Source organism: Microcebus murinus, chromosome 19 (genome assembly GCF_040939455.1).
Source record: "Microcebus murinus isolate Inina chromosome 19, M.murinus_Inina_mat1.0, whole genome shotgun sequence".
Classification (NCBI taxonomy): Eukaryota; Metazoa; Chordata; class Mammalia; order Primates; family Cheirogaleidae; genus Microcebus; species Microcebus murinus.
Window position 1 is genome coordinate 9,161,493 of NC_134122.1, and position 121,896 is coordinate 9,283,388.

General features: G+C 48.1%; 2 protein-coding genes, 1 long non-coding RNA gene and 1 pseudogene across 5 annotated transcripts; 1 reads left to right on the forward strand and 3 right to left on the reverse strand.

The window, feature by feature from the left end:
• Positions 1–14,540: 14,540 nt before the first annotated feature.
• LOC142862418 (uncharacterized) lies at positions 14,541–16,154 on the reverse strand. Its single transcript, XR_012913482.1, has 2 exons — positions 16,055–16,154; positions 14,541–15,128 (listed from the first exon to the last, which is right to left on the reverse strand). It is a non-coding gene; the product is annotated as an uncharacterized LOC142862418 (long non-coding RNA).
• Positions 16,155–39,461: 23,307 nt separating this feature from the next.
• On the forward strand, positions 39,462–48,589 carry SNN (stannin). Its single transcript, XM_075995111.1, has 2 exons — positions 39,462–39,606; positions 46,069–48,589. Exon 2 carries the CDS (start codon positions 46,155–46,157, stop codon positions 46,419–46,421), a length of 267 nt encoding a protein of 88 aa, XP_075851226.1. The 5' UTR covers positions 39,462–39,606; positions 46,069–46,154; the 3' UTR covers positions 46,422–48,589.
• Positions 48,590–49,113: 524 nt separating this feature from the next.
• Positions 49,114–120,723, reverse strand: TXNDC11 (thioredoxin domain containing 11). 3 transcript variants are annotated; one of them, XM_012784548.2, is made up of 12 exons: positions 120,334–120,723; positions 113,952–114,168; positions 109,696–109,793; positions 106,247–106,376; positions 93,095–93,188; positions 70,377–70,489; positions 68,070–68,270; positions 61,218–62,010; positions 57,990–58,132; positions 57,545–57,654; positions 54,777–54,857; positions 49,114–49,869 (listed from the first exon to the last, which is right to left on the reverse strand). In XM_012784548.2, the coding sequence occupies exons 1-12, from the start codon at positions 120,588–120,590 to the stop codon at positions 49,230–49,232; spliced, it is 2,877 nt and encodes a 958-aa protein (XP_012640002.1). In that variant the 5' UTR covers positions 120,591–120,723; the 3' UTR covers positions 49,114–49,229. The 3 variants fall into 3 exon arrangements, with proteins under 3 accessions (XP_012640002.1, XP_020136945.1, XP_075851224.1); XM_020281356.2 differs by lacking the exon at positions 106,247–106,376; XM_075995109.1 differs by lacking the exons at positions 106,247–106,376; positions 109,696–109,793 and having other exon boundaries at positions 120,334–120,698.
• On the reverse strand, positions 98,377–106,224 carry LOC142862419 (heterogeneous nuclear ribonucleoprotein A3 pseudogene; annotated as a pseudogene).
• Positions 120,724–121,896: the final 1,173 nt, after the last annotated feature.

Below are 121,896 nucleotides of genomic sequence, written 5' to 3' on the forward strand. Positions count from 1 at the left end.
GAGGTGGGGATGAAACATGACCAGGTGTTAAATGCTCGTCCACCCAGAGCCCAGTGCGGGTGAGTGAGTGCCGGATCAACAGTGGCTTTGCAAACTTGCAAATGTCCTCAACGGTGGCTTTGCAAGTAGCTTTGCAAACCTGCAAACATCTCAGAGCATCACAGGCCTGGGGGCTGTGGTGGAAGCTTTAGCACCAGCCACCCAGGCACTGGGGGAGGGGAAGGGTTGGGGGGACTTCCTGCACCCCTCCCAGCAGCCACAGACTCTGGCTGAGCTTCTCTCCCAGCCGGGTCTGGCTCCTGGTTACCGAGCGCTGGGCACGCACTGGGGAGGTCGGCAGGGCCAGATGGGGACCAGCGAGCCAGCCTTCGCGTGTTCCCGGCCCCCCTCAGCCCCTCTGGATGCAAAGTCACCCAACCGGCACGAGTGGTCCATCGGTCTGGGCACAAAGCGGGGGTCCTCCCTGAGGAGCACCTTGGTAGGAGGTGCAGGAAGTCTGGCCTCGGCCTTGATCAGGGGTGCTGAACGTGCTTCAGACTTGCCAAGGACACCCTAAGGCCCTGAGGACAAGCCCCAGCGCCTCGCAGGCCCTGCTCTGCGGGGAGACCTCTTGGGCCCCATCGCAAACCACAGCCCACCTCCAGGATGCCCGAGAGACGGGCATGGCATGAGCGACAGCCGCCGACTCTGCTGGGGCTAGCCGGCGCCACCACTAACTGTCCACCTACGCTGTGCCAAGTGGCACCGTCCTCCAAGCTGATGTTGTCAATGGTGTGTCACGGCCAAACAGTTCCGGATCTATTTGTTTCCAGTGAACACCTCCCGCCGCATTAAGCTGGCCTTGGCCTTTGATGCTCGAACGACAGGCAGCACCCCAGGCAGGGCGAGAGCCGGTTTCTCCCTGTGCCCGGTTATTTTTGATGTCACTGTCCCTGTCTTACATTTGTGGAAACTGAGGCTTAATAAGGTTAAAGTCACGTGCTCATAGCACACCATAGAACGGGAATTTGAACCCAGGACTGCAGGAAAGAAGTAGCCAGGTTACAATGGGGTCAGAGGAGAGTCTGACTACAGGTGACACATGGGTTTCCTGTGGCTGCCGTAACAGACTGTCACCAACGGAGCAGCTGGAAATGGCAGATATGCATTCTCTCTGTTCTAGAGGCTAGAAGCTTGGAGTCAAGGTGTGGGCGGGGTCACCTCCCTCTGGTGGCTCTAGGGGTGAATCCTTCCTTCCCTCTTCCGGGTTCTGGCTGTGTCACCTGGCCTTCTCTTCCCCCTGTGTCTTTTTTTTTTTTTTTGAGACAGGGTCTCACTCTGTCACCCAGACTAGAGTGCAGTGGCCTCATCATAGCTCACTGCAGCCCCCAACTCCTGGGCTCAAGGGATCCACCTGACTCAGCCTCCCGAGTAGCTGGGACTATAGGCATGCGCCACTACTGGCGGCTAATTTTTCTATTTCTTGTAGAGACAGGGGGTCTCGCTCTTGCTCAGGCTGGTCTCGACCTCCTGGCCTCAGCAATCCTCCCCCACCTTGGTCTCCCAGAGTGCTAGGATTACAGGCATGAGCCACCGCGCCCGGTCTGTGTCTGTCTTAAATCTCCCTCTGCCTTTCTCTTAGAAGGACGCCTGTCATCGGGGTTAGGGCCCACGCTAAGTCCAGGATGGTCTCATCTCGAGATCCTTAACTTGAGTACGTCTGCAAAGACTCTATTTTCAAATAAGCCCACAGGTGCGGGGTTAGGACAGTTAGGATGGGGACATGTCTTTTAGGGGCAGGTCACTATCAACGTGCTACAGGTCCAGTGGGGGGCAAGGTTAGGCGATCAGCTGACACCACCCCCTGCGTGGACTGGGAAAGGGGAGGGTTGGCTTGAGCAGGGAGAGAAGAGGACAGAGGCACAGAGGTGACAGGACGGACAGAGAGGGCTGCCGCGCTTCACTCCCTGCTGCAAACCCGGACTACAAAGGAGGAAGCAGCCCAGGGAAGCTCCACAGGTCCTGCTCAGGACAAACAGCTGTGCCTGACTCCGTGGGCCTCAGGGCGCTCACTCGAGCCAGCCCCTCCGCTGCTCTGGCCCGGGCGCCCTGGCACGAGGAAGCCACACCCAGCCAGACAGACGAGGGCTGCTGGCCAGACTCTAGGACCCAGGCAGCCGCCGCCCAGGCCCTGCTTTCGGGTCTGCAAATGCCACCCTGCCCCAGGCACATGACCACGCTGAGCCCTTCTTAGCCCTGCGTGGGCTGCAGTTTTGCATGCACCTCCTCCTGTTCCTGCTGCTGCTGCTCCTCCTCCGCTGCCCTTGTTCTGCCAAATGCCAGGAATTCCACAGGAATTCCGACAGAGGCCCCTAGCAAGGAAACAAAGGCCAGCGCTGGGGGCAGGGCGGCAGGGCTGAGCCGGCCACCCCTTTGCTGTCCCAGGGCCCCAAGCCTGCACTCTGGGCCCCTCTGGGAGCCCCCGCTGCACTGCAGGGCCTCGGGAAGGAGGCCTGTCCGGCCCCTCGCTCCTGCACATGGGAAGTGCCGCCCGGCACACATGTGCACAGAGGAACCCCAAACATGCCTGGCACACACGCACCTGCCACCCTGGGGTGCACTGTCCCCAGAGGCTCACCCTCCACGTGGCCCCGGGGCAGCCCAGGGCCACCTAAGCAGAGAACTGGCAGTCTCACAGTTGCCTTGGAGCAACGAGCATGGGTTCAAGTTCCAGCTCTGCAACCTCAGGCAAGTTACTCGGCCTCTCTGTGCCTCAGTTGCCTCATCTGCAAATGGAGATAGTAACAGTGCCCACCTGAAAGGGTCGTGGTGAGGGTTAACTGGGTCGGTGCGTGGAAGGCACTCGGAAGCCCTGCGCACGGGAAGATGCATGTGCTGGGATTAGTGCCATAAACGCCCGGGCATGTGTAGGGCCACTTAATACACAGAGACACATGTAGAGGGACACGCAGAACCCCAATAACTCACATGCAAACAGACACGCAGACGTGGATACACACGTGCAGAGACATGCAGGCACCTACACATGCACACAGATATACACACGCACACTCGGCGTGCACACCCCACACGCAGCCATGCACATAGAGGCGTGCGAACACGTGCAGGCATGCACACGCCTGCACGCACGCAGACACCAGTCAACACGGGTGGCGCCTGCCGCACGCCGTCTTCCAGCCAGAGCCAGCCCATGCTGGTTCACGCTCTTTTCCGTGCGCCCCCTCCCCCTCCCCCACCCAACCCTGCCGCTCGGCTGTGTCTAGGACACGTCTGGGAGCGGCCATGAGGACCAGGGGCCTCCTGTGACCCTTGACTGGCACCTGCGCCGTGTTGCGACTCTTGGATTGCAGCCCAAGGGCTCACACACGGGCGACTTCTGTCTGCCCGACCACAGGCACCCCACAGCGCCCACTCCAAGGAGGAAATGAGGTCCCGGCCCCAAGGGGAAGGAGAACACAAACCCGACCTGCAGCAACTCCCTCCTGTCGCCCCTGCTCTGCGTCCGCGTCCCCAGAGGAACCCGTTTTGTCATCAGCGCCCCACCCCGGACGCCGTGGGCCTTCCTCTGTGGGCCAACACAGGGCATTTCTGATCCACACCCCAGCCACCTGCAACTCCGCCAAGGCCCCGTCTCGGGCGCAGAGTCCCACGTCCAGCGAGGCCACACGGGGCCAGGCTCGGGTCTAGGCAGCTCGAAGACACCGGGGCGTTTAGGGGAGAGGGAGACGCTGGGGCCGTTGCAGGTGGGTTATTTTTCCTCCCTGAGCGTCAGACGCAGCTGTGAACGGGGGTCAGAAGAGGGGCGTCTCTATAGGGCACTGGGCGTCGTCTGGGGCTGCCCAGGCTTGCAGAAGTCTCCCCGACGATCACGAGCCTCGGGTTGCTCCAGCCTCCTTGGAGCCAGGGTGGGGCAATCGGGTGCACCTGGCCATGACAGATGGGCACCAGTGCCGCTAAGGGGGGGGGTGGTTCCACTGCAGGTGGCAGGAACGCCCATGTCCCGGGGCCAGTGTGGCTGCAGGGCCCAGGGCTGCAGCCTGGGGATGGAACCCGGATGAATGTCCCAGGCAGGTATCTGCTGCTCACTTTCTCGCCACTTCAGTGCGTTGAGGGCTGAGCTCCTCAGTGTCCCACCCCCCGGCCCCTGTGGCCGCGTAAAACTGCTGTAAGAACGGAGTAAAACACTCCAGGAAAGACTCAGCCCGGTGCCTGCCCATGAGGGGCACACAGAGCACGTGGGCAAACTCGCCATCAACAATGTGATGAGCCCGGCCCATCACCAGCCCGCCAGAGCCTGAGCACAGCCCGCCACCTCTCTGGGCCTCCTCAGTTTTTTTTGTTTTTTTATTTTTTTAAGTCAGGCTAGAGTGAGTGCCGTGGCGTCAGCCTAGCTCACAGCAACCTCAAACTCCTGGGCTCAAGCGATCCTCCTGCCTCAGCCTCCCGAGTAGCTGGGACTACAGGCATGCGCCACCATACCCGGCTAGTTTTTTCTATATATATTAGTTGGCCAATTAATTTCTTTCTATTTATAGTTAGAGACGGGGTCTCGCTCTTGCTCAGGCTGGTTTTGAACTCCTGACCTGGAGCAATCCGCCGGCCTCGGCCTCTCAGAGTGCTAGGATTACAGGCGTGAGCCACCTCACCCGGCCAACTGGGCCTCAGTTTTCTCAGCTATAAGATGGAAATATTAATAGTCCACCTCCTATGGGTTTGTTGCAAAGATTAAATGAAATAGTGCACATAGTGAGAGCTCACTATTTCCCATTGATAATATTTGCCTTAACATAGTAACAGCATCATTTATTGTGGTTTCATGAAATAAGAACTGAATATCAGGGGTCCTCAAATTCAGAGGATCCATGAATTTGTACAGAAAAAAAAATACATCTTCATTTTCACTAACCTGCAACTGACGTTTAGCATTTAACTTCAATTCCTAACGTAGCCATACACAGGATGGTATTAGCGGGAGTCCAACGGGAATCACAGGTATTTCTATACCCCTCAACCGCATTGCAGGTACACAGAGCTGGCTTCCTCTGTAACCTGGCTTCTGGTTTTTTGCATTGAAAAAAATTTACTCTGGACAGTCAACTCTAGTTATTTAAATGCATGACTCAGTGTCCAAGAGAATGGATACTGACGTCAACAACTTACTTCCAAATGCATCAAAAAAGTAAGATGTATAGAGTGATGGATGGATGGGTGGGTGGATGGATGGGTGGGTGGATGGATGAGTGTATGGGTAGATGGGTGGGTAGATGGGTGGATGGGTAGGTGGATAGATGGGTGGGTGGATGGATGGGTGGATGGATGGGTGGGTGGGTTGATGAGTGGGTAGATGGATGGGTGGGTGGGTTGATGAGTGGGTAGATGGATGGGTAGATGAATAAGTGAGTGTATGGATGGGTGGGTGGGTGGGTGGATAGATGGGTGAATGGGTGGGTGGGTGAATGTATGGATGGGTAGGTGGGTGAATGTATGGATGGGTGGGTGGGTGAATGTATGGATGGGTGGGTGGGTGGATGAGTAGGTGGGTGGATGGATGGGTGGATGGGTAGGTGGGTAGATGGGTGGGTGGATAGATGGATAGGGTAAGTGATAAAGCAAATATTTTCTAGAAGAAATAGCCAGTCATAAATCAACAGACGTAAAATCCAGATACATCTTAGCAAACATTATTCTGAAAATATTCTGGGGGCTTCGCCAGGCTGCCCCAGGGGTCCGCAGGAGTTAGGGTGTCCCTAGCTGGGTCCCCTGCCCTCCGTGGCCTCCTGACCACGGAAGGAGGAAGTCTCATGTGCTTTCCCGAGGGGGGTTCCCTGTTTTCAGAGGGTCACGATGCAAACATGAGGCCCCACGTGGCAGCCTCCTGACCAGCCTGCGTGGGCGGTGGCCCCGGCCCTGGGTCCCTGTTCGGAGCAAGGAGACCTTGGAAGGAATCTGGCCGAAGTGACGGCCTCGCCCTCTTCCTGGCAGGGCCTAGCATGGAGCCACGCCAGGGCCTGTGCGCCCCAGGTATCTACCCCAAAGGCAGCCGGGCAGTAGGGGACCTGGGCCACGGCTGGGCTGGGCCAGCTGTCACCATCACCAGCGCCCCAGTGGGAGGTATGGCCTGGCACGGGGCCCTCTGCCACCCGCTGTCCAGGCCTGGGCCTGTTGTTCCTGCTGGACATATTTGGAGCATGTTCCAGGTGCTGGCACTGAACAAACATTCTCTCATGGAATCCCCACACGCCCTTGAGGGAGGAGCCACCATCACACTGCCCCACGTCACCGAGGAGGAAACTGAAGCACAGAGAGGTTAAGTGACTGGCCCAAAGTCACACAGCTCAGGGCATGAATTCTGGAAGGCTACTCCATGCTGGCTCTTTGAGGAAGGGCCAGAAACCCAGGTGGGGCGAATGGACCCTGCTCCACCTGTGAACACACTCCCCCCACCCGGGAGGGTGCTGTGCCACTCATTCCCCGCCTACTCTGGGAGCTGTCCCCTCCCATGTGCCCCACACCCTGCAGGGCATCCCCACCCCCAGCCACCCCCGAGCCTGACAACCCCTCCCTCAACACCAACTCAGTGACCTGCGGCAAGTCACTTGACCTCTCTGTGCCTCGGTTTCCCCACCTGTAAAATGCAGATAAGGACAGGCCTCACCCATAGAGTCAGCATGAGGTAAAAAGTGAGTTTTTATTACTGTAGACACACACGCTTACATATGCATCTACATATTAATGAAGACCACGGCTTCCCACGGTACCTGGCACAGAGTGAGTGTCCGACGCTATTTAACTGTCGTGACCACCATCTGCGTCCAGAGCCGAGCACAGAGGGCAGGACGCCAGACTGCCCATGGCAGGTGTCTGGGAGGCCACCGAGGGCTCCGTGGGCAGCTCTAGTGCTGTCCCTCTCCAGCCAACGGTCCTGCACTGGCCCCCCACCCCCCGAGCCCGAGGGGGAAGTGCGAACTCCTCGAACCGTCCTAGGAGGCTGAGCCCATCTCCCCAACCCTGCCTGCTGCCCGCCGAGCTCCCGCCCTCTCCTGTGAGCTCTAACACCTTAAGCCCCATCCTGCCCCAGGACCTTTGCACGCACTGTCCCCCTGCCCAGAATGTTCTTCCTGCAACACCCTGCACAGCCGACGCCTTCTCGCATGTCAGGCCTCAGCCCGGGCACCACCTCCTCACAGAGGCCTCCCGCCCCCCGGCCCCGCCCCACCTGGGTCAGGTCCTGGCACGCGGCTCTCTCCCCTCGCGGCACACACGACAGCCTGTAGATTCAGATTTGCTTGTTTGTTGACTGTCCTCCCACTAGAATGTCCCTCTGCAGCAGCCAGGACCTCACCAGGTGCCATGGCTGGGTCCCGGGGGCTCGGTGCGGCAGCTGGCACCTGGCAGGTGCTCAGCAGGTGTCTGGCGTGCCCGAGTGCGAGACTCAGAGAACGAACAAACGTACGACAGGGGTCGTTTGCAGCCTGGGACACCGGAGCTCGGAGGTGAGGTGGCTTCGCCAAGGCCACATGGGTGGTGGGCGGCACAGCTGGAGCCACCCACACAAGATGCTCTGAGCACAGAGCACGGCCCGAGGCAAGGCTCCCTCTGCGACCCACCACGGGCGGCCGAGGGCTCCACAGACCCCTGCCCGTCCTCGGCCATGCCACCCTCCGAGGGGCCCAGCTGCAGGTCTTTGCACTCGGTGCCAGGGTGGGAGGTGGGGGCACCATCGTCCCTCTGGCAGGTCACAAGGACACCCGTCAGGACGGGGAATCTGATCCTGATTGCTAGGTCACAGCCAAGGGGCAGAACGGCCTTGCCGTGACCCTGACGTCCACCCCAAACTCAGCCCAGCCCGGTTTCTCCCCGAGCTCAAGCGCCCAGCCAACGTGCCCGTCCGCCCAGCGCGGCCGTGGCCAAGGTGCCCGGCAGCAAGGCACCGCGGGACAGGAGAGAGCTGGCTCTCGGCGGGCGGCAGGAGGGGAGGGAACAAAGTCCTAACAGGCAGGCCCACTGGGTGGGTGCTGTGCTGGGTCCCCCTAAACCCTCACTCGCACCCCTGTGGGACGGGCAGAACCGTTCTCTCCACCTCACAGATGAGGGAAGCGGGCTCAGAGAGGTTGAGGGCTCTGCCCGGGGACACACAGCCAGCCAGAACTCCAGCGCCGGTGTGCGTGGTCACAGCACGCCAGCCGATCGTGAACCGCCCTCCCACACGGCACGTCCCTGCCTTGGGTTTTGTGCGACCTCATGGGCGACGTGCGGTTGTTAGCCCCGGTTTACAGACGAGGAAACTGAGGCTGGGTTAAGGGAGGCCACTTGCCCAGAGTCCACAGCCGGGAGCTGGCAGAGGTGGGATTCGAGCTCAGGGCATCTCCGGCCCCACGCGTGCAGTTCCCTCTGCACCAGCCGCCCCCGGTCATCTCAGACCCAACTCGAGACTCCCGGCTTCTGCCCAGGTGGGCAGGCGAGGCCGCCCACACGGTCCCCTCACGGTCCCCAGCCTCGGGGAGCCCCCGCCCCTCGCCCTCCCAGCTGTCTGCCTCCCGCTCCAGGGCCCCTTCCACCCGTTAGGCCCCAGCAAGAGTGACCTGCGTCTGCACGCTGGAGCAGAAACAGGACAGAGGGGCATTTCCTGGTGATACTGGTGGCTGGGGGGGGACTCTGGGGTGACTTTCCCCAAGGGGCTGGTGACTTGCCCCGGGGCGTACACTGACAGGTGGAAGTGGTCCCAGTCCAGGACACCCATCACAGCTCCCGAGAGCAGGGCGGGTGGGGGCCCTCGGGTCACTCCCCTGTCCTCCCGGTGATGACCCCAAGACCCCATTCCTCGGCCCCGCCCACCCGCCCCACGGTCCCGTTCAGCCCGCCTCCACGCGCCCCTCCCGCCCCAGGGCTGCCTTCCGCTGTGTCACTGGTCTCCGGAATTAAAGCCCCTCGAGGGACCTACAGTTCCCTGGTCCAGCGAGTAAACAGAGCTGGAATGAGGGAGCTGAGGGCTGGGCAGAGGGACAGACGGCCTGGGGGGCAGATGGCGGGCGCCCCCAGGACCCAGACAAGCAGGAGACAGTGGCCGCATACCAGGTGGACGCCCCGTGCCCGTTCCGGTGCCGGCTAAAGGAATCCGTGCAACCGCAGGGCACAGACATGAAGCAAACCCGCCCGACTCCTCGCCGGCCCAGCACAGCCCCCTGGAGGTCAAGGGTGAGATTTCAAAGAAATTCTGAAGACAGCCTGGCAGGGCCCAGAGCCCTGGGATGTCAGACGGAACTCACAGAGCACAACGTTCCCGTCTCAAGTGCTCAGCGGGTTTAGCGTATTCTCAGATGGGGCAGCCATCCCTGCAGTCGACCTTAGGGCATCTCATCACCTCAGAAAGAAACCCGCACCCTTGAGCTAGCAGCGCCCCACCCTCACCCCCAGCCCCCCATCCCCCCATCCCTGGTAACCACTGATCTAAGGTCCACCTCTATGAATTTGCTTTTTTTCTTTTTGAGACAGAGTCTCGCTCTGTTGCCCAGGCTAGAGTGAGTGCCGTGGCGTCAGCCTCGCTCACAGCAACCTCAAACTCCTGGGCTCAGGCAATCCTCCTGCCTCAGCCTCCCGAGTAGCTGGGACTACAGGCATGCACCACCATGCCCAGCTAATTTTTTCTATATATTTTTAGTTGTCCAGCTAATTTCTTTCTATTTTTAGTAGAGACAGGGTCTCGCTCTTGCTCTGGCTGGTTTCGAACTCCTGACCTCGAGCAATGCTCCCGCCTCGGCCTCCCAGAGTGCCAAGATTACAGGCGTGAGCCACTGTGCCCGGCCTGAATTTGCTTTCTGGACTAAAATAAAATTTTAAGGCCCCCCAACTGGCTGATTGAAGGGACCCCCTCCTGGCCAGGGGGATACCCTTAGACTCATTGCCAGCCATGAGGAGGGAGGTCAGAATGCCTCACATGCCCCACCTTCTTGGACGCATGCTCTGTAGCTCGTTGACAGGCCTGAGGCTGCGCAAGACACACCTGCAGGTCCTCAACTTACACAACAAATTCACGGCCAGTGGCTTGTCTCTAACAGACTGTCTTATGTTAACTTAAAGCATTCCAAGCCTTTTAGGCAAAACTACACTTTTTTAACCAATTATAAGTCAAAGCATCTTTAAACCCATCTATAACCTGTAAGCTCCCCTCCCACCTTGAGATGTCCCACCTTTCGGGCGAAACCACCGTGCGCCTTCCATGTACTGATTTGTGACTTTGCCTGCAATTCCTGTCTCCCTGAAATGTAGAAAACCAAACTGTGACCCAGCCACAGCCAGTCCACTTGCTCAGGGCTTCTTGGGCGAGGCTCCGGGTCCTCAAACTTGGCTCAGAATAAACCTCTTTAAATTATTTTCCAGAGTTTGGCTTCTTTTCCGCTGACAGCTTATTTGGGACACTTCATATAAACGGAATCATGCGATCTGGGGCCTCTGGGATCCTCTCACTCAGCACAATGTTTGCAAGGCCCATCCACGCTGTGGCATGCATGGTTACCTCATTTCTCTTCGTTGACAAATAACATCCCATTGTACGGGCAGGTGACACTTTGTTTATCCATTCCTCACTTGATGGGCTTTTGGGTTATTTCCACCTGTCGGCATTACGAACAATCCTGCAACAAACATTCCCGTGCAAGCGTCCGTGCGGACACGTGCTTTTTCATTTCCCTTGGGTGGAATTGCTGGGTGTTCATCCACAGCCAGAAACCCTCAATAAACACACAGCTGGCAAACTCCATGAACCATCCTGGCACGGCTCTTGCAGGCTTCCCACCTGCCAGGCACTGTTTTATTTTTTTATAATTTATTTTTTGAGACAGAGTCCCACTCTGTCTCCCGGGCTAGAGTGCCGAGTCATCAGCCTAGCTCACAGCAACCTCAAACTCCTGGGCTCAAGTGATCCTTCTGCCTCAGCCTCCCGAGTAGCTGGGACTACAGGCATGCGCCACCATGCCCGGCTAATATATATATATATATATATATAATTTTTTTTTTTAGTTGTCCAGCTAATTTCTTTCTATTTTCAGTAGAGACGGGGTCTCGCTCTTGCTCAGGTTGGTTTCAAACTCCTGACCTTAAGCGATCCTCCTGCCTTGGCCTCCCAGAGTGCTAGGATTACAGGCGTGAGCCACTGCATCCGGCCCAGGCACTGTTTTATATTAACTCATTTAATCCTCACAACAATCTAGGAAAGAGGTACTACCACCGTCTCAGTTGTACAGACGAGGAAACTGAGGCACAAAGAGGTCACTCGTCCAGTAAGGAGAGTGCGACGTGAACCCCTGCTTGGCTCGAGAGTCTCTGCTCTTAACACTGGACTGGAACAAAGCTTGTGATCAGATAGAACATTGTAGAAAGAACAAGGCCAAGGGCAGCCTGGGAGTCAGCAGTGGGTGCGACTCAGATCCTGGGAGGACCTGAAGCAGTGGCTTCCCCTTGTTACCCGGGCAACCCCCAGGGGCGAGCACCCCAGGAGGAGGAGCCCGCTGAGCTCCAGGCTGGCCCGGAGCACGTCAGGACGGCCGGGACCTGCATTCACTCCACTAATATATTCACTGAGCACCTGGCAGGGCCGCACACTGCGCCACACCTGGAGTTCCCACCGCGAGCAACAGACACAACCGCTGCCCTCCCGGGGCTGCCACGTTAGTGGGGGAGAAACAGGCAGTGCACCATCTGAGCAACGGCCACGCAACCGACGTTAGAGGGTGCACAGGGCTGGAGGGAGGGCAGAGCAGGAGAAGAGACAGGCAGTGCTGGGCAGGTGCGATTTAATACAGGGTGAACCTGAGCAGTGAGATCTGAGAGGGAGCGAGACGCGGGGGTGCCAGGAACAGTGTTTGGAGCAGAGGGCACAGCAAGGGAAAAGGCCCAAGGTGGGGAGTATGTCTGCAGGAGCAGCAAGGATGGGGAGAATCCTGCAGCCTCCAGGGAAGGGGTTTTCATAGGCAGAGAGGGCAATGGAGCCCCGCCAAGCCCAGAATTCCAGGCCTGCCATGCTGGCCTTCCCCCAACCACGGTCTAACCCTCTGAGATAATCAGTCCTGATGAGGAAGATCAATTTCAAGGCTGGGGCAGAAAAGGGGAGCAGGACCCTGAAGGCTGGACCACGCCGCCATTGGCCAGTGCATACGAGCTCACAGGGACACAAGCAGGTACACACGTCCACACAAGCTGAGTCCATATACATACATGTGTGCTCAGGGTTCACACAGCACAAGGGACAGAGTCATGCTGGTGGGGAGGAAAGGGATCAGTCAGGACTCTTTGAGCTGCAAGGGGCAGAAATGCAGCCTGAACCCGTGCAGGCATAAAAGGGAATTTGCTGGCTCATGGACAGTAGGGTCCTGAACCAGGCATGAGAGGCCACCAGGCTTCTCTCTCACTTCTCATCTCAGTTTCTCTCTGTGTATGGCCCTACACAGTCGAGCCATTTTGCCCCACTGGCAGCTCACAACTCCCCACCCTTGTACCTAGTGGCAATATAAAAATCCCAGGGAAGGCTTCTGATTGGCTCATCTTGGGTCACATGTGCACATCCCCAGACCAATGGCTGTGTCCTGAAGGAATAGCAAGGATTGGTGTCCCAGAGGAAGGGACTGCCACATGGGCAGTTACTGTGCACAGAAATGCCACCCAAATTTGGGGAGAGTGCCTAGTAATCTGGACTAATAACTTTGTCTCTCAGTTTCCTCATCCATAAAGTAGAAGTAATAATAGAACCTGCCTTATAAGCGCTTGCAAAGATTGGATGAGTTGATATGTGCAAAACACTTAGTGCATAGTACATGGAAAGTAACATACAAGTGTGAGCTATTGTTGAGTATTGTTACTACTATTACTACAACTACTTCCACAATCAGAGCAGCTCTGGGAGGTGGGTATTATTATTATTATCATCATCATCATCATCCTCCTCCTCCACAGGGGAGGGAAGTGAGGGAGGAAAAAGCCACGGAGAGTTTCGCAGAGGCCTATGCTTCGGGGAATCGGAGAATCACGCAACAGTAACTTTCCGGGAACTGCGTCGGGGAGCCGAGAAAACCCGGCAACGACATCAAGCCCAAATGTCTTTGGCAGCTGGATGGAATCTCAGGGATGATCTTAGTCCAGGGTTTCTCAACCTCAGCCTGGTGGACATTGGGGGCTGGACAGTTCTCCGTCGTAGTGAGGATGGCGGGGCCATCCTCTGTGTTGTAGGGTGTCTAGCGACATCCCTGGCCTCCCCATCCACACCCACGCCGCCCCATCTGTTAGCCGAGGGGGAACTTAACTGAAGGAGTTTTGGTAAACTGGCAAAAAAAATACTGGCAAATTCATTCATTACATCATGGTGACAAGAATGTGGTCAGCTGCAAACACCTGCCTGTTTCCACTGGGGTCCATTTGTTTCCTTCCAGTGGTGGGAGGATAGATTGAGGCCAGGAGTTTAAGTCCAGCCTGAGCAACATAGCGAGACCCTGTCTCTACACAAAATAGAAAAATCGGCTAAGTACAGTGGCTTACAGCTGTAACCTCAGCTACCTGTGAGGCTGAGGCAGGAGGGTCGCTTGAGCCCAGCCCAGGAGTTTGAGGCTGCAGTGAGCTATGATGATGCCACTGCCCTCTAGCTCGGTAACAGAGCAACACCTTGCCTTTTTTTTTTTTTTTTTTTTTGAGACAGAGTCTCACTTTCTTGCCTAGGCTAGAGTGCCGTGGCGTCAGCCTAGCTCACAGCAACCTCAAACTCCTGGGCTCAAGCAATCCTACTGCCTCAGCCTCCCGAGTTGCTGGGACTACAGGCACGAGCCACCATGCCCGGCTAATTTCATATATATATATATATATTAGTTGGCCAATTAATTTCTTTCTATTTTTATAGTAGAGACGGGGTCTCGCTCTTGCTCAGGCTGGTTTTGAACTCCTGACCTTGAGCAATCTGCCCGCCTCGGCCTCCCAGAGTGCTAGGATTACAAGCATGAGCCACCACGCCCGGCCAACACCTTGCCTTTTAAAACAAAAAAAAGTTAGCAATCTCATGCCCAGCCCCCAATTTTTAAAATAAACTTTTAGTTTTAGATTTATAGAAAAATTATGAAGGTAACAATGGAATATTATATAGCTACAAAAAGAATGAAACCCTGCCATTTGCAACAACAGGGGTGGAACTGGAGAACATTATGCTAAGTGAAACAAGCCAAGCACAGAAAGACAAATCTCCATGTTCTCTCTGATTCTACAGACAGCAGAATGATGGTTACCAGAGGCTGGGAAGGGTAGCAGGGAGGGGGTACAGAGGGTGGTTAATGGGTACAAAATATAGTTAGATAGTTAGATAGAATGAATAATATTTGATAGCACAACAAAGCAACTATAATCAACAATAAGGGCATACTTTAAAATAACTAAAAGTAGAACTGGGATGTTCCTAACACAAAGAAATGATAAATGCCTGAGGTGGTGAATACCCCAATTACCCGGACTAGATTAATTCACATTGTCTGCCTGTATCAAACCATCACACGTGCTCTGTAAAGACTTGCAACTATTATGTACCTGTAATAACGTTTTTAAAAAGAAAGAAAAAGCATGAAGGTAGTAGAGTGCCCGTATACTCTCACCCAATCTCCTCTATCATTAACACTAACGTCTTACATGAATACTGTGCATCTGTCACAATTAATGGACCAACGTTAATGCATCATTACTAACTAAAGTCTACACTTCACATTACCCAGATTTCCTTAGTTTTTACCTAACGTCCTTCCTGTCTTCCAGAATCACATCCAGTGCACTAGGTACACGTCATTGTCATGCTCCTCAGGCTCCTCCGGGCCGTGACAGTTTCTCAAACTCCCCTTGGTTGCGACCGCCTCCACCGTTTGGAGGAGTATCCATCAGGCGTTTTGGAGAGCATTCCTCAGCTGGGATCTGTCCGATGTCTTTCTCCAGATTAGACTGGGATTATGGGTTTCAGGAAGAAGATGGCAGAGAGCAAGGGCCTCTCTCCTCACTTCCTACCGAGGGGGCCGCTCTGGGGGTGACTGATCACTCACTGTTTGGGTAGACCGTGATAGTCTGGCTGAGCAAGGCGAATTACTTGGAATTCTTCTGCTTGGAGATTCATCTCTCTGCCAAGTAAAAAAATATACATGATATCAGTGCAGCTCTGGATTCCGGCTGTCACCGTTTGCAGACTCCAGCTGGCACAGTGGGGCTCAGAGAGGGAAGCGGCTGCCCCGGGTCACAGGCGTGGGTGGCAGCTGTCGGGCTTGCACCCACCCGAGCCCCTGCTGTGCTCGCTGCAGGGACCCTCCGCCCCGTGCCAGTGGGCGCCGCCAGCCCTCGGGGAGACCTTCAGAGGGTTCCACTGCAGCTCCAGGAACCCCGAGTTGGAAATCTGACCCGGGTGCCTGGACATTTCATGGGGGTGTCTCAGGAACCCCGAGTTGGAAAACTGACCCAGGTGCCTGGACATTGCATGGGGGGGGGTCTCAGGAACCCCGAGTTGGAAAACTGACCCAGGTGCCTGGACATTGCATGGGGGGGGGTCTCAGGAACCCTGAGTTGGAAAACTGACCCGGGTGCCTGGACATTGCATGGGGGGGTCTCAGGAACCCTGAGTTGGAAAACTGACCCGGGTGCCTGGACATTGCATGGGGGGGGTCTCAGGAACCCTGAGTTGGAAAACTGACCTGGGTGCCTGGACATTTCATGGGGTGGTCTCAGGAACCCTGAGTTGGAAAACTGACCCAGGTGCCTGGACATTTCATAGTGGGGGTCTCAGGAACCCCGAGTTGGAAAACTGACCCGGGTGCCTGGACATTTCATGGTGGGGGGTCTCAGGAACCCCGAGTTGGAAAACTGACCCGGGTGCCTGGACATTGCATGTGGTGTTGGGGGGGGGGGGGCTCGGCTGCTCCCGGGACCACGCGCGAGGCTCGTGCAGGGCGGGCTGGGGCGGGAGTGGGAGTGGGTAAAGCCCGCTCCCAAGGGGCGCTCTGGGGCCCTGGACCCCCCACTCTCCACCTCCAGGGTCTCGCTGGTCCCCACACACCTTGGAAACTCGAGTCCGCAGGCAGGAGCCCCGGCCTGGGCAGCACTGCCCGCCCTCCGGGCCTGGGGCGGGAGCTGACTCCACGCTGGCGTCCCCGCGGCCTCCCGGGGCCTCGCCCGCCCCCTCGACCGGCGCCCGCTGCCCGCGCCCGCAGCGCCCCCTCCCGGCCGGGGCCTCTCGGCGCGGCCCTGCTCTCTGCCTCCCCCTGCAGGCCGTGCCAGGAAGGGCGGCTCGGTGGAAAGCCACCAAGAGGAGACAGGCGTTTCTGAACTCCTGGATGGCTTAGGCTCTGGGCTCTACCACTCGCTAACCGAGCCTTAAGGGTACTATGGAACCTCTCAAGATTTAGCCCAATGTTTTGTCCTTTGTAAAATGCATATATTTGGGCCGGGCGTGGTGGCTCACGCCTGTAATCCTAGCACTCTGGAGGGCTGAGGCGGGTGGATCGCTCGAGGTCAGGAGTTCAAAACCAGCCTGAGCAAGAGCGAGACCCCGTCTCTACTATGAATAGAAAGAAATTAATTGGCCAACTAACATATATAGAAAAAATTAGCCAGGCATGGTGGCGCATGCCTGTAGTCCCAGCTACTCAGGAGGCTGAGGCAGCAGGATCGCTTGAGCCCAGGAGTCTGAGGTTGCTGTGAGCTAGGCTAACACCACGGCACTCAACTCTAGCCTGGGCAACAAAGTGAGACTCTGTCTCAAAAAAAAAAAACAAAAAAAAAACCCCAAGAAAATGCATATATTTGTAGAATGTATTTATTGCTGGTCAAGGTATAAAAGACCCTTGCAGAAAAGAATAAAAGTGCATACCTGACGTGCACAGCTCGATGAATCAACACAAAGCAAGCACACTTGCGGAACTACGCAGGGCAGGAATTGAAACATTATCAGCACCCTGGAAAAGCCCGTATTCACTACTTCCTTCCTCTCCCTCCTAGATTCTAACACTGCATACAATGGCTGTAGGATTAATGCTTTCCTCATAGGATTGTGCTGAGGATTAAGTGGGGGTAACGTGTGCAACAAAGCACTTGGCGTGCAGGAAAGCATTCAATGCATGCGTGGACTCTTGTATGCCCTTCTCTCCCATGTTCCCTCCTCTTGGTCAGCAGCAGCTGTGCAGTCCCCTTTCTGCACAGGTGTATTCTGCAGCCCACAGCGAGGGGAGAATGCTGGTTAAGCAAACAGACGGCCAGTGCATCTGTGCCTTTTGGTGGTAACACTTACCCGGGACATTATCTCCTCCAGCACCGTCCCTTCTGCCTCCTTGATTCTGTCATTTCTATCCACCCATTCCTGGGTCCTTCCCAGGCTAGGCCCTCAGCCCCTCTCTCAAATCACTGCCCAGGCCTTCAAATGGCACCCACTCCCCACTCCCAATGCAGCCTCCACACTGCAGCCAGGGCACTCTTTCTAAAGCACAGATCTCACGAGTCACCCCCGCCCTGCTTGCAACACTCAATGGCTCCCTATTGCTCTCAGAAGAAAGTCACACCCTTCACGACATTCAAAGCCTTTCAGACCTGGATCCTGCCTTTGTCCCAAATCGATCAGTTACCAACTCCTTTTCCATCCTGGTGTCTGCATTCTAAATTCACTGTCACCCTCTGTGCCCCCTCACCCTGTAGCCATTTTTGCAGCTGGGCTTTTGCACGTGCCATTCCTGCTGCCCAGAAGACTCTGCCTGTACCTCTGTCCCCTGCTCATCCTGTCCACGTTTGAGCATGCAGCTCCAATGTCCCACCCCGACAAGTCTTCTTTCCTTCCCACTCCCTGCCCTGCCCAGAGAATAGAGGGCCCTCCTTCTACTCATCCTTCGGGTCTCTTCCCAGGCTCCACCTCCTCCAGGAAGCCATCCCTGATTCCTCCCCACCCCCACATTCTCAAGGTACTTCCTACAGTCTCAGCACTTCACATGCTGGGTGGGGACACCTGCCTTTGTTCTGTCTGAGGCTTCAGGACTGGGAGCTCCCAACGGCCGAGCCCCAGTGTCACCACGGAGTGGCCGCGGAGGCCGTTCCTCAGCTGGGAGACAGCTGGTCCCTGAGTGTCTGCCACGTGGCAGGCCCCGGGCCGGGCACTTCGCCTGCACCCTCCCACGGCAGCCTCACCGTAGCGAGGCAGGGCTTGCCTGCTCCCCACTGGACAGAGGAGGAGACTGAGAGGCTCAGAGAGGTTAAGCAACTTGCCTGAGGTCACAGGGCAGAGCTGGGATTTGAACTCAGGTCTGTGTCTCTCAAGCCTGAGCCAGGTTCTGCTGCCTTGTCCGGGCCTGAGAGTGAGGAGGGGTCAGACTCGTCCCAGCCAGGGCTCAGAGGGGACTGCATCGGTCAGCAGGGGTGGACACTGGCTCCCCCATGTCCTGCGCGGGACACAGACAGTCCCTTCACAGGGAGCAGGGGTTGGGCGTGCCAGACCCACCCCTCCCTTCTTCTCCAGGAACAGGTCGGGGTCACCCCGCCTTTCCAATCAGCTGAAACTGGAGCACACCTCAGCCTCAGTTTCCCCAAGACCCTGAACCCTGCTCCCTCTTCCCTGCAGGAAGGCCAGATCGCTTGTTAAGCCATGTGGTTCAAGCTTAGAAAGAGACAGCCCTCCTGTGCTCACTGCCTCAGCAAGCGGCACCTCCACCTGCACCGTGCACGAGCCGGGGGCCGCGGAGCCCTCCTTACCACTTCCCTCTGCCCCCCGCCACCTCTTCCAAACCCTCACAGTGGCAGAGACTCCAACATCCACTCCCCCTCCGCCCACAGCAACGGAACCGCCCATCCTTGGCTGGGCACGGCCACCCAGCGCTGAGACTGCATTTCCCAGCCTCCCTGTGGCTGGGTGTGGCCAAGAGATTAAACTCTGGCCAATAGGATATGAGCCAAAGCGACCCTCGAGGGAAAGGGCGGGGCTTCCTTCCTTCCCTTCCCTCTTCCCCTTCCGGGTATTGGGAGCGCAGGACATGGTGGTGATCAGATTTGGACCACGAGAACAAAGACAACAGCTCGGGGATGATGGAGCAACCAGGTGGGAGGAGCCTGGGTCCCTGCCACCTTGGAGCAGCCAACCAGAGCCGGAACACTCACACCAGGACTGAGTGTCAAAGGGAAAACAGAGTCCTTTCTTGTTTAAACCACATATTTTGGGTCTTTGAAGTGGCAGCTGAACCGATTTCCCAACTAACAGAATCCCCAGGTTCTGTGTATTTTACCTCCTAAGGATCACCCAAATTCATCTACTGTTTCCAGTCTCCACTGACCCCACCCCAGGCAAAGGCAAGCCTCGCCTCCGTCCCCCCACTGCCTGAGCGCCAGGCTCACTTGCTTTCTGTCAGTTACTTGAATGTATCATGCTCACTCCTGCCACAGGGCCTTAGCACATGCTGCCACTGGGAACACCTTTTCTTCCTCTCTTTGTCTAATCACCTCCTACTTTTCCTTCAGATTGTCACCACCACCTCCTCTTCAGGAAGAGCCCTCAATGACTGCCCTGGCCAGGGCAGAGCCCCTCTTACGAAATCCCACGGCACCACGAACCTCTTCTGAGTAGTATGTGTCCGAGTTATGATGCCTTCAGGGCATCTAGGAATCTATCCCCAAAATACACTGCCCCAAATACACAATCGCAGAAACACAGGTTTTCTGTTGCAGGCCTACTAGTAACAGCAAAATACAGGAAACTCAAACTATCCACCAAGAGGGAACTGGTTGAATAAACTATGGTTTGGACACACGGAGGAGTACTATGCAGCTATGAAAAGAAACGGGGAGCCGGGCGCCATGGCTCACACCTGTAATCCTAGCACTCTGGGAGGCTGAGGCGGGCGGATTGCTCAAGGTCAGGAGTTCAAGACCAGCCTGAGAAAGAGTGAGACCTCGTCTCTACTAAAAACAGAAATAAATTAGCTGGACAACTAAAAAAAAAATATATATATATATATATATATATATAAATTAACTGGGTATGGTGGCGCATGCCTGTAGTCCCAGCTACTCGGGAGGCTGAGGCAGGAGGATTGCTTGAGCCCAGGAGTTTGAGGTTGCTGTGAGCTAGGCTGATGCCACGGCACTCTAGCCTGGGCAACAAAGTGAGACTCTGTCTCAAAACAAATAAAAAGAAAAAAGAAAAGAAAAGGGGAAACTCTCCCGTAATACAATGGAGTGATCTCCAGGATATATGTTTAAGCAAGAATAAATAAATAACAAAATGCAAGAGCATAACTGTGTATACAAAGCCTGCTACCTTCTGAATATCTGTGTGTTGTGTATACACCTGCTCGTATTTTCTTTTTTTTCCCTGGTGTTAGAGTGCCGTGGCGTCAGCCTAGCTCACAGCAACCTCAAACTCCTGGGCTCTAGCCATCCTTCTGCCTCAGCCTCCCAAGTAGCTGGGACTACAGGCATGCACCACCATGGCCAGCTAATTTTTTTCTATATATGTTTTTAGTTGGCCAATTAATTTCTTTCTGTTTATAATAGAGACAGGGTCTCACTCTTGCTCAGGCTGGTTTCCAACTCCTGACCTCAAGTGATCCGCCCGCCTCGGCCTCCCAGAGTGTTAGGATTAGAGGCGTGAGCCCCCACACCTGGCCTCACCTGCTCATATTTTCAAAAAGAAACAATGAAATGATAAAACACCAACGGTTACCTATGGGAGGGGGGATGGAAACAGGCGAAGGTGGAAGCTAGGCTTCTCTGAGTGTGTCTTGTTTTAGGACTTTTATAATTTTATCATACAAGATTATAAAGTATAATCGAAGACCAAATAAAGCAATCTTTTAAAATAAAAATTAAATAGACCTGATTATAGGTCAACTTGGCATAACCACACTAAGAAGGAGTATTGGAAGTGACTTTAAAACAGTATTTTGATTGTATATTCCTAATGGGTTTCACCCTAAGGACACAGAACCACCGAGAAATAGAACCACAATGAAACCCTCAACTGCACTCAGTCATCTTACAGGTAGTGATGACGGTGAGGTTGTTATGTTGAAACTATTAGCTGTGTGCTGTCTCTTGCTTCCTCTGTCACTGTGTGGCCTCGTTGCACCTGCCCACTCCCCTAACACTTCCCACCATGGGTGGGAGCAGCCTGAGACCCTCACCAGATGCAGCTGCCCGATCTTGGACTTTCCAACCACCAGAATCGTGGGCCAAATAAACCTCTTTTCTTAACAATTGTTTTAAAATGAAACAATTAGCTTCGTAGTATATGATAAAGAGTATGAGAAATTGTGTTCATGCTGTTAGGAACCAAGATTTTCTGTGTAAGAAAACGAAAGAGAAACAAAATAAGCCAGTGAGTTGAAGTTTAAAAGTCTTGCAATCCCAAGTTTGAGGAAGCAACAGTTTTCCAGCTTTAAGCCTAGACACAGCAGTAACCCAGTAATAATGAGAACCCCAAGCGTCTGGATTGTGGTCCCTAACTCCCATGTTTCACCCACAGGAATAAGGCTTCTTGGAGAAATGGCTGATTTCATGTGGGAAAAGTGTAAGACAAATCTGGGACACACTGTCATCTTGAAATCAAGGAAACTGTAAGGCTACCGAGATCTCATCAAAGGGTGAAGGGCGTGGCTCCCTTTTACTCATATCCAACGTGGTTCTGAGCGCTTTGCAAGTATCAGCTCACCCTTAGGAAAGTTACTTCACCTTAGTTAACCCTCACAACAAGCCTATTAGGAAGGTACATGATTATACTCATTTTTATAGGTGAGGATACTGAGTCACACAGGCTGATTACTAAGAAAATTGCCCAAGATCCATGCCGCTGGTAGGGGTCTGAGTCAGGATTTGAATTCAGAAAGTCTGAGGCCTTAATCTTCTTCTAAGCTTCCTCTTCATTAATGTAGGTCATTCAGCATCAAAGCAGAAAAGGAAAATAAAGGAACCCCACTCCCACCCCCCAGGCTGGGCAGAGGCCAGTGTGGAGGTGGGTTCAGGACCATGGACAGCGCCCCAACCTTCTCCCCTCATTAGTTCAGTGGTCCCTACACCCAGGGCGTGCAGAGGCTGACCCCGTGGGAGTTAGGGACCAGCTGGCATGTGCTGGGCCCCATATCTTGGCCAACTGCAGACCAAGCTGCCATCATGCCCAGCCTCCCTGCCAGCCACACCTCACACCCTCCTGACCTGCTTGGGCCACTTGGGCTCTCTTCCTGGAGACCAGCACTTAACAGTAGGGATCACCATTGAATTCCTGAAAACACTCAGCCAGGTAGGCATGGGCACTCCCATCCCCACTTCCCATATGGGGAAACTGAGGCTCAGAGAGGCATGGAACTACTCAAGCTCATGCAACTGGGAAGCGGCTGATCCTGGTATCGCGCCCTTGCTGCGCCCCCACGCTTCCCTCTTATTGGCTCATCCTCCTCGGGAGGTGAGCGTGGGGTGCTGGTGGCCCATGGTGAGGAGTGAGTCACCCTCATTTTGTGTGTGTGTCATCTCCCCGGCTGCATCTGGGAGCGGGGGAGGCGGCCGGGCAGATGGACTGCAGGTAGGAAGGCGGCTTTTCCCAGCAAAAAAGGAGGCAGCTCCCAAAGCACCCTGAGGGCTCCTGCCCTCCACTCTCGCCCACCTTCCACTGCACCTGACCCGTTCTACCTCCAGAGGATTCCTGGCACCTGTCCCCATGCCCTCCTCATCAAAGCCACCGTCCTCACCCAGGTCCCCATCAGCTCTCACCCAGGCTGCGGGAGCCTCCTCCCTGGACTTCCTGCCTCCCCTCTCACCTCCCTGAATCCACTTTCTGCAAGACAGATGCAGACGGATTCCAGGTGTGCTTTGAAGGCGAGGTTGACCGGACTTGCAGCGAAATGCACAGATGAGTACATTCAGCTGCTGCCCACATCAGTGTGACTCCCTTTCCTACCCACACCTAATTTTATTTCTTTTAAGGCAGCCGATAAGGTGGAACTCTTGGGCTCTCCACAAGGCCAAGGCTAGAGGCCTTTCTGCCCAAGGCTGTTTAAGAGGCAGCAAATCAGCGATCACCAGCGAGGATCCTGTACCTTCTGCAACAACTGAAGGGCCAGGAAATACAGAGGAGGGAATTGTTACAGATCAAAGGGATTTAAGAGCTGTGACAACCAAAAACAAAAGTGTGGACTTTTGTCTCCTGGTTTGACTCAACCAATCATAAAAATATGTTTAGGAAACAATGGGGGAGAGATGAGATTTTTAGAGGACGTTACAGGATCAGAGCAAATGATGCCATGTCTGAGATTTGCAATAGAATAACCCAGCAGGGGGCGGGCGGGGAAGTGAGCTAGAACAAGGTCGTCCTTCCTCAAAAGGCAGACGTCACCTGATCTCAGTAAATGGAATGTGTCTGGAAAGCAGGCCAGCTGGTGGCTCACAGGTGCCACTGAAGACATGGTAGGCCCTGTTTGTTGGCCACCCTAGGTGGTGACACTTGTTGATGATTGCACTATTATTCTTTCTACTTTTGTGTATGCGATCAGGGCAGAAGTGAGGCTTGACCTGCCTGGTTCAAACCCTGCCCCTGACTTCCCTGCCTTGTGATCTTTGGCAACTCCCATTCCCACTGCGTGCCTCAGTTTCCCCATCTTTCAAATATGAGATAACAATGTCTGTCTGACATGGTCATGGTTCAGGGTTATAGGAGATGACACTTTGGGTCCAGTATGTCACAAGCACTAAAGAAACCTTAGCTCTGATCATTGCTGTCAGACAATATTTGAATGTTTTTGTTTTTGAGACAAGAGTCTCACTCTGTTGCCTGGGCTAGAGTGAGTGCTGTGGCGTCAGCCTAGCTCACAGCAACCTCAAACTCCTGGGCTCACGTGATCCTCCTTTCTCAGCCTCCTGAGTAGCTGGGACTACAGGCATGTGCCACCATGCCTGGCTAATTTTTTCTATATATATTAGTTGGCCGATCAATTTCTTCCTATTTTTAGTAGCGATCCTTCCGCCTCGGCCTCCCAGAGAGCTAGGATTACGGGCATGACCCACCACACCTGGCCAATACTTGAATGTTTTCATGACTTTTTTGACTTTTCACATATCTGAGCAGATCCTGACCCCCTGCCTTTTGGGGGGAGGATCCAGGGCACCTGGGGTGTAATTCACATAGCAGACAATTCACCTATCTCAAGCGCACAACTCAGCAGGTTTTAGTGCTTTCAGAGAGCCGTGTGTCCGTCACCGCAATCAGTTTCAGGATGTTTCCCCCAAACGGGCGGGCGCTGCTTCAAGGCGCCTGGGTGGCGTTCTGAGCTCCTATGGCTTCTCTCAGGGCAGAAGGTGCGGGCCGTGGGGGCCGCCCCCGTCCAGTGCTCCTCTGGGGTGGGCCGGTGTGTGTGAAGGCCCCGCAGTGTCCCCTGCTGGACCCCTCGAGCCACCGGCTGGCCCGGCTTCCAGCCCCCAGCGCTCACTGCGGCGCATCTTTAGAGAAAGGCGCCCACAGACCTCAGTGTGGCTTTCCCTCGGTCACTGATGACCTGCCACGACTTAATTTCCTCTTTTTCTCTCAAGAGGGAGGGAGACATGACTGCAACCTACGTGGTGGCAGGTGTTGAAGTTGCCACGAGGCCCAGCAAGGGTCACTTGGTGACCAGCCCTGGGACACGGGGCAGCGGAGGAGAGGTGCCCTGGCCCTGGGCCGCCCGGCTCCGTGACTGGGGGCTGGCGGTGCCTTTCAGCAGAATCGGGGAGGCGAGGGGGGCAGGTAGAGGGGGACAAAAGGACTCGCAACCCCCACTCGCGCAGAGCTGTCCTGAGGCCCAGATGGGTTCCGAGAAACCTCTGGGGTCAGGCTGGGCTGGGTTCGAATCCTGCCTCCTGCCTTCCGGGCCATGAGGGCCTGAGCAAGTCGCTCTGAGTCGGGGTCTCCGGGTCTGTAGAGTGGGGGCCGGTGCAAGCTGCTCCAACAGGTCGGCCCCCAGCACCCCCGGTGCCCCGCAGGGGGTCCCCACCCTTGGCCTTCAGGGAGATGAGCATTAGTTCCCCTTTCTGGGGGCGGATGCTGCTCTTCGTTGCTGTGGGAAATTCCAGCCCAGAGAGCACCCATCACGGGGCTGAGACGCAGACAGCCCAGAAGGAGTCTGGGAAGCGGCAACACAGGGAACTCCCAGCGAGGGGTTTTCCGGGCTGCAGGGAGAAGGGAGAATCCGGCGGGCGAGGGGAATCGAACACGCCACACCCCGCTAGAAAACCCCCTCGCCTCCCCAGGCTCACTCACCTTCCACCCCTCCAGCCCCTTCCCCCAGCATGTCTCCCCTCCCAGCCCCCACCTCGGGCCTTCGCACCGCCTGTTCCCTCCTCCAGGAACACTCGTCCCATGACTGCCATTTCTGCGTCCTGAAGGCCTCAGCGCCACATCCCCAGAAGGGCCCACCCTGGCCCCCTCTAGTGCGGCCCCCAGCCCCTCCCACCAGCCAGCCTCCTTCCCCATCCCCGCATTTCTGTCTCTCTGAAACGGTATCACGTGATTTGCCTATTAACTCACTCACGCGCCCCGCGCCCACTGCCTCCTCGTCTTGTACATGCTGCATCCCAGGCTTGACCCTGGGGCTTCCTGGGACGAGGCCTCCGGGAGCCCAGGTCCCCAAGCAGGCCCTGGGAGGGGACTTGGGCTCTCAGCCCCCAGAGATGGCCAAGGACCATTTCCTGCCTGTTTCCAGGAGGGAGCTGGCTTTTGTGCCTGGAATGTGGCTCTGTGTCAGCACCCCCTGCTGTCCCCGGGTCTGTGGCTCTGCCCATGGCTTGGCCGGTGGGTGGCCAGGGACTTGGAGGCTCATCCGACCCTGTTCCTGGGATGGGCCGCTCCCCGCTGGCCTGGCCCTGCTCAGGCAGGACACCAGGCCTCCCCTCCTCCCCCTGCCCTCTGCACACTCAGAGCACACTCATTCTGTTGGCTCTCTGCTAAAACTCCTCCCGAATCTGTCCCCATCCCTGAATCCGTGCGGTCCACAGCACCCAAGCTTGTCCCTCCGGGGCTGTGGGGTCCCTCGGCCCTGCTGGGCTGTTTTCTGTGCAGCAGCCTCAGGCAACTCTTGAAAATCTGCTCTGCGTCCCATCTCCCCAGGGACACCGAAACCCTGCAAGGGCGGCACTCGCTCTGAGGACAGGGCTCAGCCCCACCCACCGGGGCTGCCTCCCGCGCACCCCTCTGGGCAGTCCTTGACCACTGGGCCTTTGCATGTGCCGCTCCCTCTGCCTAGAAAGATCTCTCTGCCTCCCTCGGTTCAGTGAGCTCAGCTTCTAGGCCAGGCCTGGAGCACCACTTCCTCCAGGGAACCTCAGACCCCGGCTGGGTTGCACCCCCTCCCATGGAGCCATATTTGCCTTCAGGGGCCACAGGGGGTAATGACACAATTATCTGTTTAACCTCGGCCTTCCCCTTAGACTGCAAATGCCCTGAGGGTGGGAACGCTACCCCCTCTCCCAGCTGGAACATCTGCAGAGCCCGGAACAGTCGGATGGAGGAATGAATGAAGGGCAGGGCGCTCAGGGCGCTCTGGCAGATCTGGGTTTCAATCCTGTCCTGTGTGACCTCAGACAAGTGAAACCACCTCTCTGAGCCTCGGTTTCCTCATTTGCAAAATGGGGACAACACCTAACCTTGGTGACTACTGGAGCCCATGTGGGTGGAAAGCCTGGCGCAGTGCGGGCTCACGGCAGATGTGAGGTCGCTCTTGCCTCCTGGGCAAGGGGCACCTGTCGGGCAGGGGCATGATGCAGGGATGGGCTGAGCCAGAGAGCCAGGCCTGCAGCTACCAGGCACCGTGTGCCCTGCCCCAGCCCCATCCAGACGTGGGGGCTGGGGGTGCCCCCGCTGGAGGCCTCCGCCCACTGGTCCCCGTCCAGGGCCTGTCCCCGCCCGCCCAGGCGCCTCTGCGGTGTCTCTCGCTAGGAAAACTCCCAAGAGGCCCAAGCCCGGCCCGGTGGCATCAGTAGGGAGGGACCGACTCCCCCCCTCTCTAGGCCTGGTAGGAGGGCCAGGCCAGCCTGCTAAACACGAACCTGCATTTATTGAGCACCAGCTAGAGGCATCGCCCTGTGGCAGAGAGACATGGTCTCCTTTGGAGACAGGCAAAGTTTGGGACTCAGGGGAGACACGTTCCTTCCCTCCCTCCTCCTTCCCCCACGCTTTCACGCATCTGCTTTCAATAAGCGTCTCCCGGTAACTCACAGTTCCTGGGTGACGCATCTGGCACTGCCGGGTCCTAGGCCTCGGGGTCTCAGAGCCTGGTGGGGTCCAGAGATGAGCGCTGCACTGGGCCGTGGGAGCACAGAGCAGGGTCGCAGGGCAGGCTTTTCTGGGAGGGCCTTAGACGGTGAGTAGGAGTCTGAAAGCAGAGGAAGGGGATCCCGGCCTTGGGAACAGCTCAAAGGCCCGAGATGGAAGAGGACACCAGGGGGTGGGAACTGTATAGGGGAAGGCGGGCAGGGAGGAGGCAGCGGACAGGGCACAAGGGCAGATGGCGGGGCCACAGGGCGGGTGGGCCTCTGCGAGACCCCCCATGGGTCTGAGCGGGCCCAGTGGGTGTGCCCAGAGCCACCGTCCAGCCTCAGGAACTGAGGGTGCGGCCCGCAGCCCCAGGGCTGGCTCTGGAGTGTGGGGATGAGTTCTGTGGAGGGGTGCTGGGGTCTCGGGGTCCAGGTAGGACTCTCTGCTCTGAGATCTCACTCTAGGCAAGGAAAAGCTTCCAGAAGAGAAAGTGGTGCCAGGAATTAAGGGGCTCAGCCACTCACCCGTCTCCAGCCTCCCAGCCTAGACAGGCCAGGGCCTGCTGGAGACAGCTCACCAGACTCCAACCCTTCCCTCAGGGGCCCGAGCTGCAGGGACCGGGCTTGGCAGGGCCGGGGCAGGGCGGGCGGCTCTTCCCGAGCGTCAGGCATCGGGGAGCCCCAGGAGGTGCCAGCACTGCTCAGAAACGGCTCTCGTTCCCTGCACGCTCCTCTCGGCTGGAGCCGTGAGCAAGTACTCAGTCTGCCCGGACACCAGGCCCAGGCTGCAGGCAGAGAAACCGAGGCCCAGAGCCAGGATGCAGCAGAGCCGGCCTTGAACCCAGAGCCCTTGCAGGGCAGCCTGGTTCTGAGGCGCGGGCCCTTCCCTGAGTCTCTCGGGGCCTGTCCCGGCTCATCAGCACCCGGGAGGCTCCCAGCGGCCTCACTCCCCTTCCACAGCACATCCCGGCCCTGCTCTGAGCACCTCCACGTGTGCACGCACGTGACCCCACCACCTCGCACGAGGCAGGCGCTACTGACACCCCATCAGCCTCTGCAGAATTATTGGGGTTCTCCATCATCAGGGCAGCACACTGCCTGGACCCCAGCTCCGGCAGAGGCCCTGAGGATGTCCTGACAGAGCCAGCTGGCTGGGGACCCCCACGAACAGGAGGGAGCCGCTGGCCGGGGTGCGGAGGGCTCCCGGGTGGCACAGGCATGTGCTCTTTGCCACCTCTGGCCTCTCACATACGTGGAGGCCCAGCACACAGGATCCCCCTTAATTCCTGGCACCACTTGCTCTTCTGGAAGCTTCTCCCGCCCTAGAGTGAGATCTGAGAGCACAGAGTCCTGCCTGGACCCCCAGACCCCAGCACCCCCTCCACAGAACTCATCCCCAAGCTCCAGAGCCAGCCCTGGGGCTGCGGGCTGGACCCTCAACTCCTGAGTAAGCATGCTCTCGGCTCTTCCCGCTGCACCCTTGCCCAGTGTTCTCCCCAATTATTTATTTTCTTTTATTGACTTGAATATTTTATTACATTTATATATAATATATTTATAATATATTAAATACCTTTAGCTCTACTGTGTATATATTTGTTGCATATTATAAAATATATTGTTAATATATCATATTAATATGTATCATACCACTGCCTATTAATGTTATGTTCTAATAAGACAGCACATTAGCATTTTAGTATTCTGTTAACCTTGACAAGGAAGCCTCTCAGACGCTACCTGGCAGTCTGCAAATCCAGGGCTTGACGCCTCTCCTAAGTTAGTAGTCGTTGCATGTTCACAGATGCTGTGCGTGAACTTGACTTGCTTTTGTGGCAGCGGCGGGCCGTGGCGAGGGTCCGGTGCTGGTGTCAAGCTCCGGCCTCTGTTGTTCCAGCTCAGCCGCGCCCCGATTTTCTGTGTTTCAAATTATCTGTTAGCATCTGAAACGGACCTGTGCTGATGCAGAGTCTGTTTCGAGACACGTTTCCAAGTGAGAAAAGGAAGGAAGGGAAGAGCACGCACGGAATATCACCATCTGTGGCTTTAAAAACGGGGACGTGTGTGCGCACGCCCACACGGGCTCCCTCTGGAAGGGCGCGGGGGAAACGGGGAACCCGCCCAAGCCCCAGCTCGCCCCTTCCCCGCCGGCTCTCCCGGGGCCGCCAGGGAGACCGAAGGCTTCACTTCTTTGCCGCCTGCCTCCCCCAGGAGAGCGGATGCCCCAGGAGGGCAGGGCTGTTGGTCGCGAGACTGTGCTGCCCCAGGCAGCAGCAGCCCCCCGCCATGGGGCCACTGAGCACTGGACACGGGCCTGGTCCGAATTGGGAAGGGACACAGAGGGTGACACACATCGGGGTTGGAACCCTTAGTATGTGTCATGGGCTGAACTGTGTCCTTCCCCAAAATCCATACGTGGAAGGCCTAACCCCCCAAGTCCCTCTGAGTGGGACTGTATTTGGAGACAGAGTCTTTAACTGAGTCTGTGACTCAGTCAAGATGAGGCTGTCAGGGTGAACCCTAAGCCAATCTGATCGGTGTCCTCACTCGGTAAGAAGGGGGAGAGATGCGGGGGACAGAGAAGGGACCGTGGGAGGGCGCAGGGAGAAGGCGGCCGTCTGCAGGCCCAGGCGCGAGGCCTCACCAGGAACCAGGCCTGCCGGCCCCTCCGTCTCAGCCTTTCAGCCTCTCGAACCATGAGAAATCAATTTCTGTTGTTTCAGCCCCCGGTCTGTGGTATTTTGTTATGGTGGCCCTAGCAGAGTAACACAGTATGAGAAAAGAATGTCAAATATCTCATTCGTAATTCTTATACGGATTGCATGCACTGGGTTTGGATACACTGGGATAAAAAAAATTATTAAAATTAACCTCACCTGTTTCTTTTTACTTTTTTTTAAATGTGGCTACCGGAAAACGTCAGATTCCAGGTGCAGCTCCCATTTGTGGCTCACAGCAGGTTTCTATCGGCCACTGTCACCGGCCTAGCACAGCGCCTGGCACCTGGCAGGTGCCAGTGTCTTTTCTGGAAAAGAAAGGTCTAAAATAAAAGACAATCAAACACACCCACTGTGATAGTATGCTGAAACACAATGACAGTCGCACTCAGATACATCAAAGATTTCTCTCACAGGTACGGGCATGACAGCTACCAGGTCCCCACCCACGGGTGTCAGCGTGGCGTCAGCCCTGGGAGCCAGGACCTGCCTGAGGGCCGGGTCTCTGACAACAGGGCAGAGGCCGAGAAGCAGCCCCCAGGGTACCCCAGGGTGAACAGAGCACAGGGCCAGGCCCAGGAGCTGGCCGTCACTGTCCACAACTGAATGCCCCTCCTCCTTCCAATCCTTGCCTGCTGGTTGGGTTTGTTTTGCCCATCTGTAAAATGGGCATGTTGGTTCATTCCAGACCCTTAAAAAACTTTTTACTATGGAAAATTTCAAACACATACAAAAAGCACAAAGATGAGCAGAGAGAGAGTCCCCCCCTTACTCTCCCTGGGACACCCACCAATTCGTGGCCAATCACTTTGTTTCCTGTCTACCCCTCCCCTCCGGTTATCCAGAAGCAAATCCCCAGCAGCCCATCGCGCCAGCTGTAAATATTTCCATGAGTCCCTCTAAAAGTCAAACCCTCTTTTTCAAAACATAACCACAATACCATTATCACACCAAATAAAATGAACGATCACCTTGAACATCGTCCAGTAGCCACTCAGTGTTCACATTCCCAAAAGCAACTTTAAAAAATTGATATATTCAGGCCGGGCGTGGTGGCTCATGCCCGTAATCCCAGCACTCTGGGAGGCTGAGGCGGGAGGATTGCTTGAGCTCAGGAGTTTGAGACCAGCCTGAGCAAGACCGAGACCCTGTCTCTCCTAAAAAAAAATAGAAAGAAATTAGCTGGACAACTAAAAAATATACATATATATATATATATATATATAAATTAGCCGGGCATGGTGGCCCATGCCTGTAGTCCCAGCTACTCGGGAGGCTGAGGCAGGAGGATCGCTTGAGCCCAGGAGATTGAGGTTGCTGTGAGCTACGATGACGCCACGGCACTCTAGCCCAGGTAATAGCATGAGACTCTGTCTCAAAAAGAAAAAAAAAATTGATATATTCAAGTCAGGATCTAAACCAAGCCTCCATGTGGAAATCGGTTCATGTTTCCCAACTGTCTTTTAACACAGACACTATAATATTCACCACGTGAGTTGCCTATTTACTATGCAACACCTTACTACAATACTTAGTGGCTTAACACAACAAATGTTTATTATCTCGCAGCTTCTGCGGGTCAGGAACCTAGGCGAGACTTCTCCTGGCCCAGGTCTCTCAGAGGCTGTCAGGGAGGTGTCACTGGGGCAGTGGTCTCACCTGCAGGCTTGACTGGGAAGGACCCCTGTGCTGGTGGCACTCGGTTCCGGCAGGCTGTTGCACTGAGGGCGCAGTGGCTCGCTGGCCGCTGGCTGGAGGCCGCCCTCAGCTCCTTGCCATGCGGGCCCCTCCCACACGGCAGCTCACAGCAAGGACACTTGTGGCATCACAGGGTGCAAAGGACAGCGTGAGAGTGAGCGTCTCACACACTCCGGCAGTTGCTAAAACACAACTCGCTGGCTCCACCCCAGAGCTGCTGGTGGAGGAGGTTTGGGTGGAGCCTGAGACCGTGCATTTCAACCAGATTCCCAGGGAGACTTCCAGAACTACTGAGTTACAGCGACTCCCTCTCCATCCATTTTTATTTCTTCATTGCATTTTATCTGTTGATGGATCACTCTTAAGGATCACAAGTGAGAACAGTGATTTTAACCCTGGCTGCAGACAGGATTTACTTAAAGAGCTTTAAAAAATAATATGCCTGAAGGCCCCATCCAAGACCAATTGGATCCGAAAATAGAATTGGGGTCTGGGGGTGGGGGATGTTTTTAAAGCTCACCAGGTGATTCTAAGGTGCAGCAGGGCTGAGAACCACTGGGCTAGGAGAACAGGGGCTGGCCCTGGGTAAGTCCCTTGTCATAACCACCATGATGACAACAGGTGTTTACTGGGAAGTAACTAATGTGACAGGCCCTGCGCTAAGGCTATGGTTCATTTCCCCCATCTCACAGATGAAGAAACTGAGGCTCACAAAAAAGGGTGACTTGTGGTAATTTTTTTTGAGACAGGGTCTAGCTCTGTCACCCAGGATAGAGTGCAGTGGAGTCATTGTAGCTCACTGCAACCTCAAACTCCTGGTTTCAAGTGATCCTCCTGCCTCAGCCTCCTGAGTAGCTGGGACTACAGGTATGCACCACCATGCCCAGCTAATTTTTCTATTTTTTGTAGAGACGGGATCTTACCATGTTGCCCAGTCTGGTTTCAAACTCCTGGCTTCAAGTGATCCTCCCAACTCACCCTCCCAAAGTGCTGAGATTACAGGTGTTGAGCCACCACTCCCAGCCAAATAATCCAGCTTTTATGGGGGAACATATTGGTTTATTAGAAGCCTTTTATGGCTGGGGACCGTGGCTAACGCCTGTAATCCTAACATTCTGGGAGGCCAAAGTGGGAAGATCACTTGAGCTCTGGAGTTTGAGACCAGCCTGAGCAAGAGCAGGACCCTGTCTCTACTAAAAATAGAAAAACCTAGCCGATCATGGTGGTGCGTGCCCGTAGCCCCAGCTACTCGGGAGGCTGAGGCAGGAGGATTGCTTGAGCCCAGGAGTTTGAGGTTGCTGTGAGCTAGGCTGACGCCAGGGCACTCTAGCCCGGGCAACAGAGTGAGATTCTGTCTCAAAAAGAGAAAGACGCCTTTTTGCTGGTAACACACGTACAGTCTATATCCTTCAGGTCGGCTGCAAATGCCTTGAGGGGTCACACCATCTCCATACCCCCAGCAGGCCTGGGACATAATCATTGAGAGAGTAAATGGGAATGACAGCAACTCCCACGATGAGGCCCAGCTACGGGCTATTTATGCCTCTTGTTAGAATTACCTCTAAATCTTTTACCAAAGTAGGGCCAATTATTCCCATTTTACAGATTTAAAAAACTGAGGCCCAGGCCGGGCGCGGTGGCTCACGCCTGTAATCCTAGCTCTCTGGGAGGCCGAGGCGGGCGGATTGCTCGAGGTCAGGAGTTCAAAACCAGCCTGAGCAAGAGCGAGACCCCGTCTCTACTATAAATAGAAAGAAACTAATTGGCCAACTAATATATATATAAAAAATTAGCCGGGCATGGTGGCGCATGCCTGTAGTCCCAGCTACTTGGGAGGCTGAGACAGAAGGATTGCTTGAGCCCAGGAGTCTGAGGTTGCTGTGAGCTAGGCTGACGCCACAGCACTCACTCTAGCCTAGGCAACAAAGTGAGACTCTGTCTCAAAAAAAAAAAACAAAAACAAAAACAAAAAAAACTGAGGCCCAGAGAAGGTGATCACCTTTCCCAAGGTTGCAGAGCTGGGCTCAAATGAGCTCACAGCCCCCTGCCTGCCAGTGGTCAACAGCCTGCAGCTCAAGCCGGATTCTCTGTCCCCTCTTGGTGGAAGCTGCCCCCCCTCAGCTGTTCGTGTCAGGCTCAGCTGTGGATAAAAGCCCCTGAGCCATGGCCCTTGTGAATAATTCCTGCCTGACCCCAGAGCCACCCCGGGCTCAGGACGGTGGCTGTGGCTAATGTGTGACACCAGGCAACCACGGCTGGCCAGTGGCCGGGGCAGGGAGAGGCGGGATGGATGTTCCCAGCCTCCCCCCCCCACCTCTCACCTGGTGCAGAGTCAAAGGCCCCGTCCCGTCCCGCTGCTTCCCGCACCCTGGTCTCCACCTCTAAGCGCTTCATCCCGGCCAGGCCGCCCCTGCGGCTGTCCCCAGGCGGGGGGCGTATTCTGGAGGACAGAGGGAGCAGAGGGACACGCCTCGCTGGGTGGCAGTCAGGGACTCTTCAGCCAGGCTGCCCAGGTTCAAGTCCTCTGACGTGCGCGTGCTGGGTGCCCCGGGGGACTCACTCGTGCTCTTTGAAACTCAGTTTCCTCCTCTGTAAAGCGTGGGAAATGCCACCTCCTCTGTGGAGTCGTCGGGGGTCGAGTTAGTTAATAACCCGTGTGAAAGCCGGGTGTGGTGGCGGCACCTGTTGTCCCAGCTACTCGGGAGGCTGAGGCAGGAGGCCGCTACAAGTGAACTACAGCGTGGGTCAATCTTAGCCACGTACTTATGAAAAAGTGAAGCCCTGGAAGAGTCGGACAGCCCGATACTCATTTTTGCTTGGGTTGAACTGTGTCCCCAAAAAGACATATTGAAGTCCTAATCCCAGTACCTGGCACCGTGACCTTATTTAGAAATAGGGTCTTTGCGGATATAATTGTTAAGTTTAGGTGAGGGTGGGCTCTGAACCAGTGACGGTGTCCTCACGGGAAGAGAGGACAGGGCGGGAGAAGGCCCCCAGGGAAGACGGAGCAGAAGCGGGAGCCGAGGACACCGAGGACTGCTGGCAGCCACCAGGACCCGGGAGACGGGCCAGAGACAAGTCCTTCCCCGCAGCGCTCAGAGGGACCGGGCCTGCCGACACGTGGCTTCCAGCAGACTTCCGGCCTCCGGAACCGAGAGAGAATAAATTCTGTTGTTTCAACCCCCCAGTATGCAGCTATTTGTTACAGCAGCCGGAGAAAACTAGTGCACCGGCGCGATAAAGTGAATAGGAAGAAACTAAAGCTTAAGGTGCGCTTTGTAGCAGACGGGTACACTAAAACCACACAAAAGGCAGGCAGGGTGCGAGGAGCATGGCATTCGGGACGATGGGGACCCCGGCGTGGATGGAACGGGGTACCTCGAGGTTGGACGTGGGCCCTGGCTTTTGTTTCGAGTGGTGGGTTGACGTGGTGAGCAGGACATATTTGAATAACCATGGAAATTTTTAATAAACGCAGGTCATGCAAGGACCAAAGAGAAGATACCATGACCTGGACCGAGATGTGCCCATAATCCTGCATACCTGAAGCTCACAAGGAAGTCATGTACAAAATAAAAAGGTTTCCTGCCCAGCGCCAGCTCATTGTCAGCCTGCTTCCACATCTGGAAGCTTCTGTGGCGCCAGGGCTAGGCGGCACCCACCTGGCGCCTGGCACAGGTTCTGGGAGAGGCCCCCCCATCTCTGCGCCCGCACCGCTTACCTGGCCCTCTTCCCACAGCACGCCCAGTCGGTCGCGCCGTCTGTCGTCCTCGCTTCTGCCCCCACGGTCCCTCTTCCCGCGGGAGACCGTGGACCCCACACAGGCCAGCCTGCCTGCCGGCTCTCGGCGGCTTCCCCAGCGCCTAGCACGGTGCCGGGCACGCAGTAGGCACACGGTTACGATGGACAGAATGAATGAATCACTAGGTGAGTGAATAAACGAATGAGAGATCTAGGGCAGTGGTCCCCCACCCTTTTGGCACCAGGGACCCTATTAATGGAAGACAATTTTTCCAGGAACCTGGGAGTGGGGGGATGGTCTCGGGATGATTCAAGCACGTGACATTTATTGTGCACTTTATTTCTATTATTATTGCATTGTAACATATAATGAAATAATTCCACAACTCACCCTAGGTTGGGACCCCTGATCTAGGGGATGGATGATTAACAGACTCCACTGCTTGTGGCATGTGTGTGTGTGTGTGTGTGCGTGTGTGTGTGTGCGCGCGCGTGTGTGTTGGCTGGGGTCACGGAGCACTTGGGGTGAGGCGGCCTGCTCCCCCTCCCTTGCCCACCCCTCATCACACAGACCCCAGGGAGGACGAGCTTGGTATTGTTGGATTTTTAAAAGCCGGCCCAGTCCCTACTTTACCACGACAACCCAGGCGGACTCTTGCTAGAAAAGTCCACGGGGCATGTCTCCCGGCCGTGGGCTCCGCTGGGCCCAGCAGGAAGAGGACCGTCGGGTGCCTGGGTTGTGACAGCCTCCCCGGTTCATCTGACTTCAGACATCCACCTGCCACTGGCCCCATGTCTTCCGTCTCCCTGTGCCCACTCTACGGTTACTTCCTTGACATGTGGCTTTAGGTTAACCTACTTACTTTCCTGAAAGAACTGATTGAAGAGGGATGGGCATGGCATTATTATAGATGGAAAAGCGGCACCTGTGCCACAGACGGAAGGTAACTGGAACACATACACGTGGAAAGCAACACATTGCTACATTCTAGCTCAAGGAGAGTGTTGACTGTCCCAGCTTCGAGCCTGAGGCCTGCCCCGTCCCCTGGTTAGAAAGGGGACAGAGCCAGCCTTAGCGAGGTGATGAAGTCACATTAGCGGTGAGAGAGGCTTTCTCCCCGTGAACGAGAACTGCTGTGTGTTTCAGAGCTAGATGACGCCCTCTCTGTGCTGCACCTAACCTCACCCTGCAGAACTCACCTGCCGTTCATATCTCACCCTGCAGGAAGCTCCCCTCTGGCCAAGCAGTTTTCATTTTGTTTTTAGGCCTGGAACCCTTAAGGAGGATGCCTGGAGCAGGAGCCTGGCCCAGCTGCAGGGGGTGTCCCTGGAGGCTGGCAGAGGCCTCCCCACCCCCCCACAAGCTCCTTGCTTGTCCCAGCCCCTCCCCCCTCCAGCGCCTGGGGCAGTGGGAACAGGGCCAGGCTGGCACCGGGCGAGCCCCAGGGTGCTGGATGAGCTCACCCCTCACCCTCAATTATCTTCCCGGCTAATGAGCATCTGAGCACCTCCATCCCACTGACAGGGAGCACCCCTGGGACGCTGAGCCAGATGTCACCAGGGAGGGAGGTTTGGGGCCCAGAGAGAGGAAATGGGCTTGGGGGAGGGGAAGATACTTCCTGCCTCTTCTTTGTCGGGGGGAGAGCTGGAGTAGGCAGTGAGGGCTTCAGTTCAGCCCAGGCCTGTCGCCTACCCAGGGGGCTGGGATGCAGCCCTGGCACTCACTCCCTTTGTGACTTCCAGCAAGTGACAGCCCTCGCTATTGCTCAATGTGCGGCCCGAACCCTCAGCACCACTTGAGAGCCTGTGAGAAATGCAGCATCGTGGGCCCAGATCTGCTGGGTCAGAATCTGCATTTTAACACCCACCTTAGGTGATTTCTTTGCACCTGCGGCTCTCGGTGCCTCAGTGTCCTCATCTGCAGAATGGGCATCCACAGTGCTCAGAACACGGTGATGGCCATGTAGGTGTCTGCTGGCGTCCTCAGTACCTTTATTGAGGATGGCCAAGACGGTGGCTGGGCCCAGGTGGGCTGCTGCCAGCCCCCCGGCTCTCAGCATCCCCAGAGACAGACTCCACGAGGCCTGTTGTGAAGACAAGGAGCCCAAGGTCAGGCAGGTGCAGGAACTTGCCCAAGATCCAAATGAGGAAGGCCAAGGTCACCCCCAAACCCGCCCAGCCCTGTTTGCAATGTTACTAGTGAATAGGTGGGATTGCTTCCTCGGGGCTGAGCACCTGATGTGCTCACAACAACCCTGTGAGGTCAGCTTTATACTGTCATCCCCATTTTTCAGATGAGAAAACGGAGGCACAGAAAAGTCACGCTGTTTTCCAAAGCCACCGAGCAGGAAAGGCTGGCTTTGAACCTGGGCAGTCTGGCTGTTGACTCCTATCCACACTGCGTCCCCTCCCTATTTCCCCCAGGGTTCCTTTCCCTCAAAGTGTCCCTGCCTGCCCTGTCACGGTGCTGCCAGCCCTGGCTCTGGGTTCCAAGCCTGCCCCTCCCAGGTCCTGGTGGCTAATGAAGTCTTTGCCAGCTTGAGGCTGGACCACGGAGGCCACTGGAACTGGCTGGGTGAGAAGAACCTGTTTGCTCCTGCTCTGGGCTCCAGGTGTGGCAGCAGGAGCCCCGAGGGAGGGCCGCTGGCCTGGAGCTGGGCTGTCCCCGCCCGTGAGCTCCCTGTTCCTGCTCAACCTCAGCTCCCTCGCTGGGCCTCCTGGCTAGGGTGCTGCTGGACTAGCCCTGGAGTTCTGCAATCAGATCATTTAGCATACATTTATGTAGCACCTACTGTGTGCCAGGCACTGCTCTGCAGATCCGTCAGTGAATGGAACAGACCTAGTCCTGGGAGAGACAGACCAACAGTTAATCACACGCCCTCGGAAACGTACAATTTCACAATGGGCAGGACAGAGAATAACACAGGGAACTACTTCCGGGAGGGCCCCATCTGAAAGATGAAGTGGAAGAATGTTCCAGCTGGACCGAACGCCATAGGGAAAGGCCGGGAGGTGGGAACCAGCCCGGTGCAGCTAGGACTCGAGAAAGCAAGCCCGGTGCGAGGCTGGAGTGGAGGGAGTGAGGGAGAGAGCCTGGCCACCTTGGCCTTAGGAGCTGGGCCCTCCACCTTCTTCCAGAAGGTTCTGCTTGAGGCTAAGAAAGAAGTTTCCAGCTACAAGCCCCCAGCTCAACCTGTCCCCTCCCGTCTTCCTAAGTTCCCTGGGCCACACAGGCCTTAAAAGACCCACCCTCACCCCTCTTGGGGGCCCCAGGAGAGTGTCCTCCGGCTGGACGGCCTTCGGGCGCACTAACTGGCGTCTGTGATCCCAGGCAGACAGGCCCGGCCTCAAATCCCGCGTCCGCCGCCAACAAGCTGCGACGCTCCAGCTCTGGGGAGCCTGGGTTCCCGCCTGCAAAACGGGATGCTTCTTCCAGAGTCGCCTTGATAAAATGTGTTGAGCTGTTAGCGCAGGACATGGGGTTATTATGCTAAAACATAACCATGAATATAAGGGGCCAAGGGCTGCAAATTCCCGAGCGTGGCAGGCACGTGGCGGGTGTTCCGACATCGTACTGAACGACAATCGTATGAACGACAAACGACCGGATCAGCGCACGAACGAATGTCCAGCCCCCTCCCCGAGCAAGGTCGCCCAGCTCAGTGGTCGCGCCTCTGGCCCCTGCCCGGATTCGGCCCCCGGCTCCCAGCTTTCGTGCCGTGGGCGACACTCTTCCGTGCCGTGCGCCTCAGTTTCCCCCCGTAAGCGGGCGGGAATAGGGCAGCCTGCAGGGGGTAGGGGAGCCCGGCGGAGGGAGGTCGCCTGCGCGCGCCCAGCCCGCGCCGCCCCCCGCGCCGCCCCCCGCGCCGCCCCCCGCGCCGCCCCCCGCGCCGCCCCCCGCGCCGCCCCCCGCGCCGCCCCCCGCGCCTGCCCGCCCGGCCAGCCGCGCGCAGCCCCCGCCCGGCCGCCCGCCCAGGGCGCACGTGACCCCGCCCCGGCCCGCCCCGCCCCGCCGTGCCAGCGCGGGCTCCCATTGGCCGCGCCGGGCGGGCCCCGCCCCCCGCAGGGGTGGAGCGGAGGCCCCGCCCGCCGCAGAGCGGGCTGCTGCGTCCCGACGGTGCGCGGCGGCCGGACCGGGCTGGCGGGCGGGCGGAGCCGGGCCCGCGGGGCTGCTCGGGGGCGACCGCGCCGGGCTGCGGGCCGCGCCATGGTGAGCGGGCGGCGCGGGCCGGGCGCGCGGGCCGGGCGGGGCTCGCAGGAGGGCGCGGGCGGCCCGGCCGGGTGGGGGCGCGGGCGGCCGGGGCGGGCCGGGGTCTCGCGGCGGGGGAGGGGCGGCGCGGGCCGGGCGCGGCTGCGGGAGGGTCTGTTCGGGGGCCGCGCCCGCGGGCGGGGGCTCTTTGTCCGCCGCGCCGCGGCGAGATCGGGACAAAGGCGGCGGCGGCGGGGGGCGGGGGCCGCTTCTCGGGGAGCGGAGCCCCCTCCCCCTCCAGTGCTCCCCCCGCCGCGGCCCGCGGGTCCGCGCCCCGGCTCGGCCGCCGGGCTCACCCGGGCTTCGGGATGTTTCGACCTTCCGGGAGCAGCGGGGGCCCTGGCAGCCCCCAGCGTGGTCAGGAGGGCTCCGGGGGGCGGAGGCGCGGGCGACGGCTGGTGCCCAGTGGAAGGGTAGGGAAACTGAGGCCAGGCCGCAGCGTTTGGTGCTGGGCTCCGCCGGCAGTGACTGCGCGGCGTGGGCATGACTGGGTCTCGCGCCCCACACCCTCCAGTCGGGCCGATGGAGTTGCTCCTCCAGCTGTCGCTCCCTCTCCAGCTGTCGCCCCTCGGCCGCGCCCCTCCTCCCTCGAGCCCCCCTTGGCTCCTCCGTAGAGTGGGGGACAGCGTCGCCCGGCAGGGTGACTCGAGAGGGTGCGTGGAGCGCGCCTGGCACCGCGCCTGCACGCCGCCCGCGCTCAGCGCGCGGGAGCCGCCGGGGCGCCTGTCATCCCTGAGTCCCCGGCTTTGAGCCCAAAGCCCTCGGTCCGGTCCCCCAGCCTGCCCCGGCGGGGTCCATACTGGGGTCCACCCGTCCCCAGCCCCTCAGCACGGGCGAGAGGAGGTGGGGGTGTCAGGACTATGACAATTTAAAGTCATGGTGGAAATCCAGGATTAGGAATCCAGGCTGCCTGGGCTTGAATCCCTGCGCATCTACTTTTGAGCTGTGTGACCTTGGGTGATTGACTTAACTTCTCTGAGCCGCAGATTCTTTAATCATTCGACTCTAGGATTGTTTTGAGGCAGAAAGGAGACATCTGTGTGAGGTGTTTAGCTCTATGTCTGACACATAATAATTGCCACCAACTTTGTCAAGCATCTGCTCTTACCAAAGTTGTTGGGCAGCTGGGCTGAGCCTGGAGCAGCCTGTGACAATGACCAGGGGGCGATTCACAAAGTGGGGGCATGAGCCTGGGGCCTGAGCCAGGGGGGACCCCTACTGACCTTGGGCAGTGCTGGGTCAGAGCCCTGCGGGTCCCGCTTCCTTCTCTGCCACACGGACACCTGGGGGCTCTGGGGCGAGTTTCCTCTTCTGGAGGACGGGGCGTGATGGGGCTGGGGTGGAGGATGAGATGGCACCGGCCGCAGAGCTGGGCACAGCCCCACAGTGTGCGCGTCCCGTCGGCACCCTGGCTGTTCTTGGTGCTGGTTCTTGGTGCTGGCTCTTGGTGCTGGCTGCTGGAGGGAGGGCAGGGCGCCGCGTGATGCGTCCTTGTGTCCTGGGGCCTGCGGGGCCCAGCACAGAGCGGACGTTCCCCTGCGCCCTGGTGCTTCTCCCTGCGGTCCTGTTCTCCCGGTCAGAGCCTGGCCACGAACGTTCCTGCTCTGTAACTGGGGTCCCCTGAAGGGGCAGAGGCTGTTACACCCTTGGTAGGGGCCTTCGTTGGAGAGTAGGGGCCTGGCTCAACCCCTGGGGGCAGTGCTGCAAGCCCCTGGAGCAGTGGCTGTCCCCCTTAAGCAGGGCAGCCCTCTGGCTTCCCTCGAAGAGTCCCTGGAGGTGGAGGCTGCCAGGCAGGGGCGGTGAGCTGTGCCCAGGGAAATGAGGAGGCGGCGGCAGAGCGTCCCTGGGGAAGGGCTGTTTGTGGCAGTGGGCCGGGGCCAGGCTCTGTGCCGTCCTGGGAGTGGGCGTCCCGAGGGCTCACTGTCCTCCTTGTGGCACCCAGGAAGGTGTGGCTGGTGACATGGAAACCTGGTGGCCCTGTGGCCCTTCATTTTCACGTTTCTTTTCACTTCTCATCCTTCCCGAAACCCAGTGGGTGAGGTCAGGAACTCGTTCCTGCTTTGCACATTGAGAAACTGAGGCCACAAGGAGCAATGCGCTCGGCTGCGTGAACACAGCCCACACTAGTGGAGGGGGCACTGCTGCCGGCGGCACCCCCGGGCCTGGAGCTTGTGGAGTGGGGTACGGCTTAGCCTGGAGATCTGTGGGGAGGCAGGAGGACTTACAGAGAAGCCAGGGGCCTGGGAGGAAGAGCAGGACAGGAGGAGACCCCTGCCCTCTGCTCACCAGTGGCTGAGGCAGGGACTGTCCTTTTGAACTCTGCTGCCCTGCGCTTTGGGGCCCAGTTACTGGTCTCTGTGGGCCTTGGGAAACTGGGCACTACAATGCCTAATACCTGCCGCTTGGGGCGGGCGCGGCCCGTGCTCACCTGTCACTGCCCGGGCTCCTTGTTCCTGGTTCCAGGGGACACGGTGTGTCCTGTCTCCAGCTGACCTTTGAGGGTGTTCGGGGTGGGATCCAAGGGTCAGGCCACCCTCGGCAGGGGGAGGAGGATGGAGGGCATTCAGAGCAGCAGGGTGTCATGGGGGATGCAGGTGGCCTTGGACTTTGAATGCCAGGTGGGGGGACGCTCCGAGCATGCCAGAGACTTCAGGCACAGACTGTGATCTGGTCCCTGGGTCCCCTGTGCTTGGAAGGCGCTCCCTTTGTGCTGCTGCCACCCCAACCCATCCTGGTTTCTAGCTTTTCGCTCTTGGGCACTCCACTTAAACTCTCCATGCCTCAGTTTCCTCACTCACAGGAGATGCTCACAGTGAGCAGAGGCAGCCACAGGTTGTTGGGAGGATTAATGCTTGTTTGGGGTCAGTGAGCTGTCTGCACAATCATCCTGAGGTGGTCCAGGATTCCAGACTGGGCACCTCCCCCACCCCGCCCCATGCTGGATCAGGGCAGGGATTCAGCCGACTGCAGGGGACACCTTCACCCAGAGGGGCCTGAGAGGCCGGGAGAGGCGCAGCCAGCAGGCACAGAGGGCTCTCGGGGCCACTGCCCTCGGCGCTTTGGGTCTCCTATGGGCTCTGCTGCTCGGCCAACTCCTGCCCTCCCTGCCCCCGGCAGGCATGGAGACAGCTGTCCCTCCGCGGGCCCAGGCCTGCCAGGAATCCACCAGCCCTCGCTGCTCCTGCCCCGTCCTCCCACGCTGGCTGCTGCGTGCCTGCTGGGACAGGCGTGGGGACCTGGGTACGGGTCCTGGGAGTGGCCTAGGGGGTTGATAGCCGGCTCAGGTGGGGACCCCCACTCTGTGAGACAGGGACCTCCCTGTGAGAGCAGAGTCTCCTCTAACCATCGCCGCGTCCCGGGGCTTGGGACTCTCAGCAGACGTTTGTTGAGTGCTTGCTGTGTGCTGTGGTGCACAGCTGTGTGCAGGCGGATGGTGCCCCCCTCACACAGCCTGGGAGCCCAGGGTGTGGTGCAAGACAGCAGCCAGGGTGACAGCCCCTGGCCCGGGAGGATTAAGGTGATGGGCAGGCAGGAGGAAGTGGGGCTGGGGCCGGGCCGTGCAGGCGGAGGCATCTGGAGCCAGGGAGGCCCAGCAGGGCAGCCACGGGAAGGAGCCAGTCTCTGGGACAGTCACTGGGGAATGGCGCAGGCAGAGGGTGCGGAGGCCTGAGATGGCAGCTCGGGGGAAGCTGGGGAGGCAGGGAATTTGGAGTCTCTCCTGATGCCGGGAGGGTTCTGAGCAGGGAATGACGTGATGAGAATTTTTAAAAGAGAAGTTCTCAGGAAACACTGGCGGAGCGAGCGAAGGAACAAACAAGCACACTCGGGGAGGGCTGGGCCACGGGCCGGGCCTGACTGTGGCTTGCTCGCCGGGCTCTGTGCTCACCGGGTGAACGGCCCACACCTGGCCTGGGGTGGGGGCAGCAGACAAGGGTTCGAGGTCACCACTTCTCTCAGAGAGTCCCTTTGAGCTGGGGCTGCTTGTGCCTCAGTTTCCTAATTAGTCCTGGGACCACTGGTTTCCCCTGGACTCATGGGTGTCTCGTGGGCTCCCCAGCTGGCTTTGGCCCCTGGGCTCCCCCTAGGTTATGGTGCCATTGTTTGATTTTCCACTTCCTGCCCCCGAACCACCCCCACCCCCACCCCCAAACACACACACTTCCCCTTCCGACTTGATACCGACTTGCCTTCCTGTCCAGAAGCCCCGTGGGAAGGCAGGCACCCGCAGGCCCCGTGCGCAGTGCAGGGAGAGGGGGGCGGGCCGGGGAAGGCAGGTGCTCTCCTGCAGGAAGAGAACATGCAGGTGGGGACAGGTGGAGACAGGCTCACCCAGCTGCAGCGGGCAGGGTGTCCGGAGGTCACAGGGCTCCCCTGTCCTGTCTGGGGGCCTGAGGACAGCTGGTTGTGGGAGCTGATGGTGGCAGGGGAGAGGCCAGGGTGGCCTGTGCAGTCGGGCACAGAGGAGCAGGGCCAGGAGTGGAGTGCGCAGCCTTTGGGGGCGCTGGCTAGCAGGGGCTGCGCCCCAGAAGCCGGGGCCGCATGCTGTGGCCAGTGCTCCGGAAGAAAGGAGCCCTGCCTGAACTTCCGGGCCAGGAAGCCTTCCCTGCTGGAGCTGGCGTGACTGTCAGTTCCTTTCTCTACCCTCGAGCTGGGGACGTTTGGGGCCAGGCCGCTCTGTGTGGTGGGGGCTGTCCTGTGCACTGTGGGATGTTTAGCAACATCCCTGGCCTCTCCCTGCTAGGTGCCAGGAGTATCACCTCCCCCTAGTTGTGACAAGCAAAAGTGGCCCCAGACATGGCCATATGTCCCCAGGGTGGGGGCACAGTCACCCCCCGTTGAGAACCACTGAATAAGGGTGAGTGGGCAGAGCATTCTGGGCTGAGGGAACTGCCTAGGCAGAGGCCTGGTGGTAGGAGAGTGCGTGGAGGTCATTGCGGCTGGGGACCTATTGTTGGGTCCTGTAGGTCACTATAAGGACTTGGAAGGGGCCCTGGCTTCAGTGGCCCACACAGGTGGACAGGGAGCCCATGGAGAGGGCTGGCCCCTGGAGGTGGTAAGAAGGCGTCGGGCGTGAGGGCTGCTGCTGCCCTTGCCCAGGCCCCTGCTGCAGGGTCTGTGGTTTGCTCAGGGCCTGGTGCCCAGACAGTCTCGGGGGGTGTTGACTTAGCTGCCTTTGACCTTCAGGCAAACCTGGCCTCTGGACAGACTCCTCGATAAGAATCATCCTAATTGAGGCTGTTACTGCTCAAGGATGCAGCAGGTTCAGTTGTTTGGAGGGACAACCTTCTCCTTTCCGTGCTGTACCCGCACTGGTGTCGGTCTGATTCAAAACAACAACAAACGAATTCAGACATCTAGTTCTTATGGGGTGCCGAGCACGTGCCCAGCCTGTGCAGAACGTGTTGTGGGCCTGTCCTTGTCCTCAGCCACCTGGGCGCCAGTTACCATCATTTGCTCAGTTCATGGCGAGGCAGAGGAAGTAGCAAAGTCAGGGTTAGGGACCCAGGGGAGGCTGCTGGCTTCCACGGGTGAAACCAGCGCAAAGCCCTGACCTCTGCGGGTGGTCTTGGGGATCGCCTGGAGTCTGGGACTTTCAGACACCGTGTGTGCCCTGGAGTCCCATCCACAGGTGAGGATCCTGAGGCGCGCCAGGTAGAGGGGGTTACCTGAGGTCAGCCAGGAGGTGGTCCCAGTCCTCAGTTCTGGTGTCACTCCCACGGTGTGCTGAGCACTGGTGGGTCCTCTCTGCCTTTGGAGCCTTAGTGGCTGTCCCCTGCCGGGAACACCCTTCCCCATCAGTGTCACCTCCCTGCCCTCACCTGCTTGCCCAGTTAGCATCGTGGCATCCAGCGTTTGGAGTATCGGCCTGTTTGCAGCCTGCACTCCCGTGGTGCCCGGAACGCTCCCGGCCTCCCCGAGCCGCGTGGGGGACTCTGCCCCAGGCCAGCTGCAGTGCCCTTGTGGCAAAGGCTGTCGTCCGCCGCGCCCTCTCACAGGTGTCCTGGAAGGACCAGGCTGTTCTGTGTGGCCTGTTCGAGACAGGGACTGGTGTCATTTCTCTGCTTTCATGTCCCTCCTCTCTGGCCATTATGAAGCCACTGGCTCTTTAAAGTCCCCAAGTGGTTAGCGAACACCAAGTGGTGCTGGGCTTCCAGAAGGTACAGCTTAAACAGAAGAGACAGAACAGTGTCTAGCTTTCTGTCGGCTGCTGCCGCAGTGTCCGTCCCAGCCCCGCAGCCCCTGCCAGCACTTCGAGCTCCGTGCCCAACAGGGCGACTTGCCTGCCAGGTGGTGAGAGCTGCCGGCATGCCCTTACCAGGATGAGGGCCGGCTTAAGAACGGACCCCATGGAAGTGCCAGCCTCAGCTCAGGAGCTGTCCCCAGCGGAGTCCCCAGCTGACCTCAGCTTGCTTTGTTTTTCAGGACTCTTGTGTCCTGCCCGAGTTCCAGCCTCACTGAGCCGGCCATCCCCAAGCGCTTCCTGCCGAGGAAGCCCCCCAGCACTGACCATGTCCATCATGGACCACAGCCCCACCACGGGCGTGGTCACGGTCATTGTCATCCTCATTGCCATCGCTGCCCTGGGGGCCTTGATCCTGGGCTGCTGGTGCTACCTGCGGCTGCAGCGCATCAGCCAGTCGGAGGACGAGGAGAGCATCGTGGGGGATGGCGAGACCAAGGAGCCCTTCCTGCTGGTGCAGTACTCGGCCAGGGGACCGTGCGTGGAGAGGAAGGCCAAGCTGATGACTCCCAACGGCCCGGAAGTCCACGGCTGACGCAGGATGCGAGGCTCCGGGTCCTGTTTGCAGCCGGCCGGGAGGCGCTGGGAGGCACGAGACCGCACAGACCGGCTGCGGTCTGGGAGGAGGGGCTGACGCTTGCTGGCATGGCCTCAGCGGGCTTCGTCTCCGCATGCACTGACTCCCGGGGGCCCAGCCGCCCTGGGCTTCCCCCCGGCCTCCTGGTGGGGCTGTCCATTGCAGGCAGTGGGCAGGCCCGACCTTGCCGGGGCTCGCGGCCCCGTAGCGCTTTCGTTACTTGAATGTTTAGCTGAGCCTGTTTTGACGGAGCTACTACTGTAACGCGCGAACTAACAAACCTGTGAACTGTAAATAGGCCCCCAGAAGCACGTGCTTAAGCCCTTCTGCTGATTTTTTAAAACATCATCTAGAGCACATGGGACTGGTTTGATTGCAGCTGTACTGACGATGAGCCGAGGCGAAGCCACGGGGGGTCCCAGACGTGTAAGGCCCGGATTGCGCTCGGCGGGGGTCTCTGATGTGTATCTGTGTGTATGTGAAGGGGGTGAGATGTCAGTTTGGGGTCTTGTGGCTGACGAGCTGGGGTGCTCGGGTGATTTCTGCTGGGTTAGTAAGGGATGGGACCACCACACCCCTTTCTCCAGGTAGGCTCAGTCGTTAGGAGCAGTTCCTGTTGGTGGTAGAGTTACTGCAAGGAAGCTACCCCCCCTGCCTGGGAGCCGGTGAAGGACGAGTCTGGGCACTCGTCCCGAGGGCTGCCAGGTGCCCCAGTAGCAGAGCGGTTTCTTGCCCACCCAGAGCATGCTGAGCACTCCCCGCTTGGCGCGGCTTGGCTGTACTCGCCCTGGTCCCCGGACACGCCCACGCCCACGGTGGCTACTTTCAGTCTGAAACCCAGTTGGCCCAAGAAAGAGAAAAAGTGTTTTTTGTTTTGTTTCTGTGTTTAGTATTTTCTGCACTGTAGGGGGTGGGGGCGGGACTGTTGAGGTTTTTGGGTTTTTGCCCCCTCTTCCCTTTTCACAAGTTAGCTTCCTTTCCTCTCTGATTCCCGCCCGCCCGGTGGGTATTGGATTTCACTTTCCTCTTCAGGTCTGGAGGTTGTGTCTCGAGTCCCTGACGGGCTCTAAAGGCACCGCGTGCCAGTGGAAGGCCGTTTCTCGCGTGCACACTCACACAGGAGCCCCCAGGCCGCCCCCTGCAGCCCGTGCCTAGAGCAGGGGCAGGGGGTGGAATTCCAGTTCAGGCCTTGGTTCCTGAACAGACGACAAGCTGGCGGCTCTCATTCAAGCCAGCGCCTCAGCAGCCTGCATCTCCAAGGTATCATTTCAGTGAACTTGCTTAGATTTTTAATCTCACCACTGTAAGCACACTCTAAACTATTATGATTAAAACGTGATTTGTGTCGGCATCCTCGGTAACAAACCAGAGGCCAGTTCCGGCTTACCCACGGCGTGCAGGCCCCTAGCACTGGCGCTTAGAGCACTCCTCTGGCCACACCCAAGCCGCCTCAAAAAAGCATGTTGAACTAATCCACTTTCTAGAACCCCCAGGGGGAGCTGTAGGAAACACCTCTTTTTAGCAGCATACACCTGAACTGGGGTCAAACATAAGTAATAGGTGGGGAGAGGGATAACTCACCAGGCCATTCGGGCTGAGGACAGTCACAACACAGCAGGTGGGCTCTTGAGAAACCCTTAGGAAGCAGGAAACACTTTTGGCCACTAATGGGATGACCAAGCTCAGGAAGAGGTGGCCACCATGGGACAGGTGGGGTGTCAGCAGGGGCCCTGCAGGTGCAGTGGGCAGGACACGTGGTGGGATGGGGGGCAGCCACTGAAGCCAGGCCTAGGAGGGAGAACAGAAGTTCCAGAGGTGCCGCCTGCAAGATCAGGGAGAAGCCTTGCTTTGGCAAGTTAGAAAAGGCTGGCGTGTTTGATCCATCCCCCCGCGTTTCAGAACCAGGCTTTCTACCTCTACTCTCACCGAAGCCAGCATCGTAAAACTAGGCTATTTCTCCTTCAGCTCCACATCTGAGTAACCGGGGAGCAGCTGGGATGTGCATTTTCGGTCCCTGAGCCTGACCCCTGGCACTGACCCATGCTTGATTGTCAACATTCACCTGTGGTTCTTAACGTGCCAGTGAAGTTTTGGTTTTGAAATGATTAAACATTGCTTTCTCTTCAGTTTCACTTGAGGTTTTCTTATCCCACTTCTGGTTGCCAGGGGGCATCCCTGGAGCTTGAGTCGGGCCCAGCAGAGCTTGGTGGGTACGGGTGAGAGGCTGGGTGGGCAGTGGTGGTGGGGTCTTTGGGAAGAACACAAAAATGCCTGCAGAACTAGTGAACGACCACACAATCTCACTGTTCTTGTCTGTCAGTAGCTACTTTTTTTAGTGTAGACACCAGAGCCACACACTCAGTGGCTTAGTAAGTTATGACCTCTCTTTGAATTCTTTCTGAATAGCCCAACTGTTGCGTTCAAGTTTTCTGACTAATCGAGATACTAAGCTTTCATTCTTCATATCATCGCAGAAGCAACAGTAAGGGAATGAGGAGGGAACTCTTGACACTGAGCCACTGAAACATGGACTGATTTCTCAGACAAATCCTCAAATGGACTGTGCCGTTTCTGTCTCAAAGCTACCAAGTTTGTGCAATAAGTGGAAGGGATGTCATCCCTCTTCAACAAATGCTGAATGACATTCAAGTTGATTTTCTAGACCACTGAGAAAATCTTTATTTACAATAAATTTCAATAAAATTTGCATAAATATATCCCCAATGTATAGTTTTCATCTCTGATTTCTTCATGTCATTTTGAGAGTTAGTCTGTCCTGTTGTCACTCCTTTCGGACGCCAGCACAGAGCTGATGTTGGAAGGTGGAGGGGTGCTGCCAGGTAAGTGGGGGGTGCCCGAGGGCTCCGGGTGCTCAGGGTGTGCCTCTCTAGGGGGAGCCGGGCTCTCAGCTCCATCCTTGCCCTCCAGTTTCCTCTCCATGGTCGCCACCAGGATCTTGAGCCAGGTGTTCTCGGTGAGGAGGTTTTCCGAGGCGTCGGCCAGCTCCTGCAGCTTGCGGGCCAGCGCCTCGAGCTCGCGGGTCTTCTGTTGGTACAGCGCCTGCAGCTGCTCGCTGTGCTGCTGGAGCAGGCGGTGCTGCTCCTCCAGCGCCTGCTGCTGCCGCCGCAGCCGGTGCTCGTCCCTGCGGGCGCTGGACAGCCGGAACTCCACCTGCCCTTGTGCTCGCTGGAGGCTGCTTATTTCTGCTCTCAGCTTCTGGATCTCTCTCTCCAAGTGGGAGATGTGCCCCTGCTGTGCGACTGCCTCACTCTGAAGACATTCTTTGGTAGGAGGGTCAGCCACCATGTTCCAGGGCGACACGGGGTTTGAGTAATGGAGAATGAACCTCAGCAGGTTTGGCAGGGTGATGGGGAGGTCTTCGGGGTACTTGACACTGAGGTCCTTTCTGGAGAGGAAGGGAAAGGATCAAAGGTGAGAGTCATGCCAACCTGCCTAGTCCAAAACCAGACCCGGCCGTCTACTTACCAAGAAAAGACACTCCAAGGATTTTACTCAAAGTCAGTAAGGAAGGAAAATGTTGCCTGGGCAAGAAACTCTCTACAAAGCAAGGATGTCCCATGTGCTTGTTCTGTAATTAAAGTGGCTTTTCTTAAACGTGTCTGTTCCTGAGGCCAGAGCTCAGTTTCTATATACAACCCTCTAAGAAAACCAAGAGCTCCCAGGCCCAAGCCTAAAGCCAGTGACACAGGGCACTGAGGCCCAGTGGCCATGTCGGGGCCTGGGGCACAACTGTCAACTGTATTGTTCTTGTACCCATTGACAGTGCCTGTGAAATAGGAAAACCCTGAAATGCACAGCCTGTTTCTGTGGCAATCATTTATTATACATTATCTGAGGCAGGGGTTCCCAGCCAAGGGTGACTGAAGTTCCCAGGGTACATTTGGGCTGGTGCCCAACACACTCTGAGGAAGTAAGGCTGCCCGACCCTGAGAGTAGAGTAAGGAAGGAGGGTGACAAAGGAAAAGGTTCCCCTCCACAGCTTTGTTCCAGGTTCTGATTTAGAAAATTCGTTTTTAGAACTTGTCATTTAGTTGTCTGACAAGCAGAGTTTCTCTCTCAGATCTATTTACTTGTGCATGCACAGTCTGGCTGCATTAATCAAAACTACCGGTGTTATGCATTCATGCATGAGATGCACCGGGGGCAGACGGTGGGTGATGTCTCCCTCAAGTATTAGAGGAGCGGAGGCGGAGAGCAGGACTCGGAGCCCAGCTGCCGCAGCAGAGTCGCAGGGCTCTGCTTGCTGTCCTGTGCTCTGAGATGAGCAACTTCTCTGTGCTTCTGAACTACTTCCTCTGTGAAATGGGGACAAGAAGAGTGTCACCTACCTCATGGGACTGTTATACAGGATTAAGTAAGCTAAGTGAATGATCAGTGAATGTCAGTTTTGTAAAAAATTGCATTGTTCCTTAAGAAACAAACAGGAAATTACTAATTAAAAGCTCCACACACAAAGCCAGTGGCCAAATACCTAAAGTGACAAAAGGTGTTCTCTATGTGAGTAGCCTTTTCCCTATCAAATAAAAACCACAAGGCAATTAAAGTCAGATATGCCCCATTTTACAGTGTTTATGGAAACCTCCAGGTAACAGCAAACATAAATAAGAACTTGGAACATTGCATGTAAATTGAAAATTTGAGATAAGTATTCAACTATCCCCCCCTTTAAAGCAGTTTTCTTAACACTCAAGCTTTCTTTAACTGGGGCATCCCAGCCATTCAAGTGACAACTAAAAACACGCCATAGCCCTGTGAAGCAGGTGTGTGAAAGGATCTGCGGAGGCTGGCTCTGCCACCGTGTTCTCCAGCACACACTTGGTGGTCTAGGGCAGAGTCAAGGTGAGTTATCCCCCAGGAAAGAGCTGCAGAGATACGTATGTCTGTCTGGAGACATTTACAGGACAAACAATGCCATTTGTAAGAATGCTATCTTAGAAGTCTTGGGGCAATTGCCACAAATCTCCCTAATGGGCTAACAGGCTAGGGAGATGCTATCATGATTTTTTTTTTTGGAGACAGAGTCTTGCTCCTCATACTGGCTAGAGTGCAGTGCAGTGGTGTCATTATAGGTCATACTCCTGGGCTTAAGAGATCCTGCTGCCTTGGCCTCCCAAGTATCTGTATATCCCAAGTATATGTAGTGTACATGCTACCACCATGCCTGGTTAATTTTCCATTTTTTTTTTTGAGACAGAGTCTCATTTTGTTGCCCAGGCTAGAGTGAGTGCCATGGTGTCAGCCTAGCTCACAGCAACCTCAAACTCCTGGGCTCAAGCAATCCTACTGCCTCAGCCTCCCGAGTAGCTGGGACTACAGGCATGCGCCACCATGCCCAGCTAATTTTTTCTATATATATTAGGTGGCCAATTAATTTCTTTCTATTTATAGTAGAGACGGGGTCGCTCTTGCTCAGGCTGGTTTTGAACTCCTGACCTGGAGCAATCCACCCGCCTGGGCCTCCCAGAATGCTAGGATTACAGGCGTGAGCCACCGCGCCCGGCCTATTTTCCTATTTTTTTTTTTAATAGAGACAGGGTCTCACTCTTGCTCAGGCTGGTCTCAAACTCCTAAACTCAAGCAATCCTCCCACCTCGGCCTCCCAGGGTACTAGGATTACAGGCTTGATTCTAGCTAGCCACTTCCATGCGTTTTAAAAGTAGCAAGGACACGGAGTGCCAACAACCTACTTCCAAAAAAGCGGTAATCTGAAAGTGTGGTGGTAAAAGGTCCCACTGTTTACTTGACTCCCCTCTAATCCCAAGGGAGAGGTGTGGCACGCCTCTGAAGAAGTGTAGTCCCTCTCCTGGGACACATCAGACACATCTCTTAGTAGAACATACTCTTCCCTGGCCTGGTGACAGGCCAGAGCACCTGTACCTTGAAATGTCACACACAGTCTGATGCGAGCGCTGGCTGGGAGGAGTGGCTCTGAGACACCCCTGCACAGGAAGGTTAAGTCTCCCACAAGGCCCCAGCCCTGCCTCCTGCCTCCAGTCGCAGGACAGGCTCTTTCACATGGGTTTTCTCCTTCATGAGTTTTAGAAATAAGGATGTGTTCTTTGTAAACAATTTACAAGGGACATAAAAGACATACAAGAAACATCTTCAAGGCCGGGCGCTGTGGCTCACGCCTGTAATCCTAGCTCTTGGGAGGCCGAGGCGGGCGGATTGCTCGAGGTCAGGAGTTCAAAACCAGCCTGAGCGAGACCCCGTCTCTACTATAAATAGAAAGAAATTAATTGGCCAACTGATATATATATATATAAAAAATTAACCGGGCATGGTGGCGCATGCCTGTAGTCCCAGCTACCCGGGAGGCTGAGGCAGAAGGATCACTCGAGCCCAGGAGTTTGAGGTTGCTGTGAGCTAGGCTGACGCCACGGCACTCACTCTAGCCCGGGCAACAAAGCGAGACTCTGTCTCAAAAAAAAAAAAAAAAGAAACATCTTCAATTCACTTGCAGTCTTCACTCTTTTGAAGTAATCATTGTCAACACCTTGACATTTTCCCCACTGCACACATTTGCAACTAGCACATGCACGAGTTTCTGTTCTATCACAGTACATGTACAATTTTATATTCTTTTCACTAAAAATAGCATAAGCAGGTGAACTGTGAAAAAGGTCTTATTATATGTTACCAAACAGCCTTTTTTCATTTCCTCTTTTGCAAGCTGTCAGCTCACATCATTTGCCCATTTACCTGCTGGCTAAACTACTCGCTCACTGTGGGCCAGCTAACGATGAGCTTACGCCCCTTCTGACTACCATTTATTTTTAGGAAATGAGAAAAATTCCATTCCAAAGCCACACAGCTTTGGTTTATCACGCTCTTTCCATTAAAATAGAACTGCTCAGGCTTCTCATATTCAATATTTACATTCCTGACCTTTCCTGTTCAAGGAAAATAGTAGGGGCTGCAACCATCCAGCACATGTCCAGAGAACAAACTCATCTCCATGTTTACTACACCAGGCAGCTCTAGAATGAAAGTCACTGGACCCAGATGCAGGCCTCCAAACGACCCTCTGCCATGCTACCTGTCCTGTGCGTGTCTCTCAGTATACATTTATTTTTTCCAGTTGCTGAGACATGCAAATGCATTTGTGGGGTGCTGTAACTTTAATACTTTTCCAAACTATGTTTGGAATTCAAAACCTACACTTCATTAAACTACATGTCCAACTTCTGTCCTGCACAGATGAAACTGCTAGTGTTATTGTCCATGATTCCTTGACTACATGGCAATTTAAACACTTCTTAGAAAGAAAAAGGCTCATCACGACTCAGCAGCAGAATAGGGTGAGTCACATTCTGTTTTTAGTACATGACTTGACAAGACCCTACTACCACAAGAAGTATTCCAGCAAAAATAATTTGAGATAAAGAGCAAAAACCAAGAAAATGATCCACAGGGAAGCACTCTCCTAGGGAAATGTGACAAGCAGAGCAGTGGCCACACCGAATTGCAACAGGGAGGCAGGAAATTAAAACAGCTAACGTCACACATGAGTCAGGGACCTCCCTAAATGATCCTGCCAACACTTCCCTGTAGAGAAGATATCGTCAAAGCCATATGACCTCATCCCCAGGAGGACCCAACTTTCTAAAAACCCTAGGGACTGTGTGAAAAGCAAGCGGACATCCAGTTTCTCAGGCTGTAAGGGCCAAGAGTCCATGTCCTCTTCTACCAAAACACTGGCACCCACACTCCCTAACTGTGAAGTCTGCTCCCCTTTGCTAACATCCTGCCCTGCTTGCTGGGACTTTCTAGGTAGTGGCTGTAATAACTGAGCTTGGACTACTAGTCAAGCAACTGTGAAAAGATCAAGTGACAACCGCATGGCAGACGTTCACTGCGGTCTGCACACGTGGCGAGAAAGCTCTGTTGCAGGGCTCCTGGAATCCGAGCAAGGACGGTGCTGCGCAGCGGAAGGCTCGGGCAGGCAGGGCTCCACAGACGCACCGCTGCTGTGCCCCACAGACCTGGGCCCCTCCCTGTCAATCTCTGCACCCTCCATGCTCATGCAGGCCATGAAAGCTAACAAATTCTGATGGCCACATTCATGCTCACGTAAGAAACAGACTCTGAGAAGAGCAGACTTCCTTAAAAAAATCCACACACACCTCACATGACATCCTGACACTAAAGCCCTTCCAGCCTAAGTCTGAAAGGGCATACTTTTTGAACAGTTTAGTCATAACAAATGATTTACATCTTAAACTCATTTCATTTTCAGACCTCAACAAAAAGAATCTCATCTGCCCCAAATCGAAAAAAATTCAGCATTACCTGTTACAGGGAAAAAACATGACAGTAGGAAGACGGTCAACCATAAATTCCCAAGGAAGATCATTCTGAGACACGTCAATCCTGGCAAAGGGAAAGAACAAAAAAAAGTAAAAGATCAGCCCAAGAAACCCCAGCTTGAAAAAATCTTCTCAACTGAGAAACATGGTGCACAGGACCACCCCCTTCTAGATGAGTCCACTGCCAGGTGTAAGTTGGGCACTGATACTTCTAAGACATGCAACTTTCCACTGAATGGTAATACAATGTCCTGAAAGTAAAAGTGACCTTCCAAAAAGTGCCTCACTGATATCTGACTAGTCATGCACCTAACAGGCTGGCCAAGTATTTTAATGCCTGAATTACCTCTGGAAAAAGAAAGGAAATCACTAAAGCAAAATACATCAAGCTTTTCTGACGATGCCACTTTGCACCTTCGTTTATATGTTGCAAATCTGGATGGAGGCCAAAAACGGTGTGCTTGCTTAGCAGATTTTAGATTAATTTTCAAATACAGACAATGACATCTGTACTAAATCACCTAATCAGCGCTCAATCACTATGGCGCTTGCTGACTGCAACTGCTGCAGGGGGCGGGTGGCACCGGGCTGGGCTTGTAGCCAGGCCGCCACACCTGGGCTGGGGAGACTCGGGGCCACAACAGCATCCTCTCAAAGGAAGGGGCCGCACCATCCTTGCGGAAGGGCTGCTTGGCTAATATTCACAAATAGTGTATACAAAAGATGGAAAAGTTTTGAATCATTAAATCGACAGAAGTTTTCAGAAAGCATAAGGGGGTCAGGGATGAGTGTCATGTATTTATCCAATGAAATTTAAAAAGTGAAATTCACTTTTTAAAAATGATGCAACCAAATGAAAACCATTTTACCACATCTTTACTAACAAAATGGCACTCCTGCCTCTGCCTGTGCCATCCTACCTGAAACATTAGAGTTCCTTTTTTTAAACAAGTGGTACTGAACACCATACTCTATAGCCAACACTTTCTTCCTCCTGATTTTTACTACAAAGAAAGGGCAAACCGTGTAAGAAAAACACTATAAAAATCCACTCAGAATTCCACTGGGCTATGTGGGACCTTCTTTCTGGGATTGTCATTTAGGCTTCGTCTATATGCTTACATATTTTTGAGAGCAGCTGTCACATATTTCATGCTCTATTATTCCCAATAGATTGTATGAAAAGCATTGTTTTAATGAAGGGATAAAAATCCCATCAAATGCCCAGCCACGATTCACTTAACCATCCCTCTACTGGTGGGTATAGACAATGCTATGATAACTAGCTCATGCTTCTCTGGAATTCCTATTTCATTAAATTCTTCAAAGTAAAATTAGTTGGGTCAAAAATGCACAACCATTTTTGCTGATTTCTTACAAATGTTGCCAAAATGCTTTCCAAAAGGGTTATGGCAATGTACTCATTCCATTAGCTACATCTGACTGTGCCAATTTGACTTTATTTTAGCAACAAAAGAGTTTGTCACTTAAAAGCATTTATTAAATAAGTATAAATGACATTTTGTTATTGTTTTAATTTACACTTATTAGGTTATAATTTCCCCATTTGCTTATTTACTCTCTCTTCTAATGTGAAAAACCTGCTCATATCCTTTGTTCACACTGGAGTCTGTTTCTTAAACCATTGTAATTTCTTAAGCATTTTAATTTTGCAGGGTCTGGAGTATGAACACTTGATTCTGAACCCCTGTCTCTCATTTACAGGAGGTGTGACTAGGGGCAAGTTGCCTAATCTTTCTGTGTTTCAGTTTCCTCTTCAATAAAAAGAGTGATAACCATAATGGCTTCACTGAGTGCTCCCAGGGATTAAGTCAAATAATGTACATGTAAAAATCTCTCAGCATAGTAACTCCTCAAATTTGGCTCTAAGTATTACCTACAGTGCATGACAGATGAAATACAGATGCTGTAAAATACATTAATGGTCCCCCTTTTTAGACTGTTTTTCTTATTTGTTTTCTTTGCACATATTTCTTCTAGTGGAATCTGTTCATCCTTCTTTCATTATTTTTTCAACTGCTTCTACTTTGGAAAGTTTCTATCTTTCAAAGGAACTAGCAAATCCAATACTCTATCTTCTGTTTTTTCTGTGATTGGATCTTTTATGTTTAACTCTATCTGGAGTTTTGTGGGGAGGGGTTAATCTAAACAATCCCCCTCCCAAACTGCTTACTAGCTCATCTAGAAATTCTGTATTTGATCCTTCTTTAAAAAAAAAAAATTTTAGATTTTTTGTTTACTCAAGAGCTTATGTATAGTACCCATGGAATCATAAAACTAGAACATGTGGATATCAATTAATCCTTCCTCTTAACTTCACAAATGAGGAGGAAAACAAGGGCTGGTGGAGAGATCTGCTCCAGGTCCCAGGGCTGGTTGGCAACTCCTGTGGCGACCTTCCCATGGTATTCCAAGGAGCTGGCCACGCGGGGGCCCATCCTGGCGACCAGTTCAGTGCTCTTCCCACAGACCTGCACTCACTCACCTATGAATTCAATCAGGGCTAAACATCAACATCATGGAAGGAAGATGCAGAATTCATCGGGGGAAATTCGGTGTTGGTAAGGCTTTGCTCATGGCTTCAGCCTGACAATTAAATCCAACCAATGGGTCTTACCAAAGGTTAATGGAAAATGGGCAGAGCCTCAAACACCATATGGCTAAGCTGCAAAAAGAAACCAGTGAACGCTCAGGCGCACAGCCCACAGTGCTGCAGAACGGCCTTCTTACCTCGCTACAGTGAACGTATCCATTGGCAGGAGACGGGCTAGCTGGATAAAGACGTGATTGAGGGATGGACAGAAGCCACACCACTGTGCATAATAAAGCAGCAGGACGTCCTGTGGGAAGGGGAAGAGGGCCGTTACTGGCACCTGAGAAACAGGCTCGTCCTCAGTTCTTTACTGTGCTTAGAATCCAGCAGGCATTCGACAAATGCCGCCTAGGCAGAAATTGTGAAAAATTTCATCTTTAGATCTTTCCAATTATGTGCTTTCTTAAGGACTTTCCGCAATTAGAAAACCACCATGTAATTCCCTCGAGTTCCACAATCAGACTGCCATGTGGTTCCTCTTCTATACATCAAAAACAGCCGCTCACCCCAACAACTGCAGCTTTGGAAATTATTTTAATAGAGATAGATGGCTTGACTTTTGCCTCTCTTGTGTCTCCATACCTGTTTTTGAAGGACTACTTCCCAAAAGGTATCAGTTGTCACTTCAGTGATTAAATGCTGAGAAGGGAACTGAGCAGATTCACTTCCAATGAGATGCCTTTTCAAGGGACTGTAGAGAACGCTGAAGTTTTGAATAAAAGACTCTAAAAATAAAGAGAAAATGAGATCAACTCTTCTCTAGGTACAAGGAAAGTGGCTGGCCTACTTTAAACTCCACATTTTAAAAACGGGAATGACTTCACAGGCTCACATTTTTAACTCATTCCACCTATAGGCAAAACCCAGAACGTAGCTGCCAGGGTGGCATCAGGTTTAGCTCTGGTAGTATTAACTCAGTGGACGATAATTTAGATAATAAGACACCATGTAGCGTGACATTCACGGACTAGGAATTCTATTCTTTTTTTTTTTTTTTTTTTTGAGACAGAGTCTCGCTTTGTTGCCCAGGCTAGAGTGAGTGCCATGGCGTCAGCCTAGCTCACAGCAACCTCAAACTCCTGGGCTCGAGCGATCCTTCTGTCTCAGCCTCCCGAGTAGCTGGGACTGCAGGCATGCGCCACCATGCCCGGCTAATTTTTTATATATATATCAGTTGGCCAATTAGTTTCTTTCTATTTATAGTAGAGACGGGGTCTCGCTCTTGCTCAGGCTGGTTTTGAACTCCTGACCTTGAGCAATCCGCCCGCCTTGGCCTCCCAGAGAGCTAGGATTACAGGCATGAGCCACCGCGCCCGGCCAGGAATTCTATTCTTTTTAAAAGGACTGATCCACAAAGAGATCATAAATCACCAACAAGCCACCATCTTTTCAAGGGATTTCAAAATCTCTATAATACTAACGTATTAAGGTACAGAGTTAAGCATAACTACAAATGCGGTAATTGCACAAGCTATAATGATGCGGAATGAGTTTAAATGTTCATTAATTTGAGCACAAGGAGCTATGATTTTTTGTTTCCTTTATTAAAGTTCTTCAAGTTTCTTTTTTTAAAGGTTAAGAAAAATAAACTCAATTATATGTAGTGGAGAAATACATAAATAAAACCTAAAAATACTCAAAAACCTAACTTGAACCAACAGTTTTACCCTCCCCACACATCCTGCCATCTTCAGAGTCCTTTGCCTCATCTGCAGTAACACTAATTTTAGTTTCACTTCTTTCTCTTTCTTCTAACTCCCTCCATTTTGAGGTCCTAAGGGACAGTGAAATGTGCAGAATGGAGGAGGAAGTAAAGAATGTCATGTGAATACTAAAGAGAATTCATGATCAGCATCTGAACAGCACTTAGTTGGCCACATTTTTGAAACATAAAACCAAGAATTTTTTCCTATCTGAATGAAGCCTAAATTCTGAAACTGACCTTAGAGACAGCTGACTTGTATGTTAACTCTCTAAACTGACAATGACACACAGATTTTTTTTTTTTACAAGGGCCCCTAAAAATTCTGTCACCAACTACAGGACAAAGAACAGCTGAGCTAGACATTTCTGAGTAGATACAGAAGATGGAAAGAAATCTGAAGAAGGCTTCTTTCAATTACCATTAAATTCAAAGTGAACACATAATGAGCTCATCAAACACTTGAGTATTACTGAACAGAATTCAGGAAATTTCAATATACACTTACTTTAAAAATACATGCTACTTTCATTGTAAGAAAACCCAATACACCAAAATAATTTTAGAAAACCTGAATTAGGAATAGTATCAGTAGACTGCCCTTCATAAAGTGACTGGACACAGGGTTCCTTTAAACACTGAGGAGCCCTCGTGTTTATAATACATAATTTGATATAGAAAAATCAGTATTTACATAAACTTCTTCACAAACATTTCTAATGTAACAAACAAGCTTCACCTGGATTTAAAAGAGGATGGCTGAGGCCGGGCGCTGTGGCTCACGCCTGTAATCCTAGCTCTTGGGAGGCCGAGGCGGGCGGATTGCTCAAGGTCAGGAGTTCAAAACCAGCCTGAGCAAGAGCGAGACCCCGTCTCTACTATAAATAGAAAGAAATTAATTGGCCAACTGATATATATACATAAAAAAATTAGCCGGGCATGGTGGCGCATGCCTGTAGTCCCAGCTACTCGGGAGGCTGAGGCAGAAGGATCACTCAAGCCCAGGAGTTTGAGGTTGCTGTGAGCTAGGCTGACGCCATGGCACTCACTCTAGCCTGGACAACAAAGCGAGACTCTGTCTCAAAAAAAAAAAAAAAAAAAAAGAGGATGGCTGAAAGGACTAGTATTTAGGAGCTGAGTTTACTTTTGATTTCATACTTTGTAAAACTTAAAATAAGAAGTTTCCTTCCTACAAAATTCCTCCTTTCACCATGTGGCAAACACTGACCCTCCTCATGTTTCCAGTGAAGCTGAACTAACATGGCTTTTGAATTCTCACTTCAAAATTGAATTCTCAATTCAAAAAGAATTTTGAATTCTCACTTCAAAATTTCTCACTTCAAAAAAGTGAATTCACTTCAAAATTTTCACTTCATGTGTGTACATCCAGGACATCAGCAAAGTCCTGGGAAGAGGACGGCATGGGACACAGTTCATGGCTGCTGCTGAGCCCCAGGGGCAAGCTTTGGATATTTTCTCACAATGGAGCCTTACCCCCTAAAAAGCGGTCTTTGCTGGTTTGCAACTTGACCCTTGTTTATTGCACACAATGCTTTTTTGTCTAGGCACTTGAGGTCACAGCAGCACCCTCAACACATCATAAAACAGCAGCAGAACAAATTAGGTCTGGTGGCCTTGATACTCAACACATTTAAACCTGTGAAACCAAAGGGGATGCAAGGTGGTCCTATTTTTTCACTGCTTTGCAGTTTTAAGCTCCTTTACGATGAAGCAGCTGTCACTGCTCACATTCTTTGGCCCTGGGGCGTCCCACCAGACTGGCTCAACCTCCCTGCCCAGTCCCCACTGACTGCAGCTGGCTATACCTTAGAAATGTGACTGGAATCGCCAATCTAAAAATTGGACTCTTACCCCACCATAGTCTAAATGACATATTTTTCCAATTTGGATTTAGGAAGTTCCATTCAACAGACAAAATTAGCTTCCTCTAAAATTATGACCAACTGTCGTCTAAAGATTTAAAACGAGCTACAGAGATGACATCACCCCTACAACCAAATGTAATGAGACCCTCCCCTCAATAAAAGTTATCTATATTAAGTTAAGCAAAACTTATTATGCCTGGGGAAGTGAACTGCCTACAGTACCTAGGGTGAACTTCATAAGAGCTTGTTTTGGATCCAAGATATAGTGAGACTCTTCTTTCACATCAACAATTGTAGCAAATTCTTTTACCAGAGCGGAGCTCGGAGCACCCAGTCTCTCCGCATATAACCAAAATAAATTTGAATCCAAAAGGTAGATGTTCAGGGTCTTGTTGGTTCTGCAGCTCAGGCCTGTGAAGTTTGTGCTAGTCATGTCCACTTCAGGAAAGAGATACCTGTTCTCCTCAATGTGAGGAACGGAGCTTGGAGCATCAACCTCACATTTCTTCTCGAGGGAAGAAAATGCAACAGCCGGGGCTTCAAAGACATCTTGTTCAGAATCAAGGAAGCCTGCCACACCCCTGTTTATGGTCCTGCAACATGCAGTATAGTAGCTGAAAGGGCTATAGGAAGTTAAAAAATTGCTGCATTCTATGCTGTCTGATGCCCCATGATAAAAGGTCTGCTCCTTGAGGTAGAAAGAATCCAGAGCTGCTGCCATCTCAAAAAAGCTGCACTGTGGCATGCTGACCGAGCTCGGCTTTATGCCCCCCGCAGTCTGATTGACACACAGTTCACAGACGTTGTGGGTCCTGGAGAAGGAGTGCCACTGAGGCAGCACGACAGTGTTGCAGCAGGGGGAAGCTGTGATCAGCGGCGTGTCTGGCAGCTGAGCCGGTGGTGCCAGTGCCAGGGACTCCAGCGCCGGAGCGTCCACTCGCCGCAGATGCTGAAGGAGGCGCTCCACCACCTGGTCCCCGTGACAGTTGTTGTACTCCAAGGCCACTTCGGTGATCTGAAATACGGAGCAGAATTGGTGAGGGCCCTGGAGAACATCCTAGTCTAAGTCCCTGGCAGGAGGCTGGGCCAGGACTGTCTCAAAGAGGATGTGGTCACACCAAACCTATCAACAGAGGCCTGGATTATTTTTCAGAATGTGTCATTATTAACAAGCAATGAATTTTTTCAGAGATGGAAGGGGTCTCAGAGATGTCTTAGCCCACACAGCAGAAGATGAAGCCTGGGAAGGTGAAGTGACTCACCCCAGGACACATGTCTAGGATGTCAAAGAACCAGGAACAGCATTTCTCTCAACTCTCAGTTGAGTGCATTTTCCTTCATACCTTTCTATTCCTCCATAATGTCTACTTTCTACCTCATTAACTGTTAAGTTTAAAAACTTCCCCAACTCACACAGCAGGTGAGAATTAAAAAAAAAAAAAAAAAAAATATATAGTAAAAATAAAAACTTCCCCAACATCTAATGAGTGGATCAAAATATTTTACAGCATGTATGTTTCCAAATAAATTCACACCTCACAGTAGGCTACCAGTTCAACCTGTTCCAAACCAAACTCCCCCTTCTCACCTGCCACCCCCAATTCATCCTCCTCCTGTACCACCCTCTCTGGGAAGATGGTAGCATCAAGTTAGGAACTTGGTCGCCCCTCAACTTCTCTGTGTCACCACATGTCTCAAATCCCGCCAGCTCTGACTCCAGTGTGGCCCAGCAGACTCTCCTTTCCATGCCCACAGCCATGGCCTCAATGCAGGTCCTCAACTGTCACAGACCCTCACCATTTTCTCTCCCACCTCCACAGAGCCTCCATACTGCCACCTCTTACAGTAGTCCCCACTTACCCGCGGTTTCACTTTCGGCAGGTTATCTATGGTCAATTGCAGTTCAAAAATAGTATTAAATGGAAATTTTCAGAAATAAACAATCTGTTTAGTTTTAAAGTTTAAATTTAAAGTTTTAAATTGCACACTGTTCTGAGTATCATGATGAAATCTCTCGACACCATGCCCAGGACATGATTCCCTTTGTCCAGGTGTCCACACTGTAGATACTGTCTGTCAGTCACTTAGCAGCTGTCTTGGTATCAGGCCGCTGTCTCAGCATTCCAGTGCTTGCGCTCAGTAACCTTTATTTTATAATAAGGGCCCCAAAGCGCAAGGGTAGTGATGCTGGCAACCAGATATGCCAAAGAAAAGCCAAAGAGTGCTTTCTTTAAGTGAAAGGTCTCAACTTAAGGAAAAAAAGAAATCACATGCTGAGGTTGCTAAGATCTAAGGTAAGAAATAATCTTCTATCTATGAAATTGTGAAGAAGGAAAAAGAGATTTGTGTGTAGTATATATAGGGTTCAATACTATCCATGGTTTCAGGGATACACTGGGGATCTTGGAATGTATCCTCCGTGGATAGGGGAAGGATTACTATATTTAAAAAAATATGACCCTAAGCATGACACTCCTCAGCAGAACCATACTTGATGCCTTCCTGTTACCAGTAGGATAAAACCTACACACAGTCCGGCCCATTTGTCTTTCCAGTCTCACCCTACCCTCTGCAGAGCAGACCAGGCCCTGTCACAGCCACATCTTTGCAGAGGCCTGCCCTGGGACACCGCCTCCCCCACCTGCTCTCAAGGCCCAGCAGCAGCATGGCTCCTTTAGTAAAGCTAACCCCACCCCAACCCTGGGAGGAGCTGGCTTCCCACCTCCAGTGTCCCTGAAGCCCTCCCACAAGTCTTATAAGCTTCTGTTCAGTCACCCTTTTCTCCACAAGCCTGTGGATCCTCGTGGGCAGGGACTACATGTGATATATCCTGTCACTGGAGCCCAGCACGGGTCCAGGCACATAACAATGCTCAGTGAACACCTGACAAATGAATGGCATCTCAGGGTAATGTACACACTCCTCTTTCTTGGCAAGATTAACCACTTTACCCTCAGATTAGTATTAGCAATTTAGATTTATGTTCTATTTCAAGACTCTTCCAATTCCAAACTGAGTATCTTTCATTACCCACGTCCCACTCTAGTTTTGTGAGAAAAACAAGCTACAATCCAAATGCATTTACTTTCTAAAATAGAATAGTGTGTTAACTCAAATCGAATCAAATTTCGTCAAAGTTAGTCACAAGGTGTTAAGTCCCTCAGGATTTTGTTTCATTAAAGCATGTGTATGTAAAACCATTTATTTTGTGTTTTGCTAATTTTTTAAATATTTTTTTGGTGTTTTTTTGTTTGTTTGTTTGTTTTTTTAAGAGACAGTGTCTCACCACACTGCCCAGGCTGGTCTCAAGCTCCTGGCCTCAAGTGATCTTCCTGCCTTAGCCTCCCAAAGTGCTGGGATTATATGCATAAGCCTTCATGCCCAGCCCTATAAAATCATTTACTAAGTGCATTTCTAATTTTTTAAAAAACAAATTTTATAATGCATAATATTTATAAAGAATTAATTCAAAACACAGATATTTGTATAGAAAAATAAGTTGTTTGAATAGTGCTTAGCATTAAAAAGTCACTTTAGATAATAAGCCAGAGTTTTAAATACCTCCCCCCAACAAAAACATCTCAGTCCTTTTTGGATGAGTTTCTGACAGAACTGGGTACTAACAAGGCCAAGCCTACATAACCCATGAAGAGCCCGGCTGCCCGGCGTATGGCGCCACCCTGGTACTGCTTTGTATTCAAAGACGCAATAGTAGACAACTACTACTACCTACTCCCCAAAACCTCCATAAAACTTCAAGGTTTACTATAATCATTCACAGTATTAAGGAGAACAGAATTTCAAGAAAAATATTCTTTCCTCACCTCTTTTATTCTTATTATTAATATCTCTCACAAACAAAGCAGCCATGTAAAGAATATTTTTAATTGAAGAAAATATTTTGTACACAACAATGCTCTTGAAGAGTGAGGCACTGCTATTTTATCCTATGAGCTGGTTTTCATGTTTTTTTTTACATTAGGCAGTTTTAAAAACACAATTCAAGTCAGATCACATTATGTGTATCCTGTGATGGAGTATTAAATTTCATGTGAACAATTAAAGAAAATGTGGCAAATAACTTTATATGTTTGTCCCATAGATGTTGTCTTCCATTTTCTTTAATCAGAGAAATTTGTAAGTCTGAACATGACAACCTCGCTTTCACTTACCAAATTCATACTGTGTGAACACCTCAAAGAAATGTTATTAAATAGGAAAACAAGTCACAAAGACTCTTTGCTGGCTGAGGTAAAAATTTCTTCTGATTAACAAGTTGTGTAATATACATTGCAATGTGTTATAACCTCTCTAGAACTTTCCGGAGACCCCAAAGTGTCAGTGGCCTGACATTAGCGTCAGAGTCTGTTCTTTTCTGCATATGGGTGTGTACATGCAAGTCTGTGTGGGCCTACGTGCAGGTGTGCGTGTGTGCGAAAACAGCTGCCCAGTCTGGGCTTGGTGCAGCCAAGATACGGTCACTTGTGACTGACACTCTACACATGCCCCACTACAACTGTCCTGAATGGCCTTGCCTGGCATGCCCCCCAACTCTACCGCTCACTCTGAGATGACCTCTCTCTTCTCTACAATGTAAGCTTCCTCAACTTTCTGCCCCAAATTGGGCCTAAAGTGGTAATGGATAAATAAAGCTGCCTTAAACTCCTTCATGGTCAGTGAGCTAATGAGTTTATAGTCCACCCTGGGTAAACCTGACGCTCATCCCTCCCGCTTGCCTGAACGCCCAATGGCTGCTGCGTCTCTGGTTACTGTGCCACCACTTCCCTGACCGCAGACCCTACTCTGCATCCCCACCACCACCACCCAGGGGTAGTTCTCGCTCATTCTCACTTCTCAGGAACCCTGCTGCCAGAAAAACTTTCATAATGCCAACACTCATCTCTCTCTGGTCCCATCTCTTCATAGACAAGGAGACTTTGATGACTATGATTAATCCTGACACCCTCAGAGAAGCACCCGAGGCCCTCCCCTCCAAAGGTTTTTTAAGGCTCTTCTCTAATCTGCCCTTCCTGTGGGCCACAAAACCCACACTCTTTCCTAATACCTCCCAGCTGCAACTCTCCCTCCTTCCCTCGCACCTTTGCTCGGGCCATTCTTTCCCTTAATTTTCTCTCAACCCATCAAGGCCCTGGCTGCTCCTCAAAGTCCATCTCAAACACTCTTCCCTCCCAAAGCCTCTCCTAACCCCTCCCCTGCCCAGCACCCAGCATTCTGGGTAGCACCCGGCTTCCTCCAGTTGCTCTGAACTCTGAGCCTGTGCCTGATCTTCCCCAACCTTGAATTAGAAGCAGGCTGCCTTTTTCCTACCAGACAAGCCCGTGAGCCTATGGGACCGAGACTGTGTTATCTACATCCTTTCTCCCCTGCACTAAGCTCCCCTGGCACTGTGCTCAACAAACACTTGCCTGACTGGCCTGAAACAAAGAGGGAAATGTCCTGGACACTTCGCTTACCTAAGTAATTCACAATACTGTGAGATCCCATTGGTTTCCAGCCATCTCAACCTCATGCTGAGGTTAAGCGAAGGCACTCATCTCACAAAGACACTGGGAGCCCCAGGAAAAGAGCCGCAGGCAAAACCATGATAAACAAGGGCCTAGGTCTAGCCAGCACAGTAGCATACGCCTATAGTCCCCGCTCCTGGAGACTAAGGCAGAAGGATCGCTTGAGCCCAGGAGTTCCAGGCTAGCCTAGGCAACACAGCGAGGAAAAAAAAAAGAGAGAGAGACAGAAGACCTGCCAATAGGTAGAAGTGATACTGGTCTAGGAGCAATGGGCTAGAAAGTATCCTAAGACCAAGTGCCTAAATCCAACCATGACCCTCTGGACTGGGAATGTGGGCTCTTGCCACAAAATACCATGACGTGCCCAAACCAGACAAAAGAGAACTCTCCAGAAGGAAAGTTTAAATGTTAAAGTAAAAATCCACAACCACAGCCACCACCTTGGCTGGAAAACCCTCCCTTTTCCCTTTCCTACAAACAGCTCTAGGGCTCTTAATAGTAGATATGGTAAAGGCCTAGTCATTTGAAGTAATATTTCAGTTCATAAAATATCCACACAGTGAAAATTTTCTAAAGAAATGAAGTTTCATTACTTTCTAATCATAGGAGAATATAATGATTCTTTTATTCCTCCAAGCCAGGACAGCAGAGCTCATTCTGAATGTTCCCCAGCAGCACTAATAACTGTAACGAAACGACTCCAGAGTGGCCAAGTGAAGGGTCTGGCTAGGTGAGAAGTCCCGCCTCCCTGTCCCTCCAGGCAGACGACCAGGCTGGCGCTGAGGGGCTCGGGGACAGACATTGTCTGATAAGCCTGGCCAGTGGCACACTGGTTGTCTAAAATTGGTTTTGGCCAATTAAAGGATCCTTGAGGGAGAGAAAAAATAAAAGGCTCAGTAAATGCTATTGAGCAGTCCCAGCTCGCTCCTGCTTATCGTTATTGCTCTTGCTAAGTGCCTCCAAGTGGGCCATGTATGAAATGAACCCACGAGTGCAGCAGCAGAGGAGAAGCAAGAGGGAGGGGCAGGTTGCTGACAGTGTTGTCGCTGAAAACCACTCTGGCTTCTGCATGACAGGAAAGGTTTACAAAAACAAAGTGTCCCAACATCGCCGCTGCTGCCCCTCTTTCCTCTGTCCCGAGGGTGGCCAGGGCCAGCAGTCTGGCCAAACTCCCCAAGACGGTGGCATCTCCTAGGCCACACTAACCTGCCTGTGTTCCTGTCCACTCTCTGGGTCTCACTTCCCAAATAGAAAGCTCAACACCAGTCACCTCAGAAAGCAGGATACTGGGTCCTTCTCTGTCTCCTGCTCAGCTCAGACCCGAGCAGCTGTCAATGCATGTGGCCAGAGAGGCTGCGGCAGTCCCTGTCCTTTGCGTGGGCTCTCTCTCCTGCTCATTTAGAGAGGACGCTATCACAGAAGCACAGCTGCCACTCCCGGCAGCCACTCAGCGGCTAGAGCAGATGAGCGTGACTGTGGGGTAAGAGAGGTCCAGGTTAAGGAGGCTTTCCCACTCCTTATGCGGCACCTCCAATATGACAACTCTTACCTCATCTATCAAAGGATGACTTTCGGCTAAGGGATTAAAAGGTATGAACAAAAAAAGTGCAGGTCCTTTCTTCAGTTCATTATTCATCAGGAGACTCTTGCCTCCGTGTGGCCGCAGCCATCGAAAGAGCATCTCCCGGTTTTCTAAGGCCCACTTATAGATGTTCTCAGCCGTGTAGTTCATGATCTCCCTGGGAAAGACCTGTGAAGGACAAACGCATAGAAGATAAAGAAAGCTAGGTGAGGCAGGTTCAAGGCGCATCAGCACTGCCCTCCAGAGGCTGGTCAGCCCCACCCCTGCACAGGGGAGAACAATGAGGCAGAGAGCTGGGACCTGCCCCAGCTGTGCAGCCACCACCTGGGCCCCCCATGTCTCCAGACAGAGCACTTCCTCACAAGTGGCTGAAGAACCAAGCAAGAGTGGCTGCAGGTGACTTTCACATCATGGGATTCATCTTTTTTGTCTCTGGACAGATTCACCTATCAACAGATAATTCTGCCTGCCTGCTGATGGCAATAACCACCTCTATCACTCTATCCAAGGAGAGCTATAAGGACCAAGGCATATCTAAGGGAACAGAAATTATGGAGTCAAGGATCATTTATATTTCTACCTTGGTCCCTTGAATGTTGCCCTACCAGGGTGGGAACAGAGGCTCTGTGAGGCAATGTCTGCTTTGTCCACTATGTCCCCACTGACAGGATGAACACCTGGTACAGCAGGGATTCAACACATATTTGAATGAATCAATAAATGACCTAAACTTGTCCAAAGCCACAGATCATACTTCATGTATACAGATGAAGGAAGAGATTTTTTTTGCTTTTTTTTTCTATAACAACTAATGTATATAAACATAAAATTATTTTTGAAATTCCAATGACATAAATCATTGGTTTCAAACAGAACTTCCAAAAAGGTGCTTCAGAAGATTTCACAGAATGAGATATTTTATATCTTCCAAAATGGATTTAAATTGCCTCATAATGAAGCTCACTGCTTGTATTTTTTTCAGATATCAGTAACTCAATAATATTTGATTTGATAAAAGGAATTCTGCTAAACAAACCAACCAACCTTAAAAACTATCAAATCAGAGTATTAAATCTGATATATTTTTCAGTGTCATCTCATAGTCCTACCTTTTTTTCTCCATCTAATTTTAATTTCTTCCTCAGTACCCTTTACTATAAATAAATGTGATATATATGTAGGCTGTATAACATGCTAAAAATGGATGTAGGAAAATGACAGATAGCAGAGGATGTCAAAGGCAGCTGAGAGGCACAAGGAGCATGGGTGGGCAGTGGAGAAATAATCGCAGTGGTGATTCTCAAAGTGGGACGATGGGAGTTTGAAAAACATACTCAACATCATAATAAACACTGCTATTTCGAAAACACAAAAATATATTTGACTTTTGGAATATAAGTAGCAAGAAATAAAGCACAACATCTGGGCTACCGGAGATATGCAGAAGCCAAGGTGACAGCAGTGAGGGGGCAGCCCTGGAGTGGGCCTGACAGCACTTCTGAGGGCACAGAACTTATGCCTAGTACCAAGTGGAGCACAGGTTTAAAATGCTGGGTACAGGGAAACTGATCTGTATATGACCTGCAGGTCACTGACACTGTCGATGATGTTGGAGAGACAGAGAATACTTAAGAAAAATAAACTCTCAGTGATGTGACTGAACAATAGCAATGAATAGAGCAGAAGCACAGGACTGCGCAGGACACAGGTCAAAGCTCAGAAATAGCTGAGTTGAGGTTATTCCACCAAAAAGCAAATGAATCAGGGAACAAAAGTGACAATGAAAAAGTGCAGCTCTCTGGGTTGAGAAGCCATCAACTTCTCACTGTGACTTGACAAGAACTTCAAAAATCCATTACATCAGCTACGGAGAAAAGCATGTCACATTATTATTCTTCCTAAAAGGAACAAATGAACAGAGAACATCACCCAATGGAAGCTTAACCTCTGCGAACATGGCCCCCGAGGAACAATTCTCCAACAGAGTAACTCTGCAATTTCACTCAAGTAGGAAAACTAACAAGGCTGTACCAAAACCTAAGAATATAAATAAAGAATTTCTAGATGCTAAAGAGCCCTCTAATGCATGGGTTCATAACCTGGGACATGGGCTCTAGAATGGGGTTGTAGGAACTCTCAATTTGCATATAAAATCAAGCACACTATCCTAGAGAGACGGTGTCTGCAGATTTTATCAAATTCTCAAAGAAGACTGTGACCTAAACATGGTTAAGAACCACTGCACTAATAGAAACGTGATTTTAAAATACTTACAAGTGATGTGTTGAAATGTCTATGTAAATACACACTTCCAGAGTGTACTAAGGATACCAGTTTCGCAAGATGTTTATTTGTGATAACCCCAAATCGTATTGTTCCTAGGTAATCTGAAACAGAAAATTTTCCTTAATTAAAGAAAAGGCCTATGCCTTAACACAACCACAAAACCCAATGATTGAGTCTTGATGCACAAATCCCATGGAGCAAAGCTCCTTTTGGTAACCCAGGCTAGCTGGGGAAGGAAGAGAAACTGAAGAAACCCTCCTCCTGAAACAGACCTCGGCCCTCCAAATCCAAGTCTACTCCCACGAGTAACGTCTCCAATGATCACTTGCTCTGAGGAGTGCACTGTGTCTCTCTGTGATGATCTGACCTGCCCCCCTTGCTCACAGGCCCACCTCAGAACCAAGTGACATGCTGTCCTCCCTGTGCTGGCTACTTCTCATATTTCATCTCAGCTCCCACCTTCTCTGAGAACCTTCCCTGACCACCCACCTCAAAGCAAATACGCAGTGGACAGAGTCTGCAAGGGGAAGCTGGAGCTCCCCCCAGTCAGGTATTCTCTCCACTGTTACCCTATTTTTAATAACACTTATTAACATCTACATAATCCTATTCATTTATTTATATTTTCTTTGGTCCGAGTTCCTCTCCAGAATGTAATTTATGTGGTTATTAGAGGCCTTGTTTATTGCTGGTACCCCAGCACCCACAGCAGTGCCTGGGGTGTATAGTAAGTGATCAATAAAAATTTGTTAAATGAACAAAACTAGGACATACAAACAACTCATACAAATAAACAAGAAAAAAAGGTTAAAAATGGGCAAACCACAGAAAAGGAAATGTATATAGCTAATATTCACAAGGAAATACACTCAACCTCACTCTTTCAGAGAAAAGCAAATTAAAACAAAATACCACTTCTGACCTTCAAATTGCTTACAATTTAAGACACAGGAAATGTCGAGTACTGATGACCGGCAGAGAAATGAGCACTGTGGTACGATGCTGGGAGAAGGGGAAACGTGGCAAGCTACCTAGAGAGCAGTGTGCTGTGCTGATTGCAATGAAGACACAGCAACTGCACGCCTGAGGTTCTACGTACGTGCACTGGAGTCACATGCAAGGACATTCACCTAGAAACCCTCTGCAGATGTTAAAAACAGTGAGGCAGAGCTATCTACACAGCATGCGCAGAAGCTGAAGAAGATAAAGAACATCGTTTATGTTAATAAAAAAAGAGCTCATAAAAAATCTTTTTTCTATAAGCATGTATGTTTAGAAATACATAAAGAATCTTAAAGGATAATAAAAGTAGTTTGGTGTTGAGGGACAGAGATCAAAGGAGACTTTATCCTTACGTGTGAAGCTTTTTTTTTCATGAAGTATATGATACTGTAATATTTCTGAGATTATAAAGTATTTAGTGTTAAAAGAGAGTAGATACGATAGTGTAGGAAAAGGCACATTCTTTCCTATCCCCTTTCTGCTTTATTAGCAGACACTAAATAAAGCATCAGTTAAACTTTAACTGTTACCAAGTTATATACCACCATGGTCGACAATCTTTCCTACAAACCTGATGAGTTTAAAAAGGCACAAAACAAAAAATACAGGGTGAATAAGAGAGAAATTAAAGAGACTGGTTACCTAACGGGGTAGGGGGAAAGAGAAGGACTAGGAGAGCAGGCCGAAGAGGCCTGGCACTCTCTGACAGACTTTTTTGTATCTGTTACAGCCATAGTAATGTTGCACACACTCTTCACATACTCCAAAACTAAACAAATAATTATAATAAAACCAACCAAGACACGAGGAACCTATTGTGGAATACAAACAACTAACAAGTGAACCTTGTCTGGATGCGGCGGCTCACACCTATAATCCCAGCACTTTGGGAGGCCAAGGTGGGAGGATCCCTCAAGGCTGTGCATTCAAGACCACCCTGGGCAACACAGCGAGAGACCTTGTCTACACACACACACACACACACACACACACACACACACACACACACAAAAAGTGGTGGTGTACACCTGTAGTCCCAGCTACTCAGGAGGCTGAGGAGGGAGTCTGATGTTGCAGTGAGCTATGATGATACCAATGCACCCCAAGCTCGGTGACACAGCAACAGCCTGTCTCAAAAAAGAAGAAAAAAAAAAACCCTAACTACTGTAAATGAATAACACCATAGTGAAAGGAGTGGGAAGAAAGAACTAAGTAACCAAAAAATAATACCTTGACTGGATGCTGTAAAACTAAAGGCAAAGAAAATTGCATGTAAATACTGTACATCTGGTGAGTAAATGTGCTCCTCAAAGGGGTACAAGGTGGCAACTCTGAAACTACTAATATGAGCCAGGATTCTGACTGCTGGAGTGAGAAGTGTTATATTAAGAAGGGAAGGCTAAAATAATCCCTGTGGTATAGATTGGAATCAGAATTAGTACAAACTTAGGGCTTTTAATACACACACAAAAACACACACACAGATGATACAGAAATACAGACATATACACATGCTTGGGTATAAATACATTTCCTAGTTTTATCTGTTGAAAAGACCTAGTAGCAATGAGACCCTGATATCAAAGAGCATACTCAGCACCCAGATCTTGGTTTCTAAATGTCATTCTCCAGTAAAAGAAACCAGAGATCTCAGAAAAAAGAGTGAATCCAGGCATGGGGAAAGGAAAGTACAAGATATGCCTGAAATATCTTGGTGCATCAGAAGTAACGAAGTGCTCGTAAAAGGATGGGAGCTTGTCCAAAGGACATAGGAGCCAACCCACGGTGCTCCTAACAGCCAAATAGACAAAGTCATCTCCCTATCCAGAGCATTCTCTGTTAAGCAGGGATCCAGGGCTTTCTACAATGAGTCTTTGTCATTTATAAAATGAATTCTTTTATCCTAAAAGTGATGAAGGTTCAATATTTTAATTGAGAACTTTAAATCGTATTCACCCCCCCACACTGGTAAATTTGACTGGCTAAAAAATAAAAAATAACTTTAAATCTGAACAATTTGAGCAACAAAATAATGATAGTACATGGAATAAAATAAATACCCATGACTCCATAGTGATATTAATAAGTGAGAATAGTCAGTTCTTCCTTAGAGAATTCCATTAATAATAAAGAAAGAATGAGAGAAATAGAAAACTACTAATATTTGGGCTGGGCACAGTGGCTCATGCCTGTAATCCTAGCACTCTGGGAGGCCGAGGAGGGCGGATTGCTCGAGGTCAGGAGTTCGAAACCAGCCGGAGCAAGAGCGAGACCCCGTCTCTACTGTAAAGAGAAAGAAATTAACTGGCCAACTAATATATATAGAAAAAATTAGCCCGGCATGGTGGCACATGTCTGTAGTCCCAGCTACTTGGGAGGCTGAGGCAGCAGGATCGCTTGAGCTCAGGAGTTTGAGGTTGCTGTGAGCTAGGCTGACGCCATGGCACTCACTCTAGCCTGGGCAACAAAGAGAGACTCTGTCTCAAAAAAAAAAAAAAAAGAAAAGAAAAGAAAAAAAAAAAAGTTTAAAGAAATAGTTGCACAGTCTCAAAGTATCTTTCCCCAAGGTATTTATTAATTACAAAGGAAAAGATTGTAACTTCTCAGCGGACAGACCCAGCAAACACTAACCATAAGCAAGTGATCAAGGTTAACAACATCACTAATAGGAGACACAGCGACATCAGATGAACCCCTTGATAAGAAACACTGAGAATATATTTCTGTGGGATTCTCACCAAAAATGCATCACCTCATTCCAATCACAAGAAAACAAACTGGCTGGGAATGGTGGCTCATGCCTTTAATCCTAACACTTTGGGAGGCAGAAGTAGGAGGATCACTTGGGACCAGGAGTTCGAGACCAGCCTTAGCAACATAACTGGACTACAAAAAATTTTAAAAATTAAAAATCAGCTGTGCGTGGTGGTACACCTGTAATCTCAGCTACATGGGAGGATCACCTGGGCCAGGAGTTTGAGGCTGCAGCAAGCTATGATTGTGCCACTGCACTCCAGCCTAGGTGACGAAGTGAAACCCTGTCTCTAAAAAAAGAAAAGGAAAACAAAACAAAACAAAACCAGACAAACTAAAACTGAAGGACTTTCTACAAAATACCTGAGCAGTATTTTTCAAAGTTTCGTGGTCATGAAGGACAAAGAAAGAGGAACTGTTATAGGCTGGCGACAAAGGAGAAAAAACTAAATGAGATATGGGATCTGAGATTGTATCCTGGAACAAAAACTAGACACTAGTGGAAACACTGGAACAATTCCAATAAGGTCTGTAGTTTAGTTAATAGGACTGCACCAACGTTAATTTCTTAGTTTTGACAAAACCACGACAACAAATGATTATGTAAGATGTTAACAATGGAGGAAGCTGAGGGAAGGCAGGTAACTAGGGAACCTTCTGTTCTATTTTTACAACTTTTCTGTAAGAATAAAATTAGTTCAAGATTTTTAAAATTTTGTTTAAATGGCATAACATGTAAGTTCAGATCCCAAAGCTGTCAGAAGAAAAAGCATGACTTAAGAGAAGATAAGAACTGGTAGGTCCTAAACACTACTCCCCAGAAGGAGACACTGAATCTTAGTGGACAGCCACAGTGAAAAAGTGACTAAGAGAAAGAAAAGCAGCCAGTAAGGAAATTCATTTGATAGTCTGCCAAAGCCCCCATCATGATTTATTAGAGCAGAGGAATAAGAAGTGACAGCCTGACCCAAAAGTTAAAAGAGGCCACTCAAAAACCTGTTTAATTACATTAATAAGAATGGACAGTCTGCCTGCACACAACAGATTCTAACATGCTCAAACATATTACAATTTCAAAACTTCATTTTCACACATGGAAAAATTTATAAAAATCATACTTCTATTTAAGTTCCAGCATATGGTAGAAATCTTGCTGGAGGAAGCAGCTTAAATATGCAATCTCATGTGAACAAAGTATACTTGGATTAGCAGAGGAAGTTTATAATGTAAGGATGATGCAAGAAAATAGCACTTCTCATCTTCCCTATCCAGAGCACTCTCTGTTAAGCAGGGCTCCAGGGCTTTCTACAATAAAAGTCTTTGTCATTTATAAAATCAATTATTTTATCATAAAAGTAATGAAGTTTCAATATTTTAATTAAGAACTTCGAACAATTAAAAATAAACTGAGATTCATACTCTCCTTTCCCCCACCAAAAAAGGTACAACAATAGCAGGAGCTCATTCAATTAATTTTTTAAAAAATTACCAATATACTCCATTAGCCTGGTAATTGGCCAGTTTAAGTCTCTATTAACCATACAGTGACAATTTGTGTCAAAGATCACTGCAAGATGTGATGAGACCTTGAGGGAACACCTGGGTAAAATAATTAGTTACTAAGCCCTTTCTGCAGCTGCTCATGCAGGTGGCTAGGCAGGTCAAGGCCACCACAGCACAACTCCTGTGGCCACTCACTCCTCAGGGAAGGAGTCTGCTTGTTTGCTGCTTGCTACAAAAGTTGCTGAGCTTGGCAGTGTGTCCTTCAGCTACAAGGCTGTGCACAGAGCCACCACCCAGGCCCATGAGACACATCCCCTGTGGACACAGGGCCAGGGGAACCAGCACTACCATGCTCACGCTCCTGCTGTCTGCTGTGCTTTTAGTAAGAAATGGTCTTGCTTTGATCCATTAAATCTCGTCTGTTTTCAGCACTTACACAAGTTTACTCCTGACCCTATCTTATGAAGTTGGGGTTCTTCTTTGCCCCTAACAGAATGCTCCACCCCTGCTTCCCACAACCCCCTGGGTATAGCTTAAGTTGCACTGCTTGTGCCTTCTATGCACCAGTGTCACCATTTACCTCGGGGCAATCACCAAAGAAACATCAAGAGTGGAAGGACCTGAAATTCCATCTGGTTTCCATTCACATTCACCTGGCTCACTCTCCTCTCTAGTTTGCATCAGGATGTTCTGTTTTTGGATAATGTTTTAGTATCAGACTACACCTGACTTTGAGCAAGACGGGTTAGAACTGCAAGGGTCCAGTTATACATGAATTTTTTCAACCAAAAGCAGATCAAAAATATACTATATAGTATAAAATTATACTATAGTATAATATACTATAACATATAGTAGCAGGATGTGAAATCTACCTATATTAGGGAGAAGGTACCTGGCTTATAGATGTGGGTTCTATAGGGCCAACTGCGGGATCTGAATATGTGTGGATTTTGGTATATGCGGTGGGGGCGGGGGTGCTGGAACTAAGCCTCCACATATACTGAGGATGACCATACTTTATTGTGCTTACTATCGTTTGTCTTAAATTCAATTTTAAATATTAAAACTTCAGTTTATTATTTCAGTAAAGCACTCATATTCTAACCTACGAATCATGTCAGTGTGGCAAGATGTTAATATTCTCAAACATTCCAGAAATAAGAATAGTTTATTTTTTGTTAAGAAACAGAACAGAATTTTAATTTGTGTTTTAAATTAAACAATAAAGGGTCCTGCCAGAAAGAAAAGGTACATAGCTCATACTCACGAACTAATAGACTGCTGGGACCACACTCTGAAACATGAACTCTAGGATGTGCCTGTGGGAGACTCAGTAGATACAGTTATTCAGCAGTTATTAAACAACTGCTTTTCTTCAGGACACCTGGATAGGTCCTGCAACTAGGCAACGTTCAGAGCCGTACTGTTCAAGATGGTATCTGCTAGCCACAGTGGTTATTAAGAACTTGAAATATGAACAATGAGGAACTGAATGTATTTAATTTTGATTAACTTAAACTTAAAAGTGATAGCTCAGTTATTAGAAAACTTTTGGTTTTTGTTTGTTTTGTGTTTTTTTTTTTTTTTTTTTTTGAGAGAGAGTCTCACTTTGTTGCCTAGGCTAGAGTGCCATGGTGTCAGCCTAGCTCACACAGCAACCTCAAACTCCTGGGCTCAAGCAATCCTCCTGCCTCAGCCTCTCAAGTAGCTGGGACTACAGACATGAGCCACCAGGCCTGGCTAATTTTTTTTCTAGATATATTAGTTGGCCAATTAATTTCTTTCTCTTTATAGTAGAGACGGGGTCTCACTCTTGCTCAGGCTAGTTTCAAACTCCTGACCTCAAGCAATCCGCCCGCCTCGGCAGCCAATAAGTATTAATAACGGGCAATTATCTGGTAAGGATACACAAGACAATTTTTATTCAATTTTTTTTCCTGAAAATCCCTCCAACAGCAGGAAATGATTATTTTTCAGAACATATTCCCTCTCTCCTTCAAAAATGAAAAGATAGGGCTCTAGGCCAGGTGTGGTGGCTCATGCCTATAATCCTAGCACTCTGGGAGGCTGAGGCAGGAAGACCGCTTGAGCTCAGGAGTTTGAGACCAGCCTCAACAAGAGCGAGACCCCATCTCTACAAAAATAGGAAGTAATTAGCTGGATAATTATTATTATTATTATTTTTTTTTTTTTTGAGACAGAGTCTTACTCTGTTTCCCCAGCTGGGGTGCCGTAGCATCAGCCTAGCTCACAGCAACCTCCAACTCCTAGGCTCAAGTGATCCTCCTGCCTCAGCCTCCCGGGTAGCTGGAACTACTGGCATGAACTACCACGCTCGGCTAATTTTTTCTATATATTTTTAGTTGGCCAATTAATTTCTTTCTATTTTTAGTAGAGACAGGGTCTCGCTCTTGCTCAGGCTGGTCTTGAACTCCTGACCTCAAGCAATCCACCCACCTCGGCCTCCCAGAGTGCCAAGATTACAGGCATGAGCCACTGCGCCTGGCCCAGCTGGATAATTAAAAATAGAAAAAAATTAACTGGATGTGGTGGCACATACCTTTAGTCCCAGCTACTCTGGAGGCTAAGGCAGGAGGATTACTTGAGCCCAGGAGTTTGAGGATACTGTGAGCTAGGCTGATGCCACGACACTCTAGCCCGGGCAACAAAGTGAGACTCTGCGTCAAAAAAAAAAAAGAAAAATATAGGGCTCTAGACCTTAACTCTATCTAGACTAAGCTTTTGAAACTAGTTTTCTCTCAGAGGCCCACCGTAAATATTAATAGCATTTGATGTACTATAAAGTACGGTACCCAAGGATACACTGAAAGAACACATAGAAACGCCAGAGCTGAACAACATGGAATTCTCTTCATCAGAGCTGGCCATCTCCTATCCAGGAGATTTCCACGTGAGCTAATTTCTCAAGGCTCATGGAACAAAATGGAATACCAGGTCAAGAAAAACACTCATAAAGATAACTGCTAACAAATACACATGATATACTTCAAAACAAATACCACTGGATTAAGTCACATGGCATTTAATCAGCATGGCTAAGAAGTCCTTTACTCCCTGGGGAAACGTTTCTCATTTCTTTATACTGGGAATAGTGATATTCCAAAATGCAAACCTGTATCCCGGTATCTTCCATCTGCTCAGAAACAATCCTCATTTTATTCTATACTCTCTGTCATTTTTATTAACTTCTGCTTTCCCACTCTTCTTTCCAAGGTTTTGGATAAGTCAGAAAAAGGAGAACAACAGGATTACATAAAAAAGGATTAAAAACTACCCTTCCAATGCTATTAATACTTAACATTTACACAGTGATTCATTCTTCAAATGCTTCATAACCATTACTAGATGATGACTTCATACATTTCTAATGATAAATACATCCATCAAAATAAAAAAACAAAAAAACTTTCAAAGAAATGTAACATTACAGAAATGCTTGTTTTCAACGCATAAACTATCACTATTACTTGCATTTTCCCCAGAAATGTGACTTTGAGATTTGTATATTTTCAAAATTCTTAATATAAAGCACAAAGCAATTACCTAGGAAAAAATCTGGCATTTGGGCACCATAGATATATTCTGGTGCTTGCCAAAGTACTGCTAAACTCTAAGTAAACATGTAATTTCCTTAGCTATGATTTTTTTTCTTTCTTACGAGCTAGGTAGGAGGAAAGGAGAAACATAGTTTAGGAGAAAAAGTTTATAGTTTAGTTTAGGAGAAAAACTATAAAGCTAAATATGAATTGTCAGATATACTTAACCTGACAGTAAACACCCTCACACTAGCTATTCTCATTTAATAAATACCAAAGCACAATATTAAAATGATCAATTCAAAAACTTCCCTCTTATGTACTTCAATTAAATTCCTTTTTTTACAAACCCTCAGGGAAGGAAGGACTACTCAAACAAACATATCTGCTTAGAAACCGTCCTCCACCCCCTCTCAAGCTGTTCTTACGGTCTAGCACGGGGTCAACTAGATGAAGTCCCTGTCACATGTTTCTTCATCCTCCTCTACTCCATACAACTCTTTAAAAATGTAAAAAACATTGATCCCAGGCATACAAAACCAGGCCAAGCGGCATTGCATTTTTAAGCTGAAGTGTCCCTTACAGGCAACTAGGGCAAAGCTCCCTTATTTTTTTTATTTTTATTTTTTTGAGATAGAGTCTTGCTTTGTTGCTCAGGCTAGAGTGAGTGCCATGGCATCAGCCTGGCTCACAGCAACCTCAAACTCCTGGGCTCAAGCAATCCTGCTGCCTCAGCCTGCCGAGTAGCTGGGACTACAGGCATGTGTCACCATGCCCGGCTAATTTTTTTTTTCTTATTTATTTTTATTTATTTATTTTTTTTTTTTGAGACAGAGTCTCACTTTGTTGCCCCAGCTAGAGTGAGCGCCATGGCGTTAGCCTAGCTCACAGCAACCTCAAACTCCTGGGCTCAAGCAATCCTCCTGCCTGAGCCTCCGAGTAGCTGGGACTACAGGCATGTGCCACCATGCCCGGCTAATTTTTTTCTATATATATTAGTTGGCCAATTAATTTCTTTCTATTTATAGTAGAGACGGGGTCTCACTCTTGCTCAGGCTGGTTTCGAACTGCTGACTTCATGCTATCTGCCCACCTCGGCCTCCCAGAGTGCTAGGATTACAGGCATAAGCCGGTAATCCAGCCTAAAAGCTCCCTTATTTTACAGATGGGGAACCTGAAGACCAATGAGATGTGATGACTAGGCCGCGGTCACACCAGAATACTTGCCACTAAAATGCTTTATCAGGAGTCTTTGGTCCATGCCTATGAGAACTTCTTATTAGGACCATGCTACTAAAGTCCAGGGGAAAATGAGCAACCAACACAAGTTGCTAAATAGGAGACACAGCCTATATCAGTGCAATAGGAGTTCGAAAAAGGGGAGCCTGTGGTATGAAAATCTCCATGTGATGTCCACAGAGTGCCAGACATCATGTTAGAGAGGCAACAGTTATCAACCCATAGGACTTCCACTTGGCCCTGAAAAATTAGGAAGGCGGATATTAACTAGGGAAAGGAATTACATTTAAAGCAATATCACGAGCAAGGCCAGGAGGAGGGAATCACCGAAATGAACCACCGGCCTCAGCCCAGCAGAGCACAATGGCCACAAGCAGAGTGGGGTAGGAGTGAAGAGAGCAAGGCTCGGCACCAGGGTCTGGGTTCCTATCTCAGCTCTAGCACTGACTGGTGTGTGACTGCATTGGCTTCCTGTTGCTGCTGTTAACAAACTATGGCACTTGTTTTAGTCTTTTACATGTGGCTATCCAGTTTTCCCAGCACCATTTATTGAATAAGGATTCTTTTCTCCAGTGTATGTTTTTGTCTGCTTTGTCAAAGATGAGATGGCTTTATGAGGATGGTTTTATATCTGGGCTCTCTGTTCTGTTCCACCGGTCAGTGTCCCTGTTCCTGTGCCAGTCCCAAACTGTTTTAATTACTATTGCCTTGTAGTATAGTTTGAAGTCTGGTAAAGTGATACCTCCCATTTTGTTTTTATTGCCTAGGATTGCTTTTGCTATACGGGGTCTTCTCTGGTTCCATACGAAGTGTAAAATTATTTTTTCTAAATGTCTGAAAAATGATGATGGTATTTTCATAGGGATTCCATTGACTCTGTAGATCACTTTGGGTAGTATGGACATTTTCACAGTGTTGATTCTACCGACCCATGAGCATGGTATGGTCTTCCACCTGTTTACATCCTCTGCTATTTCCTTCCTCAGTGGTACATAGTTCTCCCTGTAGAGGTCTTTTACCTCCTTAGTTAAATATATTCCTAGGTACTTTATTTTCTTTGTTGCTATTTTGAAGGGAAATGAGTCTTTGATTTGGTTCTCACTTTGACTGTTATTGGCATATATGAAAGATCTCTGATTTGTATGTATTGATTTTATATCCTGAGACTTTACTGAATTCATTTATCAATTCAAGGAGTCTCTTGACAGACTTAAACCTAAGGTGTGAAACTATTAGAATTCTAGAGGGAAAACGTTGGACATACTTTTCTAGACATTGGCCTAGGCAAAGAATTTATGAAGACGACCCCAAAGGCAATCACAACATCAACAAAAATAAATAAATGGGACCTGATCAAATTAAAAAGCTTCTGCACAGCCAAAGAAACCGGCACCAGAGCAAACAGACGATGTACAGAATGGGAGAAAATTTTCACAAGCTACACATCCAATAAAGGGCTGATAACTAGAATTTACTTAGAACTCAGGAAAATTAGCAAGAAATAAATCAAAGAACCCTATCAAAAAGTGGGCAAAGGACATGAACAGAAACTTTCCAAAAGAAGAAAGAATAATGGCCAACAAACATATAAAAAGATGCTCAACATTGCTAATCATCAAGGAAATGGAAATCAAAACCACAATGAACTCTGGGAGGCCGAGGCTGGAGGATTGCTTAAGCTCAGGAGTTCGAGACCAGCCTTGGCAAGAGCGAGATCCTGTCTCTACTATAAATAGAAAGAAATTAGCCAAACAACTAAAAATAGAAACAAATTAGTCAGGCATGGTGGCATGTGCCTATAGTCCCAGCTACTCGGGAGGCTGAGGCAGGAGGATCGCTTGAGCCTAGGAGTTTGAGGTTGCTATGAGCTAGGCTGACACCACAGCACTCTAGCCCAGGCAACACAGTGAGACTCTGTCTCAAAAAACAAAACAAAACAAACAAAACAAACCCCCCCCCACAATGAGATATGACTTATCTCCAGTGAGAATGGCCTTTATAAAAAAGTCCCAAAACAATAAATGTTGGCGTGGATGCGGAGAGATAGGAACACTTCTACATTGCTCATGGGACTGCAAACTAGTTCAACCTCTGTGGAAAGCAATATGGAGATACCTTAAAGCGATACAAGTGGATCTACCATTTGATCCAGCAATTCCATTACTGGGCATCTACCCAAAAGAACAAAAGACACTGTATAAAAAAGACAGCTGCACTCGAATGTTTACAGTAGCACAATTCACAATTGCAAAGGTGTGGAAACAACCCAAGTGCCCATCAATACATGAGTAGACTAATAAAATGTGATATATGTATACCATGGAGTACTATTCAGCTATAAGAAACAACGGTGATACAGCACCTCTTGTATTTTCCTGGATAGAGCTGGAACCCATTCTACTAAGTGAAGTATTCCAAGAATGGAAAAATACACACCACATGTCCTCAGCAGCAAATTGGTATTAACTGATCAACACCTAAGTGGACATATAGGAATAACATTTATTAGGCATCAGGCAGATGGGAGTGGGTAGGAGGAGATGGGTATATACATATACAATGAGTGCTATGCGCTCCATCTGGGGGATGGACACGCTTGAAGCTCTGACTGGGGGGGGGAGGGGAGAAAAGGCAACACACGTAACCTAAACATTTATACCCTCATAATATGCTGAAGTAAAAAACATAAAAACAAACAAACTATGGCAGACTTAGTAGCTTAAAACACAAATGTATTTTAAAGTTCTGGAAGGCAGAAGCCCAAAATGTGTCTTGCTTGGCTAAAATCAACACTGCCCTAGACAGCATGGCATGTTCCTTCTGGAGGCTCTAGGGGAGAATCAATTTCTTTGCCTTTTCCAGCTCCAGAGGTCACCCACATTCTTGGTTTATGGCCCCTTCCTCCATCTTCAAAGCCAGCAATGGCCAGACAAGTCCTTCTCACATCACATCACTCTGTTATTCTGCCTCTCAATTCTACTTTTAAGAATCCTTCTGATTATACTGGGCCCACCTCAATAACTCAGGATAATCTCAAAGTCAATTGAATAACAACCTAATTCCATTTGTAAGCTTAATTCCTCTTTGCCATGTACATATACATACAAAGGTTCTAATGACCAGGAAGTGGACCTTTTCGGGGAGCCCTTATTCTACCTACCACATTGACCCTCTGTAAGTTAACAACCTTCGTAGAACTTCAATTTCCTCATCTATAAAACTGGAAAAATGAAAGGTAGTCAAGTACAGACTAGAACTGGATTTTTCTGCAGAGAATTGTTAGACTGTAAGTTTGTGACTTTATTATGTAATCCCTAAAATTTTTTCCAATATTTTAACCCTTTTTGTTCTTTGTCAAGGACTCTTATCTCAATTTCCAAATATGAAGGAAAAAAAAAACTTGGAAGAAATAGGACCAACACACACACACACACACACCCTAAAAGAGGACAACTTTAAAAAGGTAGAATGTATCACAATTAGAAAGTGAAAATGGTGCAATTTCTCAAATATATGGGTTCAAGGAATCAAAAATCTATCAATGAATCCTAAATTTGGTTCTGAGCTTCCTGAAGCCAAAGCAAAGGTAGACAGGCCTTTTGACTTCCCCATCCCCATCAACATTCCACTCTTCATGTAGTTTCTTACACACTCACAGAGGCTGAGCACCTGCTGAGTGCCCCAGCCCCAGCCTCCCTGCCTCCATGCTACAAGGAAGCCTGCACAGATCTGGCACTGCACTCTCACCTATGGTTGTGAGTAACCCTACCTGTTGGCCACACTAGCTGGTGGCTTCTGCTGATGGCAGGGAATGAGGGGTACTCATCTTTAAAGCTGTATCACATAGTAGATCCTCAAATGTATGAGAATTAAGAAATCATGCTTGTCAATCTAAACTCCACGAGTTGGGAGGTCTCTGGGTCTTAATTCTTATCTAGCAACATTTGCAAAACTTAAGAAATAAGTCATAACAGGAATAAGAAGGCATCTCCCATGAAATACAAGGATTCCCTTGCTAAAATAATAGCAATGTAGTTAAAGTCAGTTTTAGAGGTGGAAACAAAAGTATGGAATTGTTTTTTTTTTTTTGAGACAGAGTCTCGCTTTGTTGCCCAGGCTAGAGTGAGTGCTGTGGGGTCAGCCTAGCTCACAGCAACCTCAAACTCCTGGGCTCAAGCAATCCTCCTGCCTCAGCCTCCCGAGTAGCTGGGACTACAGGTATGTACCACCATGCCCGGCTAATTTTTTCTATATATATTAGTTGGCCAATTAATTTCTTTCTATTTATAGTAGAGACGGGGTCTCGCTCTTGCTCAGGCTGGTTTCGAACTCCTGACCTCAAGCAATCTGCCCACCTCGGCCTCCCAGACTGCTAGGATTACAGGCGTGAGCCACCTTGCCCGGCCAAAACGTATGGAATTTTTAATGTGTTTCTTCTAGTGGGTATTAGTCAGTACCCAGAGGGTTTCAGAACACAGGCAGATAATTAGAAAAAGATCTATTAATGAGTATAATGATAATGAATGAGATTATCCAAGAAAATCCAGTGATCCTAAAACCTGTTCCATTCTCAGAGAACCCAAGGCCTGGTCCAAAGACCTAAGAATTAGACCCAAGTACCTGAGAAAATAAAGCCACCTCCAAATCATCCTTGCTTGTCAGTCCCTTGTTTTTTCAATGCCTTTAGAAATGTCACACACAGGGTAAGAAAATCCTACCCTTTAGATCTCTTTGTATAAAATTTCACAATCTACACCAGGCGCGGTGGCTCACGCCTGTAATCCTAGCACTATGGGAGGCCAAGGCAGGCGGATTGCTCGAGGTCAGGAGTTCGAAATCAGCCTCAGCAAGAGCGAGACCCTGTCTCTACTATAAATAGAAAGAAATTAATTGGCCAACTAATATATATAGAAAAAATTAGCCGGGCATGGTGGCGCATGCCTGTAGTCCCAGCTACTCGGGAGGCTGAGGCAGGAGGATTGCTTGAGCCCAGGAGTTTGAGGTTGCTGTGAGCTAGGCTGACGCCATGGCACTCACTCTAGCCTACGCAACAAAGTGAGACTCTGTCTCAAAAAAAAAAAAAAATTTCACAATCTAATAGAAAAGTGCTCCAGAAAAACTTTCTTCATGAATAAGGATATGGAAAGGCCAGGTACAGTGGCTCATTCCTATAATCCCAGCACTTTGGGAGACCAAAGCAGGAGGATCAACTGAGGCCAGGAGTTTGAGACTAGCCTGGCAAGACAGTGAGATCCCATCCCCACAAAAAATAAAAAAATTAGCTGGGCACAGTGGTGTGCACCTGTTGTCCCAGCTACTCAGGAGGCTGAGGCAGGAGGATCGCTTGAGTTCAAGAGCTTAAGGTTATGGTTAGCCATTAGTGTGCCACTCACTACAACCTAGGTAACAAGAAAGTGAACCCTGTCTCTTTAACTAACTAACTAAATAAATAAATATGGAAGAGGGTACTTTTTATGTGTCCTGACTCAGTTCTATAAGCAAATCTTAGAAGGATCAGATGCCACCTGGTGGAGTAGAAGAATCCTGCACTGGAATCAGAAGTTCTTCCTCTAAAAAATTTCATTAGAACAGATTTCCCAAAGGCTGTTCCTCAGAAAACTAATGTCACAAGGTTTCCTTGTCAACTAAATTTAGAAATTCTTGAAGGCAGTAGAAAGGAGTGGAAACATTATCTTTAGTTAATATTTTCAAGGTGACATTTAGTTACTGAATCAATTTCAACTCAATTCATTAGGATTCTATTGTCAGGAGACAGTGAGAAGCCAGTGGAAAGAGAAAGCAAGAAGAATGAGCCCAGCAGGGGCAATTCCTACACACTGGTTATGGAACCTGAGGGGCCAGGCACCAGAAATGGGGGTGGTGGCGGGAAGGGAAGGGAAGCAATACGACCTTTAAAATCCCACAGCTATAATCCTTCTCAAGTACCCTTTACTAGCCATTCACTCATCCTTTGAGCTACAATTATGCTAAAGCAGGACATTACACCTACAGGAGCAAGAAGACAAAAACCCTGGCTTCAAGGCACTCAGTAAACAGTTTCTGAACAATCAGATCCTATTCTGATAAGAGAGATTCAGTCAATTCCACACTGAGAAAATCATTCGGTATAAACAGAAGCAGGTCCAGGGTGCCACAGGAATGGGGAGAGAAAGACCAGGCTTGCTGGCCAGTCAAGTGACATAATTTCCCGTGTAGATGCTTTCACTAAAACCAACACAATACTTATTTGAGGTGCTTTCTGCCAAGTGGCTTAGTTTATAATTAAGGTACTATAGACTTCAAGCTATTACTTTATTCACAAAGTATTTCACACATAATTTGGCCTTATAAAATAGGCATTTATCTTTGTGTCCATCCTCAAATTTACAGACAGACAAACTCAAATGTTTAACAGAAACGTTAAATATTTTGTTCCAAGTTTACAAACCCTGTCTGGGGCAAAGGGTAATAAGGACCAGAGGTGTGGGCACCTGTGGCCTTGGGGCCGCATGTGGCCTCCTGGATCCTTGAGTGTGGCCCCTTGACAGAATCTAGACTTCACAGAACAAATCCCTTTATTAAAAGGGGATCTGGAGGGCCACATGTGGCCTTTGAGGCTGCAGGTTCCTGCTGGCTCCTAGGCCACCGTTTTTCCCTCTAGACTAGACTGTACTCCTTTTGTAGGTCAGATGAAAAACAAGATCAAAATTTGCTACAGGCCGGGGTCAGGGATGAGTGTCATGTATTTATCCAAAAGGATGAGATTCACTTTATAAAACTGATACAACCAGGCCATGTGCAGTGGCTCACGCCTATAATCCTAGCACTCTGGGAGGCTGAGGTGGGCGGATCGCTCGAGATCAGGAGTTCGAACCCAGCCTGAGAAAGAGCGAGACCCCGTCTCTACTAAAAATAGAAAGAAATCAATTGGCCAACTAAAAATATATAGAAAAAATAAGCCAAACATGGTGGCACATGCCTATAGTCCCAGCTACTCAGGAGACTGAGGCAGTAGGATTGCTCTAGCCCAGGAGTTTGAGGTTGCTGTGAGCTAAGCTGACGCCACAGCACTCTAGCCTGGGCAACAGAGTGAGACTCTCTCTCTCAAAAAAAAAAATTTGCTATAAATTTTCTCTTTTAAAAAATGTTGCTGAATCATAGCAGAATATAACAACATTTTACCAGAACAGGTTTTTATAGCAAATAATGAAATAATTAGAAGATTAAAAAAGTTAAGCTAGCAACTTCAGAATACGATCCCTCTACCAAATTTTTTTTAAGTAAAGGAATAAAGAATCCTGTCTGCTAAGATCAGATGTGAAAAGGTTCCAAGAGGAAAAGGCTTTGCAGTCCAGGAAGAGTAAAGAAGTACAGGAGAGGCCGGATGCAGTGGCTCACACCTGTAATCCTAGCACTCTGGGAGGCCAAGGTGGGAGGATTGCTCGAGGTTAGGAGTTCGAAACCAGCCGGAGCAAGAGCGAGACCCCGTCTCTACTATAAATAGAAAGAAATTAATTGGTCAACTTATATATATAGAAAATATTAGCCGGGCACGGTGGCGCATGCCTGTAGTCCCAGCTACTTGGGAGACTGAGGCAGCAGGATTGCTTGAGCCCAGGAGTTTGAGGTTGCTGTGAGCTAGGCTGACGCCACGGCACTCACTCTAGCCTGGGCAACAAAGCGAGACTGTCTCAAAAAAAAAAAAAAAAAGAAGTACAGGAGAGTGGATTCCTCCAGGCTCTTGAAACACACACAAAGCTGCCAAGCCCACAATCCAGCACTTTGAAATGATTAAACATTAATGAAAGATATGTATGACCTACTATAAAAAATTAAAAGGAAAGTTTGAATAAATGAATAATCATGCTGTGAACCTAGAAAGGGAAGCTAAATGTTATGAACATGTCAATTAATTTCAAGTCAATTTATGCATTTAACATAATTCCGACCAAAATCCAGCCCAAGGCATGGATGAATATAAAAGAACATTCTGTAAAAAACAAGACCTAAATAAAGCAAATGGAGTCCAGACTTCACTAGGCAATAACAAAGCAAGAAATCAAATTATATTTACCCATACAAAAATAGGTATCTAAATCAAAACAAAACAGCAAAATAGACTCAACTTCATGAAAAAATATATTCTGTAATAAGGTAGGCATCATCATGATGAAAAGGAAGGAAGCATCATTCTGTAAATGGTGCTAACTAATCAACCAATAAGAAGGGGGAAAATCAACTGTACTCTGTATGTTAAGCCAAGGTAAAGCCAGGTAGTGTTATATGCTAAATAATTTTTAAATTTAAAAAAGAAGAAAATAATGAGTCATCAGATAGTCAGAAAAAAATACATCAAGAAAAATAACCAGAGATTTTAACTACATGAAAATATATGTAACAACATAAAAAATAATAAAAGTAGAAAGGCTAGCAAAATAGTGGACAGAAATATAACAGCCGGACGCGGTGGCGCGCGCCTGTAGTCCCAGCTACTCGGGAGGCTGAGATGGGAGGATCGCTTGAGCCCAGGAGTTCTGGGCTGTAGTGCGCTATGCCGATCGGGTGTCCGCACTAAGTTCGGCATCAATATGGTGACCTCCCGGGAGCGGGGGACCACCAGGTTGCCTAAGGAGGGGTGAACCGGCCCAGGTCGGAAACGGAGCAGGTCAAAACTCCCGTGCTGATCAGTAGTGGGATCGCGCCTGTGAATAGCCACTGCACTCCAGCCTGGGCAACATAGCGAGACCTCGTCTCTAAAAAAAAAAAAAAAGAAAGAAAAAAAAAAAAAAGAAATATAACAAAGGGTGCCTGCCCATACCACCTAAGAGGTGAGCCTACATAAAATGATACATCAGCACTCAGGCTGAGAGATCAAGAGGTAAAAGGACACAGATAACTGAGATGAAAGGAGATAGTGAAAACCAAAAGGAAAAAAAAAAACAGTTCATGTTACAGTGCTGAGGTCCTAAGTGAATTTGTCTTAATTTCTTTACTGTAATGTGTAAAAACATCAAATGTTAGACAAGTAGGCTTACGGGAATAGTAAAGCACCAAAAAAACAGACCTTACAAACTCAACCCCCCACATACTAGAGGGCAGGAACCAGCTCCCCTGGTTAACATGCCCCACGGCACCTAGTCACAATGTTTCATACATGGTACACTCTCAAATTATTTGCAGACTGACAGCCGGCTGGCTTCAAGAAACAAATGTGGAACTCACAGAGTATCCTGGCTCTTTCTAACACATAATGAAAAAAAAATCATTAAAGCAATCAAAAGACATGTGCATTTTGTAACTGCTTGTGACTTCTTGAACCAGAGTATCTGCTTTCTACCATAATAGTCTAAACACTTCTTCAGCTTGCTCTCTATAACCAAATGTTAAGTGTGTCAAATGTTTCTCAGGCCTTGATTTGTGTACACAATCTAAACATGACATTGACCTAGAATTTACATTTGAAACTGAAAAAAAAAAGTGTGCACGTGTTTCTCTTAGTGCACATCTGTTTTTAATAATAAAGAAAATACCATTTGACTTCGGAGTAGGAGAAAGAAAAGCGAGGACAAACCCCAGATGCCCAAGGCAAGATTTATTTTAGGTAATCCTTCATAGTGTATGTATTATGAAAAATCATTTCCAAATGTGTCTTTCTCTTCTAAAAATGGTTCATTAAGCTTAAGTGGGAACTTAGCCACAAAAAAATGAGGTAAAAAAGGATTAATCAGAATTAATCTCAGTTCTTGCAAACTTGCATATGCAACAGAATTTTGTAAGAGCCAACTAGAATCACAGGATAGGGATGAAGTATAGGAAAGGTAAATCAGACTGCATTTATTATGAGAAAAGCTTCATATAATCATTTGTCAAAATTAATGATTTGACAAAGGAGGTTCATTCTGTACCTTTGAGTAAGTTTTAACCATTTATCCCTTTTGACTTTACTTTATCCCTATTTTTTGTATTTCTGAGACAGGTTCTCTGTCGCCCCGGCTAGAGTGTGGTGGCATCAGCCTAGCTCACTGCAACCTCAAACTCCTGGGCTCACACCATCCTCCTGCCTCAGCCTCCCGAGTAGCTGAGACTACAGACGTTCACCACTATACCTGGCTAATTTTTCTATTTTTAATAAAGACAGGGTCTCACTCTTACTCAGACTGCTCTTGAACTCCTGGCCTCAACCAATCCTCCTGCCTCAGCCCCTCAGAGTGCCAGGATCACAGGTATGAGCCACCTCACATGGCCTTATCTCTATTTTATTTACCTCTATTTATCTCATCCTTTGCTTAAAGAAAAAAGAGGAGAAAAAGGGCTACCGTCTTGTATTTGGAAGGGTTTTTCCAAAAAGGAACACCATTTTAGAAACCTCTGAATGGAAACATAATTTAAGATGAGTGATTTATTTCTCACTAACATGGCACAGTAGCCCACAATATAAGCTAACTAAATAAAACATCCTTCCATGATCTTGAAATATCCTCTTCAGCTCAGGCTACCATCATTTCAGTAAATGGCTCTAGGTTACCCTTTTATATTTAATCTTTAGTTCAGGCCTTATCTTCTTCTTCGAAGAGCTTTATTTAATTTTCCATGAAGAGCTTTGAATGTCTGCTTCTTAAGCTTATTTAAGTTGGCAGTATTTTGTTTTCAAAGTTCAAACTTTGATTCACCAAGTCTTCTCAGTCACTTGAAGCCACGAAACCCAAAGTGTTTCAAGTGGACAACAGACATGACAGCCTGATTTTCTCCCTCAACGTCTTTAAGACAAAAAAATGTGAATACAGATTCTCTATGCATAAAACCTTCACAGTATTTATTAAAATGGTCAGTTGCATAATTATTTGACATATTAATAGTATACTGTTAGAACACTCCAAAAAATAATAATAAAAGGATGATTACATATTTTTGGTTGATCTATTGGGGTATAACAGGGCCATTAATCTGATGGCTCACTCAGCAAATACTGATTGAGCCCATGCTCTGTGCCAGACACTGGAGAAAGAACACTAAACTGAAGATACATGGTCCCTAGCCTCAGAAACCTCATAGTCTAGGGAGGAAGACAGACATTAAACAAATCATCTTGTAACCACATGCAAACTGCATCAAGTGCTATGAAAGAAACAACAGGGTATCCAATTTCGATTAGGAGGGATCAGTTATTCAATTGTATAACAGAAGTAATTTTTTTTTTTTTTTTGAGACAAGAGTCTCCTCTGTTGCCCCAGCTAGAGTGCAGTGGTGTCACCATAGCTCACTACAACCTTAAACTCCTGGGCTCAAGTGATTCTCCTGCCTCAGCCTCCCAAGTAGCTGGGACTACAGGCGTGTGCCACCATCCCGGGCTAATTTTTTCTATTTTTTGTAGAGACAGGGTCTCACTCTCGCTCAGGCTGCTCTTGAACTCCTGGCCTCAAGCAATCCTCCCATCTTTACCTCCCAGAGTGCTGGGATCACAAGTGTGAGCCACCTCCCTGGCCTGCAGAAGTGATATTTGAACCAGACCCTGAAGAATGAATGGGGGTTTGACAGATGGAAAGCTGGGCCCTACAAGTGGGGACACTTTCCGGGCAAAAGGACCAGCATGTGCCCAGGCCACAGTGTGAGGAAGAAGGGGTGAGAGTGGACACCAAGTAAGTGTCCACTTACCTGGTCTAGTCCAGGTGTGGGTGAGGGGGCCTGGACCAGAGTGATAATGAAAGAGATGGAGACAAGTGAGCAGATGAAAATGTACCCGACAGAACTGGCAGGCCTTGAGGTCATGACTGGACAGAGAATACAAAACAACATGGAAAAATTAATAGAATACAATGTTTAATTTAAAAAGGACTTCAAATAATAAATGATTCAACTAAGAAAATATGGATTTGAAAAAGTGAATCTGGCAATAGGCTTATACTGTAATACAACATAACTTTTATACTTGTAAAAATACTTCCCAAAGGAAATGTATTGCTAAATTACAGTATATCCAACTGACAGAAAACCACTGAAAACACAGACAAAAACTTGTAACTATACACAAAAAAGGATATAATAAATTTTAAAGTGCAAAATATATAATTGCAGATACAATATGACCAAGCTATCTTTTTTTCTTTTTTTCCCTGTTGGCACCTCGATCTTGGGCAAGCTATATATATCAATTTTTTTTTTTTTTTTTTTTGAGACAGAGTCTCACTCTGTCATCTGGCTAGAGTGCAGTGGTTTCATCACAGCTCACTGCAACCTCAAATTCCTGGGCTCAAGCAATCCTCCTGAGTAGCTGGGATTACAGGCATGCTACCATACCCACCTAATTTTTTCTATTTTTGGTAGAGACAGAGTCTTGGTCTTGCTCAAGTTGGTCTCAAACTCCTGACCTCAAGCGATCCTCTTGCCTCAGCCTCCCAGAGTGCTAGGATTACAGGCGTGAGCCACCATGCCTGGCCCAAGCTATATTCTTAAAAAGCTAACGTTTAAGAGAAAATATTTGAAATAGTATAGTACTTTTTGTTTGCTAATGACAGAATGTTAAACAATGTAAATATTTAGTAAAAATACATTGAGAAAAGGAATCAAGCAAATTAGAAAGTATATATAAAAGATATCAATAGAAATACATTTCTGTTGCAGTACCAATATCGTAATATGAATCACTGTTACCTTTCTTTAATGAATGCAATGCTGAAGTGAAAAAGGTCAAATAACCAGGAGGCTGGGGTGAGCCACTGAAGTCAAAGTACCCGAGTACTCCAGGCTGTAGGAACAAAAGCAGAGGTAGGTAACTAAGGCACAGTGTAGCGAAAGGTATTTTAAAATAAGACATGACACTATTAGGTGACAATTATTGCATTTTGTTGCATTTCATTTTTTTTTATTACTCAAATAGTTTATTTCAACTTTTATTAAAAACAAACCAAATCCAGTAACTTTTCCAATGCCTTACTAGAGGGTTGCCTCACAACTGAACCATCATTTATGGAGGGGTGTTGCATTTCATTTTCTTAAAAAAGCCTAACCACATGAGAAAGGTGCCAAGTCGGCGTTGAACTTCCCCTCCATTTGGACAACCAACAGGGTAAGGGATGGAGCTGTAGCAGCTCTGATGGGATTGCACAGTGGTTATTCAGGGGCATTCAATGCTGAAATTTCCTCTCCCCCTAAGTAGGTCTTTCCACCCTCTCTTGACAACACAACTCTCCCAGGCCCCTGGCTCAAAACCTCACCATCAAGTTTAGGCGCTCATTCACTTTTGTTTAACTCCAGGCAAGCTATGTCAATAATTCTTTGTAACCTTTTTCAGATGTCTCCAATTGCTTCCTCTCACTCATTCCAAACATACTTCACACCTTGCTTAAAATCAGTTTAAATCTCACTGGCTTCACCTGTGATCAAGCCCCTTCAAGGGGTTCCCTCCCTACCCCGTAACCCAGAACCCACTGTCTGGTCAGTCTGCAGAGGACCCACCTCCTGCCCTCTGGCTCCTCCACCCACCCAAACTCATTTCCACCTGCTCATTTCCTTTCTCTAAGCTTAGCATAGAATGTCTCTTCATTCTGCCAAACCAGTTAAGGGTCCCCTACTGTACCGGAAGACAATTTTTCCACAGACTGGGGGACAGGGGGTGGGCAGGGAGCAAAGCTTATAGCGTGGTCCCTAACAGGCCAGGGACCAGTACCAGCCTGTGGCCTGGAGCAGGGGTGTTGGGGACTGCAGCCCTACTGGATACATTCTGCCTTCCTGCTCACAATCATTTCTTCCTTCTTTGAAGGCTCTATGGCACTTATTCTGTCTGGTTTTGTTCAGTAATAATCATATCTGTCTTAAAAGCTAAACTGTAAGATCCCTGAGGAAAGGGGGCTGGGCTACCTAAGCTCAAGTCCAGGCTCTAATGGCTGAATGAATAACATTGGTTGAAACCTTCAATATGCAGCCTCAGTTTCCTGATGTGGCAAACAGGGACAATTCTTCATGGGATTATTGTGAAGGAGGAGCCTGATGAATTGCAAAGCACTAGGCAAATGAAAAGAATCCTTCTTTCCAGCCCTAAGGCACTTGGCACCATGCTCTTAGTAAGTAACTGTGGAAGCTGATCTGATCACTGGGACAAAATCAGATCCAAAGTTAAGGTGGACATTTCAACTCTTGGTAAAATTTAAAATCAGCATGTTGCACAAAAGAGGAAACTTCTGATTTGTAGTGGAACATACTATTTTTCTAATCTAGACCACTTGCTTATTTTAAGATTCACCTTTATTTTTTTATTATTATTATTTTTTGAGACAGAGTCTCAATTTGTTGCCCAGGCTAGAGTGAGTGCCGTGGCATCAGCCTAGCTCACAGCAACCTCAATCTCCTGGGCTCAAGCCATCCTACTGCTTCAGCCTCCTGAGTAGCTGGGACTATAGGCATGCGCCACCACGCCTGGCTAATTTTATGTATATATATTTTTAGTTGGTCAATTAATTTCGTTCTATTTTTAGTAGAGACGGAGTCTCGCTCAGGCTGGTTTTGAACTCCTGACTTCGAGCAATCTGCCCGCCTAAGCCTTCCAGAGTGCTAGGATTACAGGCATGAGTCACCATGCCAGGCTAAAGATTCACCTTTAAATAAATCAATTGGTTTTCATGCTGATAGAAACTGAGACAGAATACTTAATCCTAACATTTAAAAAAAAACAGCAAACAGCCAATTTCACAAACAACTGAGGAAATAGGAAAGTTTTTTTGTTTTTTTTTTTTTTGAGACAGAGTTTCACTTTGTTGCTCAGGCTACAGTGAGTGCCCTGGTGTCAGCCTAGCTCACAGCAACCTCAAACTCCTGGGATCAAGCGATCCTACTGCCTCAGCCTCCCAAGTAGCTGGGACTACAGGCATGTGCCACCATGCCCGGCTAATTTTTTCTGTATATATTAGTTGGCCAATTAATTTCTTTCTATTTATAGTAGAGATGGGGTCTTGCTCTTTCTCAGGCTGGTTTTGAACTCCTGACCTCGAGCAATCCGCCCACCTTGGCCTCCCAGGAAAAGGCAGAAAGTTATTAAAAACAGGATTTTCTCTTGCCCTACTCCTTCAAAACATTTTTATGAAGCCAACCTATAACTGGCTTAAAGTAGAACTATATTGTATTTGGGTTCTTAAAGTTTCAAACCATGCCTATGGCTATAATGGTATAATAAGCTTTCTTTCATATTAAGAACAAAGAAAGACAAAATATTCAGAAATTCTACTCAATTAATATTGGACACAAAAAAACAAAAATGGAAACTAAATAAAAGAAAATAAACTCATTTAAGTATCTTTAAATTTTAACCAATCTCCCAAACCAAATGGATTAAATTCATTTTATTAATAAATGTTCCATGGCTAGAGGTTAAATAAGGTGAATTTTACCCCTCTTCCCATATCACATCATCTTAGGTTGTTTCATGGAAGTGGATTTTCAGCCCATAAACACATATACATCTACATGCATGTGTGTAATTATGTATGTATATACATACACATACACACATGTGTACACACATTAATGGAAATAAAATAAATATGAACTGAGTCTCTAAGGGAAATTCAAATTAAACCTTTAAAAATTAATAAAAGTTGGACCATTTGCAGATGTCCTTTGTGGACAATTTCTATAGTGTAAATGTTTATTCTGGCCACTGACATTGCCACCGCAGTTTCTATATAGCTTGGACAAAGGAGCCTCTCTATCTTCAGAAGAGCTGGTATTGAGATTTTCAAGTAATCTGACCAAAAAAATTCAGCAAATAATACAATGCAAAATAACCCTACAAGCAAAACTGCTTCTACTTTTCACTGCCAAAAAAAGATAAGATTCAGGCCGGGTGCGGTGGCTCACGCCCGTAATCCTAGCACTCTGGGAGGCCGGGGTGGGCAGATCGATCGAGGTCAGGAGTTCGAAACCAGCCTGAGCAAGAGCGAGACCCCGTCTCTACTATAAATACAAAGAAATTAATTGGCCAACTAATATATAGAAAAAATTAGCCGGGCATGGTGGCGCATGCCTGTAGTCCCAGCTACTCGGGAGGCTGAGGCAGTAGGACTGCTTGAGCCCAGGAGTTTGAGGTTGCTGTGAGCTAGGCTGACACCAGGGCACTCACTCTAGCCTGGGCAACAAAGTGAGACTCTATCTCAAAAAAAAAAAAAAACAAAAAAAAAACCAAATTATGCAACCATTTCCCCCAAATTTCAATGTCTTCCCAATAGAAGCTATACCATTATTTATGAAATTAGCTACACAGATTTCAGTCTCCTTTAGTTCTTGCTTAAATCTGAAAGAAGAGTTTGGGAAATAAAACACACACATATATGTGCATAGAGACCTTTCTAGGTCCAAGCCCCTGTTTGCTCAGATGAAAATAAACCACCGACTGGTTCAAAGCACACAGCTCTAAGGCTGTCTAACTGTACTTAATGCCTTGGGCAGCCTGCTTTCAGGTGAGCTGGCCGAGTGCACGAGCCAGCCTGACATCGGGTACCTGAAATCAGGTTTCAAGCCCTGCTAATACCTAGGGGTGTCCCTCCTGACTCTGATGATTGCCAATGTGTAAAGATCATCCGACCCCAGCTTACAGCGGTGGTGTTTCTATTATTTGACTTCCAGATGCTTAAACAGCTACTAGGTGAACAGTCATAAGAACAACTGCCACTGTTCCTCTTTCCTTCACTTGACCAACCAAAGGTTCCACCAGAACACACCAAGGTGGCAAGAAACCTCTACCACCTTATCTCCTGCCACTCTCCCCTTCCCTGGCCCCCACCAATCCTGTTCCTCCCTCAAGGTATTTGCACTGTTCCCACCTCCTGGAGCACTTTCTCTAACCTCCTCAGGGATTGGTCACATAGCCTTCACTTTATTTAGGTTTCTGTTCAAATCTCATTTCCTCAGAGAAGTTGGCCCTGTCTTCTAAAATAGCTGTGCCCTTCCCCCCTGCACCCAAATCTACCATATCACCCTTTGTTGTTATTCTTTGTAGCACTTATTACTGAAATTATTATATATTAGTTTCCCAGGGTTGTCCTAACAAATTACTACATATTGAATGGCTTAAAACAACAGAAATTTGTTCTCTCACAGTTCTGGTGGCTAGAAATCCAAAATCAGGATGTCAACATGGCCATACTCTCCCTGAAGGCTGTAGGGAAAAACCGTTTCTTGTCTCTTCCTAGCCTCTGGTGACTCCAGGCATTCCTTGGTTTGAGGCTGCATCCCTCCAATTTCTGCCTCTGTCTCCACATGGCCCTCTTGTCTCTGTCCTCTCCTCTTCTGATCAAGACACCAGTCTCTGGATTTAGGACCCACCCTAAATCCAGGATGATTTCATCTCAAGACCCTTAACTAATTACATCTACAAAGACCCTATTTCCAAATAAGGTCACATCCTGAAGTTCCATGCAGATTGGAGGATACTATTCAACCCAGTACACTTCATTTGTTTACCTATTTGTTGTCTAACTCCATGAAACAAGAGACTCTCTCTTGTTCATCACTACATGTCTCCAGCTCAGAGAATGCCTGGCACAGAGCAGGTACACAATGAACATTTGTTTAAGAATGAATGGGGATAAAAAGATGAATAAGGCCGGGCGCGGTGGCTCACGCCTGTAATCCTAGCACTCTGGGAGGCCGAGGCGGGCGGATTGCTCAAGTTCAGGAGTTCAAAACCAACCTGAGCGAGACCCCGTCTCTACCATAAAAATAGAAAGAAATTAATTGGCCAACTAATATATATATATATAAAAATCAGCCGGGCATGGTGGCTTGTGCCTGTAGTCCCAGCTACTCGGGAGGCTGAGGCAGGAGGATCACTTGAGCCCAGGAGTTTGAGGTTGCTGTGAGCTAGGCTGACGCCACGGCACTCACTCTAGCCTAGGCAAGAAAGCGAGACTCTGTCTCAAAAAAAAAAAAAAAAAAGATGAATAAGACAAAGCTCCCCAATCAAGTTTACAATTTAGCAAAAAATAGGACACAATCAGTGCCAGATTTTACCTAGACCCATTTTGTGTATTTTTAATTCCATCCCTTCACGTGCAGTATATTTAGTACCTGTTATGAGGAGTTGAAACAGGCTATTTATAGGAGGCCAGGAAATCCTCATCGGTATAAAATGTTTCTTTTCTAAGTAGGCACCATCTGTATAGCAGTATAACATAAATTTCAGCAGATGATGCACACTCCCTCTAGTGGCCATGAGAATAGTTAACTACGTTGGTATGTTTTTTGCTCAATGGCATTTGAAATATTTCTGCACTAATGTTAATTCACACCTTGAAATATAAAACTATTTTATTCACAGTGCTATAAAATTATGAATTGACAGAAACAGTACCTACATGCTCAACATCCAGAGTAGAATTTTACTATCGTGTGAGAATACCAGGTGCTAGGCATTCTATTAATAGGTTTTTCTCCAAAATGTTCAGGTTTTTCTGTCACCTGGCAATTCATCTAACCATCGTCTTCCACTCAAAAGAAATTCCTAAGCCTTCTCCCATCTCCCTTACATTTAAAACAATTTGGTTTACTGAACTGCTAAGAATGAATGAATGCATCTTACATAAATGCTCTTAAATGGATAAATTATAGAAGTTCACAAAAAGATTTAGGAAATAATTTGGCTACAGATCCAAGATAATAGTTCTAAATAATCATGCTGTTGGCATTTGATGGACAAATTGTAAGGTACAAGTCAAATGATTGTGTAAGGCAACAAATCCAAAGAATAAAAAAGAAAGCATTATTGATGTAGAAGTTACCAATATCTAAGACAAATGATGCCTAAACAAATACTGAAATTGGAAGAGCCATAAAACTAGTGACTGAAAATTACATTACCATTACTCTGTCCTATCACCCTTTTAGTCAACTTAATGTTCACCAAAATAAAAATGACACTGGGTTCTATTTGACTATACTGCCCACAGTAATAAACTACATTTTCCTATCTGTACCTTAAATAAAGAGGAAGAGCCATCAAGGACACAGTAAGAAGTAGAATTTCTTAATATGGCTTGCAATGAAATTAGTTAGAGCTCTTGATCTCCCTTTGTAGGTATCCCTGGCAGCTTCACTTCAGTTTTTAGCTACATTCATTGTTTAAGCATTAGTGCTTACCTGGGAAGAAAATTCTAGACCCTATCCTGTCTGAATATTACGATTATCATGCCACTCCCACTTCTGCAGAATAAATGCTAATGACCCAATTAATAATAAGAAATGGCAATGGGACTTGTGTACCTGTGGATTTAAAAAAAAAAAGGAATGGCAAAAATCTGCTGCCTTAACAGTAAGTCAAGAGCCATGGCTCCATCCTTTATCAGTATTTATTCTTGAAACCATTCATAGAGAAAAAAGTTACAGCCAAATTAAGAAGTTAACACCTTCAAAATATTTCTATCATAAAAGAAAGAGGTTCAAAAATGACATAAAATAGTTAATCATTGAAAGTTTTAATCTCTAGATAGATATGTTTCAACTTGGGGAGCTTAAGCATTTCTCTGAGGAAGGATCATAGTAGACAAGAAAGGATTTTAGGAGCCAGAAGACATGGGCTATAGTCCAGGCACCACTTAGGTAAATCACAGCCTCTCTGTACCCTAGCTTCTTAATCTGTTCGAAGGAGCTGTTACACAATTTCTAACTCCCTCACATGGCTGCTGGGAACATCAGAAGTGAAAGCACATGAAGCCTGAAGGGTACTTATCGATGCATAGTTTACTCATCATTTCCTTGATAATAATGACTACAGTATTTCAGAATTTTCAAAGTACTCATAATTTTCACCCTTTAATGTCTTTTGGTGATCTTTAAGTAAGTTAAAGGTAAAATTGTTCTTCCAGAAATTGTTTCTGGGCTCGAAGTCATATTTTGTAAGCATAAAACTACGGTTAATGATTAGCAATCTGATTTGGGTAGCTTTGAGATATCTAAGTCAAATAAAATATTTTCCACAGGTTAAAAACTTCTACTCTTCTAGGTAATTCAATATAAAATCACCTGAAATAGGCTTTTGAAAGAATTCAACTGTAGGACTTATAAAAATTCAACCAAGATACAATTAGAGCACTCCGTTTTATAATAGAAAAAGCACATTTGAATGAAGTTTAGTATACATATAATAAAAGTTTATGTCAATAGAGAAAAATTTCTTATTTCAGGATATCATCACTTCCCAAGTAATGAATGCTAACTACAATTTTATGATGGCCCAAACTGTTCACAAATATCTGGATTAGAGATAAATCTATAATTAATCAATATGGCTTTTTGAATATCACCAAATACCCTCCTACAAAATATCACAAATACATCTACAGATATAATTCAAGCAAAAAACCAATCCCTGTCATTATGACAAACCTCAGAAGTGTCACAAAAACATTAATTCTTTCCACCTAATTTTAAATTTACTTAAATTTAAATACACTTGATATTAAAATCCATATTTATAAAAAATATAAATTAGGAGATAAGGCTCTTGAGCAAAACAAGTATTTTTCACAGTACTTCTTTAAATTAGCAAAGTCTTTCACATATTTAAAATATATAGAGGGTTTTTCTTTTTGTTTTTTGGAGAAAAGAAATAGTCTGAGTAAAAGTTGAATATCAGGAACAGTTCTACTGATGACAATCTAACCACTCCTCACTCTAGTCCCCCACCGATAACATTCCAGGTCTCCAGTCAAGGCACTGTTCAATTTTCATCCTCTCTCTGCCAATACTGCCACTATTATAAACAGACAAGCTTCCAACTATTAGATTGTGGCATTCTGGGTGCCACATGAAAAAAGATGCATTTGTACTAACGCCTGTGATATATCATCTTAAGGCCTTAATTGGGCAAACTCTGAACCATTTAGAGAAGTGTTTTTTGTTGTTGTTTTAAGACACAGTCTTGCTCTGTCACCTGGGCTAGAGTATAGTGGCATCATCATAGCTCACTGCAACTTCAAACTCCTGGGCTCATGCAATTCTCCTGCCTCAGCCTCCTAGGTAGCTGGGACTATAGGTGTGAACCACCACACAGGCTAAGTTTTCTCTTTTTTGTAGAGATGAGGTCTCACTCTTGCTCAGGCTGGTCTTAAACTCCTGAGCTCAAGAGATCCTCCCACCTCAGCCTCCCAGAGTATTAGGATTAGAAGTAAGAGCCACCGTGCCCAGCCAATTCTGAACTGGGGCAATTCAGTTCTGAATGGGGGCAATTTTGACTCCTAAGGGACATTTGGCAATGTCTGGAGCTATTTTTAGTTATGGGGAGAGAGGTGCATCTAGTGGGTAGAGGCCAGGGATATTGCTAAATATCCTGCAAAGCACAGGACAGTCCCCCACAACACAGAATTACCTGACCCCCAAATGTCAATTGTGCCAAGGTTGAGAAACCCTAATTTAGTGGATTATTCAAAAGCAAATTGTGCTCTAGGCTGGGGCCTCCAAAAATTCCTTTAACTTTCCTATTCCTATTCATTAAACAGTGAAAACCATGACAGTGATTTCACTTCCAGGTCTAGAATTTTGTCTCTATGTTATTTTACAGAGCACATATGAAATTGACACAGCTTCTTTCTTTCTTTTTTGAAAAGTTAAAAATTCCTTAATTTTTTATTCCTGGTACTACTAACACAATTTACAGGGCAATATACCTGATGTAATGAAAAGAACAAAAAAAAGGTAAAGCTACAACAGATAAAAGACCTCAGGAATGCACATCTAATTGACACTACATTGCATTAATCGATAGCCGCACTTTTTACAAACTGTGGCTATGACACTCCTGAACAAGAAGGGTTTCCTGTTTAAGATGCAGTAACCTTTGTGACTATGGATCATCGTTTCTTCTGTGGCAGATTAATTTTACAGTCCCTCTAATGCATTTAGGACGACTGTCTCAAAGTAACCTACAGTTTTCCTGACAACTCCCTGCTCTCTCTCCTGCTGAGAACTACAGCCCTTTTCTGCTGTTTTTAGAAGCTTCTGCTACCATATCCACCACTTCCACCACCAGATCCATAACCACCACCATATGGACTGCCTGAGCTTCTTCTACCAAAACTGCCCCCTTTCATGGGTCCATAATTTGATTGCTGTTATCCACTATAATTTCCAAAATCATTATAGTTCCCACCACCACCATAGTTACCTCCAAAATTTCCTCCTTCATTGTAACCATCATATCCTCCTCCACCACCATCATATCCACCACCTTGGTTTCCATATCCTGGTCCACCACCACAGCCCCCTCTACTACTGTAACCAGGACCGCTGCCATAGTTGCCACCATCGCCTCCAAATCCATTGTATCCACCATCACCTCCTCCATAACTACCTCTGCTGCCACCACCTCCACCACCATAGCCTCCTCTTCCACCAAAGTTTCCACCACGGCCAAAATTACCTCCACCACCTCCAAAGTTTCCTCCACGACCCATAAAGTTGCCAGATCCACTTCCCCGACCTCTTTACAATCCAGCAGACTGCATCTCTTGTTTAGAAAGGGCCTTTTTCACTTCACAATTATGCCCATTAATAGTGTGGTATTTCTGAACAACAATTTTATCAACAGTATCATGATCATCGAAAGTTACAAAAGCAAATCCTCTCTCTTTTCCATTCTGCCTGTCTTCCACAACCTATGGTTTCAATCTTGCCATACTGTTCAAAGTAGTCTCTCAAATTATATTCTTCTGTATCTTCTTTAATACCACCAACAAAAATTTTCTTCACTGTTAGATGGGCACCAGGCTTTACAGAATCCTCTCTAGAAACAGCTCTCTTTGGTTCCACAACACGCCCATCAACCTTGTGTGGTCGAGCACACATTGCTGCATCCACCTCTTCAACACAAGAGTAAGTCACAAAACCAAAGCCCCTAGAACGTTTTGTTTGTGGGTTTCTCGTTACCACACAATCTGTGAGTGTGCCCCATTTCTCAAAATGTTCTCTTAAGCTATCATCTGTAGTTTCAAAGCTCAGACCACCAATAAACAGTTTTCTCAACTGCTCTGGTTCCTTTGGATCATGGCCCTCCATTTTGAGACCGGACTCACCTTTTTCAAGTCGAGTTCAATGACACAGCTTCTTTCCAAGCTGTACTATGTGGTATGTTTCACAAGATAAATGGTTACCTAAGTGCTTGACTCCCCAGTTCTTTCACAATTAACAAAGTATTGTCTCTTGCCAACTAGACAATTTCATCTCAGTGAGAAGCAAAAGATGATACTAACACAATAAAACTATCCACAGCTTCTGGAGGAAATCATTTTAAAGGCTGATAGAAGGGACCGAGAGGTTCCATCTTGGTGGCACTCTTCATTTCCCATTTTAAAGGCAGTCTAATCTTGGTCATACATCACTCTAATTAAGTGGGCTGCCAAAAGCCAACTATGAGTAATGTCATCAACATCAGTCTATTGGGAGCTCCACGTCAATACTTCAAGCATAATCTTTAAAAATACTGCTGCAAGGCAGATAGAATGCCAAAGCTAAAGACAAGGAACCATCCTTGATGCTCAGTCATAAATGTGCACTTGTCTCTCTCCTACAGATGCAACTAGAGAGAACACAAGGAAACATCAAGGCAATAAACAAGAAAGGATTAGAAAGATCTCTGAGATAGATGTTCAAGGGCATTGCCTCAAAAATACTTTACAACCAAAAACTTATGCACCTTCTTCTGTCTGCCTCTTTCCAACTTCTACACTTCACTGAAGCCAAAAGAATGAGTAGGAATTATCTGAGCCAACTCCCTTACATTAGAGATGAGAAATCTGAGTGAAACTCAGAAATGAGAGACTTGCTAAGTCAGGGCTAAAACCTGCTAAAACCTAGGCCTCTAGAATCCTGGTTGAATCCTCTTCCTTTATCACATGACCTCTGCTAACAACTGAAGCAGAAAAACTGGGTCAGAACTTTCCGGATACAAATCTCTGATAGAGATGAAAATTATAACAAAGGTACATCTCAGCCCTTTAATTAGACTAAATGATCTCAATATTTACACAGTTGTTTTGGAAGGGTAAACTCATGCAGTATAATAACTGATGTTCCATAGCTCTTCTCTCATTTCTTTCCTTGTTAGAAAAGACTGAGTGAAAATTTAAAGAAAAAAAAAAAGAATATCAATCAAAACTGGGCACAGTGTTTTACAAAAGTCCCAACGAAGCATAACTAAATGATGACCTCTTGGCCCTTATAGATCATTTTTATCAATTATTTTACTTAATTACAAAACAAAGTATATATTTACTGTATCTAAGTAGAGAATTCTAGCAGGTATTATGCATGTTTTAAATGCTCTCAACAGTACTAAATATCCAGGATTTTTCCCATGATGTCATTTTTACTGATAACAAGTTTTCATTTATTGCGACTACATTCTAGGCATTTTTGATGTCTTGTCTCCTTTATCCTGTTTTACACATGAGAAAACATAGGCTTAAAAAGGTTAAGTAACTGACCCAAGGCCACACAGCTCAGTAACAGAGCTGAGCTTCGACTCATGTTCTTCTGACTCCCAATGCTTTACCACCTTGCTGTGCCAGCACCAGTGACTCTGCCTCTCTCTACTGCAAATCTACACGAAACTCACTTATCACAACATTATTGCACTTAAAGAGTTAAAGAACTCTCAAGAAAACCCTGGGGCAGGCCCCTAATGCCCAGCAGGTGAGTAAATCACCCTAAATCAAAGACCCAGTTAGTGCTGCCAAAGGGACCAGGCCCAGGTGCTAGGCCTCCTAGTATAGCTCTCACCTCCCAACCTGCCCAAGCCAAATGGGAACCAGCCTGAGAGATACACAGAATTCCATCTGTTATCCACATAAGCTTAAGGAATATTTACTGTGATGCATATCTAAGACCTATAAGCTAAATAATTAGATATTAACACTGCTGCTTGGGGAATCTGCTAATAGTTAACACACAAACAGAATTTCTAACATGATTTTTTAAAAAAAGCTATAAGTGGTGAAAAAATTCATATCCAATCTATTTAAAATACACACTGCAAAAGGTAAAATTCAACCAGTCACAATTCCAAATCGTCAGTGAGGTTGAGGTTCATATGTTTTTTAATCTCTATCAGCTATTTATGGTCTTGATTTTTGTTGTACCTAAGTATCAAGTATTTACTTGTTGTACCCAAGTATGATTTTACACTAGCATTGACGAGTTTTTTGTGGAACTATTTTTATAACTTTTTGAGACTACATATTTTAATTATCCCAATACTGGCCCCTCAATAATAAACTGTCCTGAACATGTATTAAAGATCCTGCAAAAATAGTTTATCAAGGATTAAAGATGGCAATGGGAAAGCAGAAGAGAAGCCATGTTGGGAAAGTTAGGAAACTTTCTGTAAATATGACCCTTAAATAGTTATGCCCTTAATAAAATGGAAAGGAACACATTTCCAGTTTAAAAAAAAAAAAGCTAAACTATTACTGAGAAGAAAAGCCGGGCATCTCATATAATGTTTGAAATAACATCCACAGAAATTTGCAGCTGTACATAAATTGCAAGTTAATTCTCATGCACTCTAAGTTAACTGTGAGGCAAGCTGAAAGTTTACTGAAAATTCCCAAAGAACAGACAAGATTTTGCAAGTATCCTATTCTCTTAAAATTCAGTTGGCCAAACCATCCTTATCAGTAGCTCAAAAAGTATTTAACTGGGGCTTATCTATAATGTGACCTTTTAATTGCTGCGATTCAGGAAGTATTAAAAAAAAAATTCTTAATACAAACAATCCAATACAACCAGTGAAAGGCCTTGGGAGGAGATATGAAAGACAGGTACCTCGTAGTCTGAGAGAAAATCTAGTAATTCTGATTGAGATGGGATGTAGAGAAGTGGTTTCATCACCCGGCGGACAAACTTCTCAATGTAAACAGCACTCATGGGGCCTTTGTATTCGATTGGTCCAAAACTAGTACCAAAAAAATAAAAATTAAAAAATAAAAATAATATACCATGCATTAAACCTGTAATGTATAACTAAAATCATCAACACCACAAAATGAAACTGTCTTGTTTTAGGATCTGACTGGGTCATAGGTAAATAACCTGCTTTGCTCAGGAGGTGACTGAATGGCATATAAGCATTTTACGTGAGAGGAGGTACAAGTGGCTCTTAATCTTCTACGAGCTTAATTCAACTGCAAACTGAATTTCTGAACAAAGAACAGTCATTCTAGTCTTTGGGGAAAAAAATTTAATTCCCATGATACTTCTTTAAAAAGAAAAGAAAAACAATAAAGGCAGCCCTGGACAGATCATGTGAAGGATTCTAGGACTTCAACTACACAATTCAATGTAGGTGGGCACATTTTCTTTCTAAACGTCACTCTGAAATAAGGAACAAGTAGTTAGCCCTTTGGATACTAAAAAGTAGTTATTAACTACCTCCATGGGCACTTACACAAAGGATCACTAAATGAACCTTAAACCTATTTAAAGTTTTATTTCAACAACAACAAAAAATTACTGAAAGTATGAAGTCAGTGACCCATATAAATGATCTTCCTTCCTTTCTCTTCCAGCTGTACTTGGGGACACAGAAGAATTTGATTCAATATTGCTAAGTAATACCACCACCATTCAGTTCCTCCTAAGCTAATCAGAATTCTCACATGGCTCTCTTCAATCTCACACAATACCGTCATTGCCCAAATATAATTGGATGGTAGGTGGCTAGGAGAGGGGATATGGTGAAATTCAACAACTACATGACTATTCTTCTCTCCAAATAGAAACTGACATTAAGGTAACTGTTAATAGTGACAACAGAGCACAATAAAGAACTAAATAAATGCTATGATCACATTATAAAATAGTTACAGAAATACACACACACAAACACACGAGAAACAATTCTTCAGTGTGCACTGCAGAATGATGTCAAAGGAATTTTGCATGAAAAAAGTAAAAACATTTTCTACATGCACAGCTGGGAGACAGAGTTAAGAATTTTATAAATTCAAGACTTACTATTAATATAAATTAGTTCAATTTAAAAATTATCATTACCACTATCAACCCCATCAACCACCAACAATTTTTAATTTAAATGAAGAAATCAAAGCATTAACTTATTTTGTTCAGTCAAGAGAAGCCAACCAATCTGGAAACCTCATCTACTCAAGCAAATAGGCTTTGCTGAGTTTTCCTGGTATGAAGTTACAAGGGTCCTAGCAATTTGTAAATGCTAACAAGGTAAAGATGAGGGGCAGGCATTTCAAGGTAAGTACCAATCTCAAATTCCTCATCTGTAAAATGAGAGGGTTGAACATATTTCTAAAGTTCCTTTAATGTCCTTTCAATCTCTCTACAAAAGCTAAGAAAACAAATAGTATGTGACAATGCTGTATACTTACATATCCCAAAATGACATTTATACTCAATTCAAGGGAACTCTTCTTCATTTTAATGTCACATCAAGCTGCATCCCTCTCTGAACAGCTTGCAACCCCCCCCCACTAGACATCTGTGCCCTTTTCCAAAGCCAGAAAGAAACCCAGGGACCTCAGTAGGGCAAACTCATCATCCTGTTACAAAGCATAGAGTTTTAGAACCTTCAAGTACAACGCCTTGTACTTACCTTTGAAAAGAAAAAAAGTAACTCTGAGAAAGTATTCTTATATTCTAAAAAACCTGTACTTTCATCTTTAAAGTAGAGGCAGAATCTCCAAATCACTGGCCAAAAACTGAGGGGTAAACTTTGTGGTGCAGATATTAAAATTATAAACATCTAATATCCAGAGAAAAATATGTGGGTGGAGATGGGGTAGGAAAGTGAGTTTTTGTACAAATACTACCTAATAGCTCCTGGGAAGTAATACTATGTGCCACACATAGTTTATGTCAGAGACACAGAAGTGTGATGGAATGTGACAGAGAATCCACAAATTATAGTTTGTTGATGTCTGCTATAAACCCAATGACTAAGGCCCAGAAAGTTTGCGGGGAGGGAGTAAAGCCTAAAAAGTAAAGTTCTTAACTAATCATATCTCCTTTACTCATTTCACCTTCAAACAAACTCAAGCCAGTCACATTCAACAAGTCCAAAATCCCATCTCCTGTATCCAAAATCCTTCAAGCCAGATTTTTAGACATTACTTATTATTCACAGCAGGGTCTGGGCAGCACTGCAAAATCAAACACCAATATTTCTGCAGCATAACGAAGAAAGAGGCACCTTAAGTGGGATAAAGATCATAGGTAGCCTCTTGTTACTTTAGGCCAAATGAATATATCTGGTAACAAAATGTATGACATTCTTTCAGTGTTTCAGTCCTCTCTGTGACTCTGGAATTATGGATATCAGATTGTGGGCCTGTAGTAATTTTCTTCCCAGTAGAAAATATGGTAAGATATCCTCTTGACTAAACTATGCTGCCAGGTAACAGGATAAGAACTCCTGTGTCTGCCGGGCACGGTGGCTCATGCCTGTAATCCTAGCACTCTGGGAGGCTGAGGCGGGCGGATCGCTCCAGGTCAGGAGTTCGAAACCAGCCTGAGAAAGAGTGAGACCCCTGTCTCTACTATAAATAGAAAGAAATTAATTGGCCAACTAATATATATAGAAAAAATTAGCCGGGCATGATGGCGCACGCCTGTAGTCCCAGCTACTCAGGAGGCTGAGGCAGCAGGATTGCTTGAGCTCAGGAGTTTGAGGTTGCTGTGAGCTAGGCTGACGCCATGGCACTCACTCTAGCCTGGGCAACAAAGCGAGACTCTGTCTCAATTGAAAAAAAAAAAAAACCAAAAAAACTCCTGTGTCAGAATAAAGTAAAATAAAAAAATTTTAAAAATTAAAAAAATACAAGGACTCCTGTATGTTTTTATGCTGTAAAACACTTATAGAATATCTGAAATGTACAGCCATACAATAGAGTAACTGGTACTTTTAAAAAACAATGCTGTAGAATATGCAATGACATGAAAGATGCTCACAAAGGTGGGAAAAAGAAGTTTAGGAAATACTACCACTGCGCGATCCCATTTTTAGCTTAAAAAAAGGGGGGTTAGACATGTACATTCACCAGAGGATATAAATCAAAACAGAGTGATTACATATGGCTGATAAAACTATCATGATTCTTTTTTAAAAAATCTATTTTTGCTTATCTGTATTTTCTCTATTTTCTATAGTTAATATCTAATACTTTTATATAGAAAAAAACACAAAATTCATTTAAAAGTGGAAAAACCCACTGAAATTATAAACACTACTTGAAAGTTCTTACCTCCGATGATACAGATAAATTACAGGAAAATAAAAGAAGTGTTTCTGTTTTCTGCATTTCCCCTGGTTCCACCAACAGTTAATTGCCACAAACAACACCTGCAGAGTCAAAACAGGTTTTCAGATAACTATGAATAACTGAAAATTACCAAAATTTAAAAGATGAAATTATAAAAATGGAACTATTCCCCTCTCACTGAAACAGAAAGTATGAAAAAAACTATTTTGAGCTTTCAAAGAAAGTCATCATTTATCACTAAAACAAAAAACAAAGACATACTCTTTATCTATAGTGTCCAGCTAAGACTTGAAGTCTGGCCCAAAGGAAAACTATTTGCTCTGTATTTAAAGTAAGTGCCAATGAGCTTTTTCAAAGAATGATTACAGTAAAATTTAGAAGGATGTGTCTTTTGATAGTCAAACTGAGCATCTGAAAATGAAAAAAAATGTTACTACAAATATTAATAAAGCATCATAAATGTCAAAGGACCATTTTGAACAACTATTTTAAAAACTATTAATAAAGATAATTAATAATTAAAGCTATGCTCTCCAAGGTGGCATTGAATAGTATAAAGATAGACGCTAAAGTATTTAAGGAGAAGTGTCCCTATGTCTACAATTTACTTTGTAATGTATCAAAAATAAGATGGATAAATAGATGGATTGGGGCAGAGTTTCTCAACTTTGGCACTATTGCCATTTTGAGCTAAATGATTATGGGGGGTTGTTGGTTCTGTCTGTGTTTGTTATGAGGGGCTAGCCTACAAACAGGATGTAGGATGGAGGTGCATGTTTAACAGCTTTCCTTGCCTCTACCCACTAGATACCAGTAGCACCTCCCTCTCAAGTAGAGACAATCAAAAATGTCTCTAGACATGGCAAAATGTCCTGGTGGAGAAGGGGAGGGAAAAACTGCCTCCAGTTGAGGGCCCTGGATTAGAGGGATGATTACATAGATGAACTAATAAATTAACCATGTAAAATATTAATAGAATTTAGGTGGTGGGTATATATAAAATTCTTTCACTTTTGCTATACATTTGAAAATTTTCATAATAAATTATTGAAAAAATATCACGAGGCCAGGCGCGGTAGCTCACACATGTAATCCTAGCACTCTGGAAGGCCCAGGCAGGTGGATTGTTTGAGCTTGGGAGCTCGAGACCAGCCTGACCAAGAGTGACAAACCATCTCTACTAAAAAAAAAAAAAATAGAAAGAAATTAGCTGGACAATTTAGTGATGAGTCAGACTGTGAAAAAAAAAAGAATATAAAAGAAATATAGTTGAAAAAAAAACTTTTAAAAAAGAAAAGAAATTAGCTGGACAATTAATAATATAGAGGAAAAAATTAGCTGGGCATGGTGGTACATGCCTGTAGTCCCAGCTACTCAGGAGGCTGAGGCAGTAGGATTGCTTGAGCCCAGGAGTTTGAGGTTGCTGTGAGTGAGGCTGATGCCACCGCACTCTAGCTCGGGTTTTCTCGAAAAGAGGAGGGGAGGGGAGGGGAGGGGAGGGGAGGGGAGGGGAGGGGAGGAGAGGAGAGGAGAGGAGAGGAGACAGACTACAAATGAAAATTTACCTTTAGATGCTTTATACCTACTGAAACAATAATAATACTGCTCAAAACTTAATGGTAATTCTGTAAAGCTCTTTTTAGAGTCAATGAGGGAAAAAAAAAACATTTTTACATAAGGTTGATATCTTATTTCTTACTAAAAAATGGGGTACACTCTACCATGTTCACTGATTTTACTCAACAATATGGTTCAAAATATTTTTGCCTGTTCCCAAAAATAAACACACTTCTTTTCTCTACTGAGTACACTGGAACAATAAGCTCTAAATTTGAAAACAGCTGGAAAAATTTTTAGAAATTTTAGAAAAATAGTGGACTGCACTATAACCCCCACTGCTTGTGGCTGTGTTATCTTTAGCAAACCCTTCGTCCCTCTAAGCCTGAGGTCTTGCTTCAAAAAAACAAGGCCGACAGCAATAGCTTGCAGACTTGTGAGAATGAGCACAGGGCCTGGCACACCAGAAAGTTGTTATTATTCCAATGTCATCACTCAGAAAACCATACTACTTGGGTTGACAGTAAAGTAACTCATTTACACTTAACATAAAATACAACTGATTCCCCTCTTATTCCCCACATAGGAGATGTGATCTTTGTTCTCTAAATTCAGAAAACTCAGGGAATGACTGACAAACTAGTGATTTCTTTTATGCTCCCAAACTGCTTGCCTCCCAGTGCAGTTCCTGTCTCCTCCCTGGAAGTATCTGCCAGCTTGGTTATTTACTATTAGTGACTTTTGGGGTGTAAAGGGAGGTATAAAGGGAAGACAGGGAATAGATAATATTTACTGTTAGTGACTTTTGGGGTGTAAAGGGAGGTATAAAGGGAAGACAGGGAATAGATAAATCCCATAGGTCCATAGCTAGAACACAAAATGCACTTACCCCCAAGACCCCTCAAGACCTTACCACCCCTTTTTGGCACTAGGGACCAGTTACATGGAAGACAATTTTTCCACAGATGGGGGGTGGAGAATGTGGGGTGGCCTGGGGATGATTCAAGCACATTACATTTATTGTGCACTTTATTTCTATTATTATTACATTGTAATATATAATAATCATACAACTCACCATAATGCAGAATCAGTGGGAGCCCTGAGCTTATCTTCCTGTAACTAATACCACCACTGATCTGACAGGAGGCGGAGCTCCGGTGGTGATGTGAGTAGTGGGGAGCCACTGTAAATAGAGGTGAAGCTTCATTTACAGGTGAAGCTTTGCTTGCTCACCCACCACTCACCTCCTGCTGTGCAGCCTGGTTCCTAACAGGCCATGGACCAGTACCGGTCTGCAGCCTGGGCTTGGGGACGGCAGTTATAAGGAATAGAAAGTTTTTATTTAAACAGTACTTGGGACCACTTTCAGGGATATAATGGTTAAAAAATGCTTGGCTGGGCAGGAAGCCCAACATTGTTTCTAAGAAACACCTGCTGAGAGTTCCAAATACTCTTATGAAACTCAGCTGCCTGCGCAAGTTACCTCAGATCAGTGGTTCTGAGCAGGAGGCTCTTAGAAATCTGTGGGATGCTCTTTGCTTGTCGATGACTGAAGGAAGCTACAGGGCATGTAAAGAGCAGGGGCCCTGGCAGATGCTATGCAGTACTCAAAATGGCTCTGCACAGGAAAGGGTCATTCATATCATCCCAGAGTATTTCGAAATGCATGCCAAACACTGATGTTAGGGGAAATCATTATTATCCAAGCCCAGAACCTAAGTCCATTTTATGTGTAAATCTAGTGGCTTTTATGTTCACCAAATTTCTCAGGAACTTAACTTCTATGTAAACTGAGAGCAAAAAGTACTTCATGTGGTTCAGGATTTCATCAAGAGTTGTTCACCATTTAGGAAAATCAATCACTGAGAGTAATGTCTCTGCGGTACCTGAGTCACCAACACATTACACCTTTATCAGTCTGTATGTGTAATACCCATTCACAGTGGTTCTACATAAAAGTATAAGGACCTGTTTTGCACATGCATTTAACATACTAAAATACATATCTTTTAGTTATAAATTCCTTTCTCCCCCACCCCTATGTTACAATTAATGAATTAGATTATTTTGAAATTATGTGTGCAGCAAAGTTTTACCATCTATGAATTCTATTTCAGGACAGAAAAAGGGATATCAATCAATACTTATTTTCTAAATGGCAACTGAGATCCACTGGGCTAAAGACCACTGCCATAAGAGATGACTTATTTGCCTATATATCCCTCTTAACTAGCCCAAAGGTGGCATTCATTAAATATCTGTTTAATATAGTTCTGGTCCATGTATTAAAAAGGTCAGCCTTGTCACATTGTAGTCATATCATACATACATTTCTCCTACATAAAATACCTGACCAGCAAATATCAAATGGATACACAGGAACTAGGATTTTCAGTGCCCCCACCTCTTTCAACATTCAAACCAAACAGCATGGCACCCAGGTACAAGCACTGGCCTGTGTCACAAGACACAAACTCTGTTCTCATCCCTGCCTCTGACTGATTATGACCATCACAACTGGAAATCCTCTGTTTCTTTATAGAAGGCTAATTTACAAAGTACTCCTGGAGTTTACCTTGGCAAAATCTACCAGTTGAGCAAGGTATCTCTGTGGGGACATCCTATCCTCCACATAGGACTGGCAGTCACTTGATTGTCAGGCTGAATGTCAGCATTACCTGGTCTGAAAGCCGACTTGCTGCTTGTTCAATTTCTGCCCTGGCAGCGATGGACTGTCCACACCATGGGGCATAGAAGAACAGCAATATCACCTCTGAATCATGGCGAATGTTCTCTGCATAGTCCAGCTGGCCCTGGAAGAGGTCAAGGACTGGAGACCTCGAGGAGAAAAAGCTGACAGGTGGCTTTGCTGGTATTATCACATCTTTTGCTCGACTAAAATAAAAGCAAACACAAACAAAACTGCTTAGTTTATCTTCTTCTAACAACAGCTTTGTGTGGAAGAAGAATGAAACTCAAAAGAAAAGTCCTCTTTTGAATAAGAAAATGAGTTCCCAAATCACTATCCTGGAGTAAAAATATTCTGTGCTAAGGCAACATCTGGCTGAGCAAACATAAGACATGAATAACATGCTGGAAAAGATTCTCTAAGATTCTGTCCCCCCAGGTGTGGGCTGAGAGGGCAGTGAAGGTCAGAGGACAACATCGTTGAATAATCCATATTCTTGCCTTCCACACCCCAAGACTTCATCCTCATCTTTCTACAGCCTTTCTACATCTTCCATAGGAGCTACTGATCTCCAGGGCTTTAAAGCCACCAGGACATGAACTCAGAACTATGGGGAGGGCACACACATGCTACCAGTAGTAAGATTCTATGGAAGATACTTACAATCAATTCAACTTTGAGAAAACATTAAGTTTATTAGCTGGTGTTGACCTGTACTTACCACGGGCATTCAGGCAAAAGTAACAAACAATAATACACATTTCTGCAGATATATATCACAATCCTAAAGATAATAAAGAGAAATAACAAAGAAACAGCCTATTTAACTAACAAAAAGGCTTTCCAAACAGGAGTTCAAAAAGGCTTTCCAAATACTTAAGTTTCCCAGAAGAGAGAGGTCAGGAGAAGGTTAAAAAAGAAAACCGAACTGGTCAGAAGACACAAAGCTGCCACTATTTTCCCCATCAAGACAAAAGAGACGTGGCTGCGGCTGCATCCCAGCAAGTTAAAGGGACCAAGTGAACATCTTGAGCTGTCCACATATCTGCACTAACATGGCATAAAACCTTTATTGCAGTTTTGCTAAGAAACAAAAAGAGAATATAAAAATGGAAACCTAAAATAATACTAGATTAACCCAGAAGAAGGCAGGAAACAACCAAGTGAGGAACAAAACCCAGAAGATACAAATGGAAAACAAGTAGCAAGAAGGTAGATTTAAACCCAACCACATCAATAATTACATTAAATATAAAAAGACTAGCCAACCCAATTAAGAGGAAGAGACTACCAGATAGGATAAAGCAAGATCCAATTACATGCTATCTGAAAGAGATACATTTTAAACATAAAGACATAGGATAAAAGCATAAGGATGGGAAAAGATAAACCATGTAAACAGTAAGCATAAAAAAACTCACATGGCTTATTAGGGAAAAGGTAAGAACATACCCCAGTTTACTTAAATGCTATTCCATAATTTAATAAAAATCTGCTCATGTATCCTATAACTTGAATGAGTCTCAAAATAATTGTGCTGAGTGTAAAAAGCCAGGCATTAAAGAGTACACGCAACATGACTGCATCAATATAAAATTCCAAAATAGGCAAAAGTGTTAACAGGAGCAAATCACCTATTTATTCACTCAAACTAACATTTTAACCTTGCTATCACAGAGCTTTCAGTCTACAAAGAATACCTTCATAACCTAAAAAACTCAATCACTTATGCAATTATTCAAAAATCTTTACTGAGCACCTATTACTGTGCTTTAGGCGTCAGTACTGAGGTTATAGCAGCTAGCACTATATCTGTCAAGGAGCTTACTTTTGGCCAGGCAAGGTGGCTCACGCTTGCAATCCTAGCACTCTGGGAGGCCGAGGCGGGTGGATTGCTCGAGGTCAGGAGTTCGAAATCAGCCTGAGCAAGAGCAAGACCCCATCTCTACTATAAATAGAAAGAAATTAATTGGCCAACTAATATATATATAGAAAAAAAATTAGCCGGGCATGGTGGCACATGCCTGTAGTCCCAGCCACTCGGGAGGCTGAGGCAGTAGGATTGCTTGAGCCCAGAAGTTTGAGGCTGCTGTGAGCTAGGCTGACCCCACGGCACTCACTCTAGCCTGGGCAATAAAGCGAGACTCTGTCTCCAAAAAAAAGAACTTACTTTCTAGGAAAGGAAGACAGGAAAACAACCCAACATGTAAACAATAAAAATATACAAAATGCTCGTTGCTATGTGGAAAACTTAACAAGGTCATTTGACAGAGGGACACAGCAGGTCCTCTGATGGGGTGGTTGGGGTGGTATCATTTAAGCTGAGACCTGAATGACAAGAAGACAGCCATGTGAAGAGGTAGGGAAGGCCCTGTGGCAGAAATGTCACACATTTTCAAAAGATCCAAAATTCTACTCTTCAGAGGAATTATTTTTCTACCATTCAAATTGTTTGTTAAGCCTCAAATAATGCAATCTGGAGAAAAATGTAGGTCTCTAACAGCCAAAGAAAAGATAATCATCAACTTAGTATTTTTGCTCTGCATGTTCAGAGGAGTTCCTAAAATAAATGAGCCAGATAAAATACAAGGACAATCAAAAATCAAACATTAGCCAGGGAAAAAAAACACTTGCCTCTGCTCCATCAGAAACATTCACGAGCTTTCATTTAACTCTTTGATTTGCTTCACAGTTATGATAAACTATACCTAGATCAAAGATTTCCTGCAGCTCTGAAGTCTAAGTCTAGTACACAAAAAACTCAAGAGTTGGGTACAGTCAGGCGCGGTGGCTCACGCCTGTAATCCTAACTCTCTGGGAGGCTGAGGCGGGCGGATTGCTCAAGGTCAGGAGTTTGAAACCAGCCTGAGCAACAGCGAGACCCTGTCTCTACTATAAATAGAAAGACATTAATTGGCCAACTAATATATATATATATATATAAAATTAGCTGGGCATGGTGGTGCATGCCTGTAATCCCAGCTAATCAGGAGGCTGAGGCAGAAGGATTGCTGGAGCCCAGGAGTTTGAGGTTGCTGTGAGCAAGGCTGACGCCACGGCACTCACTCTAGCCTAGGCAACAAAGCGAGACTCTGTCTCAAAAAAAAAAAAAAAAAAAGAGTTGGGTACAAATAAGAAAGAGCCGTTGTTGCTGGGCGCAGCGGCATACATCTATAGTCCCAGCTATTTGGGAGACTGGAGCAGGTGAATGGCTTGAGCCCAGGAGTTCAAGGATATAGTGTGCTATGATTGTGCCTGTGAATAGCCAGACTCCATATCTTTAAAAATAAATAAATAAAAATTTTAAAAGGCCAGGCCAAGCACCGTGGCTTACACTCATGATGTCAGCACTTTGGGAGGCTGAGGTGGGAGGATTGCTTGAGCCCAGGAGTTCAAGACTAGCCTGGGCGACATAGTAACCCCATCTCTAAAAAAAAAAAAAAATTTTTTTTTAATTAGCCAGGCATGGTAGTACTCACCCATACCTCTACCTCCCAGGAGGCTGAGATAGGAGGATCATTTGAGCCCAGGAGTGCGAGGTTACAGTGAGCTATGATCATACCACTGCACTCCAGCCTGCCCAACAGGGAGAGACTCTGTCTCTTAAAAAAAAAAAAAAGCCTGTCAAAACCTCAATTTTTATATGAAATTCATACCCCCTACACCATTTCTTTCCAAAAAGGATCTGAAGCAGCTTTGAAATTAAAAAATGTAATAAAGGAAAATGGATATATGTACACATACATAAGTATTTATATACACACATTTTTTTCTCCAAATCAGGGTAAAAGGAAAGTGAGTTGGATGAAGTTATAGAGCTATAATGCACAAACATGTAGGTAGGTAGAGATTAAATGCCCCAGATGCACAATTATTAACTGTGGCTGAATCCCAAATTGATCCTTTCTATGCTTTTTTTTTTTTTTTTTGAGACAGAGTCTCGCTTTGTTTCCCAGGACAGCCTAGCTCATAGCAACCTCAAACTCCTGGGCTCAAGCTATCCTTCTGCCTCAGCCTCCCAAGTAGCTGGGACTATAGGCATGCACCACCATGCCTGGCTAATTTTTTATATATATATTATTTGGCCAATTAATTTCTTTCTATTTATAGTAGAGACAGGATCTCGCTCTTGCTCATGCTGGTTTCGAACTCCTGACCTCGAGCAATCCGCCCGCCTCGGCCTCCCAGATTGCTAGGATTACAGGCGTGAGCCACCGCGCCTGGCCTTCTATACTGTTTTGAACTCAGTTAAGCATCTGAAGCACACTCTCAGTTAAGCACACTGAAGAGGGCAGTCACTTCTTCAGACCTGAAGCTATTCATAAAAACTAAATTAAAAAAAAAATCCTATTCTCCCTTAAGCCTATATTCTCATTAAAGCAAAGATCTTAAAGTAAAATAAGAAAAGGGGGACAAAAGGTTACAGTCAGTTGTATAACGATAAAATAGTATCATGACGCCATTCAAATCAAAAATGACTCCAAAGAAATTAAGAGTCTATTAAAGACTGTCAAATTTACCAGTGGCACAAAAAGGAGATGAACAAGCAGCCATTCACCAGTTCACTCTCTTTGCCTGAAGCAGGTAAGGATCTTGGTCCGCTAGCTCTAGTAGTAAGTGGATTTACTTCCTGAAATCACAAAGGACCTTCATATCTATTAAGTCATGCTGTTTTGGAACAAATACTAAGCATTATTTCTATAGATGGACAAAACGATGTAAATAAATGCCACACCCTTGGAAAGGGGAACCTCTCTTCCTAATTTGAACCCAAATGCCAGCCTGCAACATTCTACCTTATAAAATACTTTGTATATTTTCCTTGTGGGAGAGAATAACAAAGAGCAAAGAGTCTAGTTCCTGACAATAAAGGATTCAAATTCCAGCTTATCCACTAAATAGGTGGGTGTGATTTGGGACAGGTTTTGAAACATGACCAAGGCTCAACTCCTTCATCTGTAAATTGGGAAAGAAAACTGTATCCAGACTTGACTGGGGATTGTGAGATTTAAATGAAATCCATACCGGGCTCTCAAGTATGTGTTAAGTGAATAAAGTGCATTCATGTAAATAGTAACTCCCAAGCAGGCAATTTTGCCCCCCCCCCAGTCTGGCAATGCCTGAAGATATTTTTGGTTGTCATATCTGAGGGTGTATGCTACTGGTATCTACTGAGTAAAGGCCAGAGATGCTGCTAAACATCCTACAATACACAGGATGTCCCCCACAAAAAGGAATTATCTGGACCAAAATATCAACCTTGCCAAAATAAAGAAAACTTGCTGGTAGTACAGTACCTGGCACAAAAAGAATTACGATAATTTGTTCTTTTTCTACTAAAATCCCCAATCCTTTGACAACTCTTTGATCATAGGGGCCACATATTGTACTCAATAAACTCAAAAATGTTTCCAGTTGAAATCTTCCCCTTGTCTAGTATGCCAAGAGGATGTCATAGATACTACGGTAGCAACATATATCTTATAAATTGGAGTGTACAAAAGGTACACTGTGGATTGAGAGGCCAGAAACACACCTGAAATACAAAACAAATTTCATATCTATGTACATTCCTGAAAAGAGGCACGCTAGTTTTTATTGTTCCTGCTTACTATGCTCCAGCCTGCTCAGGTCTTGTTTCCAATTTTTTCCAAGAAAACACTAAGCTTGTCCAGCCTGAGAACCTTTGCACTTGCTGTTCCCTCTACCTTGGGCACATTTCCCCCAGATCTTCCCAGTGCTGGCCGCTTCTTCTAGTGTGAGTTTCAAATGTCACTTCCTTAGGAAGGTCTTTCTGTCCCACCCTCATCGCTTCTTTCCCTGCACAGCCCTAACTTCGGCGCTTTCTGTCTGTCCCAGCCACTTGGAATATCCACTCAAGGGAGCAGAGACTTTTGTCTTCGTCGTTCACCTGGACGACTGCTCAGCACACAGTAGGTGCCGACAAATAATTCTCGAACAGGTCTGGGACTCTCAAAACGGGTGTGGATCACTACACCGGAAGATTAAGGGAAATGAAACAGGTGAGAAACGAGGGTCCTACAGCCTGGGCAGAAGTGACAGGTACACCCCTAGAGACCCCAGCTGGCGAGGAGCAGCTCAGAACCCCGGCCCACCTCCCTCGGTGCAAAAACCTGATAAAAGGGGCGCCAAAGCAGCACCCGGAAACCGCGCCATACGGTGGGCGAGCCGGCCGGCCAGAGGGAGCCATGGCCCAAGCCCGGGAGGGTCAGCCGTTCCCGGCAAGGGCAGGCCTGACCTCCCCTGCGAAGGCCGCCACCACCCCTGACCCTGAAGACCCCGAGCCGGCCAGGCGCCGCCAGCCGGGCTGAGGAAGCGCCGGCCGGAGACCCGGGGTCGGGCCGCCTCACCTGCAGGTGAACTTGAGGGCGAGGAGCAGCGCGCAGCCGAGCGCCACCGCTCCGCAGAGCAGCTCCGGCCGCCGGCGCGCCATGAGGGAGGCGCCGCGCAGCCCGCGACGGAGCCGGCCCGCCGAGGACTCTCCGGCCGGGGCCGGGCTGAGGGAGTCGGAGCCCGCGGGGCCGCCGCCGCCGCCCCCACCCTCGTCCTCGGCGTCGTCGTTGCTGCTGCTGCTGCCGCCGCCGCCGCGGCCTCCGCATTCCGACATTACATGCTCCCCGTCGCCGGCTTTATACTGCCGCCGCCGCCGCCGCCTCGGGCCCAGGGGCCCGGCCCGGCCCGGCGCTCCCCAATCCCGCAGCTCGCCGCGCCCGCTAACCCGTACCCTCCACGTCAGCCGCGCCGCCGCCGCGGCGCCCGCCCCCGAGCGCGCGGCCCCGCCCCCGCCCACGGAGTCTGCGCGAGCGGCGACACCGTCCGCGGGCCCGCCCCTCCAGGCCACGCCCCGCGCCCACGGAGTCTGCGCGTGCGCTGTCACCGCCCGCCGCTCCGCCTCCTTCCCGCAGGCCCCGCCCCCGTTCACCGAGTCTGCGCGGGACCTGCTCGCTGGGACTAATTGAACCTTGGCACGTGGACCCGGGCGGTCCCCGCTGACGCCGCTGGGTTTTAGGAGGGGTGACAGTAACAGCAGTCGTGTCCACTACTCTCGCTCCAGTCCCTGGAGGACGCAGGTGCCGTTTTATTTTTAAATCTCTGCATAACGGAAGGAAAAAAATACGGGCAGAGGCGATCAATGGCCCAGGACGCAGGCGTGAGGCAGGAGAGGTCGCCCGAGCTTTCTGCGCCTCGGCTTACACATCTGTAAAGTGGGAGTGATGGCAGCCCCTTTCCCACAGGCTTGTTTTTGAAGATTAAATGAAGTGGTTGATGGCAAGTGCCAGACCCACAGTAAGTGCTCCACAGATCTTGGTTGCTGCCGAGTCCAAAGGGTCTGTGTTGCACGTACTCACTTTATACATGGAGAACCTAAGCTTTGGGGAAGGCACCTGACCAGTTCACAAAACTAATAAGCCAGAAATTCAGACTCAAATGCGGGCCGCCCTGGCTAAGAAGCCCCTCCAGCGACCCACTGCGCTGTGCACCCCCGCTGTGCACCCCCAGTGTCTCCGTGGCGCTCTGTGGGCACAAGTCAAGGTTATAGTTCTTGCTGTTTCGGAAATAAAGGAGGTTAGCCAGGCTTGAGAACCTCGGGCTCCTGGGGGACTGTTGGGGGGCAACGGCAGGTTGGTTGTTCTCTCTAGACACGGTTGTTTGAGGGCTGGTCCCACTAGACCAGTGTGGCACCCCTGAAACTCCACACGCGAGGGAGGTGTTCAGTAATGAGTGTTCCCCTCTGACTCTAAACCTATGTTAGGACTTTTCTATGTAAATTTTGTGATTTAAAAAAAAAAAGAGAGAGAGAGATCTGTGAGGGATGAAATGTGTGATTCGAGAGTGACAGGAAGAAATTGTTCCCATGAGGGAGAGGGGGAGGGAGAAGTATACCTGGGAGTAAGCGAATGTGCATAGTTAGC

What these genes read in the sequence shown, in the direction of transcription:
- SNN (XM_075995111.1), top strand. Translation starts at nt 46,155, where the DNA reads ATGTCCATCATGGACCACAGCCCCACCACGGGCGTGGTCACGGTCATT.
- TXNDC11 (XM_012784548.2), bottom strand. Translation starts at nt 120,590, where the DNA reads ATGTCGGAATGCGGAGGCCGCGGCGGCGGCGGCAGCAGCAGCAGCAAC. An exon ending in CAAGTCGGCTTTCAGACCAG is followed by an intron (nt 109,794 to 113,951) that starts GTAATGCTGACA and finishes TTGACTCTGCAG; the next exon opens with GTGTTGTTTGTGGCAATTAA. An exon ending in GATACGTTCACTGTAGCGAG is followed by an intron (nt 54,858 to 57,544) that starts GTAAGAAGGCCG and finishes TCCCTTTGCCAG; the next exon opens with GATTGACGTGTCTCAGAATG.